This window comes from Camellia sinensis, chromosome 1, assembly GCF_055761805.1.
Source record: "Camellia sinensis isolate YWXY chromosome 1, ASM5576180v1, whole genome shotgun sequence".
Taxonomy (NCBI): domain Eukaryota; kingdom Viridiplantae; phylum Streptophyta; class Magnoliopsida; order Ericales; family Theaceae; genus Camellia; species Camellia sinensis.
Window position 1 is genome coordinate 192,563,603 of NC_138961.1, and position 144,179 is coordinate 192,707,781.

The 144,179-nt window shown below is 37.4% G+C and overlaps 3 protein-coding genes and 3 pseudogenes across 9 annotated transcripts; 4 read left to right on the forward strand and 2 right to left on the reverse strand.

Moving 5' to 3' along the window:
* The first annotated feature begins 12,341 nt into the window (after nt 1–12,341).
* Nucleotides 12,342–12,813, forward strand: LOC114268438 (ATP-dependent zinc metalloprotease FTSH 6, chloroplastic pseudogene; annotated as a pseudogene).
* Nucleotides 12,814–13,280: 467 nt separating this feature from the next.
* Nucleotides 13,281–18,159, reverse strand: LOC145800991 (putative metal-nicotianamine transporter YSL7; annotated as a pseudogene). Its single transcript, XR_014341737.1, has 6 exons — nt 17,252–18,159; nt 15,856–16,097; nt 15,059–15,156; nt 14,807–14,941; nt 14,531–14,723; nt 13,281–14,432 (listed from the first exon to the last, which is right to left on the reverse strand). The product of XR_014341737.1 is annotated as a putative metal-nicotianamine transporter YSL7 (transcript).
* Nucleotides 18,160–35,625: 17,466 nt separating this feature from the next.
* LOC114268221 (ATP-dependent zinc metalloprotease FTSH 6, chloroplastic-like) lies at nt 35,626–72,533 on the forward strand (annotated as a pseudogene). Its single transcript, XR_014341772.1, has 7 exons — nt 35,626–35,823; nt 38,195–38,214; nt 41,948–42,459; nt 43,095–43,634; nt 71,357–71,670; nt 71,854–72,094; nt 72,205–72,533. The product of XR_014341772.1 is annotated as an ATP-dependent zinc metalloprotease FTSH 6, chloroplastic-like (transcript).
* Nucleotides 35,950–41,594, forward strand: LOC114268268 (ranBP2-type zinc finger protein At1g67325-like). 2 transcript variants are annotated; one of them, XM_082890987.1, is made up of 13 exons: nt 35,950–36,462; nt 36,534–36,649; nt 36,877–36,903; nt 38,489–38,633; nt 38,720–38,862; nt 38,986–39,042; nt 39,222–39,317; nt 39,668–39,744; nt 40,024–40,069; nt 40,182–40,291; nt 40,490–40,514; nt 40,588–40,739; nt 41,344–41,594. In XM_082890987.1, the coding sequence occupies exons 5-8, from the start codon at nt 38,770–38,772 to the stop codon at nt 39,692–39,694; spliced, it is 273 nt and encodes a 90-aa protein (XP_082747113.1). In that variant the 5' UTR covers nt 35,950–36,462; nt 36,534–36,649; nt 36,877–36,903; nt 38,489–38,633; nt 38,720–38,769; the 3' UTR covers nt 39,695–39,744; nt 40,024–40,069; nt 40,182–40,291; nt 40,490–40,514; nt 40,588–40,739; nt 41,344–41,594. The 2 variants fall into 2 exon arrangements, with proteins under 2 accessions (XP_082747113.1, XP_082747109.1); XM_082890983.1 differs by lacking the exon at nt 41,344–41,594 and adding an exon at nt 41,013–41,333 and having other exon boundaries at nt 35,950–36,649.
* On the forward strand, nt 47,108–69,842 carry LOC114268267 (uncharacterized). Of its 4 annotated transcripts, XM_082890963.1 has the most exons (5): nt 47,108–47,348; nt 48,830–48,960; nt 61,698–61,838; nt 63,499–63,572; nt 69,377–69,842. In XM_082890963.1, the coding sequence occupies exons 2-5, from the start codon at nt 48,903–48,905 to the stop codon at nt 69,485–69,487; spliced, it is 384 nt and encodes a 127-aa protein (XP_082747089.1). In that variant the 5' UTR covers nt 47,108–47,348; nt 48,830–48,902; the 3' UTR covers nt 69,488–69,842. The 4 variants fall into 4 exon arrangements, 2 of the variants coding, with proteins under 2 accessions (XP_082747089.1, XP_082747100.1); XR_014341747.1 differs by lacking the exon at nt 48,830–48,960 and having other exon boundaries at nt 47,114–47,348; XR_014341748.1 differs by lacking the exon at nt 48,830–48,960 and having other exon boundaries at nt 47,114–47,348; nt 61,698–61,834.
* Nucleotides 72,534–72,633: 100 nt separating the features above from the next.
* On the reverse strand, nt 72,634–84,974 carry LOC114268220 (putative metal-nicotianamine transporter YSL7). Its single transcript, XM_028209335.2, has 6 exons — nt 84,274–84,974; nt 75,484–75,647; nt 74,673–74,770; nt 74,421–74,555; nt 74,127–74,319; nt 72,634–74,028 (listed from the first exon to the last, which is right to left on the reverse strand). The coding sequence occupies exons 1-6, from the start codon at nt 84,719–84,721 to the stop codon at nt 72,919–72,921; spliced, it is 2,148 nt and encodes a 715-aa protein (XP_028065136.2). The 5' UTR covers nt 84,722–84,974; the 3' UTR covers nt 72,634–72,918.
* Between the last annotated feature and the right edge of the window lie 59,205 nt (nt 84,975–144,179).

The window sequence follows — 144,179 nt, forward strand, 5'->3', positions numbered from 1 at the left end:
CTTGAAGGCACTGGATAAACAGATTCCTTGTATGTCTCTCTAAAACAATCTACACGAAAAAATGGATCAATAAAATCATACATATCTCTACCACTACTACGCAAACCATGCATAGCATGACAACAAGGAAAACCATTCAATTGCCATTCATGGCAGGAACAAGTCTGTCTACCAATATCAACATAAAAAGAAATAGAAGAATGAACCTCAAGCACAGTATCACTAGCAACAATCACATCCCAAGACTTAGCTAGCTCTAAAGAGTCCACCAACTTCTTTTCTATAACTGGACATAATTTCGTAGTCCATCTTTTAGATTCAGCTCTTCTATTCGACAATTGAGTCATGATTTGAACACTAATTATATCAACCATACAAGTAATAGGCAACTCACGGGCCCCACCAATCCAATTATTGTAAGACTCAGCAGCATTAGATGACATCTCACCATATCGTTTCCCTCTAAAAAATGCATTCGCCCACTTATCATTTTGCAAACCATCCAACATACTATCAACTCTATCATTCCCAGCAATACGCCTCAACTTCTCAATATAATGTTGGAAAGAAGCAACCGTTGGCGCATAAGCACATTTAACTAATATTTTCATCAAACTCAGCTTATAGTTAGTACGAAGTCCCACCAATTTATCAATCAAATTTCTCTTCAAATGATTCAAGCAATATGCATGATATGCATTGGGAAAAGCCACTGAAAAGAGCATCTAGCAATCCATGTTGACGGTCCGACACAAAAGTCAATCTTCGGCCTGAACCAATAGCCTTTAACAATTGACATAAGAACCACATCCAATTATCTTGATTTTCAGCGTCAACAATCGCAAAAGCCAAAGGAAACAGACTTGCAAACAAAATAATATGAAACTGCAAAAATTAACAGACTCACAATACAATAACACACTGACAAACCAAACCTATGCTAACTGCAAATAAATACATACCTTGATTACCATCTTTTGATGTTGCTGTAAGCAAATGCCCCTTGTAACGCCCCTTCAAGAATGTACCATCAACAAACAACAACGGACGACAAAATTGAAAGCCATACAAACATCCATGAAATGCCACAAACAACCTCCGAAAACACCCACTACTTTCATCCACATCTAATTCAAACACACTTCCCGGATTCATTCTCATAGCCGTCTCAAGGTACCACCAAAGTTGGTCAAAAGAAGTTGCAAAATCACCAAACAACCCATCTCTTGCCTTATCAACTCCTAACCATGTAACCCGATAAGAAACATCTATACCATATTTCTTCTTCAACTTTTTTTTAACTTCAATAGGACGAGTCAACGGATTATCACTAATATCATTATGCACAATATCAGACACAAGTCTAGAACTAACCATTTTACTACAAGATCTACGAGCAACAACCCCACAAGTATGTACATTATCCAACTTCATTATAAAAAAAAATACCGAAATTCATCAACACCCTCCTATGCACAAACCATTTACAACCCGTAGACGACTTCATCATACATTCAACAGTTACTCTTGTTGTATCATTCTTCAAATAATTCACTGCAAAGCCACACTCAATTGCATACTTAGCCAATGCAATGCAAAACGCCGACACTCCACCTTCAAATTCTTGACCAACACTATGTATAATCCCCTTCCAACTACCAGACAACAAAACTCTCTGGTTCTGAATAAAAACTAGGCAACAAACCACCAAAATCATCACAATCGTTAACCAAAGAACTCTCACAAATTACAGAATCAATCCTACAAGAATTATCATCATCAACCTCCATAATTCTCTTATCACCCACAACAATATCAATGACACGACAACCACTACCACCTACCATTGACAGCATATTTCCCAAATCATCATCACATTTAACAATACAATTAGAATATCCAGGAATAGAGAAAAACAAACAAAACTTACCAACACTCAACTCCTTGAACTTCACACATATTTTCTCAACAACTTCATGATAACTACAACCCTCACTAATCTTAATAGCAGCACAAGAATTACTGTATTTGCACATTAACATGAAAAATCCCTCCATACTACAAAATCACAAACCAACAAACAATTGTTCACAGATTCCAAACTGTAAAATTATACAGTTACAACATATCAGTACCAACAGTACAATGAGATCGACCACAAAACACAATGAGATCGCCACAACGAAGAGAAATCAAGATCGCAGAGGCGAATATTTGATTTTCTTTTTTAAACGGAGCAAATATTTGTTTTTTCACGTATATATACATCTCAAAACAAAGGGTAATACAGTCATTTACAAAATACGAAAATAAAAAACAGGACCTCTGGGAATAGAACTTAAAAAATTGTGGACCTATTAATCTATTGAAAATATAATGGGATTAGAAAGGAAATAAATCCCCTACATAGGACTACATAGTAATTTTCCTAAATTTAAAGAATCTTATGGGCTGGTCATATGACTTAACCTTAATTATTAATGAAAAAATTACTATGTAGTCCTATGTAGGGGATCTATTTCCCTTCTAATCCCAATATATTTTTAATAGATTAATAGGTTCACAGTTTTTTAAGTTTTATACCCAGAGGTCTCGTTTTTTATTTTCTTATTTTTTAAATGACTGTATTACCCTTTGTTTTGAGATCTATATATACGTGAAAAATCAAATATTTGCTCCATTCAAAAAAGAAAATCAAATCTTTGCCTCTGCGATCTCGATTTCTCTTCGTTATGGCGATCTGATTGTGCTGTGTGGGCGATCTCATTGTGCTGTGAGGTGGATCTGGTTGTGCGATCTGAATCTCTGTGTATAGGCGATTTGTGCGTACGTTCTCTCTCTCTCTCTCTCTCTCTCTCTCTCTGTGTGTGTGTGTCTGTGTCTGTGTCTCATTCTGTCTGTATATATAGACAACCAAATTTGCGTGATATTTGGTTTGTGTTTGGCAATGTTGTTTTAGTTCTTTATTTTGTGATAAATTTTGTTTATTTGATACTTCTTTTGTGATTTTTGTATGTGATATAGTGTAATGATTCTGATTTTGTTGATTTTGTTTGTTGTATAGTGTAATGTGTTTTGAAGTTGTAGTTTGGATTTGTGAATTATGATGTTTTGATACTAATATGTTGTAACTATATAATTTTGCATTTTGGAATTTGTGAACAATTGTTTGCTGATTTTTGATTTTGTAGTATAGAGGGGTGTTTCATGTTGATGTACAAATACAGTAATTCTTGTGCTGCTATTAAGATTAGTGAGGGATGTAGTTATCATGAAGTTGTTGAGAAAATATCTACAAAGTTCAAGGAGTTGAGTGTTGGTAACTTTTGTTTGTTTTTCTCTATTCCTGGATATTCTAATTGTATTGTTGAATGTGATGATGATTTGGGGAATATGCTGTCAATAGTAGGTTGTAGTGGTTCTCATGTTGGTGATGTTGTTGTGGGTGATAAGAGAATTGTGGAGGTTGATGATGATAATTCTTGTAGAATTGATTCTGTAATTTGTGAGAGTTCTTCGGTTAACGATTGTGATGATTTTGGTGGTTTGTTGCCTAGTTTTTATCAAGAACTAGAGAGAGTTTTGTTGTCTGGTAGTTGGAAGGGGATTATACTTAGTGTTGGCCAAGAATTTGAAGGTGGAGTGCCGGCGTTCCGCATTGCATTGGCTAAGTATGCAGTTGAGTGTGGTTTTGCAGTGAATTATTTGAAGAACGATGCAACAAGAGTAACTGCTGAATGTCTGATGAAGTTGTCTATGGGTTGTAAATAGTTTCTGCATGGAAGGGTGTTGATGAATTTTGGTATTTTTTTTATAATGAAGTTGGATAATGTGCATACTTGTGGGGTTGTTGCTCGTAGATCTTGTAGCAAAATGGTTGGTTCTAGACTTGTGTCTGATATTGTGCATAATGATATTAGTGATAATCCGTTGACTCGTCCTATTGAAGTTAAAAAAAAGTTGAAGAAGCAATATGGTGTAGATGTTTCTTATCGGGTTGCATGGTTAGAAGTTGATAAGGCAAGAGGTGGGTTGTTTGGTGATTTTGTAACTTTTTTTGACCAACTTCGATGGTACCTTGAGACGGCTATGAGAACGAATCCGGGAAGTGTGTTTGAATTAGATGTGGATGAAGGTAGTAAGTGTTTTCAGAGGTTGTTTATGGCATTTCATGGATGTTTGTATGACTTTCAATTTTGTCGTCCGTTGTTGTTTGTTGATGGTACATTCTTGAAGGGGCGTTACAAGGGGCATTTGCTTGCAACAACATCAAAGGATGGTAATCAAGGTATATATTTATTTGCAGTTAGTATAGGTTTGGTTTGTCAGTGTATTATTGTATTGTGAGTCTGCTAATTTTTACAGTTTCATGTTATTTTGTTTGCAGGTTTGTTTCCTTTGACTTTTATGATTGTTGACGCTGAAAATCAAGATAATTGGATGTGGTTCTTAAGTCAGTTGTTAAAGGCTGTTGGTTCAGGCCGGAGATTGACCTTTGTGTCTGACCGTCAACATGGATTGCTAGACGCTCTTTCAGTGATTTTTTTTCAATGCACATCATGCATATTGCTTGAATCATTTGAAGAGAAGATTACGTACTAACTATAAGCTGAGTTTGATGAAAATATTAGTTAAATGTACTTATGCGCCAACTATTACTTCTTTTTAACATTATATGGAGAAATTGAGGCGTATTGCTGGGAATGGTAGAGTTGATAGTATGTTGGATGGTTTGCAAAATGATAAGTGGGCCAATGCATTTTTTAGAGGTAAACGATATGGTGAGATGTCATCTAATGCTGCCGAATCTTACAATAATTGGATTGGTGGGGCCCGTGAGTTGCCTATTACTTGTATGGTTGATATGATTAGGGTTCAAATCATGACTCAATTGTCTAATAGAAGAGCTGAATCTAAAAGATGGACTACGAAATTGTGTCCAGTTATGGAAAAGAAGATGGTGGACTTTTTGAAGCTAGTTAAGTCTTGGGATGTGATTGTTGCTAGTGATACTGTGCTTGAGGTTCATTATTCTATTTCTTTTTATGTTGATATTGGTAGGCAAACTTGTTCTTGCCATGAATGGCAATTAAATGGTTTCCTTGTTGTCATGCTGTGCATGGTTTGCGTAGTAGTGGTAGAGATGTGTATGATTTCATTGATCCCTTTTTTCATGTAGATTGTTTTAGAGAGTCATACAAGGAATCTGTTTATCCAGTGCCTTCAAGTGAGAGATTTGACTTTGATGGTGCTGGTAGTTCGATTATCAAACCTCCTATAATGAAGAAGCAGCCTGGGCGGAACAAGAAGAAGATGATACCTTCTAGGGGTGAGAATATGAAGTAAATCAAGTGTGGAAGGTACTTGAAATATAGGAATCACAATAAGAAGACGTGCAAGGCTGCTATTTGAGGCCACAATCTATTTTTTTGGATTTGTATTTAAATTTGAGGAATTATGATAATAAAAAATGTGATACTTGGTATTATGGAAGTAATGAATAAAGTTGGTTGCATTGTTTTTTCTTTTTTAATGTGTTCTTTAGTTATTGAAGTTGTTTTGTAACAATTTTGTTTTGTTTTTTATTTTTATTTTTTTTGTGGATTTGGTTGGTTTTATTTTTATGCAATGCTGAGAAAGTTGTTGAAAATTTCTTTTTGAAATTGTATAATATTGAAATGTAGTTTTATTACATGATTTATTTATTTCATATTTTGTAATGACAAACCTATAAAATTTTACAGTTTTATTAGATGCATAATCATGATTCAGCATGAAATTGGATGCATAATTGTGTAGCATAATTTTTGTTTGAGTAATGAAACTGCATAATTTTACAGTTTTAATAATTATGAAAAACAACCTGATGACACTGCATAACTTTGCAGTTTTAAAAATTATTAGAAACAACCTAATGAAACTGCATATTTTTGCAGTTTGAAGAATTGTTAGAAACAACCTTTACTGTATGAAAATATATGCAACCATAAACAAGTATACAAACAATCAGAAGAATAACAACAATAATAATAACAAGAAGAAAAGTAAAAACAACATCAATGATAACAATCATTTTCACCATAATAGCCACAAGAAGATCATTTCCCAAAACCATATAAAGTACTTGTCACATGTCACATGTTAAAAAAAAAAAAAAGAAGTACAAAAATATGTTCACTTAAATATTTGTATTGTCAAGAAGTTTGTTCATTGTTTTTATGATTTGGTATGTTTTGTCAGCATTTGGTAGTGCTCGAGTTTCCAAGATCGGTTGTTATCATTGAGGAATTGACTGATGATTTCTGCTCGAAATTTGACCCACTCAGTTGATCGAAGTGATTTTTGCACAGGTTTCCAGTTGACATATTGGTTGATAACATTGCAGACGGCGATTGCACAATCATTTTTGCAAAGTTTTAGATGAAGTTAATTAGTTAGGTAAAACTGCAAAATTTAGCATATTGGAAGATTAGTTTATTGATTTTGTATCTTACGAGTGTGGAGTTTGTTGTGGGCATTCCTCAATTGATGCAATACTGTCTCGCACTCTTGAGATGATAACATGTTTTCTTGATTGCTGAATAATGCTTTATTCCATCTCAGTTGATGTTGTTGCTACAAAATAGTTAGTGGGTGTTTTTATTAGTTATAGTGATGAGTTGAGATGTTTTGAAAGGAATGACACTAAGTAGGAATTTTTATTTAACTTACAATTTCCTTTGCAATTTCAAAGTGTTTGTTGTGACAATCTTTTGCTAATCTCAAAGAGTCATAGTGTCTCCATATCCCATCAGCATTGTCAAAGACCATATTTGTCCAATGATTGTCGTGGTTGATTGGGAAATGTATATATCTGTTTTTCATTGCTTTTGGAAAATGACTGTCCATCATTTTTTCTCTCAGTGCTTGATCTTGGTTTTATAGTAGAGTCTGTAATTTATATATATGTTTGAAATATGTTATAAAACTATGTAGTAAGACATGTTAAGAAAGTAAAAAATTTTGCAGTTTGAATAATATTGAAAGGTATGTTAAGTTTTGCTTACATTGATGAGTGTTGAGAAAACGTAAGATCTTCCTGCGTATGGATTTCTTGCAAAGGCTAGATCATGTTTCTCAAATTCTTCAATGGATGGCTGGAGTGCCAATTTCATTTCTGAGAAGGCATTAATGACCTGAAACATGTTATATATGAGAATGTGTCAGGTTCTTAGAATAGGTTATTGAATATGAACAAAAACTGTAAAATTGTGCAGTTGGAGACCTACATTCCCATATAAGGGTTCCTTGTTGGTCAATCTGTATATATCTGAAAAGTATATGCAATTTTCATCTTCACTACCAGACCAGACACAAGCACTTGATTGTGTGTTGTTGATGAGTTGAATTTGGTCTTGGTCTTTTTTGGATAGGCTATGCCAAACCTTGTTTGTTTTGCGGCATGAAATGGTGAGTGGCTTGTTTTGGATTGATTCTTCCTTGAAATCATCATCACTTTGCAATACTTGAAGTTGTGTCTTCTCTTGATTGGCATCCTCTTTTGGGTTGGTTTTAGCAACAACTTCTTTCTCTTGGCCAATATCTTCTTGCATCTTTTCTTTTTGCTGCTGTTTTGCTTCATGAGCACCTTCTTTTTGCTCGAGTTCAGTAGCAGGTTCTTTCTCTATTTCGATTTCTTCTTTTTTCTTTTCATTTTTTTTCTCTTTTTCTTCATCGGTACCCTTTGTTGGTTTGGGTACATCAGTAGCAGTTTTTGTCTTGTTCCTTGTATCTTCTTTGGCTTTTGTCATTGGTTGGTATTCAAAATCTAGGTCATGTGCTTGTTTTCTTGACTTTTGTTTGATTCTCTTGACCATTGATCTTTGTTGGGGACTACCAGTTTTTTTGACGGACATTTTCTTCAATTGATCTTCTTTTCTACGCAATTCAGCCATGAATTTTTGTTCCATTTCTTGCATTTGTGCTCTCATGGCTGATATGAGCTTGTCCTTGTCGTCCTCTTTGGTTGATGTTTGTGCTTGGTCATGACCTATTAAAATGTTGGATTGCGTTTTGGATAGTTTAATTAAATTTTGCTGTTTGCTTCAGTATTAGACAAGAGTTTACCTTGTGCATGAAATGTGTCAGATTTCTCTTGGAGTTATTCTTGTTGTTCTGTCCTTTGTTCTTCTTGTTGTTTTGCTTGTTCTCTTTTTCATGTTGTTGTTGTTGGTCTGTTAGTTCTTGTTCATTAACTTCTTGTTGTTGGTTTGTTTGTTGTTCTTCTTGTTCTTGTTGTTGGTCTTTTTCTTTATCAGTGTCTTCTTGTTGATTACCTTTTTCTTCTTCTCTTTCTTCTTGTTCATCATTGTCTTGTTGTTCATCAACTTTTTCTTCTTCATCAGCTTCTTCTTCTTCATTATTAACTTGTTTTTTTTCATCATCACTCTCTTCTTCTTATTCATCACTTTCTGGTTCTTCTTGTGGTTCTTGATTTCTTTTTTTTTTTTTTTTTTTGTTGTTCTTCTTGTTCTGATTTTGATTGATGTTCTTCTTCGAGAAAGTCATCCTCATCACTGTCTAGAAGCTTTTTTTTTTTTTTTTTTTTGTTGCTTTTGTTTATTTTTTTCGCTTATTGCCCTTTTTGTGGTCATGTTTCTTTGCTGAAGAGTCTGTTGATGTGCTTTGATTGATATGCAATAACTGTATTTCTTGTTCAGTTGGGGTTAAAGTATTTTGGTCAACCTGCATTGGAACAATATGACATATATCAGTAATACTATAAAATTGGTCAGTTTCATAAGATGAGTTGTATTGTGAGTAATATGAGTTAAGTGTTGAAATATGTTGTTTGAAACTGAAAAATTTTACAGTTTCATAACATAAGTGATGTTAAATAGATTTGTGCGTTTAAACTGTAAACTTTTGCAGTTTCATAACATGAGTGATGTTAAATAGATTTGTACGTTTAAAATGTAAACTTTTGTAATTTCGTAACATGAGTGATGTTAAATAGGTGTGTGCTTTGAAACTGTAAACTTTTACAGTTTCATAATATGATTTGTACTGTGAATAATGCGAGTTAAGTGTTGAATATATGTTGTTTGAAACTGAAGAATTTGACAGTTTCATAACATGATTTTTACTATAATGACTGTGAAAAGAGTGTTGAATAGATTTGTGCTATGATAGTATAGAAGACTTTGAATACCTTTTCAAAGTGAGCAAGGCTGATGTGTTTCCACTTGGAGTACATTTTTCCAAGGTTCCATTTCATAAACATTGGGAAGCCTTCTTTGTTGGATGGTCGGAGGAGTTTATTGTGCTCATAGTACCAGTACTGTAAAAAAAAATTGAAACATGTTAGATAGTTTGAAATAGGTGGATGTTTGATATTTTTGTGTGAAGTAGTTGAGTAGTGTGTTTACCAAGAGTAACATGACACATCCAGTGACATCCCTTAGGTTGTTGTTTGCATTTGCCATTGAATTCATCAGTGTGTCTTTTATTGCCTCAACCCAATTGTACTTCTTGATGTTGTTGAGATTGTCAACATAGTTGAGGAAACTCCAACTGAGTGTATGGCCTGTTGTAGGCATGAGAAGTTTCAAGCACAAGTAAAGGGTGATGACCCTTGCAAGATCTTGACGATCATTGGTTGATTTTTCTTTTTTGTTTGTTGAAACATTTTGGTCAAAGACTTGCCATCCAATCTCTTTACTGATTTGCATTTTCGTTTGTAAAATGCAAGCTCAAAATCCTTTGGTTTTGCATAGGATTTGGTGGTGATGCTGTCTTCTCCACAGTCGATACCAAAAATGAGCTTGACATCACTGTTTCTGAGTTTCATTTCCTTTTTGCCAAGTATAAATGCTCTTTTTCTTTTGTTGTAGAGTGTTGTCATTTCTGCTACAATGAAATTGTAGCATTTGCACCAAGAGACCTTTAGTTGTGTTGAGGAGAGAGCATTTATAATGAGCCAAAAAGGAGTTTTTTCCAGCTCTGTCTGTTGGGCTTTTGTGAATTTGACCCCCTTCAATAGTTTGATTATTGTTCCGATGTTGGAACGGTAATTAAACTGTTGGACTCTCTTTGCAGGGACTGCTCCTTTTTTCCCTTTTGATGGCTTGGTTTTTGTTTTGGGAGTTGAATGGCTTTCTTGGAGCTTTCTTTTTTTGGTTAGAGGAGTTTCTTATTTTTTTGTTGGCTTTCTTTAGTTTGTTTTTTTTTTGTGGTTGGAGGTGTGATTGGTGTTTGTTGTGTGTAGTTTTTGGGCTTTTTCTTATAGGTAGTGTGGTTGTTTTGTGGATTTTTTGGTGGAGTCTATGGTGGCTGGGTTTTTTGTGGAGGGGGAGATTTTGGTGGCATTTCAGTAGATACAGGCCAAGGACTGTCAAAAGGGGAGATACTTAAATTCCTAATTGGATTTTTGGGCATATGGGTTTGTTTCTTCCAATATCTTCCAACAACTATTTCTGAAAAAATGAAAGTGACAGTAACGTATGAGTAATATAGTGACAAAACTATATAATTTTGTAGTTTTATATGCAGTTTAATATGAAGTTGTATCTATTTGTTGTTAGTAGTTACCAAACTGTATAATTTGATAGTTTGATTTGCACTTTATAATAAGTTACCTATTTGTTTTGAATAGTGATTAAAGTGTGTAATTTTGCAGTTTCATTTGCAGTTTGAATAAATTTAGATATATTACTTGTAAAGTGATGAAATGAGACTGTATGATATTGCAGTTTTTATAAACAGTATCAACAATAAGAACATTCCATTATATTTTGTAAACAACAACAATAACAACGAGAAGATTAAGTATTCAACGAAATGTAGCAACAATACGAAGAAGAAAAGCCAACATTTAATAAAAAAAAGAAGCAAGAGCAACAAGAATAAGAATAAGGTGTTGAATTTATAAAAACCGGAATTTATGTGTAAAAACAGTGGATTAGAATGTTTAAAAACAGGGGACTAGAATGTTTTAAAACAAAGGATTATGTATAAAAGAGGGTTTATACATTTTGAATTACGTAAAATGTGTTTTACAAGGGTTTTTATTTTTTATTTTTATGAAAGTGTTATTGAAATGGTATATACGTAATATGAAAGAATGATGTACAAATTTGAATGAAAAATAATGGATAGGTGAAGAGAGATGTTACTTTTTTCCCCCATTTCTATGAATCGGAAGTTAGGAACTATGAAATTTCTTCAGAGTGGTGATAGTTCTTCATTTTGTTGAGAGTCGCTGATTGGAGAATATGAACGGCTTGGTGTTGTGTTGAAGATGAACGGTTTCGTTTTGTGGTTAGGGTAGGGTTTCAGAGGGAGTGGAGTCGAACGGTGGAAAGATGAAGGACTGAGAATGCTTAATCGAGCGGCGGAGATGTGATAGTGTACTGATCAGACTGAGATGATCGTGGGTGATGGTTGCGCGCGTGTAAATTGGATGATATATTGTGGGTATTTTCGTCTGATTGATAATTTGAGGACTTAATGAAGTATTAAATTTGTTTTGGGCCTAAATAGGGCATGATATGTTGGGCTTGGACCTTTGGGTCAGTTGCCCATTATTAATAGATCTTACTCTAACTATTCATGATAAATTTATTCTAGTAAAAATATTTTAATAAAATATAATTTAATTACTTATACTTTTTATATCATAGTTCAAGACAAACTAATACAAATGAATTAAAAATAAATCAAAACTCATAATCAAAAATTCAAAATAATTCAATCATTTATCACTTTAATAAATTTATCAATATCATTATAAGTACCAAATGATCATTTTACAAATACAAAATATACATTTAAAAAGTCTCAAAATTTTTTATTACTAAAATTATGGACAAATACATAAAAACAAGGGTAGAATTGTTATAGTTAGGGTGTGCGCGGTGCGGGTCGGTGCAGTTTAGAAGAAAAATAAAAATCGTGCGACAGGTGGCGGATTGGTAAAAGTGTTATTAGAAATTGTCATTTTTCTTATCAAAAACCAACGTTTTGATTGGCAAATAATAGCCGTTTTGACTTGGCAGTTCGGGCGGATTGGCGGTTTGTAAAAAATATAATTAAAATTATAGAACTTAAATCAAAGAGAAAAGATCTAATTTATAAATTAACCAAAATTGTTATAATATTGACATACTAGTAAAGATTTCATTCCGAGATCCATTGTTTGAAAGATATGATTAACTTGTTATAATAAAATTTTGGAATGAGGAAGGGCAGTGCTACTTTAGAGAGTAAAGGACATGCCTGTGTTATTACAAAAGTATGGAAGGACTAAATTGTTCAAAAAAATTCGGAAGTAAGGGTAAGAAGTGACATTTTAGAGAGTAAGGATGATGCCAGTGTTATTTCAAAAGAATCCAAGGGGTGTTAGAGTAATTTATCCTTAAGAAAATGGTTCAATTTGAATATTGTCATACTAGTAAAGATTTCATTCCAAGATCCATTGTTTGAAAGATATGATTAACTTGGTCGAAACTTAAGCAGGTTACTGTTGGACTACCTAATGTAAGAGGAAGAGAAGAAATATTAAAAGTACATAGCAAGAACAAGAAGCTAGACAAGGATGTGTCTCTCAGTGTCATTGCCCTACGAACGCCAGGGTTCAACAGTGTTGATCTAATGACCCTTATGAACGAAGCAGCCATTCTTACTGGTCGGAGAGGCAAAGATAAGATTACATCAAAAGAGATTGATGACTCAATTGATCAGATAGTGGCAGGGATGGAAGGAACCAAGATGACAGATAGGAAAAGCAAGATTTTAGTGGCGTATCATGAAATTGGGCACACTATTTGCGCGTAAGTTCACCATCTTACACTTTGTTTTTTCTATTGCTTCATTTTTTGAACTTGAAAATTAATGACAAGAAAAGGGCAACTAGTTTCAAGGGAATGCCTTATGCTAACAGCAAGCCTTATTGTTGGGCCAAACCGCACTTAAGATCAACATTGTGATTTGCTATGTAGTACTTCATTACATTACGAGGACTTCCAAATCTCCTTCACATGTTGACATTCAGATTCATGTAGTACTTCATTACATTACGAGGACTTCCAAATCTCCTTCACATGTTGACATTCAGATTCATGTAGTACCTTTTTACATTACGAGGACTTCTAGATCTCCTTCAAATTTTGATCTCATTCCAAGTGGTTTGTGGGAATGAAATCTAGTTGTCTATCATTGATAGATACATATTATACATGTAAACAGACACACAGCTAGATTAAAAAAGGATAGAGGTGAGAAAGAAGTGGAAACAAAGAAGATGCTGAGAACATGAAACGTGAAGCTATATATAATTGCTGAACTAGTTGTTTAAGAAACTATCAACCCTTTGCATTGGCTGTCCTTGATAAAAATTTCATACAGATGGGCGGATTTACACCTGCCAACGCCAATATTGAACTGGGTAGAGTCCATATCCCATCCCCGCAAATCAAACCAGAAGCCACGGCAGGTCCAAATGCATCGGCCTTTTTCTTGTTTATCTTCTGCCAAACAAATAGTATGAAGCTTCCAACACACATATCGATAGCAAAGTATGTTCCAACATAGAAGGGTATTGCCATTGCCATGGGGATAGGGATAAACTTTGCTCTCTGCTTTCCTGCAGCGTCTCTAATGGCGTTGATAACGACAGCTATAATAAAGAACACATAGCAAAGGGTAAGGCAGTGCTTTGGCAAAGCTGAGAACCCTTCAACCCCCAAGATTGCCATGTTTCGATAGACAAGAGCATAAGGAGCGGGGTATTATGTTCTAGTGATTCCAATATCATGGAAAGCCTTGTAGAAGAGCCAAAACACACAAGGCAAAATGACACAACCCATTGTTGTTCCAATGACTTGGCTCACAAACATGGACCGTGGTGAAGCTAGGGTCATGTAATCTGTTTTGAAGTCCTGCATTAGGTCAGAGGCAGTAGAGACAATGTTTATCATGACCCCACAAGCTGCTAATCCAGCTAGAACACCACCATGGGACGATCCTGCCCATGCCCCAGTTGTGAAGATTGCTAACTTTCCATATGTGGATGCCAAGGACCAGTTAGTGAGCCCACAACCATAAGCATTGCAAAAGGCTAGTGTTGGCGCAAAGACATAAATAACCACGATGTAGTACCATTTGAGTTGATGGAAGATGTGTGGAAGCAGTGCAGTGGAGATAATGGCAATGCCAACATACCCAACAACTGCAAAGCAATCTGGGATTTCGTCTTTGAGAAAGAGTTGTGTTCGACGCTGATCATCATAGGACACAATAGGTTTTTTAGGGGGGTTAACACCACCAGCAACTGGGAGGACACTGCCTTCGTCTTTAACACAGAGTTGGCGATACAAACTGAATAGAGTAATACCAAGGACTTTGATAAAGTTGTAGAGGCCGTCACCAAGTATCAAGGCTATTCCTATAAAGACCTGTAGCAAATCAAGGATGAAAATTAAAAGGGTTAATTTAAAAACACTGGTTTAATTAACTTGGTCTGGATTTAGAAAAAGGAAAGAAAGTGACCTACCCTATAACCTTGCAGGCCATGGAGGCTTGATTGGCTAAGGTCTGCAGGTTGCCACCAATGGCCCCTTTGGTTATATATAAGTGGCCACATTATACCCCATGAAAGGATTTGTCCAAGTAGCAAAGATACGTTGATTAGGTGTGGACAGATCATCCCAACGCCGACATAAGTTGCAGAGAAATCAAAGTAAAACCTAGGTTTACAAAAAGAAAAAAAAAAAATGTGAATGGAGAAGTAAATTAATTTTGTATTGTATCATTACAATCAAAGCTGTACCTGTTTTCAAAAGCTTTGAGACCTAATGTAGGGAAGCTTGAAAATCCATACTTATCCCCTGCAGTATAGAACCATTGGAAGAATCCCCACAAGAAGCTGTAAGAGAAGAACTTTCCCAGAGCTCTGACTTGTTTCCTAGAATGAAAATTGATGATGAGAAGATACAACGAGAGAATCAAATTCAACTTGCTTTGATCAATTTTGTTCATTTCTTAAGACTGAATGATGAAGTAAATTTGATAAAGGACTTACTTTGCTAGCTTGGCTCCTTGAGGAGTGTGGAAGCTGTTGATAAGGTGAGCAGTTGCAGTCCCACTTGGATAAATCAGTTTGAAGTCTAAGATCATTATCTGAAACAGATTGCATATGTGAGTTTTACAAGAAAGGTGACAAAAAAAACATGGAGATTTGCTTCCATTGCCCATGCTTGTTTGGTAGAAGAGAGGTCCCTACTAGCCGGCATGAGATCGTCTGTCCCTAAACTTTCTGTCTCCATCTCTAATTACTGCATTCACAGCTATGTAATCGTATCTTGAGATTCCAGTATTTTGGAAATGTATTAGAGACGAAGAAACATAAATTTTAAGGACAGAGGATCTTGACCCTACTAGCAATGGTTTATAAACATAACTTTCTGTTTTCCACCTAGTCCAAAATATTGATAGGGTAAATTACATTGATTACCTCCAAGGTTTGGAAAAAAACAATATAATAGGTCTCATAAATCTTAATTACACTGACTTCTTTTTAGTAAGGTTAAAGCAAACAGAATTAATGCAAGTAATAGATTGCGGAAAAATCAAAGGTAAAAATACATCGATTTAAAAGAAATGATAATAATATTTTCATCTACACGACTTAAGGAATGATGGATAGTGTTATATAAAATAAACATTACGAAAACATAGTGTAGTTATGTCAACTTTGTGAAGCTTGATGTATTTTTTACAACCTTGAGAGTAATTAGTGTAATTTACCCATATTTTGATTAAAAAAAAAAAAAATCATATACACATCAAGATAATGAGTTTAGGAATGCATGCATGTACCTTTCTAAGAGGCACTAAGAAAAAAGTCCAAGAAAGCTGACAATAAAAAGAAATCCAATCATCCAAATTCTTTATATTCTGCGCATCATTAGTTCAGTTGACTGTTTGGCAATTTTTTCACTCAGGCCAAAAAGGCAAACTCCCAAAGCCTCCTGCTTGTTTCAAATTTCAAGAAAAATAATATGTTAACAGTTGGATGTTGGAAGGTGATCCATGAACAGATACAAATATAGACACAGATACTTAGGCCCCGTTTCGTTGGATATAAAATAGAGGATATAATATGATGTGAGATTTAGTCAGGATATATAATGAATAGGATATAAATATTGGATAGTATATCCCTCTTGTTGACTTGATATATAAGATTGGATATATGTTATGCATGTTTGTTTTACAAAATATATTGTGGGATATAACAAGCAATTTCCAAGATTGCCCTCATAATATTATATTATATTAAATTAAATTAAATAATATTATATTATATTAAATTCAAAATTTATATTAAATTAAATTCAATAATATTATATTAAATTAAATTAAATAAAATAATATTATATTATATTCAAAATTTGTATTAAATTAAATAATATTATATTAAATTAAATTAAATTCAATAATTATATTATATTAAATTAAATAATATTATATTATATTATATTAAATTCAATAATATTTATATTAAATTAAATTCAATAATTATATTATATTAAATTCAAAATTTTATATTAAATTATATTATATTAAATTCAATTCAATAATATTATATTAACTTAAATTAAATTAAATAATATTATATTATATTATATTATATTCAAAATTTGTATTAAATTAAATAATATTATATTAAAGTAAATTAAATTCAATAATATTTATATTAAATTAAATTCAATAATTATATTATATTAAATTAAATAATATTATATTATATTAAATTCAAAATTTTATATTAAATTATATTATATTAAATTAAATTCAATAATATTATATTATATTAAATTCAAAATTTGTATTAAATTATATTATATTAAATTAAATTAAATTAAATAATATAATATTATATTATATTAAATTCAATAATATTTATATTATATTAAATTCAATAATATTAAATTAAATTCAATAATTATATTATATTAAATTCAAAAAAATATATTAAATTATATTATGTTAGATAGAAAAAAGGGTAAATTGGACTTTTTATATCATATCCCCACCAAGGGGATATGATATAATGGGGGGGTGTGGTATTGTATATCCTCCACTTTTGGGGGATATACAATCCCACCGGATATTATATCCCCTTCAAAAAAAATTTGCAAACATGAGATATATGGACCCCACCAGATATAATATCTAATCCCAATCTTTATATCCCCCAATCAAACAGGGCCTTAGAGTATTAATTAAACTTGAAAAATAATTCAATTTATAATTTAAACATTATTCTACACACCCAATGTTCTTTTTGTCAATCATAAATCATTACATCACAAATGTCAAAAATATTTAAGTTAGTAATGAAATGAATATATTATCCCCCAAAAACACAAAATAATTACAAGTTAAATGGTCCCTGATTCTCTCTTGCCATCGGGGAGGGAAGAGGGTGGGTGGTGTCACGGATGAATAAAGAGTGGGGGACGACTAGGAGAGTGAGAGAGGAAGGAGAGGGGCCGTAGGTGGCGGTAGTGGGCAGTGGACAAGTGGTGGGGGGTGTGGTGGGTGTCGAGAGAAATGAAGAGGTTGAAGATGGGGATAGTTTTGGTGAGTATAGACAAATAATAATAAGAATAAGAATAAATTTGTTGAGTGGTGTAAAAAACAAAATGTGGATGCAAGCGAGTAGTCAGCATTTGGATCATTGGATAAGTATCTTTGAGAACCAGAAGGAACCAACTTGTTCACCATTTCTCCCTTTCCTTTTCTTTCATGAAAAAACATATGAAATATTTAGTCATCTTGACATCATCCTCATCAGAAGTTGATCCACTTGTGAGGCTTATGTTTGCTCTCTTACTTTTACTCATTCCCATTGCTCATCTAGGTGTTGACCATTGACAATTAAATCTTCATGTAAGGTCGAATAAAAAAAAATTGAGATCGTAATTTAATTAAAATTATGGATAAAATTATGGATCAATTTTAATGTGTTACGAATTCAGTTATGTAAGACTTAATTTTTTTATTTTGTCATTGTAAATAAATTGTGAGATTTAAATTATGAATCTCTTTAACATTTTTTAAAATTCAATAATACAATAACAGTGTAGAAAACACAAATAAAATTCACATAAACATGAGACAAAGGGATCAACTCTTATGTGCATTTCATAACACAAGGATTGTTGTTTATCACTCGATATGAACATAGCACAAAAGATAATATTCTATCTTGTTTATCACTCAAAGTTTGGCCATCCACCTTACTTCATAATTTATAAATTTCTAAAAATTATATATGTGGGGATGTATTTTCTTAATACCAACACGTGGCATGGTGACGCCGACGTGTCAGCCGAGGTGCCACGTGCCCTGGTAGTCAAGCCGAGGTAATCTCGGAGAAGCCGAGGTCATCTCCGAAGATATCGGAATCCGAGATAAGGGGCAAGAGTCCTAAGGCATGGAGGGGACTGAACCAAGATAAGGATAAAACTCTCAAGGAGTTTATCTTTATCACTTAAAAGAGTCCAGAGTAAACAGTGAATTAGAGTTCATAGAAGTCATACTTCTAGTGAGACTTGGATTGAGTATATTATAAAAGAGAGGCACCCCGTGGGTCTAAGGTATGTAATTTATACTTTGAGTATTCAGTTTAGTACTTGATTATCTTTGAGAAACATACTGACTTGATCGTCGGAGTGCCCCCGGGTGGAAGAACCACCGCCGGAGCTTTTTCTTTCTGTTTCAGGTTGCTTAAGCCATCTATTCTGCTTGTGCTCTCCAGCTGATCATTAGACGGGCAGCGTGGTCAGATTTTCACCCACACAATATACTATCTTGTTTTCTAGTCAAATAAATAAATATCGTAAAGACACCTACTAAAGTGTTCTAATCAATAATTTCAGTCCATTTGATAGTAATAAGACCCACGTTTCTTCCACGATTGAGTCCGGAATATTAAAGTAATTTTTTTTTTTTTTTATTTGAAAGCAATGCAATCAATTAACTTTTGTTTTAAATATTATTAAAACTACAAGTCTTGGTTTATAAATTTATTCTTCATTAACTAACATTTTTTGGACCATTAAGTCCTATTAAATTTTTAACAATCGGAATTATTCTTCAAACAATGATTGTTTATCATTTATGATTATCCATAAAAGAACATGATAATTTGACATTTATTATGATTTTTAAAATTTTAAAATATCAACTTTCAATTTGAAAAAACTAAAAAATAAAAAAAAAATTATGTGCAAAAAAATGTTTTTTTTTTGAAAAAATTGAATTATTTTTTTGTGCAAAATTGAAAATTTTGTGTCTATAAAAAGTATGATTCAAAATTTTAAAAAAAAATTAAAAATGAAAATATTGATAATGTTCTCAGTTTTAAAACTGAAAAAAATTAATAATATTCTTAGTTTTATTCAATAAAAGCTATCACCATGGCCTATTTTGGCAACTAAGAAAAAAATCATTTTATTGACTTATTTGAATTATAGGTTTGTTTTGAGAAGTAGATTAAAAATAAATTTTTAAATTTTTTTTTAAAAAATGCATAAAAAAAAAGAGATGATGTAATTCAAAACAAGTTAAAAACAAAAAAGTGACTTTTAATTAAGTTTCCAAAACAGTCTATATTATTATTTTTTATTTTTTTTACATTTTTAAAAAAAATTAAAATTACCAAAATAGCCATGCATTTGTAGTCGTACTAAAGATGGCAACAGCGACCAACTTGAATTGAATTCATTGGCATGAATGATTAGACCCAAGCTTTTAAAAATTGGATCGGACCGGCCGGTTCGACCGGTTGAATCGTCGACCGGTCGGGGTTCTGGTCCAGATACACTCACTGAACCGTTTGAGATAAAAAAACCCGGCCTATTTTGTGAGAATCGGAAAAATCGGCGGTTGAACCACTGAACCGGTCAACCCAGGGATAGTTCACTAGGTCAAAAAAATTGAATTTTTGTTTTTTTTTCCTTTTTTTTAATTATTTCTTTCTTTTCTTCTTTCTTATTATATATATATATATATATATATATATATATATATTATATAAGAAAATTTAAATTGAAAACTCTCTTTTAAGGGTCTCCTCTTGTAAGAAATCCCATTGAAAACTTGAAATTATTGTGAAAGTCTCTACCTATTTATAAGAAAAAAATTCTTTGAAAAAAACTCAAGAAATCTATGTGGGATTCAATCAAATTTATTGGAGGGAAACTTAAAATTTTGGTATCCCTCCAAAATTTTTGTTCTTCTTTTAATCAAATTATTTGAATTAAAATCATATGGAGGGAATATTGAATATTTGATTTCTTTTTCCAAACTTAAAATCTATATAATAAAGCAGGATAGTTTTTGAATTTGTCCTACATACATTTGTCCTACTAGGACATTTGGACGGTTCAGATCTATTTAAACTATGTAACAACGGTTGAGATATATTTTTCAAAAAATATCCTACATATACATTTTCTATTTTCTCGCTTCTCTCTCTCTCTCTCTCTCTGTCCCTCTCTCTTACTTTTTCCTTTTCTCACCCATTCTTCCACGATCCCATGTAGGAATGGCAACGGGGCGGGGCGGGGCCGGGGATCACCCTCCCCGTCCCCGATCCCCGATGGTGGAAATCCCCCCCGTCCCCGGCCCCGATCCCCGACGGGGAGCCTATATCAGCCCCCACCCCCGCCCCCTAACGGGGATCGGGTTTCCCCGACCCCGATTAATCCCCGGCCAAAAAAAAAAAAATAGATACAACAAATTCATTCATCATCAACAACAACAACGTAGAGAGAGAAATCTGATGCTCAAATGTAAATAAAAAAAAAAATTCAAATCTAATAAATTTGTTCATCACCATAACAGATCTGATGAGCTCAAAAAAAAAAAAAAAAAAAAGATCTAACATATATATATAACAAATCTAATATATATATATATATATAACAAATCGAGAGAGAGAGAGAGAGGAAGACTGCTGCAAACAGTGGTGAGTTGTGGTGGCTCAATCGGCGGAGAAGGGAGATCGGCGGAGGAAGGAGATGAGGGCGATCGACGAACGAGGGAGAGGAGGGAGATCGGTGGACGAGGGAGAGGAGGGAGATCGGTGGATGAGGGACAGGAGGGCCATCGGCGGAGGAAGGAGAGCTCGATCGGCGTTTGTGAAGGTTTGAGAGAGAGAGAGATGAGAGACAGTGAGTGTGTGACTGTGTGATGTGAGTGAGGGTCAGCCATATATGTATATATTATAATAACTTTACCTAAACATATAATATAATATATATATATATATATATTATAATAACATACATACTACAGTACCTAAACATATAATATAATATATATATATATATATATATTATAATAACATACGGGGATCAATCGGGGATTAAACGGGGCGGGGCCGGCCGGGGCCGGGGTGGGGGAATTTATCCCCGTCCCCGGCCCGAAAATTATCGGGGATTTAATTTTTAATACCATCCCCGGCCCTATGGGGATAATTTTCGGGAAAAAACCGTTCCAATCGAGGTCGGGGGATCGGGTCCCCATCAGGCCGGGTTTAAATTGCCATCCCTAATCCCATGATCCCACATTTCTCTCTCTTTTCTTTTTATTTTTTTTTCCCATTTTTATTTTTCTCTCTATTTGTTTTTATTTTATTTTATTTTCTCCTTTTTGTTCACTTAATTTTATTCATATTATATGAAAAAGTCTATGATCTTAGAATTAGGAGCTAGATTTTATTGTGTGTAATGGAGATTAAATTAATGAATTTTATAGTTCGCAAATTAAATGAATTTGAACAATTAATTATTGTTTTTAAATATATTGAATATCTGATAGATTTCATAAATTTAGACCTTATATGAATCTTCAACATCTATATAATAAAGCAGGATGATTTTTGAATTTGTCCTACACACATTTGTCCTACTAGGACATTTGGACGACTTAAATCTATTCAAACTATAAAACAACGACTGCGATATATTTTTCAAAAAATATCCTACATGTACATTTTCTATTTTCTCGTTTCTCTCTCTCTTACTTTTTCCTTTTCTCATCCATCCTTCCATGATCCCACCATCCTCTCTCTCTTTTTTTTTTTTAAAATTTTTTTTTTTCTCTCATTTTTATTTTTCTCTCTATTTGTTTATTTTTTTTTTATTTTCTCCTTTTTGTTCACTTATTTTTATTCATACTATTTGAAAAAGTATGCGATTCCAGAATTAGGAGCTAGATTTTACTGTGTACAGTGGAGATTAAATTAATGAATTTTATAGTCCACAAATTCAATGAATTTGAACAATGAATTATTGTTTTTAAATATATTGAATACCTAATAGACTTCATAAATTTAGACTTCTTATAATCTTCAATATCTATATAATAAAGCAAGATGGTTTTTGAATTTGTTCTACACACATTTGTCCCACTAGGACGTTTAGACAGCTTAGATCTATTCAAACTATGAAACAACGGCTGAGATATATTTTTCAAAAAATATCCTATATGTACATTTTCTCTCTCTCTCTCTCTCTCTCTCTCTCTCTCTCTCTCTCTTTTTCATTTTCTCACACATCCTTCCATGATCCCTCATTCATCTCTCTTTTCTTTTCTTTTTTTAATTTTTCTCTCTATTTGTTTATTTTTTTAATTTTTTCTTTTTTGTTTAATATATTTTACACATATTTTCATACAATGTATGCCCGTAATACACTAGAACATTATGCGCATCTATACAATTTCTATATAATTATATAAACAAAAGCAATATTGTATGTATGCCTGTAAAAATTGTAATTATATTAGGCACATCTATCTATCTAGCTATATATTATACAAGCAAAAGTAAGTTTTCGTGAGAAGTTTTGCGAGAACTCCAAAATTTTATAATAAATTTTTGATTTTATCAAATTAAAAAATAAATTTAAATAGTGTTGGGATTACAATTATATTTTAATTCTAACATTATTTATACTGTGCCTTTAGGTACAGGCATACGCTAGTTAATAATATTTTAAAACATATTTTTATATTTTTAGTAAAAAAAGTATTAGGAGAAATATTTAAGATTATTTAATTTTTTAAATTATAATTTTATTACTTATATTTTTATTTAAATATATTTATGACATCACGGTTCGAATCCGGTTCAACCCGACGGTTGAACCAGTGACCCGTACCAGATCATTTTTCCGATTCACTCACTGGTCCGATTTTTAAAACATTGATTAGACCACCGCCACCAACTACCACTAATTTTTTTCTATTAATTTATTCACAGTTTATACGTGGTAAAATTATATTGGAGTATCGGTAATCTTGGGTTTTGCAGTTGGGGCCCAGCCAACAAATTATTGATATTTTATTTTTTATTTTTTAAAAAGGAGCAGCTTGCCTCCTGTCCAAGATCGGATTGGGCGGTGCTGTTTGGTTCGTGAGGCTCATCACGAGTCCCGTTTTGATAATTTAGAACTCATCGAGTATTATATGCCTATAAAAAATCACGTTGATCGGATATTGATAGGTATCTCATCGAATCAATTTTTTTGTCAACCGCTAATTTGTTCACCGTCCATTTTTTTATATACAAAACTGATTTGATCACATAACTATTGATATCCGATTAATGTGATTTTTTATAGACATATAGTACTCGACAAATTTTACACATTCAACGGTTTAGATTATCAAAACGGGGATCCGTGGTGAGCCCCCACGGACTGAACATCACTGTCCAATTTGATCTCGAACTGGAGGCAAGCTGCTTCCTTTTTAAAAACCTTATTCTGTTGCGTAATTTTTTTTTTCTTTATATAATGAATCTCCATTATCACATATAGCCTTCATTTGGAATATGGGTTGATTTTTTGAATTTTTGACTTTTTAACTTATTTGGGTTAACCTAAAAAAGTGCACTTTTTTTGTGTGCATAAATACACTTATTTGGGTCACATCAATAAACATTTATCAACATCTATCAACACCTCCACTCTATTTTTCTAACAACTTTCTCTACTTTTCTACACATCTTTTTTTTTATATAAAAAGTCAAAAAGTACACTTATTTGGAACAACCCAAACCACCCCTTAGTTTGGGACTAAAAAGTATCATTTAAAAAGGGCTTTTTAGCTTTTTTTGATTTTTGTGAGAGAAAAAATGAAATGATTATGATTTGAGTGTGACATTTTATCTTATTAGACTAAAAAGTCTATTTGGTCTTTTTGTGGCTAAAATAGCCCAAACCTAACCCATCTGTGAGACACACTTCCAAACATGTTCCATTATTTTTATACTAGAACACACTTTGGATATTTGGAAAGCATACGATTCCATCATTTAAAAGACGCATGCAATGCATTATAAATTTGAATAAAATAACTTGGGATCTAATGATAAATGAAAAATAATATAGATTTACACCTACTAAAAGTCAATACTTTTTTAGACCTTAAAATTCATATTATGTTTTATATTTTTATTAACATTAAATGAAATATCCACACATAAAATTACTTATTTTGCGCCACCAGGACGCCAAGCCTTACTGTTAGGTCAAACTGCCTGATAGGCGAGGCTAGTGCTAGTGGGTAGTCACACATCATTACAACAATTTACACATTTTGCGACCACTTTTGCCGACCAAAAAAATTTTGGTCCCAAAAAAATGGCATTTGGCTACCAAATGTTAATTAGTCGCTAATGATCATTAATTTTGGCGACCAAATATTATTTGTCGCAGAAGGTTATATTTTGGCGACCAAAAAATGAGTTGGTCGCAGAAAGTGGTATGCTTTTGCCGACCAACAACAAATTTGGTCGCGGAAGGTCACATATTTTTTGGCGACCAAAAATTTGGTCGCCAAAAACTTATTTTCAGCAACCAAAAAAAAATTAGTCGCCAAATTTGTACTTTTAGCGACTAATATTTTAGTCGCCGTTGATTGAGATTTGGCGACTAAAAAGGTTTGTCGGCGAAGGTACTTTTTCTGCGACTGATATGGTCTTTTGGTCGCCAAACGTTTGGGAGGGAAATTTGATTTTTAGTGGGGCGGGAATTGAAATTTTTTTGCGACAAATAAATTTGGTCGCCAATTTTAAAACGACGTCGTTTGGTACCATGAAAGCAGAAAAAAAAAATTAAAATAAAAAAAGCCCTAATCTCCCTTATCTCTATCTCGCTCTGTGTCTCGGTCCGCCCTCTCCCTCTCTGTGTTCTTTCTCTCAATCGGTGCCCACTCTCTCTAGCTCACCGAAGTCCCTCACCACCGTTGCTCACATCTCTTCATCGGAATCCTCCACCGGAAAATCAACAGCCACCGAAGCTAATACGACGCCCAAGGACTGTAACAAGAGCGATAGCAGCATTATCGGTAGCATCAGTAGTAACCTAAGCAGCGCTAGTATTAGAGTATTGCCGGATATGGCTTTTGGTAATGGGAATCCGATGGATATCGATGAAGATCTGCACAGCAAACAGCTAGCTGCGTACGGACACGAGACTATGAGGCGGCTCTTCACCTCTAACGTCCTTGTCTCCGGGATGCAAGGCCTCGGTGTCGAAATTGGTAGGACTTTTGAACCTTGCTGGTTGTTAATTTTGTGTAATTTTAGTGATGGATTGCGTGATTTTGAACCTAGAGTAGTTTTTGACATTTGATTACGGAGTTGCATATTCTTAACTTGTGCATATTTTTTACATTTTTATTCAGATCATTCTTCATTTAGAGAATGGTCTAAATAAAACTTTTGAGATCACTAAATTTACCGTTGTCGAATGGAAGTGTGTCATGTTTCAAAACGTGCATACTAATATATAATTTGCTAGGGTATTAGTATTTTTTGGGAACACAAATTTAGACCCTATGCCCATTCACCCTACTGATTCGTATTTATTTGTTTGTTAATCTAACAGTTTATGTTATTTGATTTTTGGTTTCTTTCCGAAAAGGAATCTATATATAGTTTTTTTGTTTTCTGTGTGGTTATGTTGAACTCTCATATTAGAATTAAGTGTGTGATTTTCTACAATTCAACGTTTTCCTCTATATATGCATCAAACTGTTAATATTTTTCCAACTTGTGTCAGGAATTTGACTAAGATATTAGTAATAATAACAACAAACAGTTATGAAAAAACAATTTTAATAGAGTTGTGTTCCTTATTTATTTAAATTATGGGTTTTTTTATATTAAAAAAAAAATGGGCACTAGCAATGGGCATGAGATCGTGCACCTTGCGCGGCCATCTTAAGAGTATATATTAGTTACTGAACTTTGCCAATTTGATTGAGAAACTTAGTTCTGGGTTTGATTCTAAAGGTAAAGATTTTGGTTATCTGATTTAGAATTTCTCTTAACTCTTGAGCTTCATCGTTGATGCTCACAACTGATGAACCACATGCTTAATTAAATGTTGTATATAAATACCATAAAATATTATTTTATGTTTAGTTGTAAATACCACATGCTTAGTTGTGTGCTCTGTAACACCGTATCAAATTTTGGAATTAGTTCCTCTGGTACTTGCAATACATGTTGGTTGAAATGTTATGAGAATATAGCTGTTGGCATTTTTTGCTGTGGGCTTTTATGCAAGATCAGCACAGTTTTAGTTTTCCCATCACATATTTGAAATGCAAGTTCCATTTTTTGTTTTGCTTGGGTGGTTCTCTTGGATGGCATTACAATGCGTGGTTGTGCAGGAATTTCAATCCATGGGCATTTCATGTCGCAACTGATAAAACTGTATATATTGTTTCAGTGAAGGAATAATGCATGTAATTTCATAACCCAAAAAGTGCTCACACTTGTTTCTAATGATCTCTCATCTTTAAACTGTCATTTTCCTTTTCTTTCTTCTTTATTTTTATTTTTTAAAGATGGGGAGCTTTAAGAAATCTTTAAGTCAATTTCAGAGAGAGGAAATAAAATATGAATGAGATCCCTAAATCATAGGATTACCATCACTTGCATTAAGGTTTAAACATTTAATTTTATCTAGGTGGAGATGGGAGGTTGATGGGGTTATGCTTAAAGGAGCTTAAATTTCCTTTTTAAACTAACCATTGCCCTTAAAGCTTCTTCTAAAAGTACAAACTTGCAAAATTTGCTGCATCATTCATTTTGAAGCGTGGTTCAGAAAGCCCAAGAGATCATAAAGTTTGTTCACATTTGCATAGTTGAAGGGATAGCCCATAGGCGTGATAGCGTAGCAATGGCTTTCTCCTAAAATTGTTTTGAGGGTTATGGATCTTGATGTCATTGGTTAATGGATGATTTTTAAAGTCCTGAAAGTGTGAAAGAGACCTTAAAAGTTTGTTTGAAATTTTTGGACGGGAAGGGAAAGAAAACATCTATTAGTATTTTTGATTGACTACCATAATTTTTCGAAAAGGCTTCATTAATGAGTATTTCTATAACCATATTTCAAGAAAAGAAGATGGATGAATAAGGAGTTGGAATTTTTGATGGACTACGATAAGTTTTCTATCTGAAAAACTGATCTAGAAGAAGTAATATTTTTCTAATTTCTTTGAACTGGATAATAAAGCTTAGAACTGTCTATGTGTTTGACCATGCTTATATTTGGCTTGATTCTTCTAGTAATCAGATTTTGATATGAAGAACTCTGATAGATGGTCTAGTGGAGGTGGTGGAGAGGAAGCAACACAGGATAATAAAAAAACAGGGAGTCTAGAGCTAGAAAAACATGTACTTTTTGCCATTGATGCATTTTGATGCAAGTTTTTTTAAAAAAATTAGTGAGAATGGAGATATAATTCATTATACAAGATATAGTTTTACAAAGAAATTTGCAATAGAAATTATCCCTTTTAGTATCTGTCCTGTTTAAGTATTGATTAGATTCATGACTTGATTTTTCTGCTCTAGAAATTTTTAGTTCACACATTAATTCTCAAGTTGTAGAATGACTCTTATGTTTTCCAGTCAACATATTACAAAATCAAGGGACAGCCAGGGGACTTAAGCTAGGGAATTGATCTGCTGTTTTCTTACCATTGGAAGCTGCTAGATGGCAGAGAAAGCATGTGTAAAGCACCTTCAGAAGGAATATAGAGCCCTTTGTAAAGTATGTCTTATTTCCTTTATATGTTTGCCAACTATAATGACCATAATCTATTATATATTATTCTCCCTTAGAACTTTAGTTTTTCTTTCCATTCTGCTTTCCATCTAACGTTATGAAAAACCATCCTCTGGTTTATAGTTCAATTTCCTGTAGGACAGTGCTATTTGTGCTTCACTTCTTTATGGTTCTGTACCCCCTCTGCTTTATTGATTTTCAACCTGCACTTATTATGTGGAAAGTGGGACTATCGCTTGGTGCAATGGTGATAATGCGGAGAGCATGAAGCTGAAGTTGGGTTGTTTGAAAACTTTTTTCTTCTTTGTGGTTAAAATTATGTTTCAATTTCTTTTGCTCTGCAACTTTTCCTGCTCTGCAAAATTTGTGGCCATCAACTTGTCCTTTTGACTTTGCTTCTGTGCAATGCTTATTGTATTGTGTTATGTCCTGCTCAGTATGTTGCTCAATGTTTGGTATGTCAACAAGTGAAAGTTGAACATCAGAGACCTGCAAGTAAGTTACAACCTCTTCCTATTCCCGAATGGAAATGGGAACATATTACCATGGATTTTGTGACAGGGTTGCCTAGGACCCAAGGTGGTAACAATGCTATTTGGGTTATCGTTGATCGATTGACCAAATCCGCTCACTTTCTAGCTTTTAAGGTAGGGTTCTCCTTAGAGAAGTTTGCAAAATTGTATATCAAGGAGATTGTGAAGTTGCATGGTATTCCGGTGACCATAGTGTCTGATAGAGATAGCAGATTTGTATCTATGTTTTGGAAGAGTTTGCATACAGCTTTGGGCACTAGTTTGAATTTTAGCACTGCCTTTCATCCTCAAACTGATGGACAGTCAGAGAGAACTATTCAAACCTTGGAAGACATGTTGAGGGCTTGTGTTATCGATCTTGGAGGTTCTTGGGATGAGCATTTGGCCTTAGTGAAATTCTCTTATAATAACAGTTATCATGCGAGCATTCAGATGGCACCATATGAGGCTTTATATGGACGAAAGTGTAGATCACCTATTTGTTGGGATGATGTGGGTGAAAGGAAGTTGTTAGGGCCTGAGATTGTGCAACAAACAGTGGACAAGATTAATCTTATTAGAGAGCGACTTCGCACGACACAAAGTAGACAGAAAAGTTATGCAGATAACAGGAGACGTGATTTTGTGTTTGGGGTTGGAGACCATGTATTCCTTAAGGTGTCTCCTATGAAAGGAGTAATGAGGTTTGGTGTTCATGGTAAATTGAGTCCTAGATTTGTTGGGCCATTTGAGGTTTTAGATCGAATTGGTGAGGTAGCTTACAGACTTGCCCTACCACCTTCACTAGTTGGAGTTCATAATGTTTTTCATGTCTCAATGTTAAGGAAGTATATACCGGATCCTAGTCATGTGATTGATCATGCACCATTGCAGTTTAAGGAGGATTTGACATATGAGGAACACCCTATACGAATTGCTGATAGGAAGGAACAGGTTTTGAGGCGTCGAGTCATTCACTATGTTAAGGTTCAATGGAGTAATCACTCGGAAAGAGAAGCTACTTGGGAACTTGAGGATGAAATGAGACAAAAGTATCCACAACTTTTTGAGACTCCAGGTATGTCAAATTTCGAGGACAAAATTTCTTTTAAGTGGGGAAGAATGTAAAATCCAAATTTTTATGTGTAGAATTATTTTTGGATAAAGTAGTAATTAAATTAATTTATATGGGTCATTTTAGTAACATCAAGGAATTAGTTATGAGGTGGTTTTTTTTAAAATTTTTATTACTTAGATGGTTAAGTTTGTAATTTTGGGAGATTGGGCTATAGGCCCACTTGGGCTTTAGGTCTTGGAAACATAGAAGCACAAACAAATAGAGGTATTGACAATTTAGTGGCTGCTGCGGCAGATCTAGCAATAGAGAAAAAAAAAAAAAAAAGAGAGAGAAGAAGAAGAAGAAAAGAAAAGAAAGAAGATTCATAGATTCGTGACTTTGATCTAATCATCTCTTGGAGGTAAGATTTATGGTACTCCTAACTATTTCTTTAGACATAGTATCTTATATGTGGATTGGGTGTATGTATTTTGGGGTTTTGGAATTTACTTGTAGACTATAGGATTAGATTATTACATTATAAAGAAAAGAATGATAGATGCATCATGGTGATCAATAATAATTGTTTGTGGTATAATATTTTATTAGGTTTGTGAGATTGAGGTGGATCTTGGTAATTTGAGATTAGCTTGGGAAATATTATTTTAGCTGTTTGATGTAAGTAATCCTCTATCACTGTTGGTTCATTTTTTTTATTCCTATCGAATCGTTTAAAATCATAAATATTTATTTATAGCCTTCATGTTCTCTTAAAATAAAATATGGGTCAAGTATAAAACAACATTGAATATTATTATGAAAATTATTTGAATATTTGGTGAAACTATTCTGAAAATTGTACTAATCGTTTATTCTGAAAATATCAAATGTTTTATTTAAAAGTTGTGTATTGTTTGAATTTTGAACATCACTCTAGTCTGACTATGATTTGGACCCTAGCCAATGGGGGTTATTTATTGGCATAGAAACTAGTTTCTTTTGGGGCTTTACCACCGGCCTATGTGTGGTTCTGGGCCTTGTCACGGGCTATGTGACCGTAGTCAATAAGACTTTGGTTTTGTGAATCAAATCATTGAACCATCTGAATATCGAACCATCGATTTGAACAATGAATTACTTTGAATTATCCTGTTGGCTTTTCATTTAAAATGTATTGTACATTGTTTATTTTTAGTTACGAAACCATCTTACAAAATAATTGTTCATTTATTGAACTGAATAAAAATTTATATTTATTGATTATCGATTTATTTATTTATTTTTTTTATGCTTGATCCAGCTGGCAGTGATGGTTGGTTATTTACTAGGCTGTCTAGCTTACCCTTATTTTATTTTTTTTCAGATTCTGAAGAGTAGAGCTGCGCGGGATTTTTTTTTTTCATATGGGAGTGCCGAGAGTAGGACTATGATTTAAGTACTTGGATTATTTGTTTTGTTAATGGATTTTATTAGTGGACTTGGTGGATAATTTCATATGATAAGAATAATCAAGTTTTTTTTTTTTTTTTATGGATTTTAGTATTATGATAATTAAGGATTTGATTGGAGTATTTTACATTGTTAGTTATGTGTTGGACTCTTAGCCTTGCATGCTCACTTAAATGAGTGTGCGGCGTTGTCACGGAGCTTGGGACGTGACAGTGAGTAATTAGGTTGCTACACATCCAGGAGTAATGTTGGTTTGTAGGGGCTTGATTGCTCAGCTAGTTGTCTCTAACAAATCTGGCTGGATAACTTTTTTGATTAAGTTGCAGTTTTATTATGCCAGCTAGTTGTCTCAATATGATGTACATGTTTATAGGATTTAATTGATTTTTGCAAAGATACGGGTTTGCAATCCAGTGCTGCTGCCACTAGAAATGCCACTATTAAACTAATTGGTGCTTTACATAAGTTTGTTGGTCCAGGTAACTTGTCATTTAGGGATATGTTGAGTTAAGGATAAGAATTCAAAGATGCACCTGTTGTTGCAGACATCAAGGGATTTCTTTCAGATGTCAAACCTGCTCTTCTAAGTGCACTTGAAGCTAAGTGTGAAAAAAACCCATTTGAGGTATGGTTGAGTTGGGTTCACTATTTTGTTCCTGGTTGTTTCTTATTTTGGGGTTGTTTATAGCTCTAATTGCTTGGTTTTGCATTTATATATAGGATAAATCAGCAGATGTTCGTAAAGCAGCTGAGGTATGCATTGGTGAAATTTTCAGAGTCTGTGGTCTTGATACAGTATGTAGACAAAAATTTTTGGTGCCTCCTTTGGTTTTTGTCAAAAAACTAGTAGAACTCTAGAGTTTATTGTCTTGTTACATGACTAGGTGACCAAGAATTTGAAAGATATTCAAGGACCTGCCTTAGCTATTGTTCTTGAACGACTGAAGCACTTTGGGGCTTTTCAAGGTATGTTGTAGTGAAGTTTGTTGAGGTTTTATTATCTTTGTTCGGTAGTGCTGTTTCATAGTGACATAATTTTTCTTTGTTCCTAGAAACATTTGAAGTGGCTAAAACAATATCTATGGGGCCATCATTGAAACGTGGATCAAAAGGTGGGAAATCTAGCTCTAATGGTAATGGTGACCAACGGGCTAGAAATAGGGCTGTTTCTTTGGTATGTTCTTACCCTGTTTAAGTTATTTTCTTTTTGAACAATAATAAAGATATTGATTTTTTTCATGGTTTGGGTAGAGAGTAACTTCAACAAAGGGTTCAAGGCCAGAATCAATCATGTCTGTTCACGAACCAGACGAGCACCCTCCCCAACATATTTCTTAACAAGTTCACGAGGCTAAATTGTACAAGACTACTTGGCAGTATAAGCATTTTTGGGAGGATTAAATATTTTTGGATGGATGTGTATGGATAACAAATATTAGTAGCTTTATTTGTTGATAGCTGCGCATGGATAAAAAATAGTTATGTTTCAAATTGTTATGCTAGATGGATGTGACTGGTGAATGAAAAATTAGAATAGTTGTATTATGTCGAATGTTAATAAATTATGTATTGTGTCGAATGTTAATGATTCAGTTAATTTGAATGATGCTTTAAAATTATAGGTTTATTATGAATTGAATGAATTATTAGGAATTACAGGTGTATCGTTTTCCTGCTTTGGCGACTAATTTATTAGTCGCGACAAATAAATAATTTTTTTTCGCAAAAAATGACAATTGCCGACCAAGAGTTTTGGTCGCAAAAAATACATCTATTGCCAACCAAAACAGCTCTTGGTCGTGGAAACTCACTTTTGCCGGCCAAAAGTTTTGGTCGTGAAAAGTAACAAATGGCGACCAAATTTTTTGGTCGTGGAATGTCACAATTGGCGACCAAACTTTTTGGTCGTGAAATGTGTCAATTGGCGACTAAGATATTTGGTCGGGAAAATATCACTTTTCGCGACCAAAGTGTTTTAGCGACAAAATGAATTAGTCGCGGTAATTAAATATTTAGCGACCAAAAATTTAGTCGGCAAATCCAACTTTTGCCGACCAACCAAAATTTTGGTCGCGAATTATTTTTGCTGACCCTCAATTGGTGACCAAAGTAGCAACCAAAAAAATTGGTCGCGGATAACTTTTGCCAACCAAAAATTGACTTTTAGCGACCAATTTTTTTGTTGCCAAAACTGTTAATTCTTGTAGTGCATATCTGAGGTTTTACCCGAGTCTCACTGAAGGTGTGATTATGGAGTTCATTGCTATCAAAAAAAGAGCTGCCTTTTAATTAATTGCCATATAAGTGTGTTAATTGATTTGTATCTTCCAGGTGCAAGACAGTGAACGCTGAGGCATCACCATTGGAAACTACAGTACCATGCCCAGACTCATGTCAACTGTTAGACGATCTCCCTCCATCTTCCCCAGCATCAACTCCATCTTCCACCTGATTTGATGGTATACGTTGAGTATGATCCAAGTCCATGTCAGAGATAAAAGTCGGATACAATTGGGAAAATCTGTTACTTTTGTTGAATATGTATTGATCCTACTTTATTGTTAACCATTTTAACTTCTGTTGTCTAGTAAGCCAGGGTTTTGTGCAATCCAGCCTGGTGGTTGTTTTTGGGAGACCCCTTGTAAAATTAAGCTTATAGAAGAGTGTTCTCTCGTCCTAAATATTGACATTGTGACCTTACATAGCTTTCTTGAAAAAGAAGAAAATATATTATTAAGTCTACAGGATTGATCCTTCCAGTTGATTTGTGTTTTTGTTTCCCATTTTGTTTGTTTTAATTTGTTTGCTTTAAACCCTCAAGCCCAGGGATTCCCCAAGTAGAAACCATTAGATCATTGCTGTGTTTGGCAGTGAGTAATTTGTGGCTTGTAGAACCTTGGAATCTGGTACATTCTTGCCTAGCTTGTAATCGGTTTGTTTGGGAAATTAGGAAATAAAAGAAAATATTATGTAGGAGAGAAAAGAAAGGAGAAGAGATAAGTGTAGTGGTATTTTCTTATTTGGATAATTTGGGACAAAAAATTAAAAGAAGTGAGAAAAAGTGCACATAGGAGGTGAAGTAAATGTAGTGATATACATAGTATTTTTCGAACAGGTGAAGGTGGAAAGAGGTATTCTCTTTTATTTTCTGAATAAAATCATGTAATTTAAACAGTGTATATTCTAAGCTAAACTCTGTATTTTATTTTATTTTTTTTATTTTTTATTTGTAAGGGCAGCTATTATTGAAAGAAAAAAAGAAAACAAGGATGCAAGAATGTGAGACGGTAATAGTTGAACATACGCCCAAACTTTTTCTACACACCAAAAAAATGAAGTTTTGGTCTGTATTTTGGCGACACATTTGCAGCACTTTCAAATTTTTTTTTGGGTCCCAATTTACTTTCAATTATTAAATTTAGTATATGAAAATTTTGATACATGATTTAATAGTTAAAAGTGTATAAAAATGTATTGGCCTAAAGAGATTTAATGTGTTGGACCGAGAGATTTAGACAGGTTTTTGTGCCCACATAAAACAAGGCTGATAAGGAAAAAAATTAATAATTAACCAATAATTTGGAAAACAAAAAGGTATTAGCAATTGTGGAGTGGGTTAAATCTTAAATCCTGATAAGGGACAAGTCCACTTTCACTTTCTTTTTTTTATTTTAATGATCGGGTGTTTGGGCTAATTTACGAAGACCCTGACTAATATCAGGATCCACGCAAAGTATCACCTTCACATGGATCAAACAAATTTAAAATAGAGCCCGCAACAGTGATTTCAAAGAATGAATTGCTCCTAATAAAAGTAAAATTTGAGACTTAGTTAACATGTCGGACAGAGAGATTCAGGCAGGTTTTTGTGCCTACATAACACAAGGCCGATTAGGAAAAAAATTAATAACCAACCAACAATTTGGAAAACAAAAAGGTATAGCAATTGTGAAGTGACTTAAATCCTAAATTCCTGATAAGGGGACAAAGTCCACTTCCACTTGGTTATTTTTTATTTTATATTTTTTATATATATATATTTTTTATAATTGGGTATCCAAACTAATTTATACATATCTTGACTAATCCCAAGATCTACACAAAGTGCTCCCTCCTCGTGGATTGAGATCTATACAAAGCGCTCTCTCTATGTGGATCGGACAAAACCCACAAACATAAATTCAAATAACAAATTATTCTTAATGAGAATTAAATTTGAGATGTAAGGAGAATACATTCTAAACTCTAAGTTACATCCATTAAATCAACCCCTTGATTTCCAGTTCCACTTGTTTATTATTTTCTTCCACACAATTGTATGGTTGAGGGGGAGAGAGAGATTATAGTACAATCTGTATCTATATATCAATCTGGATCCTTCTTGAATGAAATGGATAGTGTTCTACGTGTACAAAGCCAAGTGGAAAACACTAGAACAATCTCATCTCTCTCCTATTTAAACAAACTCCTCCTAACATTCCCTCCAAAATTGGCAACCACCATCAACTAACAACCCAAGACACACAACAAAGCCGCACTCATCATCACCATCTTCATCTTCATTGTTATCAATCAGCTCCAATTGAGCAAAGAAAAATGTCACTTGCTCTGTCTCTCTCCTTCACTCACCTCACTCTCTGCAAATCCCAAGAACTCCCAAAGGTCTCCACCACAACCCCCCTCCCAAAAACTAGTAACACTACAGGAAATATGAGTTTAGGTGACGCTTTTTTAACGGTGTTTTTTAAAACGCCACTGTTTTTAATATTTAACGGCGTTTTATAAACGTCTTATTTTTCTTTAATTGAAACGACGCCGTTTTATGAATAGGAGGCGTTTATCAACGCATTCAAATGCATGTTGTCTCACGCGCTTCCTTTTTCATACTGAGAATCTCTCAACTCTCAAATTGAACCGATGCACTCGCAAATAATCTCTCACTCTCTCTCCCTGTTGTCTAAACCCTAATTATCACAGAGATTCAGTTGCTTATCAATGGAATCCTCAAAAATCGCAATTCTCTCTCGAAATCAAAGTGATTCATCAGAGCGATTTCGAAGTTCATCTCAGCGATTTAGATCAGTCTCAGAGATTCAGATCTCAAAATCGAAGTTCATATCTCAAAATTTTAAAATTCTGAGTTCATATCACTTCGATTTCATATTGCGATTCAAATCTAAGTTCATATCACTTTGATTTTGATTCAGATCGTGATTCAGATCTCAGCGATTTAGATCGGTCTCAGTGATTCATATCTCGAAATCGAAATCGAAATCGAAGGTCATCTCAGTGATTCAGATCGGTGAGCTCCATTATCTCACTCTCTCCCTCTCTCTCTATGCTGTCTAAACCCTAATTATCGCAGAGATTCAGCTTGGTGATTCAGAGGTTCAGATCGATCTCAACGATTCAGATCGGTGATTCATCAAAGCGATTTCGAAGTTCTCTCTTGAAATTGAAATCGAAGTTCATCTCAGCGATTCAGATCGGTGAGCTCCACACTCTCTCTCTCTCTTTCTTAAGGTGAAATTAATCCTGTGATATTCTATGAATGGCTTTGATATTTGATTTGAAATGATCCTGTCATATCCCTCATTTATCAACCTATATGTATTGACCCTTTCTCATCTATAAAAATTATACTAATGCCCTATTCTAAAAATTATGGGTAGGTAAAAAAACCCTGGTTCTGATTTCTATATTGAATGATTTGCAGGAAGAGATAGAGCTTGGACTTTCCAATGTAAGAGTTCAATCATTTCCTATATCATTCTCTTCTCCTTCAACTTTATTAGTGTTTCTAAAGATGCAAGCACAAGAACCTTATTCTTGTTTTGTTGATTTATTGAATATCATGTCATTGCAACTTTATTACTTTTGTTTTTGTAATACATCCTTTTTCAATTGTAGTAAAGTTATTATCAAGTATATCCATCCTTAATGAACAAATGGAAAAAATGGAAATCAAATGCTATTATTTAATTATTTATTTTTAATGGGGATCGCTAGAGCTTAGATGTTAGTTTTCGCGGGTGTTGCGATTGATGGAAAATATATTATTAATACTTGAATTTTTGGCACATGATGTAGTAACGGCTGGATTGGGGTTTTGTTGAGTGAAGAAAAGAAATTGAGTGAAAATAAATCTCTCATCACTTGTTGAATGATTACAGAGATGAGAGAACTATTGAGAAAATGATGAGAAAGAGCAATATTTTAAAACTTAAGTTTTATTGACACCGAAATTGCTCTTTATAATTTTTTTTTACAATTATTCTAATACAAAATAAGTAAAATTTTATGACATGTGTCCTTTTTATTTATTTATTTATATGTTGATAATTAGTGCAATATGCCAAAGTTAGGTGTGACCCCAATTTTTCCTCTCATGAGCATACATTAATGTATACTTATGCCTTGTTTTTTTTTTATGTTGACAAATCACAATCATTTATTTGCTTTTTTCAAACTCATTTATATGTTATTTTTCACTTCGCATATCCAAATGGGGCCTAAATGGTGTATTGATAATTTTGTTATACTAGATGATGAATAGTTTTTTGTTTTTTTGGTGGATTTGCATTATATAAACCCAGTAGCAGTGATTTGGCTTTAAATACTTGTCAGAAACAAAGGAATACATTACTTAACATGGACTAAAGTTTTATCATAGTTCTGTGCTGAATTTTCATGTTTTTTTCTTTTTTTAGTTGCTTCAAAGTTATTGTACTCAAAGATTTTGGATTTTGAATTAGGTTATAATGCTACTGGTGCAAAACCATTTTAGGTGGTATTTGATCTCATTTTCTGGGTATGAGGTCTTCTTTTTGTTGCACAAACTTACCAAACATTTCTTTGTTGCCCCTGTATCATAACAGATAAGCTGAAATGTGATTAACTATACATTTCTCTATCACTTTAGTATTATTTCTTGTATATACATATTACATACTTAAATAAGAATTATTTAGTCACATATGATTAACTATATTTGGATTAGATGTAGGTTGGGGTGGTATATTCTGAAACCTGAAATGTGTGAAATCCACCCATTGCCATTCACAATCCTGAAAGGAACACACTTGAGCCTTTTGTTTTCATTTGACGCTTTTTAGTTTTTTTGCTATGGTCTCCCTTATACTTTTATGTTCTAATAAAATAATGTAATGTAAGGACTCTGTCAGCCCATTTAACTGCTTAGACCAACTTCTAATTGCATGCGGTTCTTTGAACATATGAGTCATGCTGCTTTATACCGCTTTTGAAAATTAGTGCACTGAAGAGTTCTGCATTTTGGTTTTCTAATGCTATATTTTTCACAATGACAGCCAATGAGTATGGTGTTACCTGGTGTGGTTGGGTTCAAGTTGTCTGGAAAATTAAACAATGGTGTCACAGCTACTGATTTGGTTTTAACTGTGACCCAAATGCTAAGGAAGCATGGTGTTGTTGGCAAATTTGTTGAGTTCTATGGTAATAAAAATTTAAGCCTTAGTAATTTTCAACTGCCTTGATTTCGTCCACAACAGGTCTAACTCACTAATATGTCCTTCATGTAGGAGAAGGCGTGGGTAAAATATCATAAGCTGATAGGGCCACTATTGCCAATATGTCTCCTGAGTATGGTGCAACAATGGGGTTCTTTCCTGTTGACAAGGTTACTTTGCAATATCTAAAATTGACTGGAAGAAGTGATGAAACTGTAAGTATTTTCAACCTTCATGTGTGTACATAAATCTAATGACCATGATGTTTGATGTATGTCTTATCTTATTGCTTTTATTTAAATTTTCATGAGGTTGTACTTATTTGTGTTAAAATTCAGGTGGCAATGATTGAAGCATATTTGCGTGCAAATAACATGTTTGTTGACTATAAGGAGGTAAGGCTTTCTCCCTTTCTCTTCTCATAAGTTACTCCTGTAAGTTCCATTTGGGATATAACTATTTGCCTCTATTTAGCTTTTACGAAATTTTTAACTTACATTGGTTTTAATAGCATTTCCTAGGATTAAACAAATTTATATTGACTGTAGACTCATGTATATATCAACCTTCACAGGGAAATCTTATTTCGACTCCACCAACCAGTGGGACTATTCTTCGAGGGATCACACGAAAAACTGTCATCGACATTGCCCGTGATCATGGGTTCCAGGTAGTTATTCTTGCAACACATAACTTACACATAGGCTTGGTTATGTTGTGCTAAAATATGTTCTTTCAATTGGAATTTGGCTCATAAGAAACTAAATACTCTCTCTGTGTTTGTAATTTGTCATGTCAATTCCTTGAATATGGTATTGAAGCTCATTAAGAATGTACATGCTATGATAATCGGCTTATGATTCTTGAAGGCTGGTGCATTTTACAGTCTTACTTATTCAGTATCTTCAGCTGATGCCCATTTGGTCTCTTTTTTTTTTTTTTGATTTGCATTTGGCTTTTGTTTTGGTGTAGCATTTATGAGGTTATGTTTTTATTTATTATTATTTTTGTTTGTTTTAGGTGGGATGTACGGTATGCCACCCTTGATGGACCGCTATGGCTTGGGTATGGGTATGGCCATGGGCCATGCTGACATGGTATGTGCAAAATGTCCATGTCTAGAGCTGTTTACTAATTAATTTATTTGCAAGGAAGCATAGTGCTACAGAATAACGTACATGATGGCCGCATAATCATGTTTAAGTTGACAAATATTTTCAAAACCATACTCTTTCTCTATGTGATGGTTTGGGAAAATTTTCTCTGAACTCCTCTCCTTCTCTACCTAAGTTTCCATTATTTGTTTTGGTACATGAATTATTGAAAGCACTCTCACCTCTCAGTATACGAGCTCATGACTGATTTTTTTTCTGCAGGGCCCAAGGCCTGGATTTTTTCTAGATGATAAATATCAAAAGAAAGGTGCAAATTTTGCCATATCTAGGCTGTTTTTGAACTTCTGACCAATGATTTGACTTGATGCTATCTCTTTATGTACTAACTTGTATCTCTGTGTCTTTGAACACACCTGTAGATGGAACGCGTGATAACGACTGGACATGTCCTAAATGTGGAAATGCCAACTTGTCTTTTAGAACAGTTTGCAATATGAGGAAGTGCAATACTCCAAAGCCCGAACCTCAGGTTTGAGCTACTTTCATTTCTCGATTTTACTCGACATTTAAAATGCCTGGTATTATAGCTTGCTCTTAGTCATTTTGGATGCTGAATTTGGAAATTTCTTCATTACGTTGTGTCATCATCCTGTTAGTTTAGAAAAATTTCCTTTGATGTTTGTTTAAAGTTTCGTTGGTTTGAAACATTACTTTGTTGAATATGCAGGCTGAGAAATCTGATTCCAATTCTAGTAAGTCCTTTTAAACCTTCCTTGTGGTTGGCTGCAATTTCTTAGTGCGATACTTATAGATCTCGTCTTTCAGAACACAAGATGCTCGATGGGAGCTGGAAGTGTGAGAAATGCAATAACATAAACTACCCTTTTAGGACCAAATGTAACAAACAAAACTGTGGGGCCGATAAACCATCTGAGGGATAGAAATTCCCTTCAGAACCAGCAGATGAAAACGATCAGGTCTGTCATGAGATACATTTACTTACTATGTCCATTTGTTGCTTGAAATTTCCATTAAGATTGTTAACCATATATGTGTATAGCACAAACAAAAAAAGTACTAAAGTTCACGATATATCTTTAGTTAATGATCTTTGGCGGAGCTACTATTTTTCCCTCTTGCTCGTCTTGGTTAGATCTTGTAGTGGTTGCATCTGTGATTTTCCTATTTTGATATTTGTTGCTTCTACCTCCTCGAGCATTTATTAATTTTGCAATTGTCTAATTTTCCAGTGAGTTCTATAGGAAATGTTTGTGGGTTGAGAAAGGTCCAGAGTTGTCGTCGTCCAGCTATGCTCATTATGGGTGTCTGAAAGTCAGTCATGTCGTTGTCGTCGTATTGCCGCACTTGTCAAGCTTATTTTGCCTTCTCGTGATCCATGTCGAGTTGTATTAATAAACTGGGATTTGGTATTTGTGGTCTAGTATGGATCTTCTTTATTCATATTATGCATTGATTAAATCATATGTTTCAATTTGGCTGGACAAGGTGATTTGATTGTGATTCATCTTTAATATTTTCTAAATTTCAGTCGTGTGAAATGTTTTCTTTTTTTTTTTACAGGAATGCAACTTATATGAACTCAGGAAAAATTGGGAAGCTTTTCTCCAAAGTTGAAGAAGTTCGAAATTGATGCTTTGAAGTGTTGTGTATCAATCACATTTGTACTCTTCTTTTTTGTTACATTTATTCTTTTCTTAGTATTTTAAATTTTGAGATGATGATGGAGAATATGAATTCGGTTGTGATTTTTGTAATTTCAATTTTGATGTGTTTGGTTGAATGTATATATTTTTTGAAACAGGGTTTGAATATTTTTGGAGAATTCTAACTAGTGGCAAATAAAATATTATTGCTGAATGGTTAAAATTTCATTAGGTTTCTTTTTTGAAGAAAAAAAAAATTGCTTTTGGCGGCGTTTTTAAAAAATGCCACTATAGGGTTTGCATAACGTCATCTCGCCGGAAGGAATCACCGCCGGTGACTGTAGCATGACGTTTCTAAAACATCACAATAAGGTCTACAATGGCGTTTTTTAAACGTCGCAAACATATAACGACGGTCGTATCTTTAACGTATAATAAAAACGTCACCAAAAGTTTTAGCGGCGTTTTTTAGATATTTAGCGGCGTTTTACAAACGCCATTAAAAACTGTATTTCCTGTAGTGTAACAAAGAAAACCCAACTCAGAAAACACCTCTAGACACCAAACTCAGTAGAAGAAAGCTCCTAAATACCCTAAATTCCACTGGTTTAGGCCTTACAGTTGGGTCTGTGGTTGCTTAGCCAGCAAGAGTTGAACCAGAGAGCCTAATTGAAGCCACTTCAACTAGATTGTCATACTCAAGGTTCTTGCAGTACCTTGATGAAGGTGCTGTGAGGAAGGTGGACTTGTTTGAGAACGGGTCGGTGGCCATAGCTGAGGTATTCAATCCTACACTCAATAAAATCCAGAGAGTTAAAGTACAGTTGCCTGGATTGCCACAAGAGCTTTTGAGGAAGCTGAGAAAGAAGAATGTGGACTTTGCAGCTCATCCAATGGAAGTGAACATGGTAGCTGCAATACTTGATTTGTTGGGTAATTTGGCTTTTCCATTGATATTGCTTGGATCTTTGCTGCTGAGGACTTCCTCTGGAAATACTCCTGGAAGGCCTAACTTGCCTTTTGGACTTGGCAGGTATGGTGATTAACTCCCTCTATGTACATAAATTAAGAGGCACAAACATGGACATTGAACATCACACGAACACACATACATAATAATTTTTGAAAAATACGAGATATGACTTGTGGGGGACACATAAAAAATATATAATTATATACTTATTGTATGTCATATATAATATATAAAAAATGAAACGAAATATTATCTTTCTTTTTATAATTTTAAATTCTTTTATTTAAACTAATAATATATTTTTAAGTATGACCCTGGAAATTCAAGGCCAGTTCCACTACCTAAACTAAACACTCCTCACGGCGGTTACTATTTTTTATTTTCATACATTAGGAAATACATTTTTGTTTTTATTTTTATTTGTAAAAAAATAAAAATAAAAAACTTGTTTGGAGTACGTACATGTTTTGAAGATTTGTCCTTGTGGATGTCAATTTTGTTTGATATATTGAGTAAAGTTTTGGACCTCTCATAACACTTCCTAGAAATAACTAATACTAACACAATGGTATGAATTTTGTTTTCCACCAATCTAATAATTATCAGTTATCCACTTAGGAGGAACAATTAGGTTCAAAGTCTGCATATCAATGACTTGATAACAATACTCTACTCCTATATCTACCTACCTACAGGAGCAAAGCCAAATTTCAAATGGAACCAAACACAGGAGTAACCTTTGAGGATGTAGTTGGAGTTGATGAAGCAAAACAAGATTTTCAAGAAATTGTTGAGTTCCTAAAAGCCCCAGGAAAGTTTGCTGTAGTGGGGGCAAAATTCCAAAAGGAGTACTACTAATAGGCCCACCGGCCACTAGAAAGACGCTCATCGCCAGAGCCATAGCCGGGGAAGCAGGAGTCCCTTTCTTTTCACTCTCTGGATCAGAGTTCATAGAGATGTTTGTAGGGGTGGGGGCTTCAAGAGTGAGGGACTTGTTCAACAAGGCGCAGATGAACTCGCCGTGCTTGGTTTTCATCGATGAGATGGATGCTGTTGGGAGGCAGAGAGGCACTGGCATTGGTGGAGGAAATGATGAGAGGGAACAAACACTGAACCAGTTGTTGACAGAGATGGATGGATTTAGTGGAAACAGTGGAGTCATTGTCATTGCTGCTACTAACAGGCCTGGAATTCTTGATCAAGCTTTGCTTAGGCCTGGCAGGTTTGACAGACAGGTCAGTTTGCTAACTTGCTATTGCTATTGTATAATTGCACAATTTTAGAAAAAGGGTAAATTACAATGACATCCCTAAGTTAAAACCGTAAATTTGTTAAATTTACTATAATACCCTTATTCTCTGTCACTCTTTCCTCCTTTTTGCTTAGTCTAATCCATCGCCCTTCGATTCTTCCTCCTCCTCCCTCCCTTCACCCCACTCATGGAAATAAAACCACCATAAACCCACCTATTTCACTCAAAAAGAGAGAGAGAGAGAGAGAGAGAGAGAGAGAGAGAGAGAGAGGATGGCAAGTCTGTGAGAGGCAGTTCAAATCTGGTAGAAGAGGAGAAGATGGTAGATTGAGAACGTTTACCAGGGCAAATTTGGCATTTCGTGCCTTTCTTTTTGCTGAGGTCATTTTTTTCATTTGGTCGACAGATAGTTGACCAACGAAAGGACTAAATTGTTGCAATAAAATTTTGGAACGAGGAAGGGCAGTGCTACTTTAGAGAGTAAACACTACAAGAATTTACATTTTTGGCGATCAAATTTGGCGATTAAAACAAATTTAGTTGCCAAAAGTGTAACAATAGGCGACTAAAAAACTGATTGGTCGGCCTTAACATAGATTTTAGGCTACTAAATTTTTTAGTCGTGGTATGTTAATTTTTGCCGACTAAAAAAAATTTAGTCGCCAGAAGTATAACAATAGGTGACAAAAAAAACAATTGGTCGGCGTTAGTTTAGGGTTTAGGCTACTAAATATTTTTTTAGTCGAGCTATATTAATTTTTTCCGACTAAATAATAATTTAGTCGCCAAATAATAATGTGCAAGTTTAATTTAGTCTTCAGCGACCAAAAAATTGGTCGCTAAATATGTATTTTTAGTGACCAAAACCTTTTAGTCGGCAATGGTGTTACACTTCTGGCGACCAAAAAATTTTTTGTCGGCATTAGTTCATGTTTTGGCTACTAAAATAATTTTAGTCGTCATTTGTTAATATTTCCCATCTAAAATTTCATCGCCAAATGTGTATAAAAATTTAGTGGGAAATATTTCATATTGGCGCCTAAATTTTTGCCCAAATCTGTTAGTCTTCACACGGTTCTATTCTCTCTCTCTCTCTCTCTCTCTCTCTCTCTCTCTCTCTCTCTCTCTCTCTCTCTCTCTCACTCATAGAGAATCGATCACCACTGCCCCTCATCTCACCGTCGTAGGCTACCACAGTGTCCGTCAATCTTCCACTGTCGAACATTGCCACCGTAGCTCACTGTTGCCTCGCCTCCCATCGACATTCAAGTTATTCTTTGTTCTTCTCTCTTTCTCTCTCTCTATTCCTCTATTTCCCTATTTCACTCTAGCTCTAGGGGTTTTTTTTTTTTTTGATGCTATAGGATTTTGATTTCTATGTTCCGAGTAAATGGGTTTTGATTTTTGATCTAGATTTAGTGTTTTTTCAACTGATTATCGAGTAAATGGGTCTCTTTGCTTCAAATCTATTGATTATTTTGCCTTCTTTAATATTTATTTTTGGGGTTGATTTTTACAATCTGATAAACCACTTGAGCTTGTTTGGGGAAAATTTCTAAATGAGGCTATCTTGGTTGTTTCTTTTACGCATGATGCTTGACTGCTACCTAAAGCTTTGGTGATTACATTAATGGAGGGATAGTTGAAAAGGTAGAAGATATATTTCTTTATGTGTTTGTGTGTAACACGTGCATTTATAAATAGAGTTTTTTCCCCCATCTAACAGGTAAATAAATAAATAAATTGGATTTAGCAAAAGGCCCTAACAAAACAAAAAGTAATAATTAAAACCTAATCAACTTTAGCTAATCTATCCAGAAATGGATCAGCTTTCATAATATATCTATGACAAAATATCGTTGATTTTCAAGAAATTATCACTTTGTCCTATCACATTACTAACTATGAAAAATTTAATCTCTACCTTGCATTGCAGGCTTTCCTTCTTCATCACCATTTCTTTACTAGCTTTATTTGACTTCTAACTTTTTTTTACATGGGTTATTATACAAGACACCTTAGATATATGCATGAGTAACACTATCACATGAAGCATTCTAAGTGGTGAAGCTAATATAAACTTCATTTTTTGTAATGAAGAGGGGGAAGACTTAAACCATGTGTTGCTCTTTTGTCCTTTTATCTAGAAGGTTTGGTCTCATATTATCAGATGGTGAGGCTTGCAATGGGTACTGCCTGGCTCTGTGAATTGCTTACTATAATGGTGGGCTAGTATTAAATTTAAAAAACAGAATAATATCATCTGGAAGGCCATTCCTTTGGCTATGCTCTGGTCCCTTTGGAAATAGAGGAATAATTGCATTTTTAAGGGGTCACAGCCATATATAGGGGAGCCGTGTGAGACTATTAAATTAATGATTGCAATGTGGATCAAAGTATCTTGCCCTTCTTTGGATTTTTCAATTAATGATATTATTTTCAACTTGCAAAAAGTCAAAGTTTGCATTGGGGAGATTGGTTAGCCGGCCTGGGATAGAGTATTTAGGCTGGTGATTTTTCTTTAAGTTTGTGCTGACATTACTTGTATTTGCTATACAATCTTTTGTACCATTTCCTAATTCCATGTTTCCATATTTATTTAGGCTTTAGTTATTTTAAACTTTGTGTCAATCACTTCTACACGTATATAAGCTCATATTAAACAATTTGAATTTTTTTATATGGTTGGGATTGTTTGTCTTATTATAATAACCCAAATTATTTTTTTTAGTCAGTGCATAATTTAATTGAGCAAATTTTCAAATTTGGAGTGCTGTGTAAAATTCTGTGCGAAAACAGTTTGGTTTTGTATTTTTTAAAAATAGTAACCGATCTCAGAAAATTATGATATTTTTGTATGTTGTTCCCATATGAGTCTAGCATGTTGGATAAAAATTTCAGAATTAAATGATGAGTATTTATTTTATGAAAATTCACGGACTGATTGGTGTTCAGTTTAATTTATAGCAGAATTTGAAATTGAGTTTTGGGTATTCGGACCAGGATTTGAGATAAATTTGTCGGGACTATTTTGGTATATAATTGGACCATGTTTGACTTATGCGTGAGACCCATGATTTAGATTTAATTTAATTTGAGTTTGTTTAATGACTCATATTTAACTGTTTGGTCTTTTTTTTTAATTAGGTTGGTAGTAACCACCTTAGGAGTTGTTATTAATTATTATATAGGATTGTAATAAATATTTGATAGATGACTTTATGGTGTGTACCATATGACGAAAAATTATATATTTTATAAAGAATGAAATTGTGTATATTTCGTAGTGATCAAAATATTATATTTTGTGGTGAGAAAAATTATATCATTTTATAATTTATATTATAAAATTTTGAGGTATTATTACAAAAATTATATTTTTTGAAAAAAATCAAGCTTTGGGAACACACCCCCACGTGGGTGGCCCCTCTTTTGTCTCATTGCCATCATCTCTTCTTTCTATTGCATTGAGCAGAGAGTTTAACTTTCTTTCCCCTCTCTATCATTCTCTCTCTTTTTCCCTATTCCTCCATTGTTGCTCAACCTTTGAGCTTTGAGTGGGAGTCTTTAGAGTGAGATTTTACAAAAGTTTTGTAAATGAAAGTCGGAGAGCTCGTCGTAATCTTCGCAATGGCAGTCTCGGATTCATGATCGGACAAGGTGTGCCTTCTAGATCTGCTCTTCTTCATTATTTGAGGTAGGGACTTTCTTCATATTTTTACATTAAAGCTTTGTTAGGGCTATTTTGAGAAAACATATCATTATAAGAGGTTTTGCATATAGATATATTTTTAGATTTTGTTTGGTAATTTTTGGAAGAAAAATTATGTTGAAATGTTAAGAATGTTGGTATTTTGAGATTGATTTTGAAAAAATCATTTTGTGTTGTTAATTTTGTAAAAAAAATCCGAAAATAGAATTTAATAGTTGTATGGATTGTATCTACATCATATTATGGTTAGATAATTTATTTTGAGAAATTAATGTTTAAATATTTATCTCATCCTTGAGTTTTGGAATTTAATTTTGAGAAAAATAAATTGATATTGAGGAATATTGTGTAAATTGTTAAGTAGGGATTTTTACGACACTTCTTTATGTACTTTTACTTGATTATAAGGAGCTTAGAGTTGTATATAATTTAATTAGAATTTTTGAAAAATTTGTGATTTATTTGCTTAAAAAAGAAATTTTGAGAAAAATAAGGAGTTGATGCCCAAATTGCAAAAGTGTAAACTTGGAATATGTTTGTAAGGTTATAAAAGAGCTATGTTTTAAATTTGAACAAAAACGGACTTCGATTCGATCGTTTTGAAATTTTTACCGGTTTGCGACCAAAAGAGCATTTTTAAAGAAAACAAAGGAATTATGTTTAACTTATGGGGCTTTTGATCAAGATAGGATGTCATAGTTGAATAATGCTTGGAGAATGAGTTTGGAAAGAAAATGATGTTTTCTTGGGCATGAACGGTATTATTTTTCTTAATGTATCTATTGGAATAAAACCGACATTGTTAGAAATGGACTTTGAGAGGTTACCGGATGTGATTGTAAAATGAAAACTAGTGTAGTTGTTCATATTTGAAAAAATGTGGAATATGATTTGTTTCTAAATGTTGGGAATCATGGGAGATTCCAGGTTATGGTTATATGTTGGATTGTATGTCCATGTGGTTATCTTTTAATTAATATATTAGAGATAACTATTTTGGCTATCGGTGATAATTTACCATGTTGCACTTAAATGAGGGATTTCTTGGAAGGATGAGAAATGATGAAACTTTGGAAGTTTGATATATAATATGTTATAAATTTGTTTTGAAATGACTAAATTAAGATTAACATTGAAAACGTGAAATTGGAAGGTTGTGATTATAAATGGTGATATTGGATATGTATTATCTCACTTATGGAAGTTTTGAATAAACGATTTATTTTGATATTGAATATCTCTTTAGAAATAATTGCATTGGGCTATCGGTGGGGGATAGCTATGATTGTTGTAGAAATTACATGAAGATTATGCGATTTAATGCTAATCTATTGTTGGTGTTATTGAATATGACTATGTTATAGATACATTGTATATGTATGTTTGTTTGGGAGGAGAAAGGGGATGTACTCTATATGTGATTATGTTTATAAATACATTGCATATGTATATTTGCTTGGGAGGAGAAAGGGGATGGACTCCATTTAAAGCAAGTTGGCCGAAGTGTCCTAGGTGAAAGACCCGAAATTTTATATACAAATGGGTGCCGATTCCTTCGGACGAAATATCCGTAAAATGGCAGGTTTGAAGTGTTCATGTGAGTTTTACATAATTGGAAAATCATTGAGTTGTAGTCTCATTTTGGTTGTTGAAAGATAATGAATTTAACTCATGAATTGAGTAGCATATATGAACTGGGGGGTAGTACTTAAATAGTCTACTTGCAGACACCAACCTATGGATTACCTGAGTCGTATTTACTACTTTAGAATTTTATTAAAATTGTTGGATTAATGTGTTTTCAAATTGGCATTGTACATAGATTTTCAAAAGATGAGAAAATATTTTAGCATGACATGGCATATGTATTCATCTCATAAGACTATATAAAATGTATTTAATGCTTTGTCAGATGTCATTGTAAATTGTTTAATTATTTGATTCAATTGACAAATGGGTAATTGAAAGAATTGAAAAGGATGTCATGTTGCATTTGAGGCATGCTTGTTTATTTAAGTTAACTAGTTGTGGTTAATTAAATAAATTAGATTTAAGAGTTTATGTAATAGAATCATATGGTTTTGACATGATATGATTTCACATATATATAGGAGTATCTTTGTACCTACATATCTTTTAATGTTTTAATATGAGATTGTTCGGTGAGCTTGCTCACCCCCTGCCTGTACATGTGTACAGAGAATGCTTTTCGGATTTGAAGATTAAACAATGGGTTTTACCATTTCATAAGTATAATGTAATGATGGATTATACTATTTTATTTGTTGTTTGGCTGAGTGCTATTTTTTTTGTAAAGAGTAGTATCCCCTCTTTTATTGTAAGCCTTAGGGCATTTCTTTTATTTGTATGTAAATGTCATTGTTGTATAACGAGAGAGAATATGTATATTTAATTATTCATCATTTCATCCAAGGATGAAATATTATTTGTAAATGGACTTAATTAATGAATATTGTTAATGTTATCCGAGTGATAAAATACAAGGCGTTACACTTATTTTTGGTTGAATTTGGATTGAAGGTGTGTGAGTGAATTTCTGACCATACTGCCAACTCAGTATTCAACTGGAGAGCACTGGCGGAATAGGATAAGCCCGAACGACCTGCAACAGGAAGAAGAGATTCCGGCAGTGGTTCGTCCACCGGGGGGCACTCCGATGATTAAGTCAGTAATCAAATATCTTTAAAAGATAATCAATAGTGCTTAAGTCACTGTTCTGAATATAAATTGCGTACCTTAGACCCATGAGGGTGCCTCTATTTTATAGTTAATCCAATCTTAGTCCCAATAGAAGCCTAGCTTTAATGGACTTCTGCTCAACGCTTATCCTGGACTCTCCAATAGATAAAGATAAACTCCCTCAGAGCTTGATCCTTATCCAGGCTAAAGTCCTTCCTCATTCTAGGACTCTTGTCCCCTATCCGCTTATCCCGAATTTCGATATCTTCGGAGATAACCTCTGCCTAGCCGAGATAACCCCGGCGTCACGACCAGGACACGTGGCATCTTGGCTAACACGTCGGCATCACCTTGGCCACGTGTTGGTACTAAAAAAATATATCCCCACAACTGCCCCCTAGGTTCTATTACCTCGGCATCCTGAGGTGATGGAACCTATATCGTTCATGTCGGCTTTCTTGCTGTATCATAAATTTATCGAAGTCATAACATACCGGCTTCTCACAACCAGGTCCTGTAGTCTGTCTCATCAAGGTTTCAGAATTTTTAACCAAGTTTATTCGAGTTTATTTAGTCGAGATTTTCCTATCAGCTGATGTCATTGCTTCATTAAACCAAGAACTCCAAGAGTTTTATCACGTGTATGAGCTGTCACGCAAAATAGATCATCCGTTTCTGCCACGCGTTTGTCCCCTAGTGGACCGTACTCGATACGCGCCTATAAGTCGTCTCGCGCCTGCATACGCCATCTGATCAATACGTCGTTCTAGGCTCATTGATGGTGTTTTGCCGTCATTCTTCGCGTTTTGATCAAAAATAAATTTCTCTTTCTCCGTCTCTTCACTTTACACCACCGTTTCTGAAGCTTTTCCTTTCTCTAACTTTTTTCTCCCAAGTCTGCCGTTGTCACTCCCATGAAGCTTTCTACAATTACTTTCGTTCACTCCCCTCCAACGAGGATTCTTGCTGCACTTTTTCAGTCGCTGCCACTGTCTGATCTTGGCGACTCTAATTTTCCCTTGTAAGTCACTGTTTTTTCATTTCGATTTTTATTTTTCCTCAAACTGTTATATCTGTATACTGTAATTGCAATGTTGTTCATATTTGTCTTTTTGAATCCAATCATGTATTATGAACCGTTCTTTTAATATACACATAATTCCTACATACTTGTTCATTCTGCCACTGTTCTTGGCCTTGCACCCTTGCACACACTCTGTCACAGTGTTCTTGATGATTCATCCCTATTCTTGATTCTGAATCATTGCTCTTGTTTCTGTTTTGCCGTGTTTTTTCCAGATTCTTGCCTCCATTCTTCGTTTCCATAGATCTAGGTTTGGGATTTGTTTATAGAACCCACAAATTCTTAAGAAGAACTAAAACGATCCCCAAAGAATTCTTACCCCAGCTCACTTTTAGGTTTTTGCCGAGGTCACTATAACCCCTACAAAATAACTTCTTTTTGAAATCCAACTCCTCTGAGTTAAGCCGACGTTATGGGTATGTGGAAGCATAGGGTAGACACCCCGGCCAAGTTAGAACAATTTAGGCAGGAGTTTGACATCTCGGCCGACGTTCATCTGAGGTTGGCTGGAAAGGATGACTCCATCATGCCCACAACTGATTCTATGCCCTTCCTCGTTGTAGCTTTCATTGAGTGCGGACTTAGGCTCCCACTCGACATCCTCTTCCGTGAGATAATCCATTATTATAAATTGAACCCAATGCAGCTTGCCATCAACTCCTACCAAGTCATAAATGGTATAATAGCCTTAGCCAAACAAGAAAATGCTAGGGTTACCTTAGCCGACATCCAGTACTGCTACACCATGTATGGCCTAAAAAATGAGAAAGACTATATTTACTACCTCAAACCGAGGTCCACAGAGTACAAAATTATTGCCGACCTCCCAGACTCCAACAAGGGAGCCGGAGATGATTACTTCATTATCTCGGGGAACTGGGAGTTCGCTCCAGATGAGGACCTCCACCTCTACCCTCTTCCTTGAACTATTTTTGTAAAAGGTAATGGTAAGAGCCTAGTGTTTATACTTACTTGTTTTTAAAGTCTTCAATACTTCATTTGTTTCTAATGTCTGTTTTTCTTGCAGCTCTTCCCCAACCAGAAAAAGGCTTCCGCAAGTCCTTTTTCCCCATCAAGGGTTTGAAGAAGCTATTGGATTTGCTAGTCCATAAGCGCAGAGCCCCTTTGGTACTCAACTTTATCCCGACCTACAAGTCAGTACTCCCCGACGTCCCAAAGCAGCAGAAAAGCAAGTCTCCTCCTTCCGCCACAACTCCACCAACAGCTTCTTCATCTCGGCCGGATCAGGGTTCAACCTCAGATCTAGTAGAACAACCATCTACCTCGGCTCCACAGTTGATCCCGCCATCTCAACGCCGTCGATGACGCCGAACAGTTTTTGCCGCTGAGATGGGCCGCCAGAAAACAGTTGCTAAGGACCTCTTGGCCAACATCCCGGCCACTGTTGACGCTGAACCAGCACCATCTCAGCCAAAGTCGAAACAAAAAAGGATAAAGAAGGCTCAGCCAACGGCAACGGTGACTCAGATTGATACTGAGGACACCTTGCCAATTTCCAAATTGGCCGAGAGTGATAAGGCCCTATCTGCCGCCGAGAAGAGTCTTGCCGAGGCCCAACCATCCGAGTCCACAAGATCAAAGAGGCTGAGGTCGTCTTCTGCAACAGCTTCGAGCTCCATGAAGTCTGACTCCCCCTGGAACCCCCAAATCACTCTGGAGGATAGGCCAGTTAGAGTTGGCGATAGTGCCGACGACGTTAATGTCGGCGTCGCTCTTAGTACCGCTTTGCTTCTTCCTGGCGATCTTGATCGAAACGCCGAGATGAGCGAGTATGAAAACTTTGCTCTGATGCTCCAGCGTTCTGTTCAAGTAAGTCTTTACACTTGGTATCTTTCTTTCTTTTTTATACTTAGAAAATTTTCTAATAACTTCTGCTCTGTCCATTTTTCTTCAAGCAATCCAGCACGCCCACTCCTTCTCAATGCAATCTTTTGAGACAAGGAAGGCGTTGGCCAACAAGACTAGAGAGGTTACTAATCTGCAGAAGACCAATAAAAACTTGCAATAAAAAATGAAGACTTTGGCAGACCAGGCCGAGGCCAGTGTCAAAGCCAAAGACATGGCCGAGGAAAAGGCAGATGCTGCTGATGCCATAAATAAGGTTCTTGAGGCCCAGAAAAAAGAGGCCGAAGAAAAGACAGCCGAGGCCCAGAAAGAGCTGCAAGATACCTTGGCCACAAAAGACGCTGAGCTCAAGGCCGTCGATCATAAGGGATACAATGAGGGGGTGGCCGATGTCACGGCGGACTACGAGAAACAGGCGAAGCAAGCATGCAACAAGGGTTTCACCCTTGGTTGGATGACTTTACTGAAAAAGCTTGAAATCCCCGAGGACTTCCCCCTCAGGAACACCGACGTCCTCGCCCTGCCATTTCCCCCAACTCCAAGCCTATCCGACGACGATTCTAAGTTTGAGGAGGAAGCTTTGGTGAGGAAGTCAAAGGAAGCTGCTGGGGCTAAGTTCCCAACTTCAAATGAGCAAGTCCTGGACTTGACTCAAGATGAGGAGGGTGAGGAGGTTCCCAAAGATGCTACTCTTGAGAAGGCAATATCGGACGCGCCTATTGCCGATAAGAGCCTCGACCAAACCCTCAAGGAAATAAATGTCAAGACTGCGGCTGAAAAGGCGGCCGACATGTCTTCTCAACAGTCTTCCGAGCTTCAGACCCAACCTGCTAGTGGCGTTGAAGAATCTTAGTTTGATGTTCTTTTTCTTTTTTTTTTGTACCTTGTACTTTTTCTTTCTCTGGAACAATGCAAGCACTTCATGTGGCCGATGTGCCTTCTTATAAATATAACTTTCTCTTTTGAATGCTTGTATGCTTGTCTTCCCTTTACTGCTCTTGTATGGCTCTTATACTTAGAATATTTCTGCATATCTTTAATGTACACTTTAACTGTGTAGTCTTCTCAGGGTGAAATACCTTAGTTATACCCACCAACGGTTTTCATCGGCAAGTACATAAGTACTTCTCTTAATGCAACCTTTTGGCTTTGTCTTGTAAATTTTTTCACAAATTTCAACAAGTGTTCAGTTTAACTTCAACTTGTAAATTTTTCTCAAATTTCAACAAGTGTTAAGCATGATCTCAGTTTAACTTCAACTTGTTTTCATAAATTTCAACAAGTGTTAAACATGATCTCGGTTTAACTTCAACTTGTAAATTTTTTTCAAATTTCAACAAGTGTTAAACATGATCTCGGTTTAACTTCAACTTGTAAATTTTTCTCAAATTTCAACAAGTGTTAAACATGATATCGGTTTAACTTCAACTTGTAAATTTTTTTCACAAATTTCAACAAGTGTTAAAAATAATCTCGGTTTAACTTCAATTTGTAAATTTTTCTCAAATTTCAACAAGTGTTAAACATGATCTCGGTTTAACTTCAACTTGTAAATTTTTTCACAAATTTCAACAAGTGTTAAACATGATCTCCAGGAACCATTTTTCAACTTTCTGCCCCCTAATGTGAACTTAAGTTCCACTTGGGTTCTCATTATGTATATATCTCATACACATCATCAATTATCTTATCAATCATAAGTGTATAAAAATCAAGCTAAAACTTTATTTATTACTTCGGCAAATAAAAAAGGACAGGAAAGTCTAATGATAAAAAAATTTAAGATTGCAAGTATTCCAGGGCCTTGGCAACTCTTTGCCCTCATTATCTTCAAGCCGATATGCCCCATTGCCCAATACCGAGATGATTCTATATGGTCCCTCCCAATTTGGGTCAAGTTTTCCTTCTCTGAGATCCTTTTTGTTGCCGATAACTTTTCTCAAGACGAGGTCACTGATTTGAAACTCCCTTGGGTTGACCTTCTTATTATAAGCCCTGGCAAGCTGCTGCTGGTATGCCGTCAGCTGAATTATAGCTCTCTCCATTGTTTCTTCCAGCAGATCCAGATCTCGGGCTAATAATATATCATTAGTTCCGTTCTCTACTCCCTGGGTTCTGATCCCTGGGATGCCGACTTGCAGAGGAATGACTGCTTCTATGCCATAAGCCATGGCAAATGGGGATTCCCCAGTTGATCTTCTCGGTGTAGTCCGATATGCCTAGAGTACACTTGGCAGTTCATCCACCCATTTTTCCTTTGCTACTTGCAGCCTTTTCTTAATCCCATCCAAGATGACTTTGTTGGATGCTTCTGCTTGTCCATTGCTTTGAGGAAAACTAGGGGTGGAAAAATAGTTCTTGATTTTGAACTTTGCACAAAAGCTCTTAATTAGCTTACTATCAAACTGTGTTCCATTGTCTACAACTAGTGCTCTTGGGATCCCAAACCTGGTGATGATGTTCTTCCATATGAAGCTCTTCACATCCACGTCTCGAATCTTGGCAAGGGGTTTAGCTTCAATCCACTTGGTGAAGTAATCTGTTGCTACCAGCAGGTACTTCCTTTGCCCAGTTGCTTGGGGTAGTTATCCAATGAGGTCCATGCCCCATTAGGCAAATGGCCAAGGACTGGATACTGGGTTTAGGTCTGCTGCTGGTTGGTGTATCAGGGGTGCAAACCTTTGGCACTTTTCACACTTCTTGACATAGGCTTCTGCATCTTTCTACATGTAGGGCCACCAATACCCCTAGATGATGGTCCTATGGGCAAGTGATCTGCCCCCAGCGTGGCTTCCACATATTCCTTCATGTATTTCGTACAAAAAATCTTCAATTTGTGAAGGATGTACACACCTCAAAAGGGGTCCAGTGAAGGATTTTCTGTAGAGATGTCCCTCTGCTGTCAGACTAAATCCTGCCGATTTCAATCTGATCTTGTGTGCCTCTTTGTGATCATCTGGCAATTTTCCTTCTTTCACGAATGTTATTATTGTGTCTATCCAACTTGGTCCCATGTCCACACACATTGCTTCATGCTCTATGGTCAGTGGTTCGATGCTCAGGCCCGACAAGTAGTCGACCATTATCGTCCTTGCCTTCCCAAGTTGCATTACACTAGCTAGGTTGGCCAGGGCATTGGCGTGACTGTTATCATCTCGGCTAACCTGCTGCAGTCGGCAATTCTAAAACAAGGCCACCAATCTGCCTACTTCCTTTGCGTATGCCGACATACGTTCATCTTGGGTTGCGAACTTGCCTGTTGTCTGGTTGACTATGAGCTGAGAGTCATAAAAAACTATCACCTCATCTGCTTCTACTGCTACTGCCAGTTTTAGTCCTGTAATCAGTGCTTCATACTTTGCTTCATTGTTTGAGGCTTTGAACCCCAAACGAATGGATTGTTCTAGTATCTGTCCATTTGGAGATACCAGTACTACTCCTGCCCCCGCTCCTTGTCGATTTGAACTCCCATCAACAAACAGTCGAAAGGAGTCGCCGATGTAAATGCTACAGGGCTTGAGTGTTTCTTCTTTCCTTTGTTCTGTTGCCTTCGGCTGGGCTCCTTTTTGCTCGTTTGGACATCGTTCACCTCGGCTCAACGGAGCCCGATGTACGATGGCTCCTAGAGTGAATTCGGCCACAAAGTCGGCCAAGACTTGGCCTTTGATTGCTGTTTTGGGTCTGTATTCCAGGTCATACTGGCCCAAGGCTACTGCCCATCTGGCTATCCTACCTGTCAGATCTCCCTGTTATAACAGGGACTTCAAAGGATGTTCAGTTAGCACCACAATTTTGTGGGTTTGAAAGTAATGGTTCAACTTCTTTGAAGCCATTACTAATGCCAGCGCCAACTTCTCTAGGGGTAAATACCTGATTTCTGCATCAGCCTTGGTTTTGCTTACATAGTAAACAACTCTTTGCTCTCCTTTTTCTTCTCTAATTACCACTGCGATTATCGCGTGCTCTGAAATTGCTAAGTACAGGAATAGCTCCTCTCCAGGTTCTGGATTTGAGAGAACTGGAGCCGTGGTCAAATACTTCTTTAAGTCGGCCAGGGTGACTTCACACTCTTCTGTCCATAAAAAGTCTGTGGCCTTCTTCACTAAGTTGAAGAAGGGTTTGCATTTGTCAGAGCTTCTGCTTATGAACCTGTTCAGGGCTACAGCCCTTCCAGTCAGTATCTGCACCTATTTTGCCGACGTCGGGCTCTTTAATTCTAACATGGCCTTAATCTGATCTGGGCTGGCCTCAATGCCCCTTCTTGTCACCAGGTATCCTAAGAACTTACCAGATCCAACTCCAAATGCACACTTCAATGCATTGAGTCGGAGCCGATATGTTTTGAGGATGCCAAAGACTGCTTTTAGGTCGGCCAGATGACCTTCAGGTTCCTTGGTCTTCACGACCATGTCATCGATGTAAACTTCCACTGTTCTGCCAATTAGATGTTTGAACATCTTGGTTACCAATCTTTGGTAAGTTGCTCCGGCATTTTTCAACCTAAAAGGCATTACTTTGTAGCAACACAATTTTTTTGGGGTGATAAACGCAGTCTTCTCCTCATCTGGCGGATCCATCGCTATTTGACGGTACCCCTTGTAGGCATCCAGGAAGCTCATTCTTCCATGCCCTGAAGTGGCATCCACCAGTTGGTCAATCTTGGGTAAAGGAAAACTGTCTTTAGGACATGCCTTATTTAGGCTGGTAAAGTCCACGCAGACCCTCTATTTACCATTCTTTTTCTTCACCACCACTATGTTCGATAGCCATGTCGGGTAATTTACCTCTCGAATAGCTCGGGCCTCTAGAAGTCTGTCTACTTCCTCTTCCACTGCCTCAACATGCATCAACGTCGGTCTTCTTGCCCGTTGGATTACAGGTTTGGCCCACCTGTCGACGTTCAGTTTATGGCAAGTGACCTCGGGGTCAATGCCTGGCATTTCGTAAGGCGTCCAAGCAAATACTTCAATGTTTGCTCTCAAGAAAGCCTCTAGTTCTTTTTCCTCTTCTTCGGCTAAGCTCAAGCCAAGAAGGAAGAAGCGTTCTTCATCCCCCTGCTGGACGAGGATTTTCTTTAGGGCTTCTTCACTCTTCTCGGCTGGCTCCTTGCCGACATTCTCTAGGACCTCTACGTCCTCATCTTCAATCTCTACCTTTTCTGGTTCTCGTATGCTGCAGGTGGATTTCATTCCTGCCATGGAGCAGTTCTTTGCCTGCAGCTGATCCCCTCTGACCTCTTCTATCCCATGCTCTGTTGGGAACCACAGTAGTTGATGCAATGTTGAGGGAACAACTCCCATTGCATGCAACCATGGCCTTCCCAAGATAATATTGTAAGGGAAGGGTGTGTCGATTACGGTGAACTCTGTCTTTATCTTCTTGGTGCCAGCCTACACTTCCAAGCTTGTTGTGCCCAACGGCTATGTCGGCGTTCTATTGAACCCGACCATTGGGCCATTGGATTGCCCCATATCATCAGGGTGAAGGCTCAGCTCCTTGTAACATCTGACATACATGATGTCACAAGAGCTGCCTTGGTCAATTAGGATGCGCTTCACTTGGCACTCCCCAACCTAGAGGGATACTACCAAGGCATCGTTGTGCGGATGTTGTACCATCTCAAGGTCGGCTTCAGTGAAGGACACCACCAATCCTTGGCATTTCTCGGCCCAAGGTCTTTTCTGCCGGACCTAGTACACATGCTGCAAGTGCTTTGCCTTCTAGGTCTCCCCCCGTATTTCGTTTTCATTGACCTTCGAGTGAATTATATTAAATACCTGAGGTCCGTCTGCCTGTGGTTGCTGTGCTGGGGGAGGTGGGGCTGTTGGTGCCTGAGGAAGTCTTGTTTGCTCCTCCTCTGTCCTGGCCTCATCTACAAGGTCCCTCAAATGGCCTTGCCTTACCAGGTCTTCTAAGTGTGACTTCAAGGCTCTGCAACCCTGAGTCACATGCCCATCTTCATTATGGTAAGCACAATGCTCTCCAAGGCTTCTTCCCATAAACTCTCCTTGTACCTTGGCTGGTGCTCTGAAGTAGGGTTGGGTTCGGATTTTATCCAGGACTTTGTGAATTGGGATTCGGAACACAGTCGTGACTGCCTATACGGTTCTCAGTCCTATCTCTTGTTTGTTGGATCCGTTGTTACCTCGGCCTCGCTTCGGCGAGCCGTTTGCTTTCTCCTGCTTTGTCGCCTTAATCCCTGGCGTGTCTTCCTCGGCTCTGGCGTATCTCTCAATTCTGGCCATGAGCTCCTCCATGCTTTTTAGCAATGTCTTTGCCAATGACTTTCGTAGTGCACAATCATCGTTCAGGCCGTTCTTGAAAGACACGACCGCCATCTCTTGGTTGCACTCGGTATTCGGTTAAACACCTCATAATAACTTTTTGCATAGGCCCTAAGGCCTTCATCCTCACTGATTCTCAGAGCCATGAGGGCGTCTACCCTTAATGGCTGTAGCTTGTTTGTCACGAACCTGGCCACGAACATCTCAGCAAGGCCTTCCCAAGTCTTCATACTTCCTTTCGGTAATTTGTGAAACCAGTCCGATGCAATCTCCTCGAAGGATGAGGGGAACACCTTGCAGAGCAACGACTCGTTCCCGGTGTACAGTGCCATCGAGTTCAGGTATAATCCGACGTGAAAGTTGGGGTCTGACTTCCCATCGTATATCTGGAACCTCAGCATACTGAATCTTTTTGGGGCCTCAACTTTGTCTAACTCTACCGAGAATGGTGTTCTCGGTTTAACTGGGGAAGTTACCTCGGCATGCTCTTACTTCCTCTTGAGGTAATCTCTCAAGTCCTCTTTGGTTCGCCCAGGAGCTCGGCTATCTCCTGATTTCAGTCTTTTAGGTGCACTACTTTCAGTTTTGTTGTGAGCCCTTTATGACCTTTCTCCATTGGTCGCATCGAAGCACAACTCCTGCCTTTGAACATGCCGATGTTCTCTAGGGTCTGCCTCCTTGGTGCGATGTGTCTTTCGAGATTCTTCCCTTCTTGGCTCTCCTCGCCTAACCTCCCTTGAAGGCCGGTGAGAATGTCTTTCGCTCCTGGCGTGCTGGAGGGCTACAGAGATTGTTTTCTGCCCTCTCTTCTGGGCATTGGTCGCTGGAATCGGCGTGTCCTACAGCAGGAATGGTGGCTGCATGACGTTATTTTGCATCATGAAATTGACCATTGTTTGTAGGTCCGCCAATTTGTTCGCCATGGTCTTTACCTCATTGTCCTTCCGCAAGCATCTTTCTTTCCATACCTAGAGGTTATCTTCGTTATAGTACCCGCTTTGGTCTGTTTTCTTTGGTACGTCGCCTTCCTGGCCGATGTCTTTCACTCCGTGATTTTGGTCACAAGTTTTTTCATTACAATTGTCTTCTTCGACATTAAGGTCAATAGGTCTCCCATTCCCAGTAGGAGTGTTATCCCCAATCTTTTCTTTCTGTCCGTCGTTGGCTATCTGTTCTTCTTTGTTCCCACAGACGACGCCAAATTATGTGAGTGAATTTCTGACCACACTGCCAACTCAGTATTCAACTGGAGAGCACTGGAAGAATAGGATAAGCCCGAACGACCTGCAACAGGAAGAAGAGATTCCAACGGTGGCTCATCCACTCGGGGGCACTCCGATGATTAAGTCAGTAATCAAATCTCTCTCAAAGATAATCAATAGTGCTTAACTCACTGTTCTGAATATAAATTGTGTATCTTAGACCCATGTGGGTGCCTCTCTTTTATAGTTAACCCAATCTTAGTCCCAATAGAAGCCTAGCCTTAATGGACTTCTACTCAACGCTTATCCTGGACTCTCCAGTAGATAAAGATAAACTCCCTCAGAGCTTTATCCTTATCCAGGCTAAAGTCCTTCCTCGTTCTAGGACTCTTGTCCCTTATCCGCTTATCCCGGATTTCGATATCTTCGGAGATAACCTCGGCCTAGCCTAGATAACCTCGGTGTCACGACCAGGACATATGGCATCTCGGCTGACACGTCGGCGTCACCTTGGCCACGTGTTGGTACTCAGAAAATATATCCCCACAGAAGGTTTACCGAGCATGATAGCAATAGGGACATCAACATGCAACGTTTTCATGACAAAAGGAAATCTACCCGGAAGGTTGAAGACTTTCGAGTGAATCTTGTTTTAGCCTCTTATGATGATAAAGAAACCTTGAGAAGTAAGTTGGCGATGCCACTTATGATTATAAAGATGCCTTCAAAAAATGATATTGATTTTTCCTTTTAGTCTTTTTGTTTGTGATTCTAGCCTTCTTGATGTAAAAGCAGTTGTGATTTATTATGTTCTATAGTCATTGGGAAGTCAGCTTTTATGTCACACATATATATAATGCTAAATCTTTTAAAATGTTGTGGAATTTTTTATTATTTATTATTGGTTTTTGGAGGAATATTTGTTGGAGGTTGGAAAATGATTACACTGATGGAGAATGCATATGCTTCATTTTATCTCATTTCCCCTTTTCCTAAATGCTGATCTCCCCATGTTGCTTATTGTTTGATTTCTTTGGAGAACATGCACATGCTTTATTTTATCTCACTGCTTTGAAATTCAAAAATATCAGCTTGTCTCTTATGGTTTTCAGTTAGATTGCTGCCACATGTTGAATAAGCTTGCTATACTCTTATTTCTTAACTTCTTTTGTTTGTGGTTTGTTTAATATCATTCCAGGCATGTACAAGCAAGAGCTCATTTTCTGTGAGCAAGTGAACGAGAGGTTGCATAGTTCAAATGATTACCAGGCATTCTTGAAGTGTCTTCATATTTACAGCACAAAAATAATCACAAAAAAGTATTTACAAAGTTTTGTATGTGAGATCCTTTCTATCTATCTATCCTGGTGGCGATTTTATTCTTTTGCATCTATAGAACTACTAACTGTTCCATTTACAAACAAGAACTTGGGTTAACAACCCTTATTGAATTTGCACTATTGATTTCATATGGTGTTCAGTTGTAAATTTTTATCAAAAAATTAGTTGTCCAAGTACTACAAATGTTTTTAATATATAGAAGAAGTAGAAATATTAATTGGTTTACATTTTTTTTCTTCATAATAATAAAGCTAACAGTTTCTTTTTTCTCTAGTTGCTCGTCAAACTTGCCATTCTAAAGTGCAGAATTTATGTCATGATTTATAATTGTGAATGGAGGAGTATAACTATTTAATTCTTTTATTTTTTGACTGCATGGTTTAAGTAAAGTAAAAATTTTAAGCAGCAATTTGTAAATGATGGATAGATAGTTTGTAAGTCAATTGGTCACAACATGTATACCATCAAATCTCTTATCTTGTGAACAAACACAATGTCTAAATTTCTTATAATTTCAAAGTTTTGACTAGTTGTTTCATTGTCAATGCTTGAGTTAAATAGGATGATGTAATCTGTTTATTCATTCATTTGAGTAGTTAAGGTCATTGGTTTTAAAATAAATTTGCACATCTGTCACATGTATATAGGATTTATTAGAATAACAAACTAATTAATGACTTTATGCTCTGTTTAAATTAATGACTTTATGCTCTGTTTAATTAATGATTTTATGGTTTCATAACTTTCATTATTTGTGTGTTGTTCCTGTAAGCATACCACATGTTATATAGCTGCTGATTTGAGAAGATTTAAATAATATAATCTTACAGTTAGGAAATATTTCTAGATTATTTTATGATCTTTATTTCCAAATTTGTATATCTTATCTGTGACTTAGGTTAGGGAGAGGGAACTGAGTGGAATGCCTATTCCTTTTGAGTTTGAGGATTGTGATAGTGATGATTTCAAGGATCTTTTGATGAATGAGACTCCTTCAAGTATTATTTATTGAGCAAAAGTGCTTGCAGGCCTCTTGGAAGATTAGTATATGACAGAGACTCATTACTTGTTTTCCTGATGAGTGTGTCATTCTTTTGCATGCATTATTACCATGATTTCACTGCAGACTCGCTAGCCAACCATGCAGCAGTTTTACTGTCATTCATTATTTTCCTCTGTTTGTTCTTGCTTTAGAAGGCTCACTTGTCTCCTTGTGCTTTCTACATTGGGTTTGTCTGATGTAGTTTCATACAACTTCAACCTATATAAAATTTAGACAAACTCTTCAATTCAATATTAGATTTTTTTTTAATAGCTTTATTAATGTTGATAGCAATTGATGATGGTGTGTAGCATTTTGGGCATCCTTCTGAGGATGATGATCATGATATTGTTTCTAAGGATGATAATCATGATAAGATTTTACAACTATGTAATATAATGATTAAGTGATATTTCTGAAATTTCACTTGGATACACAATTATGATTTTGTTTCTGAACTCATAAGCTAGCAATTGCATTTAAAAAGTAGTGATGTGTTTCATATTTGATTATTCTTGTAGATTTACTTTCAGTCGTTTTTTGTTGCCCCTTCCAAAATATCCTTCTTGGTTATGTGTTCTTATGATATAATATTTACTAGCATGAAATGAAACAGGCAAGTGGGTGACACGGGAAGAGGTATTTGCTACATCTGAAACTCCTTCAAATTCAACTAAAAAAAAAACCCAGGTGGTTTATCTTTGCATCCCATTTATCTTGTTGCAGGATTTCATATTAATTGATATTTGATTACAATTTGGATTGTATGTGGATTTTGCGGAACAATTTGGAGTACTCTGTTTTTTCTTATTGTACTTGTCATTGAGTTTGGTTTAATCTCTACATCACATTTCTCTTTTTGCAAGATTTCATATGAATTGATAACAATTTGGAGTGCATTTGAATTTTGGTAAACTTAAAGTACTATGTATCATTATATCTTCCTCTTCTCATTACATCATTCTTATTCAGCTAATTGCTCGAGATGATCAGATGTGTAGCTCTCTTTAAACTATCTTCATTGCTATTCATCAAAATGTTTGTGCCTAATTTATCTTCATGTTATATAATGCCCTTAAGACTATTTGTTTATATGAAGCTCTAGTATTTTTGAACTTCTTGTTTAATCTTAATTCCTAAAATGCTTTGTCCCTTTTACAAGTGCTGAATGATATGAAATTGAGAGTAAACAAAAACAGAAAACAAGATAGCAAACAATCTTCAAGTTGGCACGTTCCTCCGCTTTGTTTTCAGAATTCAGACAATAGTTACTATTTGATTTTGCTTACTTTTTTACTTTGAGCTTCTGAAAGTACAAACAAAGCTTTGTACAACTTTGAATTCAATCAAACCGAGATTTCTTTAGTTGTTCTAAAAAAAAAAGCAAAAGAAAACCAAACAATTGGTTTACTTTGTCGAAAATGCCTTAAACTTAGTAGGAAAAAGGCATTCGGAGGGGCAAAAATACAAAAAAGTCCCCCGAACCACTCCATGGATGTCACGGGAAGCTTTCTCATGAAAAATAGAACCCATAAGGACAGATGACATGTAATTAGCACACGTAGGTTAGGAGTTAGAGTAAAAAATGGCTTAAACTTAGTTGAAAAAAGGCGTTCTGGGGGCGAAAATGAAAAATTGTCCTCGAACCACTCTATGGATGTCACAAGTAGATTCCTCATGACAAATAGAACATGTGGGGATAGACGGCATGTAATTAGCACACGTAGGTTGGGAGTTAGAGTCAAAAATGCCTTAAACTTAGTCGAAAAAAGGAGTTCATGAGATGAAAATACAAAACAGCTCCCAAACCGCTCTATTGATGCCACGGGCAGCTTTCTCGTGAAAAATAGGACCTGTGGGGATAGATAGGATGTAATTAGCACATGTAGGTTGGGAGTTGGAGTGAAAAATGCCTTAAACTTAGTCAAAAAAGGTCGTTCGAGGGGCGAAAATGCAAAGCAGTCCCTAAATCACTCTATGGATGTCACAGGTAGCTTCCTCGTGACAAATAGAACCTGTGGGGACATACATGATGTAATTAGAACACGTAGGTTGTGAGTTGCAGTGAAAAACGCCTTAAACTTAGTCGAATAAGGCCTTTCGGGGGGCAAAAATCCAATGTAGCCTCCGAACCACTCTATGGATGTCATAGGTAGCTTTCTCGTGACAAATAGGACCTGTGGGGGACATACGAGATGTAATTAGCACATGTAGGTTGGGAGTTGAAGTGAAAAACGCGTTACACTTAGTCGAAAAAGGCCGTTCAGGGGGCGAAAATGCAAAGTAGCCTCTGAACCACTCTATGGATGCCACGGGTAGCTTCACCATGACAAATAGGATCTGTGGGGATAGACATGATGTAATTAGCACACGTACATTGAGAGTTGGAGTGAAAAACGCCTTGAACTTAGTTGAAAAAGGCCATTCGGGAGGCGAAAATGCAAAGCAGCCCCTGAACCATTTCAATGATCTCTCAGTTCATTGAAACATTACAATGATCGCTAGCCACACAAAAATAGTTTCACTCAAATTGTTGTTCCATCTATTTTGATGGTGTTAGTTATGTGGTCAGATCTATGTCTTGAAACTTACTATTAAATTAACAAGAAGTCTAAAGACATAGAATCGAATACAAAACAAAACACACGAAATTATTATCACCAAACACATCCCTTCAAGAATGAAATGTAAGTTAATTTTTGTTTTTCATTTCTATTTCCATTTTATTTTTAATTTACTCTCTAAATTCATGATTTAAATACGGTGAAAAGATACATATTGGCATTAGCAAGTGAAATTATCATATGTAACAGGTACACCTTCTTACACAGATAAACTCCACATATGTAAAATTAGAGGTGACTCAATCATTAGACCACTTAGTCTATTGCTTAAAATTTTTAAAAATTCTTATTGGTGAAAGTCTCATATTTTTTGAAGGCCATGAAATAAGATGGGAGAATTGCAAATACAACCAATTTATGCCTTGAATTATGTAACTAGGTCTTGTACTTCCATCTCTTTGTAATTACTTTGAGTTTATATCATTAGAGTTGAAAATGCATTAAACTTAACCGAAAAAGGGCATTAAGGGGGCGAAAATGCGAAATAGCCCATGAACCACTGTACGGATGTCACGTCCACCTTCCCTATGACAAATAGGACCTGTGACAATAGACGGAATGTAATTAGTACGTGTAGGTTGGGAGTTAGATCCGAAAATGCCATAAACTTAACCAAAAAAGTGCGATAACGGGGCGAAAATGGGAACAGCCCCCGAACCATCATACAGATGTCACGGCCACCTTCCTTGTGACAAATAGGACCTGTCACAATAGACGAAATGTTATTAGCACACGTAGTTTGGGAGTGAGAGCTGAAAACGTATTAAACTTAACTGAAAAATGGCAAGAGGGCAAAAATGTGAAACAGCCCCCGAACCATCGTACGGATGTCACAGCCTCCTTCCCCACCACAAATAGGAACTTTGACAACAGACGAAATGTAATTAGCACATGTAGGTTGGGAGTTAGAGCCGAATATGCCATAAACTTAATCAAAAAAGGGCGTTTCGGGGGCAAAAATTCAAAACAGCCTCCGAACGACCATGTGGGTCACATGAATAGCTTCCCCATGACAAATAGGACTTATGAGAACTGACGGAATGTAATTCGGACCCGTAGGTTGGGAGTTAAAGTCAAATACGCCCTAAACTTAGTCGAAAAAGGGCGTTTTGGGGTCGAAAATTCAAAACAGCCCCCGAACGACCATGTGGCTCACACGGATAGCTTCACCATGACAAATAGGACTTGTGAGAACTGACAGAATATAATCCGGACCCATAGGTTGGGAGTTAGAGCCGAATACGCTCTAAACTTAGTCGAAAAAGGGCGTTTTGGGGGGCGAAAATTCAAAATAGCCTCCGACCGACTGTGTGGCTCACACGGATAGCTTCCCCATGACAAATAGGATTTATGAGAACTGACGGAATGTAATTCAAACCTATAGGTTGGGAGTTAGAGCCGAATACGCCCTAAACTTAGTCAAAAAGGGCGTTTCGGGAGCGAAAATTCAAAACAGCCTCCGAACCACCGTGTGGCTCACACAGATAGCTTCGCCATGAGAAATAGGACTTGTGAGAACTGACAGAACGTAATACGGACCCGTAAGTAGAGAGTTAGAGCCGAATACATCCAAAACTTAATCGAAAAAGGTCGTTTCGAGAGCGAAAGTTCAAAATAGCCCCCAAATGATCGTGTGGCTCACACGGATAGCTTCACCATGACAAATAGGACTTATGAGAGCTGACGGAACGTAATTCGAACTCGTAGGTAGAGAGTTAGAGTCGAATACGTCCAAAACTTAGTCGAAAAAGGGCGTTTTGGGAGCAAAATTCAAAACAGCCCACGAACCACCATGTGGCTCACACAGACAGTTCCCCCATGACAAATAGGACTTGTGACAACCGACGAAATGTAATCTAGACTCGTAGGTGGGAGTTAGAGCCGAATACGCCCTAAACTTAGTCGAAAAAGGACGTTTCGGGGGCGAAAATTCAAAACAGCCCCCGAATTTTCACCATGACAAATAGGACTTGTGAGAACTGACGAAATGTAATTCGGACTAGTAGGTAGAGAGTTAGAGCCAAATACGTCCAAAACTTAGTTGAAAAAGGACGTTTCGGGGGCGAAAATTCAAAACACCCCCCGAACCACCATCTGGCTCACACAAATAGCTTTGCCATGACAAATAAGACTTGTGAGAACTAACGGAACGTAATTCGGACCCGTAGGTTGGGAGTTAGAGCTGAATACGTCCAAAACGTAGTCGAAAAATGGCGTTTCAGGGACGAAAATTCAAAACAGTCCCCGAATGACCGTGTGGCTCACACGGATAGCTTCGCCATGACAAATAGGACTTGTGAGAACTGATAGAATGTAATCCGGACCCGTAGGTTCGGAGTTAGAGCCGAATACACCCTAAACTTAGTCAGAAAAGGGCGTTTCAGGGGTGAAAATTCAAAACAGCTCCCGAACGACCGTGTGGCTCACACGGATAGCTTCTCCATGACAAATAGGACTCGTGAGAATTGACGGAACGTAATTCGGACCCGTAGGTAGAGATTTAGAGCCAAATACATCCAAAACTTAGTCGAAAAAGGACGTTTCGGGGGCGAAAATTCAAAACAGCCCCCGAATCACTGTGTGGCTCACACGGATAGCTTCGCCATGAAAAATAGGACTTGTGAGAACTGACAGAATGTAATTCGGACCTGTAGGTAGAGAGTTAGAACCGAATACGTCCAAAACTTAGTCAAAAAAGGGCGTTTCGGGGGGTGAAAATTCAAAACAGCCTCCGAACCACCATGTGGCTCACACGAATAGGTTTGCCATGAAAAATAGGACTTGTGAGAACTAACGGAACGTAATTCGGACCAGTAGGTTGGAAGTTAGAGCCGAATACGCCCTAAACTTAGTCGAAAAAGGGCGTTCCGAGGGCGAAAATTCAAAACAGCCTCTGAACAACTGTGTGGCTCACACGGACTGTTCCCACATGACAAATAGGACTTGTGAGAACTGACAGAACATAATTCGGACCCGTAGGTTGGGAGTTCGAGCCGAATACGCCCTAAACTTAGTCCAAAATTGGCGTTTCGGGGGCGAAAATTCAAAACAACCCCCGAATCACCGTGTGGCTCACACGGACAGTTCTCCCATGACAAATAGGACTTGTGAGAACTAACGGAACGTAATTCAGACCCGTAGGTTGGGTGTTAAAGCCGAATACGCCCTAAACTAAGTCGAAAAATGGCGTTTCGGGGGCGAAAATTCAAAACAGCCCCCGAATCACCGTGTGGCTCACACGGACAATTCCCCTATGAAAAATAGGACTTGTGACAACTGACGGAATGTAATCTGGACCCGTACGTTGGGAGTTATAGTTGAATACGCCCTAAACTTAGTCGAAAAATGGCATTTTGGGGGCGAAAATTCAAAATAGCCCCCGAACGACCGTTTGGCTCGCATGGATACCTTTGCCATGACAAATAAGACTTGTGAGATCTGATGGAACGTAATTTGGACCCGTAGGTTGGGAGTTAGAGCTGAATACGCCCTAAACTTACTCGAAAAAAGGCTTTCCGGGGGCAAAAATTGATAATAACCCCCGAATACGCCTTACACTTAGTCAAAAAACTTGCAACACTTAGTTCAAAAAGCAACAACTATATTAAAATAACATCTACATATTCTAATAATTGCCTTTATATATTTATAGGATAAAGAAATTACATATTACATTGTTTGTGTTGGTTGGAATAAATATTGCATGATACACATATATATATATATATATATATATACTTTCTTTTATTTTCAAGAAGACATTTCTCGATTGTTCTACCTTAAATGCATGTTAGAACATGTTTCATATAGCTGACTGAATTGATATTTTGTAACCAATTCTAATGTTTCGTTTTTTGTTTTTCTTTGTAGATGGCTTTGTTGCGTGGACTTGTGGATAATCCATATTGGTGTATGGAGAAGAATTTTTCACTTTTCTGTAAAACTAATATAATACTTTTGTCGTCCTCAGCTTTTGTGTAGTTCATTATTACAGATACAGAAAACTTTTGGCAATCAAAAGATAATGACTGTCGTGGTACATAGATCACCTTCTGTCGTGGTACATATATACCATTTGTCGGTGTACATATAGGATGTTTTGTTATGGTCCATAGAAAACTTTTGTCGTGGTACATATATCACCTTTTGTTGTGGTACAGATTACGATGGTAATTTGTACCATGTCAAATGGTAATTTCACTTGGTAGTAAATGTATTTTTTGTATACGGAAGGCTTTGATTTTTGTATGATATATTTTGTATGGAATTATTATTTTAGTTTGGACAATAGTTGATTTGTATGGACATTGATATTTAATGTTATTTATTTTTGGTATATGGATGCAGATTGTGAAATGATTGATAGTATGTATCATTTTATTTATTTATGTATTACAGGTTGCATTGTATATAAACAGGTTGTAAAGAAATTATAATTTCGCGATAAAACATAATATCATGTTTTTGGCGACTAAACAATTAGTAGGTAAAAAGAAATTGGGAAAAGACATTTGGCGACTAAAAATTTTGTAGCAAAAAAAAAAAAAGACATTTGGCGACTAAAAGTTTTGTAGCAAAAAAAAAAAAGACATTTAGCGACTAAAAGTTTAGTAGCCAAAAAAAAAAAAAGAAGACATTTGGCGACTAAAAGTTTAGTAGCCAAAAGAAAATCAAACATTTGGCAACTAAAATATTTCGTAACTAAAAACAAAAAACTAAATTATAAAAACACTTTTGCCTACTAAAATTTTAGTAGCCAAAAATGTAGAATTTTAGGCGACCAAATATTTAGTAGCCAAAAGAGGAACTCTTTGGGGGTGTTTGGTGGGACTTTTTTGAGCTAACTTATGGCTTCTGGCTTTTAAAAAGTTATTTTGAACTGTTTGGTTAAACTTATTTCAAATAGCTTCTGATTTTAACAATTTATTTAAAATCAAAAAAGCTAATTCTGAGAAGTTGCTCACCCATTGCTTCTGATTATTAGCTTCTACTGTAGACATATTAATTCACGGTTATACTCTTAGATTTTTTTTATTTTTTATTTTTTTTAAAAATAGAAAAGGCCCAAATGGACTATAGAATATTATTATTATTATTATTATTTATAAGAAATGTAGACAAATAGTGAATAATAAAAAATAAAAGTTAATTAAAAAAGCTACTTCACAGCTTATTTAACAAGCACTACTCAACAACTTAATCTATAATCCAATAGCTACACCAAATAGATTAACAGCTTTTGATTAAATTCATAATCTATAATCTGTTAAGTTATAATCTATAATCTGTTTTAACAGCTACACCAAACAGGACCTTTGCCGACTAAACATTTAGTAGCCAAAGATGGGGACTTTCGGCGACTAAATTTTTAGTAGCCAAAAGAGAATTCTTTGCCGACTAAAATTTTAGTAACTAAAAACATGGGACTTTAGGCGACTAAAAGTTTGGTGGTTGAAAATGGTCTAATTTAATTTAATGTCCAACCTTTTGGCGACTACTTTTGCGACCAAATAATTTAGTTGCCAAAACCATTAGACGACTAAAAATTAACTTTTGGCGACAAAATATTTAGTCGCCAAAAGTGAAAATTCTTGTAGTGAAAGGACATGCCTGTGTTATTACAGAAGTATGGAAGGACTAACTTGTTAAAAAAAATTCTGAAGTATGGGTAAGAAGTGACATTTTAGAGAGTAAGGATGATGCTGGTGTTATTTCAGAAGTATCCAAGGGGTGTTAAAGTAATTTATCCTTAAGAAAATTGTTCAATTTGAATATTGACATACTAGTAAAGATTTCATTCCAAGATCCATTGTTTGAAAGATATGATTAACTTGGTCGAAACTTAAGCAGGTTATTGTTGGACTACCTGATGTAAGAGGAAGAGAAGAAATATTAAAAGTACATAGCAAGAACAAGAAGCTAGACAAGGATGTTTCTTTCAATGTCATTGCCCTACGAACGCCAGGGTTCAGTGGTGCTGATCTAGCGAACCTTATGAACGAAGCAGCCATTCTTGCTGGTCGGAGAGGCAAATATAAGATTACATCAAAAGAGATTGATGACTCAATTGATCGGATAGTGGCATGGATGGAAGGAACCAAGATGACAGACGGGAATAGTAAGATTTTAGTGGCGTATCATGAAATTGGGCACGCCATTTGTGCGTAAGTTCATCTTACACTTGTTTTTTCAATTGCTTCATTTTTTGAGCTTGAAAATGACAAGAAAAGGGCAACTAGTTTCAAGGGAATGCCTTATGCTACCAGCAAGCCTTATTGGTGGGCCAAACCGCCCTTAAGATCAACATTGTGATCTAGTATGTTTTGCATACTTGGCTCTAACTGCAGAACATTGACTTCGGGCCATGACTTAGTACAAAAAGTCACCTTGATTCCTAGAGGCCAAGCCCATGGGCTCACATGGTTCATGCCCGGTGAAGATCCATCTCTAATCTCCAAGCAACAACTGTTTGCTAGAATAGTTGGAGGTCTGGAAGGTCGGGCAGCAGAAGTAGTAGTTTTTGGTGAATCAGAAATCACTACCGTTGCAGCAGGGGACTTGCAACAGATCACTCAGATAGCAAGACAGGTATAGTTTTTGTGAACATAATCAGAAAACTGTAAACATAAACTTTGTCAAATGGGTCCTTCGAGTTTCGCTTATGTTTTTTTCCTTTTTTTTTTTTTCTTTTTTTGCAGATGGTAACTATGTTTGGAATGTCTGAGATTGGACCGATCCGGCAGTGCAAAGTAGTGATCTGGTACTGAGGATGCTAGCAAGAAACTCAATGTCAAAAAAACTTGCAGAAGACATTGACACATCAGTACGCAATATTATTGACAGTGCGTACGAAATTGCTAAGACTCATGTAAGGAACAATAGAGAGGCGATGGATAAGCTAGTGGATGTGCTATTAGAGAAGGAAACCCTCACTAGGAATGAATTTAGAGCAATCCTCTCAGAATTTACTGATATCCCTTCTGCAAATATGAACAAAAAACCAATCTGAGAGCTGATTGAAGCCTAACACAACCTTTTGAGTGTACAGTCATTGAGAAAAAGTAGCGCCACCAATACAATATATGTATATAGTATCCTAGCATAGTATAAATGGAAAACTTGTCCAATATAGAAACTTGTACCAAACATAGATTATAGAAAGTATTTTACAACTGACATTTAGATTCATGTAGTACTTTACTACATTACGAGGACTTCTAGATCTCTTTCACATGTTTGATCTCATTTCCAGTGGTTAGTGGTAATGAAATCTAGTTGTCTATCATTGATAGATACATATTATACATGTAAACAGACACACAGCTAGATTAAAAAAGGAGAGAGGTGAGAAAGAAGTGGAAACAAAGAAGATGCTGAGAACATGAAACGGGAAGCTATATATAATTGTTGAACTAGTTGTTTAAGAAACTATCGACCTTTGCATTGGCTGTCCTCGACAGAAACTTCATGCAAATGGGCGGATTTACACCTGCCAACGCCAATATTGAATTGGGCAGAGTCCATATCCCATCCCCGCAAATCAAACCAGAAGCCACGGCAGGTCCAAATGCATCGGCCTTCTTCTTGTTTATCTTCTGCCAAACAAATAGTATGAAGCTTCCAACACACATATCGATAGCAAAGTATGATCCAATATAGAAGGGTATTGCCATTGCCATGGGGATAGGGATAAACTTTGCTCTCTGCTTTCCTGCAGCGTCTCTTATGGCGTTGATAACGACAGCTATAATAAAGAACACATAGCAAAGGGTGAGGCAGTTCTTTGGCAAAGCTGAGAACCCTTCAACCCCCAAGATTGCCATGTTTCGAAAGACAAGAGCATAAGGAGCGGGGTATTGTGTTCCAGTGATTCCAAGATCATGGAAAGCCTTGTAGAAGAGCCAAAACACACAAGGCGAAATGACACAACCCATTGCTGTTCCAATGACTTGGCTCACGAACATGGACCGTGGTGAAGCTAGGGTCAAGTAACCTGTTTTGAAGTCCTGCATTAGGTCAGAGGCGGTTGAGACGATGTTCATCATGACCCCACAAGCTGCTAATCCGGCTAGGACACCACCATGGGACACTCCTGCCCATGCCCCAATTGTGAAGATTGCTAGCTTTCCATATGTGGATGCCAAGGACCAGTCAGTGAGCCCACAACCATAAGCATTGCAAAAGGCCATTGTTGGTGCAAAGACATAAATAACCACGATGTAGTACCATTTGAGTTGGTGGAAGATGTGTGGAAGCGTTGCAGTGGAGATAATGGCAATGCCAACATACCCAACAACTGCAAAACATGCTGGGATTTCGTCTTTGAGAAAGAGTTGGGTTCGACGTTGATCATCATAGGACACAGTAGGTTTTTTAGGGGGGGTAACACCGCCAGCAACTGGGAGGACACTGCCTTGGTCGTTAACACAGAATTGGCGATACAAACCGAATAGAGTAATACCAAGGACTTTGATAAAGTTGTAGAGGCCGTCACCAAGTATCATGGCTATTCCTATAAAGATCTGTAGCAAATCAAGGATAAAAATTAAAAGGGTTAATTTAAAAACACAGGTTTAATTAACTCGGACTGGATTTAGAAAAAGGAAAGGAAGTGACCTACCCTATAACCTTGCAGGCCATGAAGGCTTGATTGGCTAAGGTCTGCAGGTTGCCACCAATGGCCCCTTTGGTTATTTATAAGTGGCCACATTATACCCCATGAAAGGATTGCTCCAAGTAGCAAAGATACGTTGATTAGGTGTGGACAGATCATCCCAACGCCGACATAAGTTGCAGAGAAATCAAAGTAAAACCTAGGTTTTCAACAAAAAAAAAAAAACCAAAGATCAATGCTTTGAATGTGAAAGAAGAAGTAAATTAATTTTGTATTGTGTCATTATAATCAAAGTTGTACCTGTTTTCAAAGGCTTTGAGACCAAATGTGGGGAAGCTTGAAAATCCACAATAATCCCCTGCAGTGAAGAACCATTGGAAGAAGCCCCACAAGAAGCTGAAAGAGAAGAACTTTCCCAGAGCTCTGACTTGTTTCCTAGAATGAAAATTGATGATGAGAAGATGCAACGAGAGAATCAAATTCAACTTGCTTTGATCAATTTTGTTCATTTCTTACGGCTGAATGACGAAGCAAATTTGATGAAGGACTTACTTTGCTAGCTGGGCTCCTTGAGGAGTGTGGAAGCTGTTGATAAGGTAAGCAGTTGCAGTCCCACTTGGATAAATCAGTTTGAAGTCTAAGATCATTATCTGAAACAGATTGCATATGTGAGTTTTACAAGAAAGGTGACAAAGAAAACATGGAGATTTGCTTCCATTGCCCATACTTGTTTGGTAGAAGAGAGGTCCCTACTAGCCGGCATGAGATTGTCTGTCCCTAAACTCTCTGTCTCCATCTCTAATTAATTCACTCACAGTGTGTAATTGTATCTTGAGATTCCAGTATTTTGAAAATGTAGTAGAGACGAAGGAACATAAATTTTAAGGACAAAAGATCTTGACCCTACTAGCAACGGTTTATAAACACAACTTTCTGTTTTCCACCTAGTCCAAAATTTTGATAGGGTAAATTATGTTGATTACCTGCAAGGTTTGAAAAAACCATATAATATGTCTCATAAATCTTAATTACACTCACTTCTTTTTAGTAAGGTTAAAGCAAACAGAATTAATGCAAGTAATAGATTGAGGAAAAATCAAGGGTAAAAATACATCAATTTAAAAGAGATGATAATAATATTTTCATCCACACGACTTAAGGAATGATGGATAGTGTTATTTGAAATAAACATTATGAAAACATAGGTAGTTATGTCAACTTTGTGAAGCTTGATGTATTTTTTACAACCTTGAGAAATATTAGTGTAATTGACCCATATTTTGATATAACATGTTTAAAAGGCCAAAAAAAAAAAAATTCATATACACATCAAGATAATGAGTTTAGGAATATATGCATGTACCTTTCGAAGAGGCACTACAGAAAAAAGTCCAAGAAAGCTAACAATAAAAAGAAATCCAATCATCCAACCCACAGCTGGGTTCTTTATATTCTGTGCATCATCAGCTTCAGTTGACTGTTTGGCAATTTTTTCACTCATGCCAAAAAGGTAACTCCCAAAGCCTCCTGCTTGTTTCAAATTTCAAGAAAAATAATACGTTAACAGTTTGATGTTGGAAGCTGATCCATGAACAGATACAGATATGGACACATATACAGTATTAATTAAACATGAAAAAATTATTCAATTTATAATTTAAACATTATCCTACACACAAAATGCTATTTTTGTCAATCATAAATCATTACATCACAAATGTCAAAAATATTTAAGTTAATAATGAAATGAATATATTATCCACCAAAAACACAAAATAATCACAAGTTAAATGTGTTATAAAAAATTCGTTACCTACAAATGTGTGAGTGTGAAAGTTTGGGCACATTATTGTTGGAAGTAAGTTTTACATCTTGATTATATTTATCTTTATTCTTGAGAGTCAGAGGAACAAATAAATTAAAAATTAAAATAATTCACTACAAGCCACCTTTCTCCTCCCTTCCCCCACTTCCTCACCCGGTCCCCTTCCTCTCTCCTTTCCACCCGACCATGCCACCTACTCCCTAACTCTCTCTCGCCATTGGGGAGGGAAGGGATTGGGTGGTGTCACGGATGAGTAAGGAGTGAGCGACAGCGTAGAAAACACAAATAAAATTCACATAAACATGAGACAAAGGGATCAACTCTTATGTGCATGTCAGAACACAAGGATTATTGTTTATCACCCGATATGAACATAGCACAAAAGTACGCTAAAAGTCTAATGATTATACCGTGTGAAAGCAAAATAATGGAGTCAAAGTTTGGCCATCCACCTTACTTCATAATTTATAAATTTCTAAAAATTATTTAGGTGTCGTTTGGCAACACTTACGTTTTCAATTTTCTGTTTATATTTACAAAAATTTTAAAAACTCAAATAAAAATTAGTTTGGTAAATTTTTTATTTATAAATTAGTAGTCTCAGTTTATAAATTTGACCAAAAAATGTAAATTGAAAAAATGTGTTTCCGTTTTGAGTTTTCAATTTTTTTTTTTTTTACCACCCAACACTAACACTAGCCACCACCCGCCACCGTCTTCCACCACCACCACCACCTGCCACCACCTGCCACCACCACCCACCTGCCACCCACCACCCACCACCCACTCGCCGCCACCACCCACCCCTCGCCACCACCGCCACCACCCACCCCTCGCCACCACCACCACCACCACCACCCACCTGCCATCCACCCGTCACCACCCACCACATACCCGCCACTACCACTCACCACCCATCCGCCACCACCATCTACCACCGGCCACCACCACCACCCACCACCACCGACACCCACTCGTTACCACCCACCACCCGTCACCATCACTCGCCCACCTACCACCACCACCACCCGCCACCACCCACCACAACCCGCCATCCGCAACCCACCTGCCACCACCACCCGCCACTGCCGCCACCACCACCACCACCACCACCACCATCCACTTGCTACCACCCGCTACCGTCACCCACCCACCCACCCACCATCACCACCCACCTGCCACCACCACCGCCACCACCATCCACTCGTTACCACCCGCCACCGTCACCCACCCACCTACCATCCACCGTCACCACTTTCTACCACCGTCTTTCGCCGTCATTTGTCATTTCTCACTTTTTTTTTATATTTTTAAATTTTTTTAAATATTTTATCAACTACCAATCGCGTTTGTAGTTTATGTTTTTTTAAAAATAAACAAAAACTAATTTATAAAATTTTTATAAATATAAACTGAAAATATAAACGTTATCAAACAGACATTACCATCTTGTTTTCTAGTCATAAATAAATAACGTAAAGACACCTACTAAAGTGTTCTAATCAATAATTTCAGTCCATTTATAGTAATAAGACCCACGTTTCTTCCATGATTGAGTCAGGAATATTAAAGTATTTTTTTATTTGAAAGCAATGCAATCAATTTACTTTTGTTTTAACTATTATTAAAATTAGAAACATTTAGACGCAAATCTTAATTTATAAATTTATATTTCATTAACTAACATTTTTAAAATTTTCAAGTCTTATTAAATTTTTAACAATCGAAATCACTCTTCAAACAATGATTGTTCATCATTTATAATTATCCACAAAAGAACATGATAATTTGACATTTATTTTAATTTTTAAAATTTTAAAATATCAACTTTTAAATAGAAAAAACTAAAAAAAAAAAATTATGTGCAAAAAAAAATGTTTTTTTTTTTGAAAAAATTGAATTATTTCTTTGTGCAAAACTGAAAATTTTGTGTCTATAAAAGAGTATGACGATAGAACATTGACGTGCAAAAAAATTTTTAAAAAAAAACTTTAAAAATGAAAAAAAAAATTAATAATATTATTAGTTTATTCAATAAAAGCTATCACCATGGCCTATTTTGGCAACTAAGAAAAAAATCATTTTATTGACTTATTTAAATTATAAGTTTGTTTTGAGAAGTAGATTAAAAATTAATTTTTAATTTTAAAAAAAAATTGTATAAAAAAATGATGTAATCCAAAACAAATTAAAAACAAAAAAGTAACTTTTAATTAAGTTTCCAAAACAGTCTATATTATTATTTTTAATTTTTTCACATTTTTTAAAAAAATTAAAAAATAACCAAAATAGCCATGCATCTGTAGTCATACTAAAGATGGCAACGGCGACCAACTTGAATTGAATTCGTAGGCATGAAGAAGATGGCAAGAACGACCAACTTGAATTGAATTCATCGGCATGAATGATTAGACCACCGCCACCAACTGCCGCTAATTTTTTTCATTAATTTATTCATAGTTTATACGTGGTAAAATTATATTGGAGTATCGGTAATCTTCGGTTTCGCCAGCAACTTGATATTTTATTTTTTATTTTTTAAAGTGGAGCAGCTTGCCTACTGTTCGAGATCGGATTGGACGATTCTGTTTCATTCGTGAAGTTGATCACGAATCTTATTTTGATAATTTAGAACTCATCAAATATTATATATTTGTAAAAAAATTACGTTGATCGGATATCGATAGTTATCTCATCGGATCTCTTTTTTTGTCAACCGTTAATTCGTTCACCGTCTATTTTTTTTTATAGAAAACTGATTTGATCACATAACTATTGATATCTGATTAATATGATATTTGTTAGGTATATAGTACTCGACGAATTCTACACATTGAACAGTTCAGATTATCAAAACGAGATCCATGGTGAACCCCCACAGGCCGAATAGTACCGTCCAATCCGATCTCGGACTGGAGTCAAGTTGCTTCCTTTTTAAAAACCTTATTCTGTTACTTAATTTTTTTTTCTTTATAGGGCAAATTACACAAATAGTCCCTATAGTTTGAGACTTGTGTCACTTTGGTCTCTGACTTTTCAATTGTGACACATTTGACCCTAAATTTTGAATCTTGTTCCAAATAAGAACAATTGAATATATAATTAGATTTTTCAAGGATAAAATTATCAATTTGATAAAATATAAACTAATTTGACAAAAATAAATGTCAAACAAATATTTTTGAATTTTAAAAAATTATTTCTACCTACTAAAAATAAAATTATGTAAAATTGATAAATCTTTTAGACATTTATTTATTTTTTTTACCAAATTAATTTTTATTATGTATTTAGATGATCATGTAAAATTAATTTTAAAAAATTAATCATGTAATTTTTATTAATTTTACATAATTTTATCATTGGTGGATAAAAATAATTTTAAAAAAATTAAAAATATTTTTTTAACATTTATTTTTGTCAAATTAGTTTATATTTTATCAAATTGACGATTTTACCCTTGAAAAATCTAATGATATTTTCAATTGTCCTTATTTTGAACAAAATTCAAAATTCAGGGTCAAATGTGTCACAATTGAAAAGTCAGGGACCAAAATGACACAAGTCCCAAACTATAGGAACTATTAGTGTAATTAACCCTTCTTTATATAGTGAATCTCCATTATCACATATAGCCTTTGTTTGGATTGATTTTTTGATTTTTTGATTTTTTAATTTGTTTGTGTTAATCTAAAAAAGTACACTTTTTTTTTATATATAAATACACGTATTTAGGTCACATCAATCAACATATATTAATATCTATCAACAACTCCACTCTATTTTTCTAACCACTTTCTTTACTTTTCTATACATTTTTTTTATAAAAAGTCAAAAAATGCACTAATTTAGGACACCCCAAACAATCCTTTAGTCTGAGACTAAAAAGCCTCGTTTGAAATAAGCTTTTTGACTTTTTTAATTTATGTAAGATAAAAAATAAAATAATTATGATTTGAATGTGATATTTTATCTTATTAAATTAAAAAGTGTATTTAGTCTTTTTGTGACTAAAATAGCCAAAATTTAACCTAAACCTTTATGCCAAACGAATCTATAAAAGGTTTTAAGAACTAAACTTTTGTTTGTAAAAATTTTAGTACAAAAACTATTAACAGATTAATTTTTATAATTACGAGTCTTTTGTAAAAGGTCATTTTCAAAGTCAAAAAAATAACATTTTCGTGCCAAAAAAGTATTATTTTTGTAGACGAAATGATAATAATTTATCATTAATATCAAATTTTATTATTAAAAATATAATAACGATACTTTAAAAAAATATTTGAATATTAAAAAGTAAAATCATTCCTATAATTTTATATATAAAATCTTGATTTGTTGTAATAAGTTATTAAATTAATGGACCAAGTTTTAGATGCTTGTTATCAATGTACTAAGATAAGACATGAAAGAGTTTAGGTGTCGTTTGGTAACACTTACGTTTTCTGTTTTCTGTTTATATTTACAAAAATTTCAAAAACTCAAATAAAAACTTGTTTGGTAAAATTTTTGATTTATAAATCAGTGGTTTCAGTTTATAAATTTGGCCAAAAAATGAAAACACAAAAAATGTGTTTCCATTTTGAGTTTTCAGTTTTTTTTTTTTTTTACCACCAAAAACTAGCCACCACCCGCCACGATTTTCCACCACCGTCTTCCGCAACCACCACCCACCCCCCACCACCACCTGCCACCACCACTCACCACCCACCTGCCACCCACTCGCCACCACCATCCACCCCTCGCCACCACCACCACCTACCACCCCCCTGCCATCCACCCGCCACCCACCTGCCACCACCCACCACTACTACCACCACCACCCGCCACCGTCACCCACCTACCACCACCACCACCACCACCACCACCCACCACCATCGTCGCCGCCACCACCACCCACTTGCTACCACCCATCACCCGCCACCGTCACCTACCCACCCACCATTACCACCCACCACCATCGGCCACCCACCTGTCACTACCACCCACCACCTGCCACCACCACCCACTCGCTACCATCCACCACCCGCCACCGCTACCACCCACCCACCCACCCACCCACCACCACCACCACCCACCACCACCACCACCACCCACTACCTATCCGCCACCACCACCCGCCATCCGCCACCCACCTGCCACCCGCCACCGCCGCCGCCGCCACCACCCACTCGCTACCACCCACTACCCACTACCGCCACCACCACCACAACCACCACCCACTCGCTACCACCCACTACCCACTACCGTCACCACCACCACAACCACCACCCACCCGCCACCACCAGCTACCCACCACCCACCGTCATCACTTTCCACCACCGTCTTCCACCGCCACTTGCCACCACTTGCTATTTCTCACTCTTTTTATATTTTTAAACTTTTTTAAACATTTTGTCAATTACCAAACGCGTTTGCAGTTTATGTTTTTTTAAAAATAAACAAAAAATAAACAAAAACCAGTTTATAAAATTTTTGTAAATATAAACTGAAAACGTAAACGTTACCAAACACACCCTAAAGTTCCGTTTATTTCAATGAAAAATTTTGCGAACCAAATGTATTTTACAATTATTTTTCTTCAATTTTCAATTACAATTTTTTTAAAAAATGATGATGTTAATAGCGTGAGTGGTGGGGGTGGGGAGGTGCAGATTCAATTCAATCAAATCCAATCTATTGGCTCTGTTTGGTAGAGCGATGGGAAAGTGGTTATAACTTTTAGCCTAACAGTTTATACCTTATAGCTGTGAATATAAGCTGATTTTTTACTTATAAATTAAGCTTCTCCTCCCCCACTCAAAAAATAAGTTGATTTTTGACTTACAAAAACTTATAAGCTGTATTGTTAAGTTGAACCAAACACATCAAAATAACTTAAATTAAACTAAAAGAAGTAATGGGAAAGTGGTTATAACTTTTAGTCTAACAACTTATACCTTATAGCTGTGAACATAAGCTGATTTTTTACTTATAAATTAAGCTTCTCATCCCCACTCAAAAAATAAGTTGATTTTTAACTTACAAAAATTTATAAGCTGTATTGTTAAGTTGAACCAAACACATCAAAATAACTTAAATTAAACTAAAAACTGAAATAAACTGAAAATAAACCCTACCAAACAGGATCATTGACAAACTAAAAGGTAATATGGAGTGGAATTGATTTTTCTAGATTCGTTTAAAAAAAATATAAATTAATTCAAATATTCAGTTATAAAAAAAAAGAAAATAAAAAAAAGAAGGTAAAATATATGGTTACCTAACTTCAAAGAAGCATTAGTGGATTACTTTTTAATTTTAGGCAAATTACAAACACCCTCGAGATTTGGTGAAAATATAAATTTTTTCTTGAAGTTTGAGAAATTACATTCCGTCCCCTGAAGTTTATATTTTCATAACAAATTGTCTCTTGAGGTTTTTATTTTCATACAAATTCTCCCTAATTTTTTTTTAATTTGTTATGAAAAATTGACCAACAAGAGATAATTTATAATTTCTCAAACCTCATGAGGAAATTTATATTTTTACCAAACCTCGAAAGGTGTTTGTAATTTGTCCTTAATTTTCTAACAACCGTGATTCCTACCCCCACTGGGGTCAACCCCTAGTGACGTGGCGCAGCGTCATTCATCATTTTTTTTTTCTTTCCTTCTAATCACTCACAACCACGTGGACTGGGGGTCACTGGAGGTCGGCAATTACTGGGGTCTGCCGCATTTTCGATTTTCTAATTCTACCAGCAATTGATGACCGATCTTCACGTGGTCCCAGGACCTTCGGCTCATCTTACGGCTCAGTCCACAGTCAACCCATAACCCACTTCACACTACACTACAACTTGGGCACGCTCAAAATTCTACACTACCAGTCATTCCTATCAAATCGACGGTGGCAAAGCAAACACATGCAAAACATAGGACTGTTTTGGCAACCTACTTATATATATAAAAAAAAAAAAAAGAAAAAAAAAGTTACAAATCAATTTTTTAACAATAATGTTAGAGGGTCACAATTTTTGTGATCACAATGACTTAAAATTGTCAAAACGACGTCGTTTTGAGTGCAAAACATGCCAAAACGACGTCGTTTTGACAGTTTTGAGCCATTGTGATCACAAAAATTGTGACCCTCAAACATTTTTCATTTTTTAATTTATTTTGAATTGCATCACTTCTTACATAAAATAGTCAAAAAAAAAAATTAAAAATCAAAAAATTAATTTTTAACCATTTTCTCACTACATAAATAATCAAAAAATTAAAAAAAATCAATTTTTAACTATTTTTTCAAAACACCCATAAGAGCAGAACTTTTTCAAGTTTAAATAAGAATTTGAGAGGTTTGTAGGTTTCACAATTACGGTTTGTTTCGATTATTTGAACTATTATTTTGTAAAGCTTTACTTGTATTTTATTTATAAAAGAAAATATTAAGTGATTTAATAATATCTTTTTATTTTATTGTATTTGTTTAAAAAAATAAATAATCTATTTTAAAAAATATATTTGCCATCTTCATCGATAATTTTAAAATTATTGGATTGATTTTTATTTTTATTTTTATTTTTATATATGATAAGAACTCTGCAAATTTACTGATATAAACTTGAGATAAGCCCAACCAAACACAAACAAAAGCATCCAGGGAAACGGAGAACAAGCATCCAGGGACACGGAGAACAAGCTGTGTTTTAGGATTTTTTAATACAAGATCCATTCGAACTTGTTCATTTTAAGGGTCATTTATTATATATTATTTTTGAAAAAAAAAATTCAATCTAATAATAGTAATTTTTTCATTTTATTATATTTATCTTTTAAAAAAATAGATAATTAAATATATTTTTAAAATAAATCATACAAATACAATAAAATAAAAAAAAATTACCATTATTAGAATGATGATAGATGATATATATTGAGAACCCTACAAATAAATTATTCCAATCATAAAAATAAGATTCTTACTCAGGCGCGTCAAATTTTATCTCAAAACATAAGAGAAACTTGACTCATTTCAAAAGTTTAGATACAAGAATAGATGACAAAATTGAAACGTAAAAAATGTTTCTTTCTAAAAGTGAATTGCACCACACACAAAAAAAAAAAAAAAAAAAACATTATTTATTTATGCAACTTTTGTGTAATCTTTCAAAAATGTATAATTTAAAAATTTTAAAGGGTGAAATGATAAAAGGGTGTCATTCATCATTTTCACAACTTCAAAAAGTCAGTAAAATTTTATAATTAAAAAATCCAAAAAAAATTGAAGGAGTAAAGTGAAAGCATATGAGAAATAATAATAATAAGAATAATAACATACCGCTGAAGGCGATGCCGGAGGCGGCAACGACGCAGGTCTGGATGACGGTGTTCTCTTGGCGGGTGAATGGTTGGCGGAGGAGTCCGGACTTTTGGAGAAACTTGGTCCAGGTCTTGACGAAGAAGAAGCCTAAGAGCCCCGCCGACACGTTCAGAGAAGGTATAATACCAGTGGTGAGATTCAGCTTCATGACTATGAAGGTGAACATCACCGACAAGAAGAAGCTCACCACGAACGCCCTAACCGTCAGCTGGCTCTTCCACGACGGCACTTCCCTGTTCTCGAATATTCTCTCTATCGACTCACTCTCCTCTTCCTCCTCCGCCGCATCTTCTCTCTCCTCCTTAATCATCTCTTTTTCGTCGTCGTGAGAGTAGTCTCCGTCGGTGGCGGTGCTATTCGCCTCGCCGTTTTCAGATTTTCTGTTGTTGATGCTGGATGTCTCCATTCTAGGATGCTCCTCCGTGAATGGTGGTGGTGCTGAGTGTCCCAATTGTGTGGATCTGTGTGAGTGGGAGTGGGTTTGCAATTCCAAATGATTTATCTCTCTCTCTCTCCCTCCCTCCCCCCCCCCTCTCTCTGCCCTTTAATATTGTGAAATGGGGGTGTCGTTATCGAATGTGGAGTGCTGCTGCCGATATACATACAGATGCAGAAATTGACTTGATATGGACACGGAATATACAATGATTTTTTATAATAAATATAAGGGGTTTTTTTTTTAAGGTCCCTGATATTATGATTTTATAGCATAAAGGACACTAAATATTTTCATAATGTCTAAGGTCCCTCAACAATATTTTCATAATGTCTAAAGTCCCTCAACCTTAATCCAGAGAAATTTTAGTCCAGAGAAATTTCAGTCCAGAGAAAATTGGTCCAGAGAAATTCTGGCCCAAATTTCTCTGGACCAAATTTCTCTAGAAAGTCTACAGCAATTTTGAATTTCTCATAATTTCTCTGGCTCAATTCTTCCTAGAATTTCTCAGTATTTCTCTTATGCATTAGTTGAGTCCAGAGAAATTTTGAATTTCTCTGGTCCAATTCTCTTCAAATTTCTCTGATTTGCAAATTTCTTTAGTTTTCTCCCAGAGAAATTTCTAGAATTTCTCTGGACTCCAAACCAGAGAAAAACAATGCACACACAAAACACATTAAATAGAGAAAGAGAGAGAGGGGTTAAACAAATGTTGATACCTAGAAAAATGCAATGAAGCCTATTACAGATTCAAAAACTCTAATTTGATCATAGAAATACTCTTGTAGGCCAACAAGTGTAAACCCATCTTCAATCCCAAGAATGATGAACTGAGGAGCTAACCAAAACACACTCATAGACAGATAACCAGAGAAATTTTCCAACCCAGAGAAATTCCCAGACAAATCTTTCTACAGTAATTCTCTCAACCCAGAGAAATTCTGGACTCCACAACCCAGAGAAATTCCCAAAAAATACAGAAAAGACACAGAGAAAATCTCATCACTAGAGAATTTCTCTGGATTCAATCATAGCAATTTTTGCTTTCAGAATAAGATAATCAATCATAAATTGCACTTGATCCAGGCCTAAAAGTTGAAATTCCAAGGTTTTACTTTACCCTGTCTTGTCAAACTAAACTAAACTAAAACCTATACAGTTCAGCATGGCATATTCTCAGCACCCAAACGGTACATTTTTAGGACTTTTCAACAGAAAAGGCAAAACTACTAGATTAGATCCAACTCAACAACCAAAAAATATCAGAACTTTTCTCAACAATTTCGAAACAACTAAAATTAATAAAAAAAATCTAACAATTAAACACAAGACTCAGACCAATTTTGCCCAAAAAAATTCCACAGAACAAGCTCAATGAAGATTCACAGATTTTGAGAGAGAGAGAGACCTCAGCAGCGAGGTACTCGAGCACGGCGGCGAGGTAGACCGGAGCGCCAGTTCCGACATGCTGAGAGTAGCGACCTTTCTTCAAGTATCGGCCGATCCGGCCGACCGGGAACTAGAGGCCGGCTTTGACGGACTGGGAAACGGGTTTCTTCTTCGGACCGCCGACCTTTCTTCCACCTGCACCTTTCTTGACCTTCTCCATTTTCTCAGGATTTCCAATCAGGAAACTAGTTTCCCGAGAAACAAACAGCCGAGAAAGTAGAGATTGGTGAGGTGAGGCTACTTTTTTGTCTGGGCTACAGTGTAGGGATTGGGATGTTGTTGTCTCCAATGGAATCACTTCTACGGCGACGAGCATGAAGTAAGGGAAAGAGGAGTTGCCGATGAGGAGTGTTTCGTCGAGGTCGGCGGTCATCGACATGGCTCTCTCTCTCTCTCTCTCTCTCTCTCTCTGTGCGTGTTTGATCGTGGTGACGAGTGAGAGTAGACAAAAGGAAGGGGGCTGAATTTCTCTGTGATAGATGGGAGGACCTTAAACATCAAAAAATAATTTTGTGGATCTCTTCCCTTACAAAAAGTGGGAGAGGGACCCTAGACCAATTTTCCCTAAATATAAGGGTAAATTATATTGATATCTTTTTAAGTTTAGTTAAATTATAGCCTATTTTGATAACATGGTTTATAGTCATTTTTTTTGGTTAGTAGCAAAAGTTAAAAGTTAATTTTTTTGTTTTTTTTTCATTTGGGATGTTGGTTTTTAGCCAACGGTAAAATTATAATTTTACCCCTCATGGGTCAAAATGTGTTACATAGGTGAAATTGTAAATATTTTAAATAAATGGGGGTAGTTTGGTCATTTTATTATGATTTGACATCATAAACAAACATTAATCAAAAAAGTCAAAGTCACTTTTTACCAACTTCCCAAATCATTTGTCTAAAAAAGCCAAAAGCTTAGTTAAAAGCCAAAAAGTCACTTTTTACCATCTTCCCAAAACAACCCTATATCTTATTAAATTTTTACTCTCTGTTTAATAGGCTTATTTTACAAATATCTGCTTATATAAGAAATAATAATTTCTAATAGAAAAAAAGAAAAAATTATATTAAAAAAAAAACAAAAGAAAGAAGAAAAAAAAAATAAAGAAAGTAAAACAAATCAAGAAAAGAGAGTCTATAAATTCAATATTCTTATTCTGTCTAAATAATTACAATAACTGGAGGTTAGTATATTTTTCTAAACGTTAGGAGGTCATATATATTAAATCCAAATTTCAAAGGAGTAAGTGTAAGTGTAATTTATACTAAATATAATAATAATAACTCCTCTTCCATCTAAAAACGGACTAGACGTTGTTGTCGTTGTTGGTGGGCTCGAGTCCAGATTCATTTCAATAATTCAAACTATTTAATTTGTAAGGTTCCTAAAATATATCATTTTTACTTTATATTGTTTGTCAGGAGAGTCGGGGGAAAATTAAGAGAATGAAACATTTTTTCCACATATAATGGTTATACAATAACAAAATATACGATGGCTTTTTTTGGATTAATTTTAAAATTTTACCAAATACTACATTTTATTCTCTTAATTTTTTCCCTGACTCTCCTAGCAAACAATATCAAGTAGTTAACTCTTTTTAAATTCTTTTATTTCTTTTTAAAATTATTTGTCACATTATTGTGAAGTGTCCGGGGAAAAAAAGTCACATTATTGTTAAGATTGCTCATTATGTGGCCTGTGGTTATAGGTTTATCAATTTAGGGTGTGTTTGTTTTGAGGAATTACGGGGTGGGATTAAACTATTAGTTTCATCGGACTAATAGTCTATTGTTTGTTTTATTTTTTTTACTCCGAACTAATAGTCTCCCGGACTATTAGTCCCACAAATATAAGACTATCCTATCCCATGGGAGAGGGTGGGATACAAACTATGAGATTGGTATCCCATGGGATTATTTTGTGAAATGTCCATTTTACCCTCCATGCTATTACTTAGCAAACAATTAGAAAAGGACAAAATAGTCTTTTGAACATTTATAAATTATTTTTTTAGTGTTGTTAATTTAAAATTATATATTAAATAAAAAATTTAATTATAAATTAAATTTAATTAAAAATAATAAATTATAAATTATGGCCTTATAAATTAAATTTTTTTTACTGTTGTTAAAAAATTAAATTTACATATTAAATTAAATTATTTTTTTAGTGTTGTTAATTTAAAATTATATATTAAATAAAAAATATAAATTATAAATTAAATTTATTTAAAAATAATAAATTATAAATTATGGCCTTATAAATTAAATTTTTTTAGTGTTGTTGAAAATTTAATTTATATATTAAATAAAATTATTTTTTATTGTCGTTAATTTAAAATTATATATTAAATAAAAGATATAAATTATAAATTTAATTTAATTGAAAATAATAAATTAAAATATTGTGCAAAAAAATAAAATAAAACAAATTTTTATTTAATCTAGTTAAAAATAATTAAAATATTAAAGCTATGTTTAATATTACTATTACTTAGTAAATAATTGAAAAGGATAAAATAGTTATTTGAGCATTTATCCTTCTTCATAATATCCCAAACAAACATTGGATAACTAAAAATAGTCCAATTCAGACATCTAATCCCATGACTAAACAAACATAAGATACAAATTTAGTCCAACCAAATAGTCCCGGGACAATGTATCCTAGGACTAATAGTCCGATGGATTACAATCCCCTCTTATCCAGTCCGTCTAAACAAACGCACCCTTAGTATAATTATTATTAGCCACAGCTTTTATTTTTTTAGTCCAAAATTACATTGGATGGTATTATTCTGCCATGGTAGGCCTAATTTTGAACTAAAAAAATAAAAGCTGTGGCTAATAATAATTATACTAAGGGTGCGTTTAGGCCTAATTTTGGACTAAGCTTGATGATTCAAATCGTTAATGTGTAGAGTTCATCAAGCATATCATCCTTATTAAAAAATCACATTGATCGGATATCGATAACCATTTGATCAACTCACATTTGTTTCAATGACAATTATGATTTTAAAAATAAATAGCATATACAAATGTAAGCTGATTAAGTGGCTATCAATATTTGATTAAAGTGATTTTTTGTAAAAATAATACAACTTACAAACTCTACACATTAAATAACTTGGATTATCGAAATGAATCTGGAATGAAGCCCACTGCGACCCAACAACAACATCTAGTTTGTTTTTAGAAGGAAGAGGAATTAGACCTATTATTATTATATTTAGTATAAATTACACTTACACCTCCTTGAAGTTTGGCTTTAATACATATCACTCTCTGACGTTTGAAAAATTACACTAACCTTTCTATTATTATAATTATTTAGACTCAATAAAGATATTGAATTTATGGACTCTCTTTTCTTACTTTGTTTTATTCTCTCTGTTTTTTTTTTTGTTCTTTCTTTGCTTTACTTTTTTTTTTTTTTTTTTTTGGGAAGCATGACTTAAGCCTCCGTTTGGGAAGTGGGTTGGCTTTTTGGCTTTTTGGCTTTTTTGGCTATTTTAGCCTGGGCTTAAAAGCTTGGTTTGGGAAGGGCTTTTTGGCTTTTTGACTTTTTTGAGTTTTTTTGTGAGAGAAGAATGTAATGATTATGGGTTGGATGTGATGTTTTGTTTGTTATGGCTAAAATAGCCTATTTTGTTTTTTGTGACTAAAATAGCCAAAAAAGCCTCCAACCCACCTTCCCAAACGGTGCCTAAGAGGGAAATGTTTGTCCTGTCAATTATAATAGCATAATTTTAAGGAAGTAATGTAATAATGTTATGACAAATTAAAGTGTTTTAAACTTTATTTAAGAAAATATAAAATTATTTATAGACCAATCAAATTACAATAAATTATTAATAAATAATAAATAAAATAAAATAAAAATGAAAAAAATTTGAACTTTTCAATTGTGATAACTCTACAATATTTTGCTTATTTTGAAAAATTATTGATCTATTTAAGGATGTCCAGTAATTATATTTTTTACTAGTCATAATTTATTATATTCCTTTAAAATTTTTAATTATTCAACACAAATTTATCAATTACAATATCGTTATGGTATAATGTTATGTTACGATATATGGCCCCGTTTGTTTGGAGAGTTAGAGGGGGGATTGAGATTGATAGTGAGGTGGGACCTACTAACATTGTGTTTGTTTTGAGAGATGAGAAATGGATTGATAGTGAGTTTCGGATTCTGATGGGCCTCTCCAAGGAGATTCGGATGAGCTTCCAAGACTTGGTATTAGAAAAATAGTCCGCCGGACTAGAAATTTTTTATTTTTATTTATTTTTTATTTTATTTTTCACATGTTGTGAATTTTTTTTTGAACATTAATGTATTATTTTTTATATTTTTTGTTAAGTAAAAATTATTATTTTATTTGTTTTATTTTTTTTGGAATTTTTTAATTTTTTTTAATTTTTTTTACATGTTGGGCATTTTTTTGAAACATTAATGTTTAATGTTTTCGTATTTTTTTATTTATTTTATTATTTTATATTTATTTGATATAAAAATAATTTAACAATCTCTACACTAATAATTATTATCAAAATAAATATAATTTTATTTAATACCCTTACTAACAATTTATTCACTATTAATCCCTTTATTCTAATTCTGAAAACAGACAAGTCTCTCAAATCAACTAATAACTTCGCATAAATATTTTGTGGACACATGAAGGTGTCTCCCCACAGTGTATGACTCTTTCATTCACCCAGTCAAACACCATCCTATCTCCAAAAACAACCGAGTCTCTCAAATCAAGTAATAACTTGGCATAAATATTTTGTGGACACGTAAAGGTGCCCCCACAGTGTATGACTCTTTCACTCACCCACTCACACGCCATCCATTACCGTCTCTATCCGAAAAGCATTCAGACCGAATCACATGGCCAAACATACAAAGGGCCTTTTCAGAGGTAGGCTTTCCAATTTTTAGTTGATTTTGAACTTGTGGTAACCGTGCTATCCACCAGATTTTATAAATTATAAAAATAAATTATTATAATTATTTTAAAATAATTTAATATTTTACCTTGTAATGTACATATAATTTATAAATTAACTTTTATATTTATAACTTTTTAAATTATTAATTTAAAAAATATATATATATAAAAATTTATTTAGTGCAATTTTAATAATTTATATTAAAAAAAAGTTAAATCTTATTAAATGTGATTAAATGAGTTATGACATATTTCTTCTTGTTATGAAAATATATAAATTTAAAAGTTATAATTAAGATAAATATATAATTTTATTATTAAATGTGAAGTGAAGTGATATTTAACAATAATTAATATGATGTTTCTACCATTAATCAAATAATTTAAGTTACATTTCTTTTGATTTCAATTTTATAACTAAAAATACAATATGAATATAATACACACATAAATTTGTAGTCTTTAATAATAAGAAGGTTTCAAAATATTTTTAAACTTTCATCATTTTCTTTTAATTTTTTTTTATCTAATTTGATTTTAAATTTGAATAAAAATTTTGATTTGATATGAATTACTTTAACTTTTTCATTAAATTTTTATCAATTTTTAAAAGAATTTCGTTCTTATTCCAATTATTTTTTTTCCACTCACCAATTTTGATGAAAAAAACAATCACTTTCAACATTTCATTTTTAAAATTTTTATCAAATTATAATTTGATAAAAAAAAATATTAAGGGTTGAAGATTCTTTTAATTGGAATTATAGTTAAATAACATATTGAAATAGTCAAATTTTGAGTATGTGACTGGTTGAAATGTATAACTTAATTAATTGTAACACCCCTAAAATAATACAATGAAGATAACTAATATGCGAAATAAATATGAGAAACACCATACTTTTATACATCAAAGTTTACTGTTAAACAACCAGTTAAATGCCATACAAGCTTACATCTTTCCAAGTCATTGCTTGGTTACACAAATTGAGTCTCGCTCATTACATCTTAAGCCCTTGACTTTACAAATAACAAACATACACACATAAGACGTAAATAAGAAGCTCTTGCTTTCCGAAAGTCTATCTATGCTATTGCCTTGGAGGAAACATCTCACCTGCACTTGAAAATGATATTTCCGTATAGGCTGAGCCAACAGCTCAGCAGAGATAATCTAACACAATATATGAAGTTTAGCAAAGGTATAAATACCACGTATATAAACAATACCGACACAGATGCATTCACAAGGCCTACATATTCATATGCCACTAAGACCAATCTTATTCCCTTTTCCTTCAATTCATGTCCAGTTCATATATACACTACTCAATTCATGAGTTAGATTCATTTTCTTTCAACAACCAAAATGAGACTACAACTCAATGGTTTTCTATTTATGCAAAACACACATAAACACTTCAAACTTTGCAATTTTACGGATATTTCGTCCGAAGGAATCGACACTCATTGATATATAAAATTCCGGGTCTTTCACCCAGGACACTCCGGCCAACTTGCTTTAGATTGAGTCCATCCCCTTTTTCCTCCCAAACAAATATACATGTGCAATGTATTTATAAACATAATCATATATGGAGTACATCCCCTATCTACTCCCAATTAACATACATATACAATGTATTTATAAATATAATTACATATGGAGTTCATCCCCTTTCTCCTCCCAATAAACATACATATACAATATATTTATAAACATAGTCATATACAATAACAACCAACATTTGATTAACATTAAATCGCCTAATTCTCGTGCAATTTCTACAACAATCATAACTATCCTCCACCGATAGCCCAATACATTTATTTCTAAAGAGATGTTCAATCTCAAAATAAATAGTTTATTCAAAACTTCCATAAGTGAGATATTGCATATCCAATATCACCATTTATAACCACAACCTTCTAATTTCACATTTTCAATGTTAATCTCAATTATTTATGCAAAATAACGATTTAATCAAAATTAGGGTAAAACCTCCCTCTTTTCCAAATATTAACCCAAACACCAAAATCAATTATTTTGGCACAATATAATCACCTATTCAAGCCTCATATTCATCTACCTCATATTTATCAAATACCTTTCTTTTCATTCACACTCAAACCCTAGATTTGTCCAAACCACAACCATATCTCATCATCTATACACAATAGCAAATAACTAAGCTAAAAATCATATTAGAGTGTAGAAAAATCCCTACCTCAAGCTAGAAGCTTTCAAAATTTTCAGCAACAGAAATTAAATTTTCATGGAGCCAAACGACACATTTTCCGCCCTCTACATTTTGATCCAAAGCACTTTAATTTACGACCCCACCAGAACCTGCCCTTTCATCTTATCTTGAAAGGTTGATGGCAACATATTGGGGAAAAAACTTCAAGAAAACTGACAGCAAGAATTCCATGAATGGGACAATGATGAAGACTGGAAAAGGAACTAGCCTAAAAATATCAGCTGTGGTTCCGGTTAGTTGTTGCCTCTACCTCCTTGAGAGAGTCTTTTCACTAGCAAGTTTTAACAGCAAACTTGAACTGATCCTCACATCAGCCCACAGTAGCTTAAAACCCAACTAGTAGTGTTGCAGTGTTGATACAATTTCATCTTTCTAATGAGTTAGTTTCTTTGCCCAGTCTTCCCTACTGATTGAAGCTATAGCTCTCAAAGCTGGACCAATCCCTAAAATTGTTGCCCATACTCTTTGTAAAACATATTTAGAACCCTTCTGAGATTCTTGCAATCCTTTGGCCTTAGCTTTAGCCTTTGTAGTACTAAGACCTTCAACAGCTTGATCACATTCCTAGGGAGATGTTTCCTTTCTCTTTTTAGCAACAAAATCTTCATTATCTTCATCATCACTACCTAAATCAGGTTGATGCGCTGCAAATGTAAAAGAATAGTGAATGGATTGTGGCATCAACCTGTCCCCTATTGAGGAAATAAATTGTGACCTTCCCATCGCACAACCAGATGTCGTAATCCCAAAGCATCTACGCCTCAAGAGCCCCAATGCTGACAAGTTTAGTAAATAGTCATTCACTGCTAAAATTGCACCCCTATCCTTCATGCCATTTAAACCTTGAGAAGGATTATTTGCACTAGGGCTCAAACCACTAGAATCCAAACACTTTCTAGATTGCCCATGACCCAGATTTTGAAAACTTTGAACCGAGCAAACAGAGACATTCAGGTAGTCAGATAAAAGCCGCCTCCTCCTCACGATTGCTCTAGAAGCCATTATCAATTCCTTGCCTCTTCAAAAGAGAATCACAGTAGCATTTCACAAGAACCCACTTGCTTACAAGTTTGTGCGAACCTCAGTGGCAATGGTCGGACTAACCAACTTAAAACAATCAATCAATCGTGTGCGTACCGAATTTCACACTAGATGAAAGTGGATTGGGGCTCCGCACTCAGTTGGACTATCCAGGGACCGGGACTCCTGCCACAAGAAGCACCGTTAGAGCTGCCCGGCCAGGGTTGGCCGGATAACCCCTCCGGCGTGGGAATCAGTGATCGGAGAAGGAATGTATGTTAAGTGTGATTAGAATAGTTCACCTTAGTTCAGTTCAATTCCCTTCAATGTGAAGTTTATGAAATATATATAGTATTCCTTACTTGCTTCTCAAGGTGGTTTCATGGAATGTGGATGCTGCCAAGTGTCCTTTCAGCATTGCTCCAGGTAGGAGACCACCTGGTAATTGCCATTGATTGCATATACTCATTGTAGGCATGCTGATAACAAATCACATTCCTTTGGTTCAACAACTTCCGTGATTCTAGGTGTGGGGGACCAGCTGAGGTGGCAACCTGCACATGTTTGCACTCACAGCTCCCACGTTTCCTTGTGAGGTTTCTCCAGTTCGGTACTCATGTACTTCAGTTTGGTACTGATGTGCCTCGGCTCGGCCTTTTTCAGGATCATTCATGGAGATGGGCTGGCCTATTATCTGTTTGGCCCACAGATTCTGTTTTGCCGCTCGGCCCAGACCAGCTCTACGGTTGGGCCCAAGTGCTTGAGGACTTGGGTGGAGTGTTGATCATGAAGTTGGGCTCAACTGGTTTGTCCATATACTCATCTGACCCACTTGGATTCGAACTTTGTCGGATTGGGCCGGCCTAAGGCTTGGACCTGACCTATTTCACATTTAGCCCCTTCATTTGCCCCCTAGCTCGCGCTAAGGTTCCCTTTGGGGGGAGCTATTGTTCGATTTTCCAAGCGTCGCGTCGTTTTGGTTCTTCCCCAGTTCGGCCTTGGTGGCGGTTCAATCCTGACACACAATTCCTGCATGTGTCCTTTCATGTAACACGTGGTGACGTGTAATAGGTGTGTAGAGATAATGGGTCGACTCCATACCGAAGGTCGTGATTCGTGTACCTGCACGCCGATTGGTGTAATAAATGCACAGGCTATCAATTCAAATCCCTTGATTTACTTTTCTCATTCCTCTAGTGAGTTCCAAAGAGAGAGAAAGAGTTTCTTCCCATTCCTCTGGACCATTCTCGTTGGTGCTCCGCTTGGGCTTCTTCGCCGCTAATCCTGCTTCAATATCACTGTTATGATCTCTGTAAGTCGTCTCATGACTCTTCTTCTCTTTCCCTTTTCTGTTTTAATCATCTTGTTTGGCCCACTTGCTATTCGTATCTGAATCCTACTTTTGTCCCATTAGGTTGGTCGAATGGGGAAGTTTTGTTCCTTGGTTGATACCCCGGAGGCCATGGCTATGTTCCGTCTGGATTACAATATTCCCCATGACGTTACCTTTTCACTGGCGAAAGTAAACGCCAAATGTATGGGTACAAGGAACACCGTTGCCTTTTCCATCGCGGCAATAGTCGAGGGAGGTCGGTTTCCTCTTGACCCGTTAGTGCGCCATTTTTTGCATCAAGTCCAGTTAACCCCAATGCAAGTATCTGTGAACCTTTTCCGTGTTGTTTGCGGTGTGTCTACCCTCAATAGACGATTGGGCCTGAACCTTGACATATGGGATATCTTGGGATGTTACACCTTTTCTCATAACAAAGACCATAGTACATATTACCTGCGTGTTCACTCGGCTGATTGTCACTTAGTTACTGGACTACCTGATTTGGATAAACACAATGACGATTTCCTACAAGTTGGTGGAAATTGGGAGTCCCCCGCTGGAACCGAGTTTCAGTCTGAACGGATGCCACAGAAAGACGGCTACCCAAGTCCGGGCCTCTCCTTCTAATGCCTTTGGTGTTTCTTACTCTATTTTGAATATTGCTCTGATGGGTTGCTTTCTTTTTGCAGAGTCCTCCCGTTTCCAACGAAGGCTGAACTGAGAGAATGCTGAAGCCATCAAAGCTGCATTGAGGTATAAAAAGAGATCTGCACCTGAGTTATTGGACTACCAGTCAACTTACCGTTCCGTTATTCCAAAGAAGGCAAGGCTCACTGCTGCCCTTCTGGACTCTGATACCGAGACTAACACGTCTCTCACCCCTCTGGTCTCCAACCGTCACAGGAGTCAAGATGCATTTTCTGAGAGAGCGCCCTTCCCTGCCCCTAGTTTCGCAGGGAGCGGGTCTGTGGCGAAGAGAAGGGTGTTGGTGGATTTAGAGGCCGAGGCCTTCGAAGCCTCCGGTGCTTCGCAAACCCCTCTAGAGAAGACCGAGGTGAAGAGCCTCATGGAGGTAAAGATGGAAGTTGGAGTTTCTGGGACCCCTGTGACTGCTGCCGACCCTCAACTTCAGTCGCTGCACGAGCAAAAAAGAGAAGAAGGGAGGTTGGTGTAGACGTCCCCGAACGCCCCGGGAGAGTGAACTCCCGTTCTGTTCATTTTGGGGTCACTACAGCTCAGGACTCTCAAATTTGTCACGGTTCTAAGTCTGAACCAAAGAGTCCAAATCCGGCAAATCGTTTTGAGAAAAACAGATTTTTTGAAAGAAGTGCCAAACATGGATTGCTTTGCCAGATACAGAGTCGCCACCTAAATATTTTATTTTGGGAAATTTAGGAAACCCTGACTCGGTGCCAAAAGGCCACGTGTCCGTCATCACCAAAGTTGCCTCGGCTCGGGAACTTGGGTACGATTGGGGAAGGTCACTTCGTGAGCACCCCCGCTCGCGCGATCAAAGATCGGCCTCTACTAACCATGATATCTATTTTTGAAAACATTGTGAGTTCTTATTCCGGTTATTAGCCTAGGTTACTATGTGATGCTCACAGCATACAAGTATAGACTGGATCGCCTGAATTGGAACAAAACATTTCATGCTTGTTTTTTAAAATAGTTTGCTACCCGCAGGTAGGCTTGAAACATTTGATGATTCATTCCAATTCAGATAACCCAACCTTCACCCACAGGCATTCAGGCAGGTATATCAGATAAGCACATAGCCTCATGGTAAGCATGCTATTCATGGCAGCACTCACACGCATGCAAGGATGCTAAAGCATAAAGCTTACCGAGTACTCCAAGCCAAAATAGAAACTCATTAGAAATCATGCATGATCCTAATTATACAGAAATGCCTAATGCAACACATGCAAAATGCAACTATAGCAGGCTCGGCTATTCTAAGATGGCATATGGAATGCTACAGCTAACATGTATTCAACTTTGAAATTGAAAGTACAATGCAGTTAGTATGATGCGCCGAGCCCGGTGCATGTAATACAGATGAATGATGCAAGCATGCTGTCATACTGTATGCTAATTTTAAATATGCCCTAATCTAACCATCAAAAGCAGATAAATAAAAGGGAGAAAGACATGGGGTTGGAAGACATACATCACACTCACGCACACTTATTACAGTTATGCCCTCGCGCAGAGGGTCCGAATAAATATACAGTCCAAATATTACAGTCCCAAATAAAAGAATATTACAGTCTAAAATATTACAAAATCCTAATTAATTAATGAATTAACTAAGAAAGCAAATAAAACTGGCATGCAAGCCAGGGACTGCCTTGCTTCTGATGGATGATGCATGTCCGGATTGTCTTGCGCGGAAATCCACCGGAATGCCCCAATTAGCCTCTGTTTACACCTGTTCTTGAAATGCGTGCCAAGTCCCAAAAAGTCGCTGATTCTGCATTTTGCTGCAACAGAGAGCAGGAAAGGGGCATAGCAATGTATTTGCACAGATATATGCACGTCTCGATCCTCGTGCCACCAATCACGCATACCGAGGCATGATGGCCGAGGAATCGAAATGCACAACTCAATATAGGATGAATGCACATGAAACTACAGCTAAAACCTAACTCCATCATGGATAATCCGGAGTGTCGGTGACTGGGGGAATTGAGACACATTCCGTCACTCGGAGTACGAAATGTACCTCGTTTCCCGTGCCCGGGCTAACTCCTATTCCGGACATGATGCAATAGGCATGATATGCGTGAAATGCAACTATGATACAATCCTAACATATTCAATGCTATGGAATGACATGCCTCGAAATACGTGCATGCAGGCACACAAACCGAGAAAATGGCAGAATGCAATCTAAGATACAACCTAGTACACATAATGCTATGAAAATGAGATGCTTCGAAATGCGTGCACATGGGCACGCAAACTGAGGCAATGATATGTGTCTCGAAATACGTGCACGCGGGCACGCAAACCGAGGCGATGATATGTGTCTCGAAATACGTGCATACGGGCACGCAAACCGAGAAAATGACAGAATGCTATGAAAATGAAGTGCCTTGAAATACGTGCACACGGGCACGCAAACCGAGGCAATGATATGTGTCTCAAAATACGTGCACGCGGGCACGCAAACCGAGGCGATGATATGTGTCTCGAAATGCGTGCACGCGGGCGCGCAAGCCGATGCGATGATAGAATGCGATGAAATGACATGGAAATGACAAATGGGCTTATACCAACATGAGTGAGCCTCAGCCACACTCACATGGGATGCCGGCGGATAAAAATGAAGTGCCTCGAAATGCGTGCACACGGGCACGCAAACCGAGGCGGTGACAGAATGCGATGAAATGACATGGAAATGACAAATGGGCTTATACCAACATGAGTGAGCCTCAGCTACACTCACATGGGATGCCGGCGGATAAAAATGAAGTGCCTCGAAATGCGTGCACACTGGCACGCAAATCGAGGCGGTGACAGAATGCGATGAAATGACATGGAAATGACAAATGGGCTTATACCAACATGAGTGAGCCTCAGCCACACTCACATGGGATGCCGGCGGATAAAAATGAAGTGCCTCGAAATGCGTGCACACGGGCACGCAAACCGAGGCGGTGACAGAATGCGATGAAATGACATGGAAATGACAAATGGGCTTATACCAACATGAGTGAGCCTCAGCCACACTCACATGGGATGCCGGTGGATGAAAATGAGGTGCCTCGAAATACGTGCACACGGGCACGCAAACCGAGGCGGTGACAGAATGTGATGAAATATGGCAAAAATGATATGCAAGCATACCAATGGAATTTCAGCGCTAAAATATGGGGGAAAACAGTCCCGAAATGAAGCGAAATGACATGAAATGCATGGAAATGTCCCGAAATGCGAATTTAGGCCCCCGAAATGGCCTATAGCTATGCTAAACATGTGAAATATGGTCATGCAATGCAAAGACAGAAGCTAGACAGTCCAAAAATATGCACTTTCACAGCTATAAACATGGCCAAACAGCAAGCATAGGTATGGTAAAAATAGCATGCAAGAATAGGGGCCAAAAGAGGGGTAATGAAGCAAGTGATACAAGTAAAACCCAAACTGAAAAATTTCCTTCTACAACACTGAAGAGGGACCAAAAATATGAACATTTACAGTATATGACAAGCCTCAAATCATTATACAAACATGATAGAAATGTGATGCAAAATTAGGCTCAAAAAGTTCTATAACATGAAGTATACAAAATAATCACCAAACAGAAAAAAAGTGTGAATGAAACATGAATTATAGGCCAAAATAAGGCCACTTTCAGTTCGGACCAAGGTCCAAAAACAGAAGCAAAGAGGGCTGCCAATTTATGCAAAAATGGGGCCAAATAGGGAATATAACTACAAGTGACACATGGAAGTATCAAACAATGTTGAGCCCTTCTCCAATGTTGAAGAGGGGCTTAAAATAAGCCTAACATCAGTTTACAACATGCTCAAAAATAAATTTCTCATGGGTCAAAAATAGCATGCAAAACTATGACATACAAGAGGATCAATGAAGCAAGTATATTATGGAGGGCTCAAACAGGGTTGAGCCCTTCATGAAAAGTGAAGATGAGCTCAAAATATGGCCCTTTTCAGTTAGGGCCGGAGCTTGAAACAAAAAGCAAGTGGGGCTTAGAAATAGATCAAGAAAAAGGGTCAAAAGGGTAAAAGTATTACTTACCCTTGAAGACTCAAACTTTTGTTGCTTCTTGGATGGATTTGCAGCTTCTTTGGCCTTCAAGAATCCTTCCTTGTTTCTGGAAATGAGATGGTGGTGGTAGAGCTTGGTGGTGTAGAAGGAATGATGGTTAGGGACTTAGGGTTTTTTGAAGAATTGAGAAGGATGAAGATGGAGATGAGTATGGATGCTTGAAGGAGAGTTTTTCTAACTCTAACAAAGGAGGCCACCAGCTGGTTATAAGGGTTCAAAAGGGGGTGTAAAGGTGGGGGAAAAAGGAGAGCAAAATTCCCCCACAAAATATCCCCCGGATAAATATCTTGTCTGGGGGATATTGCCCCACAACTGTAAAGTGCACAGTGCGAGGAACACGGCCGGCCTCTCACTTTTGTTGGAGGTGGCCGGCCGGCCACACCTTCTAGCCGGCCGGCTAGGGGTCAAAAGGTTCAATGAGATTTTATGGCCGGCCAGCTACTGGGGAGGTACTCCTATGTGTGTACAACACAACCATGTGGTTAAAATTTCAAGAAAGTGGGTCCAAGGGGTTCAACATTAGCTCGGAAAGAGGGGTTCAAAAGGGTCAATTTGAATTACTGGCCGGCCATGAACTTTTAGTGGCCTCTCATGTGTGTAGATTACAGATATGTGGTTCAAAGTTCAAGAAAAAGGGTCCAAGGGGTTCAACATTAGCCCGGAAGAAAGGGGTCAAAAGGGTCAGGTAACCTTAATGGCCGGCCACCAACTTTTAGGGGCCTCCCAGGTGTGTAGATCACAAATATGTGGTTGAAAGTTGGCAACACTAACCCTAGGGTGTTCAACATTGGCCTAGAAGAGAGGGGTAAAAAAGTAATTTTACAATTACTGGCCGGCCATGGGTTTTTAGGGTCCTCCCAGGTGTGTAGATAACAAATATGTGGTTGAAAGTTGGCAACACTAACCCTAGGGTGTTCAACATTAGCCCGGAAGTTGGAAAAACGGGCGCCGGGAGGCTCCGGAGGAGAGATAACTGGTTGCTGCAACAATTACTAGCCTTCCACCCTTCCATGACCTTTCTAGTGATGAAACAGAGGTACCTGCCAAAAATGAGCAAAAACCGATGCAAAACGAATGTTCGGGGGCCAAAACACGCAGTTCGGGATCTCGAAAATGGGCTGTTAAGCACCGAAAATGGCGTTCAGCCACGAAGTGGGTTTCCGGGACCCCAGTGTCCCTCAAAAGGGAGCAAATAGGAAGTATGCCAAAAATCGGAGCAAAAGGAGATGGTTAAGCGGTCTCGAACCGAGGCACACGGCCTGACGGCCCCGAAAACCAGAAACCGGGCTCCGAAATGGGAAAAATGGCCTACGGCCACCAAATGTAGCCCACGGGCATTGAGAGATAGTCTACGGGACCTCTCCCTTCCCTCAGGAAAAGAAACAGAGAAAACCGAGTCTGGTTCGCAAACCGAGACAAGGCACAGAAGAGGGTTCGAAAATCCGGAGGCGGGGCTCGCAGCCAAGACTCTGAAACTTCTGAACGAGCACATTATGCAAAATCACCAAGTGCTCAACTGGTGACGTCTGAGTCTCAAGGTCGGTCAAAAATGGGGTGTCTACAGTTGGCAAAGCAGTGGTGGGGGAAGCTTCTCAGGATCCTGCTGAGGATGATGCTTTGGAGAAATGCGAGCCGCCAATATCGCATGAGGGCAGGCCCATTTCCACCTCTAATTCAGTTGTCACTTCACAAGATTTTGCCTTTGATTTGACCAAGTTTTTGTTATTGCCGGTTGCTATAGCCGACCATAATGGGCCTCGTGACATTCCTATCTTGAAGGGGACCCTTCAAATGATGACTACTGTAAGTGTTTTCTTCGTTTTACTTAACTTCGCTGTTGCGTTGCTGTCTTCCTTTTTTCTAAGTTCTTTGTCGTCCTTTGCAGTGTATCCAGAGAATGCACCTGTCCATTACCCGTGTTGAAGAGTTGGAAAGGGCCGTGCTGGAGGCTGCAATGAACGTAAAGAGACTGACGGTAAACTTGGAGTCAGAGAAGGAAGGACGCTGAACTGCTGAGAGGGAAGACTTTCGTTTGAACAAGATTGTCGCTTCTGCTGAACAATCGAAGGAGGCTGCCATTGGGACACAGGCTCAACTCGAGGAGAAGGTGGCCGAACTGGAGGCCGTTATTGCCGTGATGGCTGCAGAGCGTACTGCGCTAGAGGCCAAGCATTGGCAACAAGGCTGGGATGAAGCTGGGTCGGCGTACAAGGAGGAGGTTCTAGTGCGGCGAGACAAGCTCTTTGTAAAGGGTTGGACGAGTGCCTTAGCCGCTGCGATGGTTCCTGAAGGCTTTTCCCTGTATCATGATGTCCCTGTTCCTTCGAGATCCTTGGGTTTGAAGACTATTTCTACCCCTGCTGTTCTGCCAGACGATGTTTCCCCAAAAGATGATTCTACAAGCAAGACCCAGAGCATGAATGTTACCGCTGAAACGGTGGACGTTGAAGGGGTTGAAACCCTAGAGACCGAAGCCACGGGAGATGTGGTTAAGGTGGCTCCTACTTCTCAGGAAGTTGGAGCTTCCTCTACTTTTCCTCCCGCAGATGGCCTGGACAAAATTACTAATGCTGCTCCTGAGTTGCCCATTGTTGATGAAAATTGATGTTGAAAGGATTTGAACTTTTTGCTTTTCTGTTTTGGTGTATTGTGGCTCGGTTTCCATGATGGGCTTTCTTTCTTCACTTTATCAAGACAATTTTTCCTTTTTTTTTTTTTTTTTTGCTGCTGGTTATGAGGCCTTCTGTGCCCTTTACTGGATGATATAATTTTCTCTTTGAACTTGCAATTTGATGATGTTTGGCTTTTATGTCTGAATGTATTTTATACTGCTTGGCCCCGGCCGAGCTCTGTTGGGACCTTTGGGCCGAATAGGCGCTCGGTCTGATTCTATACTGTCTTTAAATAGATGCTCTGTCTGATTTCTGTACTGCTTGCCCCCGGCCGAGCGCTGTTGGGGCCTTGGGGCCGGACTGATGCTCGGTGTGGCACTGCACTATTTGCCCCCGGCCGAGCACTGTTGGGACCTCGAGGCCGAACTAGTGATCGGCGTGGCTAACGGATATGTGGTATGGTTGTGCTTTGAGTTCGTAAGTGGGTCTTACTTAGGTCCAGGTTGGTTTCAAAAGAAAACAATTGTTTGCCCCCACCTGGAGCTAAGTAAGATCGATACTGAAGAGTTGTCCCTTGTATAGAACTTCTTGAGTCTGTTTCAACTTTGATAGTACAAGTGCATTTGAATGAGAGAAATGCAAAGAGGGATGTCTTACTCAAGTCCAGGTAGGTTTTAAAAAAAACAATTGTTTGCCCCCAGCTGGAGCTGAGTAAGACTGATGCTGGAAGTTTGCTCTTGACGTAGCTCAGTTGAGTTTGTCCCAACTTTGCTGGTTTGAATCAATACTGAAGTGTTGATGTGCTGATACTTAAGAAGTTTTGTAGGTGCAAGGATGTGTGCTTAAGATATGTCAGTGTAGTTTCCACCAAGCAATTCCACTTGGCTAAATAGAGATATTTTACTTAAGATACATTAGTGCGGTTTCCACCAAGCAATTCCACTTGGCTAAATAGAGATGTTTACTTAAGATACATTAGTGCGGTTTCCACCAAGAAATTCCACTTGGCTAAATTCCAATTTAGTTGCCAAACATTTTTTTACCAAGCTATACCACTTAGCATGTTTGAATGCTAACCAAATTTAAATTTCGTTCAGTCGTTCTGAAACTGAGCCATTTGGGTTAAAACCAAAGTTAATTCCGTTTGACAAACATCAAAGCTAATTCCGTTTGGTAAAGACCAAAGCTAATTCCGTTTGATATGCATCAAAGCTGATTCCGTTTGGTAGAGACCAAAGCTAATTCTATTTGGTAAGAACCAAAGCTAATTCCATTCGGTGGGAGCCAAAGCTTATTCCATTTGATAAACATCAAAGCTAATTACAAGAATTGGAAAAATCTGAGAGGAGTGGAAAAACATTTGCGTTGGTCAACAAATAAGTGCCTTTACATCCTGATAGAGAAGTTAGGGGATGGTTCTATTGATAGTATTTCTTGAGGTTTGCTACGTTTTAGGGCCGAGGTATTGCTTTGCCATTTAGATCCTCTAGGTAGTAAGCTCTATTTCCAACAACGGCTGTGATTTTATAGGGACCTTCCCAGTTCGGTCCAAGTTTGCCCTCACCAGGCACCCGTTTGTGATCCATGATTTTCCTCAAAACCAATTCTCCTGGTATAAATTGCCTTGGGAAAACTTTTTGGTTGAAACTTCTGATGAGCTGCTGCTGATATGCTTCAAGTCTAATCAGCGCTGCCTCTCTTCGGCCTTCTGCCATATCCAGTGCTTGCGTAATATCTTCCTCATTACTGGAGCTTTCAAATAATTCAGACCGAAGGGTTGGGAGACCTACTTCGAGTGAGATGATGGCCTTCATTCCATAGGTTAAAGAGTAAGGTGTTTCTCATGTGGGGCGTCGTGCTGTAGTTCGGTAGGCCCATAATACGTGAGGTAACTCTTCAACCCATTTGCCTTTGGCATGTTCAAGCCGCTTTTTCACTCCGTTGATGATGGTTTTGTTCGACGCTTCTGCCTGACCATTGCTCTGTGGGTACCCTGGAGAAGAGTTCCTATACTCAATTCTGAGGTCGGCACAAAATTTTCTAAAAATCTTACCATCGAACTGTGTTCTGTTGTCCGTAATCAGTACCTGCGGAATGCCGAAATGCACTACCACATTTCTCAAAACAAACCGCTTTGTGTCGACCTCTTTGATGCTTGCCAGTGCCTCAACTTCAACCCACTTGGTGAAATAGTCGGTTGCAGCAATGAAGAATCACTTGTTCCCAGTGCCTCGCGCCAATGGTCCAACAATATCCAGGCCCCATTGCGCAAAGGGCCATGGGCTGGTGAGTGGAGTGAGAGTTTTGGCTAGCTGATGAATGAGTGGAACAAACCTCTGACATTTGTCGCACCTCTGTACGTACTGCTATGCATCTTGTTACATCCGTGGCCACCAGTACCCGTGAGTGAGGGCTCGGTGTGCCAATGACCTTCCGCCAACGTGGCATCCACAAATCCCATCGTGAATTTCGTAGAGAACATTCTCGACGAGATTTGGATGCACACATAGGAGGTAGGGGCCAAGGTAGGAATGTCTGTATAATTTCCCAGACGGTGAGATCCAGAATCGAGCTGATTTATGCCTGATCTTGTTGGCTTCCTTTCTGTCTTCGGGGAGTTTACCAAATTTCAAAAAGACCAATATTGGATCCATCCAGCTCGGCTCTAAGTTGTTGCAGAGGACTGGAGATGCAATACTTGGTTCTGGTACAAACTCAACCCAAACTCTCCTGGCATCCTTTGTATCCACTGATGAGCCGAGGCATGCCAGAGTATCTGCGTGGCTATTTTTGTCCCGACTGATTCGTTCCACTCGTATGGATTGAAATTTTCTGAGTAGGTCTCTGGCCTTGCCTGCGTACATAGCCATTCTTTTATCTCGAGTTTCATAGACCCCAGAAAGCCGGTTTACCACTAGTTATGAGTCGTTGAAAATAAGAAGTTGTTCTGCACTGAAGTGTTCGACGCTACGCAAGCCAGCCAATAACGCTTCGTACTCGGCCCCGTTGTTTGAAGCCTTCCAGCCTAGCCTGAGAGCCTGTTCCCAGATAAATCCTTCTGGAGAAATAAGAACTACTCCTGCTCCCGAGCCTTGGTTATTGGACGAACCATCGACGTAGAGTTGCCAGATATTTCCAATAAAGAGTTTCCATGCTTCCGAAGCGCTGGGTTTTCCTTGTTCGGTGGCGCACGGCACCTGTGCCGAACTCAGATTCCTCAGTTCGATACTTTGGGTGAGAGTAAATTCTGCGACAAAATCCGCCAAGACCTGGGCCTTGATTGCTGTCCTGGGTTGATACCGAATGTCAAACTCACTAAGTTCTACCACCCACTTTGCTGTTCAGCCAGAGAAATCGGCTCGGCTGAATACAGATCTGAGGGGGAATTCAGTGAGGACGTCAATGGTATGCCCCTGGAAGTAATGTTGTAACTTTCTTGAGGCGATAAGCAGCGCGTAAGCTAACTTTTCCAGTGGTAGATACCGTGTCTCGGCATCTAGTAAAGTCTTGCTAACATAATATACTGGTCTCTGTTCCTTGTTAACTTCTCGAATTAATACTGCGCTCACGGCATGATCTGAGACTGCTAGATAGAGGTACAGCTCCTCTCCCGGTTCTGGAGTGGACAGTAGAGGAGGTGTACTGAGGTATCTTTTGAGGCTCTGCAGTGCTTCGGTACATTCACTACATTCGCTACTCTATTCAAATGCTGCCTTTTTCCTTAAAAGTTGGAAGAAGGGCTTCATCCGATTTGAGGATTTGCTAATAAACCGATTCAGTGCGGTCACCATTCCGGCTAGTTTCTGCAGTTCCTTAGACTTTGTTGGCACTTCGAGATCTTGTATTTCCCTGGTTTGATTCGGATTCGCTTCAATTCCTCTGTGAGTGACCGTGTATCCCAAGAACTTCCCTGTTCTTACCCCGAAGGCGCATTTCGAGGCATTGAGGCAAAGCTGGTGGTTTTTCAGGATGCTAAAAACTTCTCTCAAGTCTATGAGGTGGTTTGTAGCAAACTTGCTTTTTACTACCATATCGTCTATATAGGCTCCATGGTTTTCCCCAGTTGGTCTTTGAACATCCGAGTGATCATTCGCTGGTAGGTCGCCCCGGCGTTCTTGAGGCCGAACGGCATTACTCTATAGCAGTAAGTCCCTCTCGGAGTGATAAACGCTGTCTTTTCTTGATCCGGACCGAACAGTGGTATTTGATGATAATCGCTATAAGCGTCCAGAAAGCTCATGCGCTGCTGTTGAGTCTACTAGTTGATCAATGCGAGGCAGCGAAAAACTATCTTTAGGGCAGGCTTTGTTCAAGCAAGTGAAATCGACACAAACTCTCCATTTTCTGTTCTTCTTCTTGACTACAATTGTGTTAGACAGCCATTGCAGGTACTGAACTTCTCTGATTTCTCCCGAGGCCAGGAGTTTTTCGACTTCGGTAATTACTACTTCGGTGTGCTCAACTGAGGATCTCCGACTTTTTTGTACAATGGGCCGAGCTGAAGGATTGAGGTTGAGCTTGTGGCAAGCAAATTCTGGGTCCAACCCTAGAGTATCATATGCTGACCACGCGAATACCTCCATATTTTCTCTCACCAGTTCCAACAGCTGAAGTTTCTTATCAGCGTCTAGCGAGGTACCGATAAGGAAGTACTTTTCCGGGTCATCTTCTCTTACCAAGACTTTCTCCAAATCCTCTACCATCTTTTCCTCTAGAGTTCCCCCCACATCTTCCAAGACTGGCTGTCCAGCCACTTCTACCGTCTGTACCCAATTGCAGAGCTGCTTTGCCTTTAATGCTTCCATGAAACAATGTTTGGACGCAACTTGATCCCCCGAGATCTGCTCTACTCCGTGTTCCATTAGGAAATGGATGAGCTGGTGATAGGTTGAAGGGACTGCTTCCATTAGATGAATCCACGGATGGCCAAGTATGGCGTTATATGGGGATGGTGTATTAATAACCAAGAACTCTATCTGTAGGGTTTTTGTCCCCGCTACGACTGGCAATACTATTCTGCCAAGCGGCCATTCCGGCTGTGAATTGAAACCGACCAACGGGGCTTCCGCTAGGGTGAGATGCTGCTCGGAGAGGCCGAGCTTTCTAAACAAATCATAATACAGTATGTCTGCCGCACTGCCCTGATCTACTAGGACTCGTTTTACATCAAATCGTTTCCCAATCCCAACAGTTATAATCAATGCATCAGTATGTGGGTGCTGTATGCCTTCTAAATCTTTGCTAGTAAATGAAACAATGCACAAGGGGGATTTAGGTACTGTACACACCTTTTTCGATGCCGGCTCCACTGACATAATTCGCTGAATTTGCGTAGCCTTAGCGATCTCTTCCTTCAATGCCTCCTCAGATTCCTGAGCCGCTGTCCCATGGATAACATTTATTATTAGTCGGGGTGGATGCTCAATATTTGCTTCTGGAGGTGGGTTCCCCAGCTCGGCCACTTCCTTATCCTGATCAATGTATTCCCTTAGGTGTCCAGCTGCCACCAGGTCTTCCAAGTGTTGCTTCAGTGCCCTGCAGTTCTGAGTCATGTGCCCCCTATCTTGGTGGTAGATGCATCTGAGCTTCTGATTGCGCCGAGCTGGATCTCCCAACATTTTTGGCGGCCAAACAAAGAAGGGCTCTCTCATGATCTTTTCCAAGATTCGATAGATTGGCTCTTTGAACACAGTCACAATGGCTTCGTGGGATTTGGACTTATCCACCTCATTCACTACAATCCCTCAGTGTTCTCCTCGATCCGTTCTCTTCTTTTGCCGGGCTGGTTGTTCTGCTGACACTACCTCGATGGGGATCTGATCGTCTTCGAGACGAGCATATTGCTCAATCCTGGCACGCAAGTCTTTCAAAGCTGTGGCCGGGCGCTTGGTAAGTGATTGTCTTAACTTACTTTCTGGGCGCAGACCATAACGGCCATCTGCTCGCTGCACACATTTTCTTCTAGATCATTATACTCTTCTCAGTATCTCCTAGCATAATTACGCAGCGTTTCCTCTTGCTCCTTCCTGAGGCCGAACAGTGTATCCGGCTCTTTTGGGATCTCAGTATTGGAGACGAACCTGGCTAGGAACTCTTCGGAGAGCTATTTCCAGCCATGAATCGATCTAGCAGGGAGTCGATCGAACCATCGGAGTCTGGTTTCTCCCAAGTTGGATAGGAAGACTTTGCACATCAGTGCCTCATCTCGGTTCCATAGGGACATCATCTGTCTAAAATGGCTGATATGTGTCAGAGGGTCCGATTTTCGATCGTACGAAAGTGAACTTTGGTGGAGTGAACTTCTTTGGAGGTCTCATGGTCTCAATCTTCGGAGAGAATGGCGAAGAGACGAGCCTGTCCAGCGCTCGATGTTCTCTCTGGTGAACAGTACGGCCCAGATGATCTCGATGTTGCTCGTTCTGCCTATTGCCTATCAGCCAAGTGCGAAGGTCCTGAGGAGGGTATTCAGTTTGTTGACTAACCGTCTTCTGCCTCTTGGCCTTCCTCCGGCGTGACCCACAGGTGTGGCTACTCGCCGTTTCACTCTGTGCTGGGATAGGTAGGCTTTGTTGCCCGAAGTCATTCCTGGGGAATTTTTTCACTGGTAGTTCTCTAGACGAGCTCCTTTGTTGCAAACGAGAGGGCTCTGCTTCTGTCCTTTTTTCCGTCAGATCACCCAACACCTTCTTAAGTTGAGCTTTCAATTCCTGTATCTCCATTCCCATGGAATCTATAATTCGATCTCTATAATCCTTTTCTAGAAGGAAATGATGAGAAGAACCTCCGGCGAAGGGCAATCGATGCTCGACGGATTCGGGGGTTCGATTATTGTTTCCAGTTTGCTCTTCCAGAACTGTTGGGAGTGCCAAACCTTTGTCCTTCGTCTTCTCCGTCTGTGGAGTATGTGCTGAAAGCAGAATGTCCTCAATCCCCAATGCCGGAACTGAATGCAGAGCTCAGAGATAAAGTGATCCACGTTCACCGCACCAATTGTGCGTACCGGATTCCGCACTAGATGAAAGTGGATCGGGGCTTCGCGCTCAGTTGGACTATCCAGGGACCAGGACTCTTGCCACAAGAAGCACCGTTAGAGCTGCTTGGCCGGGGTTGGCCGGATAACCCCTCCGGCGTGGGAATCAGTGATCGGAGAAGGAATGTATGTTACGTGTGATTAGAACAGTTTACCTTAGTTCAGTTTAATTCCCTTCAATGTGAAGTTTATGAAATATATATAGTATTCCTTACTTGCTTCTCAAGGTGGTTTCATGGAATGTGGATGCTGCCAGGTGTCCTTTCAGCATTGCTCCAGGTGGGGGACCATCTGGTAGTTGTCATTGATTGCATATACTCATTGTAGGCATGCTAATAACAAATCACATTCCTTTGGTTCAACAACTTCTGTGATTCTAGGTGTGGGGAACCAGCTGAGGTGGCAACCTGCACATGTTTGCACTCACAGCTCCCATGTTTCCTTGTGAGGTTTCTCCAGCTCGGTACTCATGTACTTCAGTTCGGTATTGATGTGCCTCGGCTCGGCCTTTTTCAGGATCATTCATGGAGATGGGCTGGCCCATTATCTATTCGGCCCACAGATTCCGTTTTGCCGCTCGGCCCAGACCAGCTCTACGGCTGGGCTAGCCTTTCCACTGCGGGTTGGGCCCAAGTGCTTGAGGACTTGGGTGGAGTGTTGATCATGAAGTTGGGCTCAACTGGTTTGTCCATATACTCATCTGACCCACTTGGATTCGGACTTTGTCGGATTGGGCCGGCCCAAGGCTTGGATCTGACCCATTTCATATTTAGCCCCTTCAAATCGCCAAAATGCCACAACGGAAAGACGAAAAGAAAATGAGAGGATTTAGGGTCGTTTGGTCTACACGATAAAAAAATGCTAAGATTTTACACTCTGTAACTCTAAATAAAATAAACCCTCTCTCCCTATGTGCTCCAAGCAAAGTTGTCCCTCTCCCCATGTGCCTTCTTTAGCTTTAACAAATGCTGTCCACTCACACACATCATCATAATCTATATTCCATCTTTTGTTTATTTTATTTCCACCACCGAAACATCATCATGCATGTATTCTCTTCTTTTATTTATTTTATTTTATTATTATTATTTTTTGATTCATTACATTAATTCTCTTCTCATATTTATATAAAAATTGACACTTATGACTATATCATTATAAGTCAGATTATGGAAAAAAAATTGAGGTGTCAAACATTTTTTATTTGTAAATATCTTACATATTAAAAAAAATTTAAAATATGTAGCTTTTGGATATGTGTTTATCAGTTTTGTTTTATGGACATAAACAATTGATGTTTCAAGTTAAAAATTAAAAAGTAAAAAAAAAACAAATAGATTGAGTTTTTTAGAGATAAAAGAAGCCATCTAACTGTTATGTATACTATTTAAGATGGACTATTTAATCATATAAAAAAATAGAAATTATATTTAGAAATTATCCCTATATATTATGCTATTATATACAACTATAGCTGTAACAAATTAATTATAATATATATGAAAAGTTATATTAAACTTTCATTTTCAATTAATTGAATTATAATTAACAAACTAACAAATAACAATAATAGTATAATGGGATAGAAAGAGGATAAAAATAAATAACACAATGATATTTAAAAGTTTTAAATTTACCTAATGTTATAGTAAAATCTTGAATTCTCAATAAATATTCACATTTTCTATAAAATAAAATCACAATAAAAAAATATTGATACCCATTTTTTTTTTTACTTCAATTTTATGGTCTTCGTTGAAAAAAACAAAATCCAATCAAAATCTTTGGCACATAACAGATATAGATACTTCAATTGCAACCATAATTCTTCTCCACCATGCAACCTGTAAACAAACACATAAACCTCACTAAAATTGAAACCGAAACCGAAACCGAAACCGAAACCGAAACCGAAACCAAACCAACATTAAAGAAAGAGAATCATATATTGAAAAAAAATAAAATTAAAAAATAAATAAATTTATGGAATGAGAAAATGTTACCTCCAACAACTTAGAATTCACCTGACCCAATCCGTTAGCTCATCCTCCAGTGCCTGCGAAGTCTAGGAGTTGGGATAACTAATCAGATTATTCTTTAAATAAGACTTAAAAATTGATTAATTTGCCCTATTAAGTGTTTTAAAATTTTGATAGATATACATAAATATTTAGATAATTATATTACTAAATTATAATTCAAATTTAGATATTGTCATATTTTTTTTGAGATCCATATCTAAATTCTTATCTTTTTTTTTTTTCAATTTATTTAAGATTGAGGTATGGGTTTCTATTTTTTTTTTCAATTTAATTTATTTATGGTTTCTATTTGTTTTTAATTGTTATTATTTAGGTAACTTATGATGTGAGTTAGATATGTGATAGACATGTAGATTTTATTGATTCAAAGTATGATGGTGGGAGATATTTTCAAATTCGATTTGTTTAGATAAACTTTAAAGATTCTTTTAGTAGACCACACCATCTTTTCTCTACCATTTCTTTATTTTATTTTATTTATTTATTTTTATTTTCATTTTTTTTGGATCTTTACAACCTACCCTCCTTAAAGAAATTTCGTCCTCGAAATTAAACTCAAGTAATGTAATACATTCTACAGTCACCCACAAACTCATTCAGGTACTTACCATTGCATCAATAAAAATTCTTTGACTACTACATGAGTCTCAACGAGTCACATCGGTAACGAACCAAATCATTACTTGGCACCACAATTGGTTATATAAACCCTTACTAGTATAAACCATTAAATAATTCTTCTATCCACATCGATAACCCACAGCAACAAAATAGGATTTAATCCTTTAAGTATAACAAATCAACTCCTCAAAATACCAATACACCATATCTTATTGGTGATAACCCAATTTCAACGAACTATCTCCATCGTCTAATGCACAATGCACCCCAAGGCCAAAATAACTACCGCTACTCCGAGACCTTAACAAAATGAAATAATAACTCTTCAAAAGCACTAACCACCAACTCAAATAGTGATCGTCAACCGTCACAAAAAGGCAATACCTTACTAACACTATTCTTCATCACACTAATATTACGATACCCCACAAGATCAAACCCAAATTAGGCAACTCTTACTATACTAACTCACTTATAGACAAGTACTAATACTGCTCTTAAGGCTAGTTAACTGAATAATCAACCTCTCACCCGAGAAGTATACAAAACCAATCACGATAAGACACATATAAAAATTAACACTGAAACAGTTCTAAAATTCCCAGATAGTTAATAAATAGATTAACCTCGCTGAATTAAAATCAATTACAACCGTAGAAACATAATCATGGCATGATAATACAGCCTCCCAATTAAACATAAGAGATTCACCCTACTCCATAACATATACAATGTACATCCTAATATCAAAATAACATTTCTATCACAATTTCCAAACATCGATAAAAAGGTCCGAATACTTCTCACGAACTTCAACCTCACGTTCCCAAGTCGCCTCTTCAACCCTGTGGTGTCTTCACAACATTTTTACCAAGGACAAAAATGAACAAAGATACACAGACACATTTGGAGAATATGTCGTTACTGACAAAGAATATTATGTCTATGGATGTTAGCGAGCATATGCCGTTACTATGACGGAACATTCCGTAAGTTGACGTCATCGTGCGTAAGCAAAACACGCAAAAAGGAAATAAAAACGCCTGATCTCAAGCTTAGGCCACAGCCCAAACCACTGAGCCAAGCTACTCTTGTGACCAGGATAGTCGAATAAATGTATATAATGCGTAAATATACAATATAGATACATATATGTATACAACTTTCCCGCTTCTCTTTCTTATTTCGAAAATTGCGTCTGACACGCGGCCTTGCTTTTACGTTAGTTGGCCGACAAAAGTAGACCTCCTCGATTTGTAAGCTCGCCTCAGCTTTCTCTCCCTCTTGTCTTCTTCTCTTCCACATTCTTCCGAATCAGCATCTTCTCTATTCTACTTATTCACTTATTTCTCCTTCTTTTTCATCATTCTCTTCCATTTCCTTCTTCTTCATCACTCTCTTTTGTTTTCTTCTTCCTCATCGAGAGAAAAGAGAGACTGAACGGAGGAGAAAAGTTGTCCCAAAACTCAGTCTACTCTTTGCTATTTCTCTGACTCTCCTTTCTTTCTCTGTACATCTCACACCACACATGGCCTCATCTCGTCCCCTCACCCTCTTTCCGGACCTCAATGATTCAAGCTCTCCTGGACCGAGTGCCCCTGCTCCTATTCTTCTTAATTTTCCTAAACCGAGTGCCCCTGCTCCTATTCTTCTTAATTTTCCTAAACCGAGTGCCCCTGCTCCTATTCTTCTTAATTTTCCTAAACCGAGTGCCCCTGCTCCTACTCTTCCTAACCTTCCTAGACCGAGTGCCCCTGCTTCCATTCTTCTTAATTTTCTCATGATGTCAGTTGAGCAAATCATGGCTGCTCAATCTGAGATTGAGGCCAACCACTTCACACTAAGCTCTTGCATGGAAACAATGACTGCAGTTACCAAATTATCACACCGGTTGCAGAATAGGACCAATGAAGTACAACAGTTAAATGCCTAACTTTCTCTGCTCCAGCGCATGTACAAAGATGTGCGGGTAGAGATTTGCGCCCTGAAGGCGGAGAATAAGGAGTTGAAACGGAAGACCACCGTCATGACCCGATTCGGAACACCTTCGTACTTCGCCTTTGACAACCAGCAGGGAGTCAACTCCCTCGACGGTCCTGTACACACTGAGGCAGAGCCTTCAAGGTTCTCCCAAGGCGACAAAAAAAGGAAGAGCTCGGCGGGAGAGTCGAGTAAGTGAAGTTGGCATGTGGCTATTATAAAAAACAAGATCCTTTTTTTCTTTTCTTTTTTGCTTCTGTAATCAGGGATGTCATCCCTTGACTTCAATAAAATCAGTTTTCTCCCTTTTTTTTTTCTTTTTTTTTTTATCTAGTGCAATAATTTATTTAATATCCATCCAAAGTGATTATCTCAAGACTCTTAACCAATGAGAACACCCTCCCTTTAAAGACACAATTCAATGATATATTTTGTAATTGCAACCGTCACACGACAACTAACTTATCTCAATATTAAAATGAATTCATACTCAGTTACCCAATTGAATAAAACTAACACAAACAATGACTCCAAATATTTTATCCCATGAGAACCTTCATTCGTCCCCTAGTACAATCATATTCTTCCATGAATTATTCTAAAAACAAATTTCACAGATCACCTTAGCCTCAACTACTTCACTTGAACAAGAAGAAACACCAACCTTTACGAAACATAATGCAATTATGCCAAATACACTACTAAAAAATTCTCAGCCACAACTTTAGTTGCCCAACCAAATAATTCCTGTATTATTTTTACCTATCCACTTTATTTCTTTCCCTCGATGGACCAACTAACAGTTTACGGAAACTTGTCTACATCCACCCACACAATTTCACTCTAACATAGAATTTACCCAAACGCTCACACAATGCACTTCGAGTCCACATAGAATTCATCAAGACTAGATATACATTCTAACAATACTAAGGTACTCCCGACAAATACTCATAGTTGTAGTGATTTTGAAATCTCCTTTGAAGTATCTACTCAGCTCGCTTCTACCCAAATTCTAAAAATATAACCACAAACTATGATGCCACTCATCCAACCTTTAGTGGCTCCTTAGGATCTCCTACAAAAATATCCAGATTCGTCCGGAAAAACTCCTTTTTTAGAAGGAGTGGTCCTGTCTCTGCAACTGGGGCAGTTGGGGCTGTAGACACCCCATTTTTGACCGACCTTAAGACTCAGATGTCACCAGTTGAGCGCTCGGTGATATTGCATATTTTGCTCATTCAGAAGTTTCAGAGTCTCGGTTGCGAGCCTTGCCTTCAGACTTCCGGACTCTTTCGTGCCTTGCTTCGGTTTGCAAACCAGGCTCTGTTTTCTCTATTTTCTCTTCCCGAAGGGAGAGAGAGGTCTCGTAGATCATCTCTCAGTGGCCGTAGGCTACGTTTCGTGGTCGTAGGCCATTTTTCCCGTTTGGAGCCCGGTTTCTGATTTTTCGGAGCCGACGGCCGTGTGCCTCGGTTCGGGACCGCCTAACCATCTCCGTTTGCTTCGATTTTTGGTATACACCTTATTTCCTCCCTTTTGAGGAACACCGTGGCCCGAGAGACCAACTTTGTGGTCAAACGCCACCTCCGGTGCTTAACAGCCCATTTTCAGGGCCCCGGGCCGCGCGTTTCGGTCCCCGAACCTCCGTTTTGCATCCATTTTGGTTCATTTTTGGTGGAGACCTTATTTTCATAGTTAGGAAGCTTGTATGAGGGTGGGAGGCCAGCCATTGTTCTAAAAAGCCAGCTTGATTTCTTCATCGCTCTCCGACGCCCGTTTTCCTCACTTGAAAGCCAATGTTGACCACCCGGGGCCACTTTCTTGAACCCTAAACCCCTTATTTGTGTTGTACACACCTGGGAGGCCACCAATATTTGGTGGCCGACCAGTAATTGTGCCTGACCCTTTTGACCCCCTCTAAAAAATGGTCTTTTCTCTCTCCTGGTTCACTTTTTCTGGATTTCAATCACATAGTTGTGTTGTGCACACATGGGAGGCCACCTTTTTGAGGTGGCCGACCAGTAATTGTGCTTGACCTTTTTGACCCTTGGTCGGCCAGCCATGGGAGGTGGTCGGCCGGCCACCTGAACCCTCAAAACTTGGCCGGCCATGACCCCCTCACCTGGTTCCTTACAGATATGCCCTCTTTTTTCCCCCAGATCCTGTATCCGTGGGGGGGACTCTTTTGGAGGGGAAATTTGAATTTGATTTCCCCCCCTTTCCTCCATTCCTTGGCCTATATAACCAGCACCCCCAGCTGCATTTTAGAGGGTTACAAAAACTTGTTTTGGAGCTCTTGCATTAAATCTCCCTCTCTCTCTATTCCAACCCTCAAAACACCCTTGGTTCTTGGCCATTTCTACACCAATCCATAGCACCACCCCTCCACCTCCATTCCAGAAACTTGAAGGCTATCTCCAGAGGCTAGGAGCATCATTTCTTGGACCAAAAGCTGTTGAAGACCTAGGCTTCAATGGTGAGTCCCTTTTTCCCTTTTTTTTGTCTTGTTTTGCATGCTATCTAAGCCATACTTGCAAGCTTTTTTGGGCTCCAACCCAAACTGTAAATAGTCATATTTTGAACCTCTTTTCATGTTTGATCAAAGACCTCCTACTGTTTGAGGTCCCCTACTACCATTTGCTTCTTTATCTATCTTTTAGGCCAATTTTTGCATAGTATTTTAGGCCTATTTGTGAGTTGTTTTGGACTTTGATATAAACTGTAAAATATCTTTTTTTGAGCCCTTCTTCAACATTGTTGAAGGGCTTTCCTCTGTTTGAGGCCTCCTGATATCACTTGCCTCTTTATCTCTCTTTTAGGCCAATTTTTGCATAGTATTTAGGCTTATTTGTGAGCTGTTTTGGACTTTACCATAAACTGTGAAATATCTTTTTTTGAACCTCTATTCAACTTTGTTGAAGGGTTCTCCTCTGTTTGAGAACAGAAGCTACCACTTGTCTCTTTACCCCTCTTTTAGGCCTTTTCTTGCATGATAGTTTGGCCTTATTTTTTATTATTTTCGTGGCTTGATATAAACAGTAAAGTGCCCTTTTTTGAGCCCCTCTTCAACTTTGTTGAAGGGCTCTTTGCCATTTGGGGCCAGCTGCTGTCCCTTTGTGTTTAATCTCTCTTTTAGGGCCATTTTTGCATGATAGGTTACCCCTATTTACGTTTATTTTTAGGACTTGTTATAAACTGGAAATATGCATGTTTTGGGACTGTCTTGCATCTTTCTTCATGCTTCATGATCAAATAATGCATGCTTTGTATAGCTGTAAGTCATTCCATGTGCCTAATTTCGAATTTCGGGGTTCATTCCATGCATCGGGTGCCATGTTTCCATGTTTCAGGGCTGTTTTGTAGCATATTTCAGCGTTGAAATTCGCATGTTTGCATACCATATTCCATGCCTTGCCATGCCTTGTTAGAGTTGCATCTTATGCTAAGGTTCGGTCCTCGGTTTGCGTGCATGCATGCGCGTACTTTGAGAGTCTCATTTTCATCTCATGGCTACTGATGTGAGTGTGGCTGAGGTCCACTCATGTTGGTGTAAGTCCATTGTGCATTGTGTATGCCATTTCATTTCATAGCATTGTGTATGCTAGGTTGTATGTTAGCGTATTGTGTATGCCATGTTACCTCGTGCATCGTGTATGCCATTTCATAGCATTGTGCATGCTAGGTTGTATATTAGTTGCATTCATGCATGTCATGCATATTGCATTGTGTTTGGGATAGGAGTTAACCCGAGCACGGGAAACGAGGGACGTTTCGTACTTCGAGTGACGGAACGTGTCTCAATTCCCGGTCACTGACACTCCGGATTATCCATGATGGAGTTTAGGTCTTATTGTGTTTATATGTGCATTCATTTCATATTGAGTCGTGCAATTCGACTCCTCGGCCATCATGCATCGATATGCGTGATTGGTGGCACGAGGATCGAGGACTATACTCCCCGAAGAGTAGTCATGCATACATATGTGAAAATACTTTGCCATGCCCCTTTGTTGCTCTCTGTTGCAGCAAATCAGAAATCGGCAGCCTTCCAGAGCTTGGCACGCATTCCAAGAGCAATTGCAAACAGAGGCAAACAGGGGCATCACAAGGGATTTTCTGACAAAGGCAACCGGAGCATGCATCATTCATCATCCGGAGCAGATTTTAGGCAGTCCCTGGCTTGCATGACAATTTATTGCTTTCCTAATTTAATTTGTTAATTAATTAGGGTTTTGTACATATTTGGACTGTAATTATTCATTTGGGACTGTATATTATTTATTCGGACCCTCCGAGTGAGGGCACAACTGTAATAAGTGTGCGTGTGTGTGATGTATATCTTCCAACCCCACGTCTTTCTCCCTTTTATTTACCCGCTTATGATGGTTAGATTAGGGCATGTTTCAATTAGCATACTGTATGATAGCATGTTTGCATTCATTTCATCTGTCTTGCATGCACCGGGCTCGGCGCATCATACTAACTGCATTTGTATTTCAATTCCAAGTTGAATACATGTTAGCTGTAGCATTTCATATGCCATGTCTAGAATAGCTGAGCCTGCTATAGTTGCACTTTTGCATGCGTTGCATTAGGTATTTCTGTATAATTAGGATCATGCATGGATTTCTAATTAGCTTCTGTTTTGGCTTGGAGTACTCGGTAAGTTTTATGCTTTAGCATCCTTGCATACGTGTGAGTGACTGCCATGATAGCATGCTTACCATGAGGCTAATTGCTTATGTGATATATTTTCCTGAATGCTTGTGGGTGAAGGTTGGGTTATTTGGATTGGAACAATTCATTAAATACGAGTTTTAAGCCCACTAGATAGTGGCAAAATCATGTTTTTCTAAGCCCACCCGAGGGTGGCAAATCCATGTCTTAACCTACTTGTGGGTAGCACCATCAAACCATTTTCAAATAAATAAACATGAAATGTTTTGTTCCAATTCAAGCGATCCAGTCTATACTTGTATGCTGTGCGCATCACATAGTAAATCTAGGCTAATAACCGGAATAAGAACGCATAATGTTTTCAAAAATAGATATCATGGTTAGTAGAGGCCGATTTTTGATCGGGGGAGCGGGGGTGCTCACGAAGTGACCTTCCCCAATCGTACCCAAGTTCCCGAGCCGAGGCAACTTTGGTGATGACGGACACGTGGCCTTAGGCAAACGAGTCAGGGTTTCCTAAATTTCCCCAAAATAAAACATTTAGGTGGCGACTCTGTATCTGGCAAAGCAGTCCATGTTTGGCACTTTTTTCAAAATCTGTTTTCTCAAAACGATTTGCCGGATTTGGACTTTTTGGTTCAGATTTAGAACCGTGACAATTTGAGAGTCCGAACTGTAGTGAACCCAATACGAATGGAACGGGACTCACCGTCCCGGGGCGTTCGGGGACGTCTATAGGGGCCTGTGCTAGGTTCTTAGCCCTCAGTATGTTCAGTACCCCTGCTATCTCTCGTGCCAAAGCACCCATGGCCTGTTGCCCAACTGGCTCAGCCACATTTGCCTGTCCTGTCCCCTCCGGCTGCACTGGAACTTCATCCGGTATTGGCATCTCGTGCCTCCTACGCTTACTATGCGTACCACTTCCCCTTCCACATCCTAACATCCGAATAAAGGTAACACTCGTGATTGGCACTGTCACAATTGTGCCGAAACTAACTCACTCACGTCCTAAGGCAATGGACGACAGTTAATTCATTCCACGTAAGCACATACAGATTTTCTTTCTAGATAATGATTGTCCCATGACATTGCTAGAGTTCCAACCAAAAATAGCAGTAATCAAGTGCTCTTCTGACTGGACTTACAGGAACTCACAGGCCCAATCAACATCTCAGAAATCAAACCCCATACCCATATAATCACATAAGCATGTTACCACATAGCACCTTATCATACATATATCTCTATCAAGCGAGATAAATCCACTGTGGTATTAACCACTCCCCACGTACCCAAAGTATTCAAACCCGGTACGCTCTGATACCAAGTTGTAACGCCCCCAACATAATACAATAAAAATAACTTATATGCGGAAGAAATATGAGAAACAACAAACTTTCATATATTAGAGTTCACTGTTTAACAACCAGTTATATGCCATGTAGGCTTACATCCTTCCAAGTCATTGCTTGGTTACACAAATTGAGTCTCGCTCAATACAACTTAAGCCCTTGGCTTTACAAATAACAAACATACACACATAAGGCATAATTAAGAAGCCCTTGCTTCCTGAAAGTCCATCCATGCTATTGCCTTGGAGGTAACACCTCACCTGCACCTGAAAATGATATTCCCGTATAGGGTGAGCCAACAGCCCAGTAGAGATAATCTAACACAATATATGAAGTTTAGCAAAGGTATAAATGCCACATACATAAACAATACTGATACTAGAACATATACAAGGCCTGCATATTCATATGCCACTAAGACCAAACCTCATTCCCATTTTCCTTCAATTCATTTCAAGTTCACATATACTACTCAATTCATGAGTTATTCATTATCTTTCAACAACCAGAATGAGACTACAACTTAATGGTTTCCTAACTATGTCAAATACACATAAACATTCAAACCTTGCCATTTTACGGATATTTCGTCCGAAGGAATCGGCACCCATTTATATATGAAATTTCGGGTCTTTCACCCAGGACACTCGGACCAACTTGCTTTAAATGGAGTTCATCCCCTTTCTTCTCCCAAACAAATATACATATGCAATGTATTTATAAACATAATCACATATGAAGTACATCCCCTTTCTCCTCTCAATAAACATACATATACAATGTATTTATAACATAGTCATATATGGAGTACATTCCCTTTCTCCTCCCAATAAACATACATATACAACATATTTAAGCTTCATACTCATTTACCTCATATTCATCAAAACCCCTCTTTTCATTTCACACCCAAATCCTAGATTTGTCCAAACCACAATCATATCTTATCATCTACACACAATAGCAAATAACTAAGTTAAAAACCATATTAGAGTGTAGAAATTCCCTACCTCAAGTTTTGAAGAAGAAATGCGATGAAACCTCCAAAATTCGACGTTATCGAAATTTGATTTTCACCGGTCAAAATGTTACTCTCGCCAAGCTCTTCATTTTGGTCTCAAGAACATAAGTCTGAAGTTCACTACCAATGCCCCTACCAACCATCCCATAAAAAAAAAGGTTGAAAACACACTGCTCACAACTCACAAGCCCAATATACACACTGCCCATAAATAACGTGGGCCAAACACATGAACCAAAAACCAACGTGGGCCAAGAATTGGCCTTCTCCACTACCAGCAACTATAATCAACATTGCAACAAATAATCAAGTCACATGGATCATTACACTTGAAAGAAAATTTGTAAATATCTCACGACCAACAAGGGTGATCAATACTATGCCAAGAACCCTAGCAGTAAGCCACTTTTGGGTAGAGAAACCCAGCAATTCCACAAACAACAAAACAGCAGCAAGCCATAGTGCTGTATAAACAGCTTTTTAAGCAAATTGGAAGCCCATATTTCTTGCATCATTACAGTCATTTGACTCCATAAAGAATTTTTGTGTTTGTCAAATCAACCTTGATAAAGAGTACGCAAAGGCCAGCACTGTAGATTATTGGATCCAACACCCTACATGTAAGTGTTGTTCCAGTCTATAGAAGCAGAGGTTGGAAATTTGAGGTCATCAGATGGAGTTATGTTCATTATATATTCTGGAACTTCTTCACAATTCCCAAATCTTCACTAATGAGCATTGTCACGACCTAAACCCGCCCCTATGGGTTTAGCACCGTAACCAGCCAGTAATCTGAGATTACTGAAGGACTGCTTAACAGTAATACAGTAATATAGAGTACAGGGGTTGGTGGAAGCCAAAACAGTAATTCAAAGATGTCCAATGAGCTGTGACAGCCTGTATGCAAAAAGACTTTTCGTATATATACACATTCAGAACAAAAGAGTACATACATACATCATATACAAATATTTAGGTTAAGGACCGGATCCCTACCATAACAGTACAGTACGATATCATTCAGTCTATATAGATCATAAACAAACAGAGCCAAAAAGGGAAAATCTAAAGCACCCCAAGCAGCCTCAGTTTGAACAGTTCTAGAACCTCAAAGTGAGGCACAAAGGTCGGCTTGACCAAACTGGAGTTTATCCCGACGCTCCTAGCAACGGTCCGGTGCCTGTATACCTACATATATATATGAGCAGTGAGCTAAAGCCCAGTGAATAACATAATGCGTAAAGAGGTTAAGAATGAATATCCTTTCAGTATTGAAAACAGTCAATTGAGTCAGTATATCGGTTATTCAGTCATAGCAGTCATATGTGGTACATCCAATAGCAAAACAGTACAGTAGGTCTAAACAGACCGAACAGTCAGTTGATGGCCATCATATCAGTAAACAGTAGTGGTTCCAACATGGGAACCGACAGAGATCTCTGTGACAGTAGCAGTACAGTACAGTAACAGTAGATTGCTATGGATGCCACGAATACAATTCACAAATAGGACATCATTCATTCAGCAATAGTATCATTTCAGAAAACAGTACAGTTCAATTGTTTAGAAGATAATCATTTTTAAACATATCTTTACAACATTGTTACTCACAGAGTTCTGGGCTACAGATAAGCTAGAGCGTGTCTCCGGATGCCAACCCTACACAGTTACAGAATGAACACACACTAAGCTACACAGTTGGGAAACAATAACTTAATCCCTAACTCGACTCGGTGTGGTCCTACATCAATATCCTCATTAAGATGCCTTAAACTAGGCCTAAGAATGCCTAGGCTGAAATGAGGATGCAAGGATGCACTTAGAAAACATTTTCAAGTTTTTCAGAAAACAGAGGTCCCGTTCGAGCGTGGGTTTTCCCGCTGGAGTGGACATGCAAACAAAATTCTCCGCTTGAGCATAAACCTTCTCGTTCGAGCGGTCTGCAAAACGTGACAAAAGTACTGGATGGGTGAAAATCACGCTCGATGGGCACTCGACACCCGCTCGAGCGTGTGACACAACTCCTCGCTCGAGTGTCCAATACCCCGCTCGAGCGGACTGTAAAACAGTGTAAAGTGATGGATGCACGAATTTCACGCTTGAGCGCCAGTCACTCCGCTCGAGCGTAAGTCCAAAATCTGGAATTTCCAAATTTGAACCTCAAGCTCAAAAATAAGTCTTAATATACCAAATTCGATCCTTTTGGGCTAATTTTCTGGAAAACACTTTAAAACTCATAGTATAATATGTTTTGAAGATCAATTTGAGAAATCAAAGCTCAAGGGTAATTCAATTAAACACAATTTTGAACCAAATTTCAAGAACATAGCTTTAATGTGACATGCAAGTATTTAACCAAGATCAAAGCTTCAATTACATGCTCTAATGAGCCAATTTCCTCAAAAACAAGATGAATTCATGGTCCATTGCAAAAATATGAACATGCATGTGGAATTTCATGAACATTAACTTCAAAACTCAAGAATGGCAACATACATGCATGGATTAATCTCTTAATTCAACATATGAAGCTAATTCATGTCTTAGATCTCTAGACTTCCTTCCATGCAACAAAATGACTTGAATTCATGAACAAGAAGGTATAAACTCTACCTTAAGTCTCCAATTATAAGACTAGAAGCTCAAGTAAGCAATCTCTTTTATGATTCTTCAAATTCCAAGCTAAAACTCTCAAGAACAACTCAATTCTCTCACTCTTTCTCTCTTAGTCGGTTGAGGGCTCAAGAATGGCTGAACAAATGTTTTGTTTGGATGTAATAAGGCTTCAATATGTGTTGCCTAAGTGGTCCACTAACATGGCATTATGGTAAATACTTGGACTTTTGTGCTTTAATGCTATTTAATCTAATTTAATCATACCGAATCACATTTCAAGTAAATATACCATAAAATCCCATAAATTCTAATTAGCACATAACGCTAATCAATTTTTGGTTCGGCCGCCGATAAGGCCTTCAATTTGCAGTTTAAAACATAAAACATGAACAGATAATTTGACAGTGGAACATATAGAATTGTATTCAAACTAGCACAATCAGTCAATCAGTTTAGTAATTCAGTCAGTTCAATTACTTATCATGATCAGTCTCAATTTAACAGTAATCAGTGGTGTTATCAGTAAACAGTAGTAAGGGTTGTCACAGTCTCCCCTCCTTATAAAGAGTTTGGTCCTCCAAACTCGAATTACCTTCATTCTGGAATAAAACAGGATTCAGTGGGAACAATTCAGGATATCTCTTCATCATATCATCTTCCCTTTCCCAAGTGGCATACACACCACCATGGTTTTGCCAGTCGACTTTCACTAATGGAATCTCTTTATTCCTTAACTTCTTGATCCGTTTGTTCACAGTCTGTATAGGCCGTTTTTCATAAGTGTAGTCGTCACTTAGCACTACACGGGTAGGCTCAATCACATGGAAGGGATCCCGAAGGTATTCCCTGAACATTGAAATATGGAACACGTTGTGCATATGCTCCATTTCAAGAGGAAGCGCTACTTGATACGCCACCGGATTGATTTTCTCAATAATCTCATACGGTCCAACATATCTCGGTGCTAGCTTACCCTTGACTCCAAAACGAGTCTGGCCTTTCATCGGTGTCTCTTTTACAAAAACGTGATCACCTACTTCATATTCTCTGTCTCGTCTTCGGACACCTGCATAACTTTTCTGTCGGCTCTGTGCAGTTTTCAGTCTCTATTGGATCAGTTTTACTTTTTTTGTAGTTTCATACACAATCTCGAGCCCAAGCAAAGGCCCATCTCCAACTTCTACCTAGAAAATCGGAGATCAACATTTTCTACCATATAAAGCCTCAAAAGGTGCCATACCAATACTTGAATAGAAGCTGTTGTTGTAGGCAAATTCAGCTAAAGGTAGATGACTTTCCCAATTTCCCTGGAAATCAAGAACACACATCCGCAGTAAATCCTCCAAAGTCTGGATGGTTCTCTCTGATTGACCATCTGTCTGAGGATGGTAAGCACTACTCAGTTTCAATTCAGTACCCAATGCAGTTTGCAGGATTTACCAAAATCTCGATGTAAACTTCGAGTCCCTATCAGAAACAATGGACACAGGCACTCCATGCAATCTAACAATCTCATCAATATAGATTTCAGCCAATTTGTCCGCATTATAAATTGTTTTGACAGGTAAGAAATGAGCAGATTTAGTTAGTCTATCAGCAATAACCCAAATGGAATCCATACCTTTACTGGTGCGAGGCAATCCAATAATAAAATCCATGGTGATATGTTCTCATTTCCACTCCGGTATGGGTAAGGGTTGCAGTAAGCCTACGGGTCGTTGATGTTTCACTTTGACTTGTTGGCAATGAAGACATTTTGATACAAAATCAGTAATTTCTTTCTTCATTCCCGGCCACCAGAAATTCAATTTCAAGTCTTGGTACATTTTTGTATTCCCTGGATGGATAGACAGTTTCGAATTGTGGCCCTCTTGCAGAACTCTTCTTTTCAGTTCAGAATCCTTCTGTACACATAATCTTCCCTAAAATTTCAACACATTGTTCTCAACTTGGAAATCCGACCTCGGTTTGGATTCTCGTTCATCGATGATCTTCCTTAAGGAGTCATCATGTTGCTGTTTCTCTTTAATTTCTTCAATCAGTGCCGGTTGAGTAGAAATAACAGCTATTGTTCCACCTTGTTCTCACAAAACAATCTAAATTTTAGATTTTTCAAGGTCACAAAGCAACTCTTTCTGTCCGGTGAGTAAACAGGCTAAGTTTCCAATCGATTTCCGATTCAGTGCATCGGCAACAGTGTTAGATTTCCCTGGATGATACAAAATCAGTAGATCATAATCTTTTATCAGTTCTAACCATCTTCGCTACCTCATATTCAGTTCTTTCTGTGTGAAAAAGTATTTCAAACTCTTGTGGTCTGTATACATCTCACATGTCGCCCCATAAAGGTAGTGACGCCAGATTTTCAATGCAAACACTACTGCAGCAAGTTCTAAATCATGGGTCGGGTAGTTCTTTTCATGCGGTCTCAGTTGTCGGGAAGCATAGGCAATAACTCTTCCATTCTGCATTAAAACACATCCCAAACCCTTATGAGAAGCATCACTAAAAATGGTAAAACCATCCTGTAGATGTCCCTGAACGCCCCGGGAGGGAAATCCCCCCCGTTCTGTTCATTAGGCTCACTACAGCTCAGGACTCAAATGTCACAGTCTTGTATCTAATCTCGCAGAGTGCAATGCAAGATCGATGAATCATCAAAGAGTCCAAATCCGGCATCGTTTTTGAAAACAGATTTTTTTGAAAAAAGTGCCAAACATGGACTGCTTTGTCGGATACAGAGTCGCCACCTAAATATTTTATTTTGGGGAATTTAGGAAACCCCGACTCGGGAACTTGGGTACGATTGGGAAAGGTCACTTCGTGAGCACCCCCGCTCGCCCGATCAAAAATCGGCCTCTACTAACCATGATATCTAATTTTGAAAATATTATGCGTTCTTATTCCGGTTATTAGCCTAGATTTATTATGTGATGCGCACAGCATATAAGTATAGACTGGATCGCCTGAATTGGAACAACATAACTCATGTTTGTTTATTTTGAAAATGGTTTGATGGTGCTACTCGCAAGTAGGCTAAGACGTGGATTTGCCACCCTCGGGTGGGCTTAGAAAACAAGATAATTTGCCACTCTCAAGTGGGCTTAAAACTCATAGTCAATGCATTATTCTAATTCAAATAATCCAACCTTCACCCACAGGCATTCAGGCAGATATATCACATGAGCAATTAGCCTCATGGTAAGCATGCTATCATGGCAGTCACTCACACACATGCAAGGATGCTAAAGCATAAACACTTATCGAGTACTCTAAGCCAAAACAAAAGCTATGTTAGAAATCCATGCATGATCCTAACTATACAGAAATGCCTAATGCAACACATGTAAAAATGCAACTACAATAGGCTCGGCTATTCTAAACATGGCATATGAAATGCAACGGATAACATGTATTCAACTCGGAATTGAAATACAAATGCAGTTAGTATGATGCGCTGAGCCCAGTGCATGCAATACAGATGAATGATGCAAACATGCGAACATAAGTATGCTAATTGAAACATGCCCTAATCTAACCATCATAAGCTAGTGAATAAAATGGAGAAAGGCGTAGGGTTGGAAGACATGCATCACACACACGCACACTTATTACAATTGTGCCCACGCTCGGAGGGTCCGAATAAATAATACAGTCCGAATAAATAATTACAGTCCGAATGAATGATCAAATATTACAAAACCCTAATTAATTAACAAATTAACTAGGAAACCAAATAAACTAGCATGCAAATTCATGGACCGCCTCAGTTCTGTTCCGGAATGATGGAGGGTGTATGCATGCTCAATTTGCCTTGTCGGTAAATTCCATCGCGATGCCTTGACTCGCCTTTGTTTGCAATTGAATCCAGAAACTTGCACAAAGCTCCGAGAGGCTGAAACTCCACTCTAGGAAGCTGTGGGAGGGCCACCGACCAGTTATTGGGCTTGGAGACCACCCACCGACCAGTTTATGTGGCAAAAAAAAGGGGTGGTCAGCCTACCAGAAAAGCTGGTCGGCCGACTAGTTCCTGCCTCAAGTTTCTGGTTTTTCTACAACAAAGGCAAGAGAAAGAGAAAGCAAGGTATTTGCAACACATGTGTGCACGACCACCCTCCCCATCATTTCACAAGCTCTAGGGAGTGTGATCCTCGATCCTCGTGCCACCAATCACGCATCTCGATGCATGATGGTCGAGAAGTCGGATTGCACGACTTAATGTGAAATGAATGCACATATGAACGCAACAAGGCCTAAACTCCATCATGGATAATCCGGAGCGTCGGCGATCGGGAATCGAGGCACGTTTCGTCACTTGGAGTACGAAACGTCCCTCGTTTCCCGTGTTTAGACTAAACCCTACTCCAAACACAATACAATATACATGATATGCATGAATGCAATTCTAACATGCAATCCTAGATGCAATGCCACTAAATGACGCAAACATGCAAGGGATGAAAATGCAAACATGCACCTAGCATATACAATGCTAACACTACATGGCATGCATAATGCTCATAAACTAAATGCGACTAACAACCTATGGCATACTCAATGCTACTAACAACCTAGCATACACAATGCGAGGAATGACATGGCATACACAATGCTAACAATATAACATACACAACACATTGCTACATGGCATACACAATGCAAGGTGGACTTAAACCAATATGAGTGGACCTTAGCCACACTCAAATCAGTGGCCATATGATGGAAATGAGACAACCGAAACACATGCAAACATGCGCGATGCAAGGGACCGATCCTAAGGCATCAAATGCCACTCTACTAAAGTATGGCATGGGATGAAAGATGGCATACAAACATGCAATTTCCAGCTCTAAAATAAGATGCTCAATGGTCCCAAATAATGGAAACATGTCACCCAATGCACGAAATAAGCCCCGAAACTCAAAACTAGGCAAATGCATTGAACCACAAGTATGCAAAGCAAGCATTATTTGACCATGAGGCGTGAAAACAGAGCCAAGGCAGTCCTAAACATGCACCAAATCAGTTCTAAGCATGGCCAAAAAGTGCTAACATGAAGGGCTAAAACAACATGTAACATAGGCTAGTAAGCATGGTTTACATTACATGTATATGAAGCACAAGAGAGGTCACCAAACCAGCCAAAAATAGCAACATGGTATGCTAAAATATGCCCAAATAACCACTGAAACTCAGTCAATGCATGCAAAAATGAGAGGCTCCTTTGGAGGGCCATGCAAGGGGTTGTTCCACACGTATATGACGGACACACCAAATGGCAAACCCAACTCTGGAAATAGGTTATAAGGGTCCTAAAACCCACCAAAAAGGCCCTAGAATGGGTCAATGAAGCATACAAATGAAAGCCCCTTTGAAAGACCTTGAGGAGGATTGCGCCACACATGCATGATATACACAAAATATGGCCAAAGGGGCTCCGGACAGAGTTAAGGTAGACCTAAAAACTCACAAATAATGGCCTGAAACAAGACTTCAAAGCATGCAAAATGGGGGTCCTTTGGAAGGCCAATAAAGCTAGTAAAGAGAACAAGGGGTGAGAGGGTCACCCCTCTATGATTTTGAAGCTCAAAAACACTTCTAAGCCACTAAAATCCATTGGATTTTAGTGGCTAAAAGGTCAAACCAATGCCAATGCAAATGCTCAAATGCATAGCTCAAAACATGAGGAAATGAAGCATGAAAGGGGATAGATGACCCCCAATAGAAAAATGACCTTAAGAAAACATGTTTATAAGCTCAAAAGGAAACTTTTTTCAGTTTATGAAAAATCTTGAAAATCCTTGTAAGTAAGGCTAAGATAGGAAGCAAAATAAGCCTACAAAGAAGGATGGAGCATACAAGGAGGTAGATGACCTCAAACAGAAAAGTATCCTCAATCAAATTTCAAGAGGAGCTCAAAATAAGACACTTTTCAGTTCAAGACAAAACCCAAAAATGCTTTCAAATAGAGCTAAACTATGGAGCAAAACAATGTCAAAATGGGAAAAATAGAGACTTACCCTTGTAGCCAAAGGGACCAGCAGCATCTGGACCAAAATAACACACTTTCTATCTCTGAAAACCAGCCCCAAGTTGCTTAGAGTGATGGTGGAGGTGTTGTTCTAGGAGGTGTAGAGCAATGGTGCAAGAACATGGGTGTTTTGAAGCTTGGAATAGAGAGATATAGGGAGAGGTGTATGTATGAGCCTTCACCAATCTTGGAACCCTTGCAATGGAAGAGGCACCTTTCCTTTATAGAAGAGAGGGCCTAAAGCTTCTTCAAGAAGCTTAAAACCAATATTAAACATCCTCTATACATGTGTATGGAGGATGCATTTTGAGGCTTCCAGCTGGCACAGCTGGCTTACACTCATTGAGACAAAACAGAGGGTAGCTGGCCGACCAGTTCAAGTGGTCGGCCGACCAGGGGTCAAAGGGTTCAAGCTCTAAAGTTGGTCATCCATGAAGCCCTTGAAGTTAGCTTTCCAATGCCCCAAACCTTGCACTAAAATTTCTCTTGTGCAAAAAGTTATGCCTGTTTTGGTGAAGCCGCGCAAATTCGGTCCAACCGGATTGATGCCCTACTTCAACCAACCATATCTTCCCCACCCAGACTTGGCTTTAGGAGATTCTTGAGTGAAAAATGATGCCCCGGAAGTCTTTTTTCCAAAGATGGTGGCCTCATATCTTAACTCCAAGTATGCAAATGAATAAGCCCGATTTAGCGAGGACCGCTCGATTTTTTCTCTCCTTCCCGGATTCATGCCGAACCACTTTTGACCACCTAAGTGGTCGGCCATCTGATTTTCTGGTTTTCCATGTGGCCACATTGAAGCCCCAGAAGTTAGCTTTCCAATGGCGCCAACCTTGCATCAAAATTCCTCCTGTTCAAAGAGTTATGCCCGTTTCGGTGAAGCCGCGCAGTTTTGGTCCTACATGGATTCATGCCGAACTTCTCCCAAACTAGTTTTCCTCCCTCTTCTCCTCTTTTCTTCAACTCCAAACTCCTAGACAAGGTGTTTTGAAAGATTTTTCAAAGATTTCATCTTTTTTTCATTCATTTCCACTTTGTCCTTGCTCGGTTTACCGAAAAACGCAACATTTGACAAAATGCGAGCCTCGGAACATCGTAAAAACTTTATTTCAAAAACGTTTTGAAAGAGAGGGTTTTAAGGTCTAAAATCTTTTGATCAAGATTTCTTTGGTCCAAAAAGGGGTATGAAGTTGAGATTTGACTCTCCCCTTGCTGAAGAAATTGAACATTTCCCCTGCACACCTTTCTCCACCATGTAAACCATCAGTTGCGTCCAAGTCTTAATGGTGGTAAAAAATGGGGTGTCTACACATCCGTACCTGAAGGTAGGGTAAGAACCGGTGTAGTCACAAGTTGAGTTTTCAACTCTTGGAATGCTGATTCTCTTTGGTCAGTCCAGTCAAATGATATCCCCTTCTGAGTCAACTGTGTCAGTGGTAAGACAATTTTGGAGAAGTCTTTGACAAATCTTCTGTAACAGCCAGCTAACCCCAAAAGCTTCGGACTTCTATAACATTTGTTGGTCTAGGCCAATTTACCACGGCTTCAACTTTCTGTAAGTCAACTGAAATGCCATCTCTACTAATAAAATATCCCAAAAACATAACATGATCAAGCCAAAATTCACGTTTACTCAATTTCGCATACAGTTTCTGTTCTCTTAGGGTCTGTAAGGCAAGTCTCAGATGATGTTCATGTTCTTCTCTACTTTTAGAATAAATCAGAATGTCGTCTATAAATACAACAATAAAGTCATCAAGGAATGGTTTAAAAATTCTGGTCATAACGTCCATAAATGAAGCAGGTGCATTGGTAACTCCGAAAGGCATAACTACGAATTTGTAATGTCCATACCTCGTTCGAAAAGCAGTTTTGTCAATGTCCTCTGGTTTAACTTTCAGCTGATGATATCCGAATTTGAGATCAATCTTAGAGAACACTTGAGCACCCTGTAATTGATCAAATAAGTCATCAATACGCGGTGATGGATATTTATTTTTCACAGTTACCTTGTTCAGTTCATGGTAGTTAATACAAAGTCTCAGTGAGCCGTCTTTCTTTTTCACAAACAAGATAGGTGCGCCCCCTGGCGAAGTACTAGGCCTGATGAACTTCTAATCTAACAGTTCTTGCAATTGCACTTTCAATTCTTTCAGTTCAGTCGGAGGCATTCAGTAAGGAGCTTTAGATACTGGCTGTGTACCCAGAATCACATCAACGGTGAACTCAATCTCCCTATCAATCAAATCCCCCTGGCAGATCATTTGGAAATACATCTGGAAATTCTTTGACTATATGAATACTGTTCATCTTAGCGTTAACATCAGTAGATACAGTCAATACAGAACAGAAATACCCTTTACCCCCATTTCTATTCAGTTTGTATGCTTTCATAGATGAAATCAAATATGGGGGAGGTACCACTCCACTTCCGTTAAACACAAATTCGGGTAGACCAGGTGGACGGAAAACAACTTGTTTCGTCACACAGTCTATAGTAGCATGATATTTTGTTAACCAGTCCATTCCCAATATCATGTCAAAATGATCAATGTTCAGAGGCAGTAAATCAATATACAGACGCATATCCCTAACAATAATTTCACATGTAGGGTACAAAGAAGCACAAGTCACAGATCCCCCAACAGGTGAAGATATAGCTAACAAGTAATTCATGGGTTCCAATGGTCTATTCAATTTTCGCAAAAAAGCATACGATACATATGAATGTGTAGACCCCGAATCAATCAAAACATACGCATTTTGAGCACAAATTGAGAGTATACCTGACACGACGGTTTCAGTATTTTGTACGTCTCATGGTACGAGTGCGAACACTCGGCCTTGCCTCATAGGCTCTTTCCCAGTAGCTTTGGGGTTGGGTTTTGGTGGAGCAGTTGATGCTGCTGCGCTTGGTGCAGCTTTACTATTGCCCTGAGGAGTGGAAGGGCAATCTTTGACCATGTGGCCCACCTTGCCACACCTGTAACAAGCACCAGATAATTTATAACAGACCCCTTTGTGTTTCTTACCACATTCAGAACAGGGCGGTATGGAACCACTTCCCTGACTGGAACTGGTTGTTGACCCCGTATTCTGCTTCTTATTCGATGAATTGTTTCTGCCTTTCTTGAATTTAAAACCCCATCTCTTCCCGCGCCACTCAATTGCGGGTGTTTCAGTCTGCTTCAAAGCTTTGATATTTGCTTCGACCATAATGGCTCGGTCAAGAACATCCACATATTTCAGTAACTTTAGCACATTGATTCTGTCCAGTATTTCTACATTGAGGCCGCCTTCAAACTTCCTGGCCTTCTTGTAGTCGGTGTCCACCATGTGTGGTGCATATCTAGCAAGTTCGGTGAACTTTGTTTCATACTCTGCTACGGACATGGCGCCTTGTTTCAGTTGTTCGAACTCGGTCACCTTCTATCCTTGACACACTGAGGGAAGTACTTTTCGAAGAAAGCTTCTTTGAATTGAGCCCAAGTCATAACAGTGTTGACATTATGGATAAGCATCCACCACCTTCTAGCTTCTTCTTGTAAAGTAAAGGTGGCCAATAGCACTTTGTGTGCTTCAGAACATAGAAAAACTTCAAATAACTTTTCAGTCTCAAGAACCCGAGCTTCAGCTTTTAACAATTCAAGGCCTCCCTAAAAGGATGGCGGTTTCATCTTACTAAACTTCTGCATCAGAGCTATGATATCATCATTCATAGGTGGCTCTGGTTGTACTAGAGGAGGTGGGGGCTGTTGGTTTTGTTGTTGCCCTAGTCTTTCAGTTAGTAGTTCCACCATTCTCTCCAACCTTGCCATTCTTGCTTCAGAGGATTCAGTTTCATCAACATTTCTTGCGTTGTCCATCTCACTATAGGCAGTTATAACAATTACAAACATAGGCAGTTGCATACTTTGACAAATTATCACATTAACAGTTATATTCATGTCTTAACCACACACACTTATCATGCTCATGTAATGCCCTAATCACTTTTCTAGGACATTCTATAACTCATTTGGACACGTGTGTGCGGTATAACTCGTGGTTTAAGTATCGCTCCGATACCACTCTGTCATGACCCAAACCCGCCCCTATGGTTTTAGCACCGTAACCGGCTAGTAATCCGAGATTACCGAAGGCCTGTTTAACAGTAATACAGTAATACAGAGTACAGGGGCTGGTGGAAGCCAAAACAATGATTAAAAGATATTCAATGAGTTGTGACAGCCTGTATACAAAAAGACTTTTCGTATATATACACATTCAGAACAAAAGAGTACATACATACATCATATACAGATATTCAGGTTAGGGACCGGATCCCTACCATAACAGTACAGTACGATATCATTCAGTCTATACAGATCATAAACAAATAGAGCCAAAAAGGGGAAATCCAAAACACCCCAAGCAGCATCAGCTTGAACAGTTCTGGAACCTCAAAGTGAGGCACAAAGGTTGGCTTGACAAAACTAGAGTTTATCCCGACGCTCCTAGCAACGGTCTGGTGCCTGTACACCTACATATATATATGGGCAGTGAGCTAAAGCCCAGTAAATAACATAATGCGTAAAAAGGTTAAGAATGAATGTCCTTTCAGTATTGAAAACAGTAAATTGAATCAGTATATAGGTTATTCAGTCATAGCAGTCATATGTGGTACATTCAATAGCAAAACAGTACAATAGGTCTAAACAGACCGAACAGTCAGTTGATGGCCATCATATCAGTAAAAGTAGTGGTTCCAACATGGGAACCGACAGAGATCTTTGTGACAATAGCAGTACAGTACAGTAACAGTAGGTTGCTATGGATGCCACGAATACAGTTCACAAATAGGACACTATTCATTCAGCAACAGTATCATTCAGAAAACAGTACAGTTCAATTGTTCAGAAGATAATCATTTTTGAATATATCTTTACAATATTGTTACTCACAGAGTTCTGGGCTACAGATAAGCTAGAGCGCGTCTCCGGATGCCAACCCTACACAGTTACAGAATGAACACACACTAAGCTATACAGTTGGGAAACAATAACTTAATTCCTAACTCGACTCGGTGTGGTCCTACATCAATATCCTCATTAAGATGCCTTAAACTAGGCCTAAGAATGCCTAAGATGAAATGAGGATGCAAGGATGCACTTAGAAAACATTTTCAAGATTTTCAAAAAACAGAGGTCCCGCTCGAGCATGGGTTTCCCCGCTCGAGCGGACATGCAAACGAAATTCTCCGCTCGAGCGTAAACCTTCCCATTCGAGCGGTCTGCAAAACGTGACAAAATTACTGGATGGGTGAAAATCACGCTCGATGGGCGCTCGACACCCGCTTGAGCGTGTGACACAACTCCTCGCTCGAGCGTCGAATACCCCGTTCGAGCGGACTGTAAAACAGTGTAAAGTGCTGGATGCACGAATTTCACGCTCGAGCGCCAGTCACTCCGCTCAAGCGTGAGTCAAAAATCTGAAATTTTCAGATTTGAACCTTAAGCTCAAAAACAAGTTTCAATATACCAAATTCGATCCTTTTGGGCTAATTTTCTGGAAAACACTTTAAAACTCATAGTATAACATGTTTTGAAGATCAATTTGAGAAATCAAAACCTAATGGTAGTTCAATTAAACACAATTTTGAACCAAATTTCAAGAACATAGCTTTAATGTGACGTGCAAATATTTAACCAAGATCAAAGCTTCAATTACATGCTCTAATGAGCCAATTTCCTCAAAAACAAGATGAATTCATGGTCCATTGCAAAAATATGAACATACATGTGGAATTTCATGAACATTAACTTCAAAACTCAAGAATGGCAACATGCATGCATGGATTAAGCTCTTAATTCAACATATGAAGATAATTCATGTCTAGATCTCTAGACTTCCATGCCATGCAACAAAATGACTTGAATTCATGAACAAGAAGGTATAAACTCTACCTTAAGTCTCCAATTATAAGACTAGAAGCTCAAGTAGGCAATCTCTTCTATGATTCTTCAAATTCCAAGCTAAAACTCTCAAGAACAACTCAATTCTCTCACTCTCTCTCTCTCTTAGTCGGTTAAGGGCTCAAGAATGGCTGAACAAATGTTTTGTTTGGATGTAATAAGGCTTCAATATGTGTTATCTAAGTGGTCCACTAACATGGCATTATGGTAAACACTTGGACTTTTGTGCTTCAATACTATTTAATCTAATTTAATCATACCGAATCACATTTCAAGTAAATATACCATAAAATCCCATAAATTTTAATTAGCACATAACGCTAATCAATTTCTAGTTCGGCCGCCGATAAAGCCTTCAATTTGCAATTTAAAACATAAAACATGAGCAGATAATTTGACAGTCGAACAGATAGAATTGTATTCAAACTAGCACAATCAGTCAATCAATTTAATAATTCAATCAATTCAATTACTTATCAAGATCAATCTCAGTTTAATAATAATCAATAATGTTATCAATAAACAGTAATAAGGATTGTCAGAACCATAGTGCAGTTCAGGTTTCATCTTGAGCATCTAACCCTCCTTTGTCAAGGACAATATCAAAGGTCCCATCATCAACCTGCATACAGGCCATGTCCATGACTCGCCACCGCATATCGGGACGTGAACGCATGTTCCGACGCAACATATCGGAGATTGCAACTTTGGAAAAAAATCAATATTGGTAATGCATCTAAAGCCGGCGTCGTAGAGGTATTCGGAGAGCTTCGAATTGCCGCAACCGGGGACAAGAATCTGTACGGAAGCTGATGATCTGGTGGCGTCGGGAGGTGGCGTTTAGGTGTTGGAGCTGGGGCAGAGGTGGGAGAAGTGTGGGATTCGGAGCTGTGGCCAAACGGCGTACCACTGGAAGGAGTCATCACTACCTCGAATGGTGAAGAACTTGTCCCAGGTCTCCTTGCTTATGAAGTCTCCTAGGGTTTTCAGGAGCTCTTCTTGTTGGTCTCTATTCCCCATTCTCTCTCTCTCTCAAAAAATATTCTTTACACTCCGATCTCTCACCACCGAAAACATCATCATATTTCACTCCCTCTTTGCTTTCTCTTTCCCCCAAAAGTTCTCAAACCATTCCGTCTCTTTTCTTTTGGTAGACCACACCATCTTTTCTCTACTATTTCTTTATTTTATTTATTTATTTATATTTTTATTTTCATTTTTTTTGGATCTTTACAATATATTAACGGATAATGTGACATAATTTTAAATGTTTTAGATCTTGTAATTTGTATAATTGATGCGTTCCATAATTTTAAAGTGACAATGTCATAACATATATTGATACATTAATTGATATATCAATTAATACGTGCAGCACCGCTATTTTTAGTTTGTATATTCCATAACAATTTCAGTGAATATAATCCATAAATATATATTGGGAAAATTACAAACTAAAAAAAAAAAGAAAAAAAAAACCAAGATTTGACCTTTTTAACAAATTAAATATTAAAATTTTAATTTTGTCAATTTAAACTCTAAATTTTTAATATGTTTTCAATTTAAATTACTTATTTATTTTCATTAAGTAAAATAAACGAAAATAATAATATTTTAGTTATTTTGTGTATACTTACATTAAATTTAATAACTAAAATATTTTTTTTCTATTGATTTTACATAACAGAAATAAGAGAATGGTTTAGATTGAAAGCAAATCAAAAGATTAAAATTTAAATTGACAAAAATAAAAAATAAAAAATTGTTTTGTTAAAATCCTCAAATTTTAAGATTTTTTTTTGTAATTGTCCCATATGTATATTTTTTAAAGTACTTAGTGCCTTAGAGCATCATTATCAAGCTCATTAAAATTTTTCTTTAGCTATTTTATAGCACAAAATTATGAAAGTACATTCCATCAAACTCAATTCATGGCTAACTACTTTAGTTGAATATCAAACTACTAGTTATGTGTAGTTAGGCAAATAAGGCTCAACAAATGATTTTAGGTACTAAAATATTTAATATATTATATTATATTTATCATTTAATCAATCATCACTATATTAATAATAAACATGAGTAGTGAAATCATTAAACTAATACAATTGTAATACATGAAATAAAAAACACAATTTGATAAATTAAGAAAAATTATTTATAAACGAAATTTGTATATAAAAAAAATTGAATTAGAATGATATAATTTTGTTATTTTTTAAAATATAAGTTAGAATAATATGTATTTTAAATTGAGATGAACGGAGCATAAAGTGTCACATTATTTTGTATGTAAATTCAATATAGTTTTTTTTAGGATAAATTAAATTGATATCCCGGAAATTTGGATACAACAAACCATACGTTTTGAGATAATTAAATCAACTTTTTTATTACTTTATAGGATCAGAATAAATATAGGTAGTTTTAAGACTCAAATATAAACAAAATAAAATATATATTTTAATGTAAAAAAGATAATAACAATCACTTTTTTATATATAAGACTAACAAATTAGGGAGTAAAACCAGTTAAGATTACGTAAATTAAAATTTTAAATGAGTCTAATATAATTATGCAAACTTGTGAATTTTTTTATTTTTTTTTATATTTTTTTCAAATTTTAAGAGATGTGAATGTAATTTATCAAATATTTTATTTATATATCATTATCCTAAACAAATGTAATCATTCCTTATTTTAATTTTTTCTCAAATATTAAATTTGTAATTAGAAAAATAAAATAATATATATATATAATAGAGTAAAAAATAAAGAATTTGTTGAAAAATATATTTGAAATGATAGTCAGCTAAAATAAAAAAAAAATAAACTTTTAATTAAAATTTAATTAAAAATTTAACTATTTTAATAGAGTGCTGTTAAAAGGCTACTTGAATATGTTGTGATTGTGTGTTCTATTTTGGAACAAAAATGATTCGTAACTCGAAAAATGATTTGGCTTGAATGACCTGACCGTCCAAAACGACATCGTTTGGGGCAGTTTTTTTTTTCCAACTAGATGTCTGAGAGAGAGAGAGAGAGAGAGAGAGGGGGGGGGAGAAAAGAGGCACTGAAATCGATTGATTACTCCACCAGAGAAGAGAGAAAGCTGAACCAGTTTCTTCTTCTTCTTCTTCTTCTTCTTCTTCTTCTTCTTCTTCTTTCAGGGTTTGAAATCGAACGATTTCATCGTAATCGATGGATATAGATTTCACAAAATCCATGGATGTTGATAATGATAATGTTGTTGTTGATGATGATGATGATGATGATGTTGATGAAGATGTTGTGATGATGAAGTTGATGAAGATGTTGTTGTTGATGATGATAATGATGTGTTAACGATGATGATGATGGTGTTGATGATGATGATGTTGATGAAGATGTTGTTGTTGATGATGATGATGTGTTGATGAAGATGTTGTTGATGAAGATGAAGATGAAGACTTTCGTTGATGTTGACGAAGATGTTGTTGATGAACATGTTCTTCCCCAATTTCCTCTTCTCTCTGTGTTCTTCATCTTCAAAGAGAGAAGAGAAGAAGAAAAAACAAAAATTCCAAAAAGGCGTCATTTTGGACTCGAGCCATTCGAGCCATTTCGAGCTACCAAACAGGACTGATTTTGGAATAGTCAAAAGAATATAGCGCAATTGTGTCTCCTATTTCATATTTCATTCTATTAGAACCTTCAATTTTCAAATGTGAAGGTTCCATAAGGGTTTTGAAGCCCAACAATAATTTATCTCCCTAATTTGAGAGCTTTAATTGAAAACTAATGAGATGGAAATTCAAAAGGAAAAAAAAAAAAAAAACGAAGACCAAAACATCACATCAATGAGCAGGACTCACCCTCTAAAACTCCTTTAGAGTTCATAATTTAAAAATCTCAAACATTTTTCTTTTGAAGTTATGGTCATTAATTGTTGTTGACTTGCTCTCCATTGGTCGTGGTGCACTTTCGGTGTTCTTCGAGTTCGTTGTCCATCAGCTTGTGAAATCAAATTCAGTGGGTTTTGTTTGTGTTTGTGATGGTGTAGTTTAAGGCGTGTTTTGAGAAGTAACTTTTTTTGATTTATTATTTATTTTTTAAATATGTAAAAAAATAAAGAAGTGATATGATTAAAATAAGTTAATAAATTGTCCTTTTTTTAATTGCCAAATTATGCCTAAGAATATAAAATTGTGAAACAATTTTAAAAAATAATTTTGTGAAAAGAGTTCACAAAATTTAAAATTTATTTGATTGTATATTTTGAAAATAGTTTTGGAGTTTGGGATGATTTAAATTTTTTTTTTTCTTGGTAGTAGAATAGATGAGTGTGAGAGAAAAAGTAATTGATTGATGTATAAGATGTGAAAGAATGAGAAGAGAGAGAGAGAAAAAAGTGATTGATTAATGGATAGTAAAGAAAAAAAAAAAGTGATTTTAGATTTTTTTTTTATATTGAAATTTTTTAAATTTTTTTCTCAAAAATTATCTCTCAAGAGATAAACCAAACAACGCCAATGTTTTTGTTTGTAGTTGATACCAATGGGCACCTAGGAGGGCCCAACCCACAAGGGCCCAACCCACGGAATAGGGGCGAGTCCACCCCCCGATTATCAAAGCCTAATAACTCTAAGAAATTAATACTAGACCAGGACTAATGGCGTTCAAACACTTGCCAAACAGGGGCCTAGACACATAAGCAGACAAAGATCCTGCAAAGTTATTACATCACACATCAGCAATTAATGAGGCTCTCACAAGATTAAATGCGACAACCCCTTCACGTTGGAACATGCAGTCTCGTGAACAATGCAAGCTAGAGTATAGACTTTCAGCCAGCATGACAGGTCAGAATGGACAAGGAAATAATGAACAAAGGATATAAGGAAGCTTCCAAGACACATCGAAGGTTAAGCTCTTCATTATCTTCCCTCCTCTCTCTCTCGTTGTGGATACAGTCAATCTCTTCTATTATAACTTGATCGTCGGAGGGTTTGTTGGGGGACTCCCATTCCCCGCTGTACCTTTTTTGCAAGCACCTCCAGTGATCTCCAATACCAGTAAAGTTGTTAGAAGCGTGGATCTACCCGACTCGTCCTCCGTTGAATCCCTTACATCATCAGTTGGCGCCGTCTATGGGAACCTCCATTTCGAAAAGACAGTTGTGTTCAGTGTCGTCAAAAGGAACCCCGTAGCCATCTACTCCCGGCATAAAAGCGGATGGCCACGACTAGATCCATGGCTTCCCAACACAACGCCGATAACCCCAAAGCTGAGCCTTCCAACCCAAATAACCCACATCCATATTTTGCAGAACTCACCAACAGCATCAACCGGCTGACTGAGCAAAACCAAGCCTTGATCAATGCTTTACTCCAGCGTGACCTACCCATACCGCCTGTACCATAGCCGATTATTCCCTCGCACCCAGAACAAGCCCACCATCACCGTCAATTTCCACCACACGTACCTCAAGGAACATTTTCATCCTTCGTTCCACGGCCTCAACCATCGAATCTTGACGGTTTGCACCCTCCTCCGTCAGGTTCGCAACCTCGTCAAGACATGCCACCACTTTCCCACAACCACCCCTTACCACACCATGAGGTTGCACAAGAAGGTGAGGCTAGCAGTGTTCAACCCCCGATCCCTGTCTGTGGGGATAATGTTCCCGTCTGGGATGAAGAACTACGGGCCATGAAACTACAACTACAAGGGGTCATACAGAACATACAGCACAAGTCGTCCTCTACTGTCAATTCTCCTTTTGCCGCCTCCATTCAGAATAAAGCTCTCTCTCTCTCCCCCCCCCCAAGTTCAAGATGCCATCGATCGACACCTTCGATGGTACTACCAATCCCGTCGACCATGTGGAAGTGTATCAGACACTCATGATCTTACATGCCTTTCCGGACAAAATCATGTGTCGCGCTTTCCCCGTCACGTTAAAAGGGTCGGCTCGCCTTTGGTTCAGTCAGCTCCCCCCGTATTCAGTTACTTCATTTCGCCAGCTCAGCGAATCCTTCTTAAGTTATTCCATGCTTAGCGACAACGACACCTAGCCACCCAACTGCTAAACATCCGGCAGATCGAAGGAGAGTCGCTACGTAGCTATGTCACCTGCTTCAACACCAAAGCCTTACAAGTGGAGGAGAATGATGACAAAGTCATCCTCACCGCCTTCATAGCAGGTTTACGCCTATCTGATTTCCTTTTCTCCCTCTTTAAAAATCCCCCGACCACCATGGCCTCCCTTCTCACCAAAGCCCAAAAATACATGAATGTCGAAGACTCCCTAGCAGCTCGCCAAGACTCCACATCTAAACTCCTACCCTCCAAGGACAAAAAAAAAGAGCCTGTGTCACGTCCCCCGCAATACCCATATCGACCCCCATAACACCCCGATCATCCTGCATGCTTGGACAGACCGCCACTTACCTGCCCACCTGGTCAGTTCGGTTCGAGCGATACACCCCCCTCAACTCACCCATGGAGCAAGTCTTGAACCAAATTCAATGAGACTATAACCTGAAATGGCCTCAACCTTCTAGATCTCCATCCACCAAACGGGACCAATCCAAATACTGCCATTTCCATCAAGACTATGGTCACAACACTAACGAATGTGTCAACCTTAAAGACCAGGTTGAGGATCTGGTTCGTCAAGGATGACTCAGCCGATTCACCTCAGCCTGCCTCCACAGCGGCCCAGAACTGGCCCCTCAAATCATAATCGCTAACACACTCCCCTCCGATAACCAACACCACCCGAGGGACACGATGATTGGCCTTGCGATCACCCGAGAGCTCACGGTGATCCTCCCGCTCTGCTAGGCAAAATAAGGGTCATTGTCGGTGGCCTCACGTGCAGTGGACCATCCCGGTCGGCACAACGAGCTGAGCTACGAAAAATTCGACAAGGCTCTGATAGGGAAGTAACCACGGTGGACTGACCCTACAAGCAGCCCAAACAATGGACTGAGCAGGTTACCTTTATAACGCAAACTGCACCGGCGTTCGCTACCCTTATGACGACCCCCTGGTCATCTCTGCCCTCCTCTCAAACTACAAAGTTAGGCGAGTTCTGGTCGACAACGGCAGCTCCTCAGATATCATCTTTTCTTAATGCCTTCTGCCAACTAAAGGTCGAGAATGAAAAGTTGTCACCTTTAAAAACCCCCTGGTAGGCTTTACTGGCGATCGGGTCACATCTATGGGCTCCATCGACCTCCCCATCACCATGGGAGAATATCCGCGATAGTCCACCAAACTGCTCACTTTACTTGTCGTCGATTGCCCCTCTGCTTACAATATCATATTAGGATGCACCGCCCTTAATGCTTTTTAAGCCATCACCTCCACATACCATTTAGCTATGAAATTTCCTACTGACTGGGGGGTCGGCACCGTGAGAGGAGAGCAGACCGTAGCCCAAGAATGCTATGTCGCCTCATTGAAGGAAGTCAAAATGAAAGAAGCCATGATCGTCGAAGGCCTAGATGTTCAAGACAAGGAAGAATTAGTCAAAAGAGAACCAGTGGAGGAACTTGTTGAAATACCTGTCGATCTTACGGATCCAACAAAAATGGCTAAGATCGGTAGCAAGATGTCGTCTTAGGCCAAGGCCGACCTCACGGCTCTCCTAATCGAACATAATGATGTCT

Bases quoted from the DNA above. Each gene is read 5' to 3' on its own strand.
- LOC114268220 (XM_028209335.2), bottom strand. From the start codon at position 84,721: ATGGAGACATCCAGCATCAACAACAGAAAATCTGAAAACGGCGAGGCG. The intron at 75,648-84,273 runs GTATGTTATTAT...TGAAACAAGCAG, and splicing joins CTCCGGCATCGCCTTCAGCG to GAGGCTTTGGGAGTTACCTT. The intron at 74,029-74,126 runs GTAGGTCACTTC...GATTTGCTACAG, and splicing joins ATGGCCTGCAAGGTTATAGG to ATCTTTATAGGAATAGCCAT.
- LOC114268268 (XM_082890983.1), top strand. From the start codon at position 39,673: ATGTACGGTATGCCACCCTTGATGGACCGCTATGGCTTGGGTATGGGT. The intron at 40,292-40,489 runs GTTTGAGCTACT...TTGAATATGCAG, and splicing joins CTCCAAAGCCCGAACCTCAG to GCTGAGAAATCTGATTCCAA. The intron at 40,515-40,587 runs GTAAGTCCTTTT...CTCGTCTTTCAG, and splicing joins GAAATCTGATTCCAATTCTA to AACACAAGATGCTCGATGGG.
- LOC114268267 (XM_082890963.1), top strand. From the start codon at position 48,903: ATGGGTGCCGATTCCTTCGGACGAAATATCCGTAAAATGGCAGGTTTG. The intron at 48,961-61,697 runs GTGAGTTTTACA...ATATCATTCCAG, and splicing joins GGCAGGTTTGAAGTGTTCAT to GCATGTACAAGCAAGAGCTC. The intron at 63,573-69,376 runs GTGGTTTATCTT...TTTTCTTTGTAG, and splicing joins CAACTAAAAAAAAAACCCAG to ATGGCTTTGTTGCGTGGACT.